Source organism: Humulus lupulus, chromosome 8, assembly GCF_963169125.1.
Source record: "Humulus lupulus chromosome 8, drHumLupu1.1, whole genome shotgun sequence".
Taxonomy (NCBI): Eukaryota; Viridiplantae; Streptophyta; class Magnoliopsida; order Rosales; family Cannabaceae; genus Humulus; species Humulus lupulus.
In genome coordinates this window covers 146,626,735-146,770,913 of record NC_084800.1, presented here as the reverse complement: position 1 = coordinate 146,770,913, position 144,179 = coordinate 146,626,735, and the positions used below count along the sequence as shown (strand labels likewise).

Genomic DNA, 144,179 nt, shown 5'->3' with positions numbered 1-144,179 from the left:
AATAGCAAACATGAAGGTGAAGAGATGTCTGGTCGACACAGGGAGTTCTGTGAATATTATTTACAAGTCATCTTTTGAAAGGATGAAATTATCCATTAATGACTTGAAGGCATGCTCTTAAGTTATTTACATATTTACTGGTTAAGGGTTGTCACCGGCTGGAACAATCAGGCTACCGATCACAATAGGAGATGCTCCTAGGAATGAGACAGTTATGACGAAGTTTTTGATAGTCGATTGTTCGTCGGCTTATAATGTGGTGATTGGTCGACCACTACTCACGACCTTGCATGCAGCAGTTTCTATATGGCACCGCTTCGGAGTCTGAGGAGACCAAAGAGAAGCTAGAGAGTGTTACAACGCTTCGGTAGCGAAAGCACGAAAGGGAGCTAAGGAGAATAATATGATTGTGTGTGCAGATAGAGAAGAAGTAGAGGAGATGGATACCGACCAACAAAGCATTATGGTTGTGGCCGACCAAGAGAAAGTGTTAGCAGTCATCAACCAAGAAAGTACTCTTGGTTTCAATAAGCAACAAGCCCCATACGGTGATGAAGTCACCAAATAGGGCGTTGCCCAAAGTGAGGGAATGGACATTGATCCTCGCTTTGTGGATTTGGAAAGTGGAGTGGGACCCATGGAAGAATTAGAGGAGGTCTCAATAGATGAAAGTGACCCGACCAGAGGGGTCAAAATTGGGAAAAGGTTGAAGTTGGAAGTGAAAGCACAGCTGGAAGAATTTCTGCGAAGGAATCAAGATGTCTTCGCCTGGTCTCACAAGGATATGGTGGGTATCTCACCAACTGTGATCAAACACATGCTCAATGTGGATGAAAGCTACCCAGCAGTGCAGCAGAAGAGAAGATTCCTTGACAAGGAGAGAGCGAAGGCTCTCAAAGAGGAAGTTGAGCGACTAAAGGAAAATGGGTTCATAAGACAGGCTTATTACCCCGCCTGGGTTTCAAACATTGTATTAGTGCCCAAGTCCAATAGGAAGTGGAGGACTTGCGTGGATTTTACCAATCTGAATAAAGCATGTCCTAAGGACTATCTTCCTTTGCCAAGGATAGACTAGTTGGTTGATGCAACTTCTGGTCATGAAACTTTGTCTTTCATGTATAATCAGATTAGTATGCATCCGTCGGACGAGGACCATACTAGCTTCCGAACAGACATAGGGTTGTATTTTTATAAGGTTAAGCCATTCAGCTTGAAGAACGCAGGAGCCACCTACCAGCGTCTAATGAATGGCATGTTCTGTGACTTAATTGGCAAAAACATGGAGGTATACGTAGATGATATGCTTGTAAAGTCAGAGGAAGCTGAAGGATATGTACGAGATTTGGAGGAATGCTTTGCGATACTGAGAAAGTACAACATGAAGCTGAATCCCCTCAAATGTTCATTTGGGGTAATTTCTGGAAAATTCCTTGGGTTTATTGTTAACTCGAGAGGAATAGAAGCGAATCCTGAAAAGATAAAAGCACTCACGGAAATGAAGTCTCCAGCTAGGATTAAGGATGTGCAAAGTTTGACTGGGCGGATTGCTGCTCTAAGTAGGTTCATTTCAAAATCAACGGACAAATGTGTCCCATTTTTTTACTTACTTAGAGGAAGCAAAAAATTCGAATGGACGGAGGAGTGTGAGCAAGCTTTTCAAGCCATAAAGAAACATTTGGCTCAACCTCCTATTCGTTCAAAACAAGTAGATGGAGAAGACCATTTTATTTATTTGGTAGTCACAGAGCATGCTGTCAGTGCTGCTCTGGTGTGAGAAGAAGATAAGGTGCAACATCCAATATATTATGTAAGCAAGCGGTTGATAGGAGCAGAGTCAAGGTATCCCATGATCGAAAAGTTGGCCTATTGTTTTGTACTTGCATCTCGCACATTGTGGCCGTACTTCCAGGCACATCCCATTAAAGTACTTACCGACCAGCCCTTACGCCAAGTCTTACAGAAGCTAGAATCCTCTAGTCGTTTACTTAAATGGGCGGTCGAATTGGGTCAATTTGAAATCAAATATCAACCAAGCTCCGCCATTAAAGGACATGTTTTGGTGGATTTTATTGCTGAATGCACTGGGATTTCTGATCTTCTTGACCGGCAAGAGAATGCGACTGGGCAGAGGGAGAATTTTCCTGCCTGGCAACTTTTTGTTGATGGGTCGTCAAATGAACATCATTCAGGAGTGGGAATTATATTGATCACACCTGAGCAACATCGAATTCATTGCGCGTTAAGGTTCAGCTTTAATGCTTCTAATAATGAGGCAGAGTATGAAGCCCTCCTAGCAGGATTGTGCCTAGCTAGGGATGTTCATGCCCGATCGGTCGAAGTAAATAGCGATTCCCAGTTGGTGGTCTACCATGTTTTATGGGAATATCAGGCAAGAGGTGTGCGCATGGTGGCATACTTGAATAAAACCAAAGACCTGCTAGCACAATTTGAGGTGTATACTATTAAGCTGGTACCACGTGAGCAGAATTCCAATGCAGATGCTTTAGCAAAATTGGCTAGTGCAAAAGATGCTGAAACTTTGAACATAGTACAAGTAGAATACTTGGCAGAGCCGAGTATTAATGAGCAGGAAGCCATGCCCATCACATTAGCTAACACTTGGATGACACCCATCATTACTTACCTTGAGCAAGGAGTCTTACCAGATAATTGCAATGAAGCCAAGAAGATTATGAGGCAAGCTGCTAGGTATATTATGATGGATGGGGTATTGTATAGAAGAGGGTACTCTATGCCACTGCTTAGATTCATAACACCTGACCAGTCAAAAAACTTATTGACCGAAGTGCACGAGGGATTCTGCTGAGATCATGCTGGGGGGCGAAGTCTCTCCAAAAATATTTTGCGGCAAGGGTTTTTCTGGCCTACAATGAATGAAGATTCCATGGAGTATATGAAGAAGTGTGATAAATGCCAGAGATTTTCTAAATTACCTAGGGTGCCTCCGAATGTCTTGAAGCAGATGCAAAGTCCATGGCCTTTTGCAGTGTGGGGAATTGATCTGATTAAGAGATTAACCAAAGGAAAAGGAGGGGTGGAGTTTGCGGTAGTTGCTGTGGATTATTTCACTAAGTGGACCGAAGCTGAACCACTAGCAATAATCACCTCGAAGAAAGTGTTATATTTTGTGGTTAAGAATATAATATGCCGCTATGGTCTGCCCAAGAAGATAGTCTTTGATAACGACACTCAATTCGATAGTGTCTTGTTTACTGATTTTTGCTCTAGACATGGCATTATAAAAAGTTTCTCCTCGGTAGATCATCCACAAGCCAATGGGCAAGTTAAAGCCGCCAATAAGACTTTAAAGGATACACTAAAAAAGTGTCTAGAACAAGTGAAGGGTGCTTGGGCAGAAGAATTGCCAGAGGTTCTATGGTCGTACAGAACTACTGCCCGGACATCAACTGGTCACACTCCTCTTTCCTTGGCCTATGGATATGAAGGCATGTTTCCTGTCAAGGTCGACCCACCATTCCATCGGAGAACCATGTATGACCAGGAGGAGAATCACCAGTTGTTAGCTGAATCTTTGGACTTTGTTGAAGAAAAATGAGAAAAAGCAAGCTTGAGAGTTGCTGCCCATCAGCAAAAGGTGGCCCGCTATTTTAATTCCAGAGTTAAAGATCGGAAGTTCCAGGTCGGAGATTTGGTCCTTACAAAAGTGTTCGTCAAAGACCCATCAGCTGGAGTGCTAGGACCAAATTGGGAGGGACCGTATCAGATTGAGCAAGTCCTGCGACCCGATACTTACAAACTTTCTCGACTAAATGGAGAGCTTATCAGGAACTATTGGAATGGCGAGCACTTGAGGAAGTATTATCAATAAATACTGCTTACAGAGCGGTACCTTAGTTTGAAGTGTTTAACTTGTTATTTAAGTTTGTTTGTGAGCTGGTTATTTGCTGACTAGTCATTTTATTTTTTAAACAATTTTATTTTGTTTGAGACTCGTGATTAGACACGATTTTTCCTTATTTTTTATGAATAATAAAAGAGATCACGTGCAGCGCGGTCGAATCTTGCTACAAATTTTACATATGTGTTGATTATTTTTACTTTAGCAGTGTTCAACTGTCAGTGCAAAAAAAAAAAAAATTTCTGACAGGGAAAAACCGGGTAGTGTTCAACTTGTCGGTATCCATCAGATAAATTACTAGCATTTAACTGCTCAAATATTGTCTTTATATTCAATGTGTTTCACAAGTAATAACTATTCGAACATATTCGGTCAAGTAGCAAGTGACCAAGGATTTTTCGACCGTCAATCACTTGGGGGGCACAGAGGGTATACTGGTATGTAATTCAACACAAGCAATAAGAACACGAGCAAAGATATTTGTTTTTAGGCTGACTTGTAAATTTTTTATGTCAGAAAAGGCCATTAAGCTAACTTGTTTGGCAAAGATTAAGTAACTTGGAATTTTTTCAAAATTTTAAGTTAAGAGCAAATATTCGTGTGTAAACAAAACACTATTCTGATAAAATGTTAGAGCAATAAGAGTGTGAGAAAGTATACTTAATAGTGACTTATGAAATGTTTAGAATTTCTAAGTCAGAAAACTAAGTACTCATGTGAAAATATAAGGCATATATCAGAATGAATTTACTATTCCATAAAAAACTTGTAAATGATTTAAGTCTAAAAAGTAAAGTATACATGCCAACATCTCGACTGTACGAGCAAAGTATAATAAGAAGATAGTTGAGATAAGTCTCTACTAGTCGGATAAGAGACTCTCTGGTCGGCTAAAATATGATCACTGGTCTGGTAAACTGTTAACAGGTTGATCAACACCATCCTCGGCATCGGTGACGTCCTCTGGTTGGAATGATAAAGCAGGAGAAAAAGGCATAACACCAGAAGGATTGGCTGCCTCCTCAGCGGCCTTTGCCTCGCATTTCGCAAGTTCTTCTGCCCTGGCCTCCTCTGAGAGAAAGTCAAGGTTGGGGGGCTTGTTCAACTTCCATACCTGGTAGAAGCAGTTGAAACAAATCTCTTCATAGCGAGCAAGATCGGCTTCCTTTTCTCGCTTTAGCTCCTCGTTCTCGCAAGTCATTTTCTCTAGCTGGTCAGTCAACATCTTGTTGGTTTGAATTTGTTTCTTGTTTTCATCGGCCAAATCTCTTAGAGATCCATCCCGCTTGGCGCTGGTCTTCTCTACCTGTTCAACCTTGGATCGAAGATCCCCTTTGGATATAGTTAAAGCTTCAATCTTGGCTTGGGCTTCCACCAACTGATCATTTAAGACTTTGATCAACTCCTTATAGTCTACTGCTCGGTGCTGAGCATGACTGATAGTGATAAGTGACTGAAATGGATAACAGAGAGTTACTTAAAGTAAAAATAATTAATAACAAAAGGGGATGTCTTGATGATTTAATACTTACACTCATCAGTTAGGCAAGACCCCTTTGCAGGACAACTTTAACACTGAGCCGAGGCAAAGACTCAAAGGTTTGAGTTGTTGAGGCATGGTGTAAAGTCTGGTCAAGCAAATCCTTCCCAATATCACCAGCAATGCGAAGGGGCTCACTTAAGCCAGCCGAGTGGGTTGGTTTTAAACTAGAAGAAGGAGGAATCGATGAAGGACTCAGTTGCGAGATGGTGATAGGCTAGTCAGGTAATCTCCCCTGACTGGTCGGTGTTGTCTTCGCGACTTTGCTTGGAGGGTTTGAGCTACTACCCTCCCCAGGTTTCCTCTTTTGGGTAGAGGAAGTGTTGAATTGCATGAACATATCTAGATTTGCAAAAAAGAGTGAAGCACAAGACTTGTTAGTAAAAGTGGGAGACAATATCTAATTAAATGAAAATTTTACTACTACCACACAACTCTACGGATTTCATACAATCATTCTTGAAGGAAGTTATTTATAACAAAGCACCAAACCATGGTTAATGATTTGCAGAAAAACCTAAGTTTAGAATTTGATCAAGAAAGTCGTCCTCTTCTTCACATGACGAGCTGACATCTCTATGGAGCTCAATGGTCTTTCATTTCCCAGGAATTGTAGGAATGGCACGTCTACGATGGTCCTCTGGAAGGGGTTCCATGATAATAAGGTCGCCTAGTCTACGAGAGTAGGGAGATGTTTCAAGAGAGAACTCATCGGTCACTACTTCAGTGTCGGCATTTGACTGGTCAGTTGCGTTCGCTTCTTCAGTAGTGCTATCTCCTATGATGTTTTGATTGCTTGGTAAAAACCCCACCATCTGAAGATTGTCCATGTTGACCGACCCTTTTACATCATTCTCTTCAGTAGACATGTTAGCAAGTTCTTCTGCTCTGGAATACGTTTCCTTGGTTGGCAGAGGTTGATGGAAAGGACCCGCATGCGTGAAGGCCAAGTTGTTGGCCTTAATGTCTGAAGTAATAAAATACTCTGCATAGTATTTTCTGGGATTCGATTTATGTGCGATACCATGGAGGTATTTAATCCCTTTATGCCTATGGAAGAGGTGGAAAAAACATGTATTCTTGTGGCTTGGATTGGTTCTAAAGTCGAAGAGGTAGTGCACTTCAGGAGGACTGGGTGGATCCCAGCCTTGAAAGAAGTAGAGAATGTATAAAGCAGGTAATGCCTGAATTCCATTGGGAGCTATCTGGAAAGGGGAGACATTGAAGTAATCCTCTACTAACCTAAAAAAAGGGTACAGTGGGAAAGTAGCTTCTGCAAATACATGGTATCTAGACCAGGCACAATAAGGTCCACTAGGCTTGTTAGCTCTCTGATGAGGTCGCGGGCATATCATGTTTACCCCTTCTAGGCCCGAAGCTTGAATGTGTTTATCGAATATGCTGGAGTTAAGTTAGGAAGGTTTGGCTATAAACCAAGAGGGTGTTTCGTCTTCATCTTTTCTTGGTTTTAGAACAGCTTATTGTTGAATCTTAGTTGTAAATTTCTAGCTAATCTTTCTCCGGGGTTTGCTAGTTTTTTGCATCTGGCGCGGTGATCTTGAAGAAGCTGCAGTTTGGGCTTCACCATGTTCCACTACCTTCTGTGTCGCTCTACGAGCCACTTGAGGATCTTGGTCTTGAGGAAGTCGATTGGATTTTTTCACCCTCATTGGTGGATGTTGAAGATGTTGATTAAGAAACTTTTCTTCATGAAGGAAGTATAAAGTCGATCGGGGAAGGATCTTTTTAAGGCGACGAAGGCGATCTTTGGGATTACGACTGCTAGGAGATTTGGATGAAGAGTCGCTACTTTGAGGAGTGTCACTTAACTCAAGAATTGAAGTGTCAAAGTTTGTATGGTTGTCACCTCCCCTATAGTCGAAGCGATTCATCTACAAAAAGAAGTATGGGGAGGTGAGTGAACCAAACAAACATAAATCAATCAATGCAAATGAAAAATGTTTTTTTCCTACTCAAGAAATATTTTACTGGGTAGTAACAATATTTTTTACTCCCCAGAATAAATTTTGTTTTGGTGCCTAAAATGCATGAATTATTTTTACAAGCCGAAGGTTTGGGAGCATTCATGCTCGAGTGGTCCGTGTGGTGCCAAGCGGATGGTGTGGCGTGTCCGAGCAGGGTGCGTGGTGACTGATCGGCTGGGGCATGTCCTTTGAATAATCTGCGTGGTGTCAAGCGGATGGCATGGCGTGTCCGAGCAGAAGCGTGGTGACCGATTGGCTGGGTCGTGTCCTCCGAGTGATCCACGTGGTGTCAAGCAGATGGCATGGTGTGTCCAAGCAGGGGCATGGTGACCGATCGGCTAGGGCATGTAGTCCGAGCGGCTGGCTTGGTGCCCAAGCAATCTGCCATGCTGCCCCGAGTGGAAGCGCACCCGATGAGTTAGTGGTGGTCCGAGCGGATTCCATGCTTCCCTGAGTGTTTATTGTGGTGTCCGAGTTAATGGTGTGGTGCGTCCAAGTAGACTTCGTGATGCCCGAGCAGAAGGGAGCATCCGATTGGTTCAGTGCTGATCCGAGTGGGAGGTGTGGTGTCCCGATCGGCTAGAAGTTGGACTGAGCTGCTTGGGTGTATCCGAATGTTCAAGCAGCTGAGAAGAGTCGATCGGCCATACACAAGCATCCCTAATAATCTAGTTCCGAGGAGGTAGACTTTACTACTAATCGTGTAAGAATTTAAAGGCCGAAAATAGTAATAGGGTTGGAAAAGACCATAAATCTCAAAGGCTTGAGGCACAAACATGTTCTTCTATTTACGAGACACTACATCAAGATCAAAAGGTCGGATTTTAAAAGTTCATGAGGTTCTAGGGATTTCATATGATCATCAAATACCCATAAACCCAAATATGAAATGTGGGGTGAAAAATCATTTTTTCTTCAAATTTTCATGAAATTGGAGACAAAATTCATTTACCCATAGCCTAAACTACATCAAAACAACCACAAATTGCATCAATAATCAAAGATTCATACACAAATCCAAGAGTGTATTCCAAAAGGAATTTCAGCACGTACAAAAGTTTAACAAGCTTTTTATGTAAATTTTAGAGTTTAAAAAGCTTACAAATGAATATGAGGAAGAAGAACTGACCCAAATATCTTGAACAGGTGTTGATTTCTTGAAGAATCCTTGGATTTGCTTGAAGAAGATTTGAGCTCTTCTTTGAGTTCTTGGAAGGTTTCAGCCAAGAGAAAAATGAGTAGTTTGTGAGCCTTTTTTTCCTGCTTATGAATTGTGAGCATCTATGGGTCTATTTAAAGGAAGAGAGTGGAAATTTTCACTTACCCTTAGACTCTTGAAATTATTTTTGCTATTCTCTCCCCCAAAATTAGGAGCAGTTAACTACAATGATCGTGGTTTGGTAAGATGTCGTGGTTTGTTTGCAAAGGCGGGAGAATGTGAACGACAATTTTCTCTTTTTATGCCGTCAACAGTTGGAGAAAAAGTTTATTATGTGAGTATATCATATAATAAACTTGGGGGGGGGGGGGGGGGGGCAAATATTAGCCCCAAAATTTGAAAATGATGACGTGGCAATAAAAGTGACAAGTGGCAATAAATGGCTGGGTCAAAGGTTTGAGATTAATCTTGTGATATTACTGACATGAAAATTATTTATCTGGTTTGGAAGTGATCTGATCGACCTAGTAGAATTTCTGTCCGACTGGTAAAGATTTTTGACTGACCAGTAAAATGTTTGGCCGACCAGGCCGACCAGTCAGTCGTTTTGACCGACCAGTCATTCGTTTTGGCCGACCAGTCATCTTGGAGTCAAGTGTATCCGGTTAGTCATAAGTTTTGCCTAACCGGAAGGGTGCTTTGGCCGACCAGTCTCACTTCAAGGAGTGAAGTTGGCCGACCAGACTGATCATCATTATGTAGCAAAATTTTAGTAGCGACTCCAGCTAGAATTAGTCGTACCCACAGCGGGAATCTCTCAGATTATCCCAAAGAAATCGCATATTGTTGTATTTTAAATTTGATTATTAATTAAATATTGGTTAGAACAACTGAATGATCCCGATTATGAGGGATTTCGATTTGTACGATCCTGAGCCTATAAATAAAGAGATCATGGTATCATTGAGGGATTCGAATTATGATTTTCCTGAGAGAACATTTGTATTTTGAGGGAAATCTTTTATTTTTCTTGCATTTACACTTAAGAAACTCAGTTGACATAGGTTCATCTGATCTTGAGTGTAGATCTATATATCAAAACTCTGAGTGGATTAAGCTATTACCAACATATTGGGGCTGAACCACTATAAAATTATCAGTGTCATATTGTTTATTGTAGTTTTGACGTCTACTCGTTGTTTGCCAAAATCGTGGTCAACATGTGCATACACAAATTTGTCCATTTTTTTTACCAGAAATAAAAGGAACTGTGCGCAGGCAGTCATTCTTGCCAATTATTGTATTGCGTACAAGTATTTACTCATTACGTGCCTTGTTTTTCCATATTTTCATAACTATTTAAAAGAAGGCAAGCCATAATGTTGTAACAAGTATTGGTCTATGGCAAGTGACCGAGCATCTTAAGCTCCTCAATCACTTGGGGGAGGGGGGGGGGGGGGGGGGCATATATTTGAAGCACATCGTTTCGAGTAGCATTAAATGACTCGGGTCGGGATTGTTTTCCCCGAGTTATGAATATTATTTTAAATAATATTATATTTATTTGGAATTTATTTCCATTAGTTATTTCTAGCCAAATTATGAAGTTTGTGATTTAAAAGTCAAGATAAGTCTTTCGGTCTTGGACTGACACAAAAACCCTAATCAGGTAAAAATCTCAGAAAATTAAATGAAAAACAATGGAAAATATATTTTGGGCATAAAATACATTCATAAAAATTAAAGTTTGGTCAAAAATAATAAACCTAGGAGGAAATGGAAATATTAGGGTATTTTGTGTTAAAAGCTTAATTTTACCGAATCGGGGGAATTTTATTTTATAAATGGACCTTAGATTAAATTTTATTGTGCGATTAATTAAATTAAATGTGAGAGGCATTTAATTTAATTATTATATGTTAAGTTTTGTTTTTAAAACTTTATAAGAGTGAAAAATGTTATAGAAAGTCATTTTGGACTTTTGGAAAAAAAAAGAAGATAAATTCGTAAGAATTATTTATTAACCTTTATAAAAAAAATAATTACATAAATAGAAAAAAATAGTGGTCGGCCATGTAAGGATATTATTTGTGTGGACCAAATTGTTTTAGTTTTAAATTAGGTTTAATGACACCAAGTGATAAAGGTAAAACACTCAAGTGTTTAGTTATTTTTTTAGTTGATATGGTCATCCAAACCCTCACCCAACCGACCCTATCCTCTTCTCTCAATCTCATTTGTTCAAAAACAATTCTCTCTCAAGTTTTCTCACCATTTTCAACTACCAAGAACACTAAGAAAGCTTGTACCCCGTAGTTGGTCATTTCGAGCGCTTGTGTCTAGAGGTTTTGAGCCTATTCCTTTGTGCTTCGTAGCACCCCTTTCACTTACACGTGCACCCTTATTACCTACGAGATGAGGTTCCATGGCATGTGAGGGATCATCTGGCATTCCTAAGGGGGTCGAGTTTGTAGACTTATCTTTAGACTCGGGGTCCCCTGAAAACAACCCTTACCAAGACTATGACACTTTGAGGAAGGCTCATATATGCCACCTTGAGCACATGGCCGAGCTGAGGCGTAAAATCTGGGTGGTGGAGAGCGAAATAGATTCGGTTTTCAGGGGTGATGGAGTCCCTTTCCCCTTTGACCTTATTCACCACATTGCAAACCTTAGAGTGAGCCTTTTTGTTCTACAAATGTAGTTGGAGTTCATGGAGGGAAACCTCCCACCTGAACCTTCTGCCTCATTCTCCCCTTATAGGTGCCATAAGGTCGCCCCGGGTTCCCCTCAACCCTTGTCTTCAATCCACCCTTGTTCAATGCTTCCACACTCAACGCCTTAATGGAAAACTCTTGCTAGAAATTAAAAATGGAGGATAAAGTGCCCTGTTTCAACCTCACATTTTCTTTGGTTTTGCAGATATGTCGAAGAGTGTGCAACGACAGGTGGCTCCCGAGGGGCCAGATTCTGGTCCTCAGTTGGTGTCTACTGTCATGTCCAACATGTCGGAGAACTGGCTATTGGAGTTATCCGAGAAATACCATATTGGAAAGAAGTACAAGCTGTACGTTACTTCCAACAAGTGTCAGGCTGATAATCCCCCCCAGGGGTATGTGGCCATGAGTAAGCACGTCCTAAAGGCCGGTGGGACCATTCCCTTACACCCGTTGTTCATCGTGGTCCTTAATCATTTCGACCTTGCTCCACTCCAGCTGGCGTCTAATAGCTGGTTGACTTTGAGCTACCTATACATGGCGTTTATGGAGCTTAACAGTCGTGCTCCTACGGATGAAGAGGTGCACTTTATGTACAACCTCATGCCCACCCCTAAATCCAAAGGCTTTTATTTTCTGCAGAAAGCCAATTCTCAGGTCTCCTTGATAGAAGGTTCTGTGACCAACCCACGGTCTTGGAAGCAAGACTTTTTCTTCGTGAAAGGTCCCCTTTCTTTACTTGAAGCTTTTCGCTCATCCCCAAGTAAGTACTTCAAGCTTTTTATTTTTTACTTTGAATTTGCTATTTTGGAACTTATGCTCATATTGATAACTGTGTTGATTGTGCAGAGAGCTTTACTGTCCCCGACATTCCCGACTCGGAGGCAGCACTAGTGGACATCTTTCTTAATGTCGACCCCGCTAAAAAGATGGTCGCCCGTGTATTCACCGTGGCCAACCTTAACCGCAATGGTTTATCCACGGTTTCAGAGCCTGATTCAGTGTGGCATATTTTCGAATGAAGGAAGAAGGAAACTCTAGTCCAGCCTCACTCAGACTGGGGTAATGCAAAGTGGGTGCCTTAAGAGGTTTCCCCATAATTTAGACGCCCACCCCAGTCATCTCCATCCCCCAGGGGGTGCCCTCCTTTGGTTCCTATGGACTGCGACATGGCCTCACATTCCCGTGGTCTGTAGGCCATACCAAGGTGCTTCATTGTGCCATTCTCTGAGGAATATCATACTCTTCCTCATGCTCCCATCAATCTTGGTCCTTTGGGGCCCCATTTTTCCGGTGTTCTTGCACCTCCTCCTCCTTCGGTAAGTGGGTCATCTATCCCTGATTAGCCGGGCGCCCCTGATTTGGAGGGGACAGCCTGGGTGGGTCGTATGGCGGACTCTTACAGACAAAGGTATTCCTGGAAGCCAAGGTTGCAACGTTGCAGGAGAGGGTCACTCTCCTGGAAGTGAATTTGGCTGAGATTGAATACAAATCCATAGAGCGCACCCTCTATGGAATGTGGAGGAAAAATCCTATCTTCGATTTCTCCTCCTTTGATGAGCATGTCGACACCAAGGTGGCTGAGTGGAATTCTCGCGGCGGGAGGCCTTGAGATTATTTAATTCGATTTGGTTGTATGCTCATTTGAGCCTATTATTTAATTCGATTTGGTTGTATGCTCATTTGAGCCTATCATTTTTATATATATATATGTGATCATTTGTTTTTCTTCTCTATGCTTGAGGTCCTTTTGAGCCTGCAAAAATGGGGTTCGATAGGTCTCTCTTTGGTTCACTTTGATTATATCTATAAGGATATGTTGACAATTTAGGTTCCAGTCATCCTTTTATATACTTTTGTGCATGCTTATTATTTCTTGCGAGAAGTGTCCTTCTCGTCATTATGAACAGTACTATTTTTGCAATGGTCTCTTTTCAGACCATTTTTGGCTAGATGGCTTGGTGGCTGTTCTAGACTTATTGGTGGATGCTCTTCCTGAGGCTTTTCCTCTCATGGAGGTATCAACCTTTATTAGGAGGCTTTTCTTGTAGGATCTTTTGACCGTCTTGATGTTCATAAGGGTAGCTAATCCTCGTGAACTCAAGAGGTTCCTTGCAAGGTCTTCTTCCTTATTTATAAGGGTCCTAATTTTTTTTATAAGGGTCTTTTTTAGGACTCTTTTCTGGCTGTATACTCTGCCCCCCAAGTGGTTCGAGAGATTTATCTCATTGGGCACATTGATCATTTTGCTCATGCACTTTGATAATTCCAATTGGTGATAGGTACAGAAGAGTTAGATAGTGCAATTATTTTGCTTATACACGAGAGTTCTTACTACGTATTCATTGAATGCCAAAGAGAAACATATTCATTGGAAATGAGTGGAGTACATAACTACCTATGGTGATTTTGTTCTTACTACATATCAAGGGATCTAAGTTAGCCATCTACTTCATAGCTATTACACTTAAACTTGCATATTTAGACAAAGAGATGATATTCTTGCCTCACACATGGAGGTCTTACTGATAATATTTTTTTAGATGCTCTGCGTTCCACGCTCTGGGTACCATAGTATCATCCAAATGTGCCAACTTGTAGGTGTTAGGGGGCACCACCTGGGCAACTTGGTAGGGCCTTTCCCAGTTTGCTGCTAATACACCCACGCTCGGGCCTTGAGTGTTGGGCAGGACTTTCCTTAACACGAGGTCTCCGACCATAAATGTCCTCTCATCCACCCTTGAGTTATAGTATGTTGTGACCCGTTGTTGGTATGTCGCCAGCTTCAGTTGTGCCCTTTCTCTTTTCGCTTCCAACTGGTCCAAATTTTTAGCCAATGCTGCGTGGTTAACCTAGTCATCATATGCTTGTATACGGAAGGAGTGGATTTTCATTTCTATTGGAAGAACAGCCTCACACCCGTAGGCTAAGGAAAAAGGTGTTTCTCCAGTAGTGGAATGGGGCGTGGTCCTGTAGGCCCAAAGCATATTTGACAGTTCTTTGACCCAGGCTCCTTTAAAATTTTCCAACAGTGTTTTCAAGTTCCTTTTTAGGATCTTGTTGATGGCCTCCACTTGTCCATTGGCTTGCGGGTGCACTACAACAGAGAAACTGATCTTGATTCCCTTTTCTCTGCAATATTCTTCAAATAACCCTCTTTCCAACTGTGTCCCATTGTCAGAGATTATCTTGTAGGTACTGCAAGCCTACAAATGATAAATTTGTTGAGGAAGGTGGTGATTTGCTTAGCCGTTACGTTGACTAGAGGCTCTGCTTCCACCCATTTAGTAAAGTAATCGACTACTACAATCGCGTAATTTTCTCCTCCTCTCCCTGTTGGTAACGCTCCGATCAAGTCAATCCCCCACATAGCAAAGGGCACAGACTGGTCATGCTCACCAGCTCATTTGGAGACTGTCTGGGGTAATTTGCATGTCGTTGGCGTTTGTCACATCTTCTCGCAAAATCGCCCGGGTCCTTCTCCATGGTAGGCCAATAATACCACTGTCGTATGGCCTTTTTTGCTGTCGATTGCCCCCCAGTATGATTTCCACACTCTCCTTTGTGTATCATTTGCAGGACTATTAAAGCCTCCCCGTTATCTATACACCGTAGGAGAGGGGTAGAGAGGCATCTTTTATACAAAACTCCATCTACTATGGTGTATTGGGCGGCTTGGTAAATCAGCTTACGAGCATCTTTTTGTCCAAGGCAATGTTCCATCACTTAAGTACCTTGAGATGGGTGTGAACCATGACTCCTTAGGAGTATTGACCAAGTGAACCTCCTCTTCTGCTATGCTCGCCTTAGAGAGGTATTCGACAGGGATGGACTCGAGTGTGTATTCGTCTCAAGTAGAGGCGAGTTTTGCGAGAGCATTGGTATTTGTGTTTTGCTCCCTTGGGATCTGTAAATGTTGAGTAATATCCTAAGAAATATTTGAAATGGTGTTCATTCTTGAAGGCTTTGCAAGGTCCGATGTGCCCACGCTAGGGTGATAAGCTCAAGTGTCGAGATGCATAGACACATGCATCCAAGTATAAGTCTTCAAGGGCTGTCATGTGAGGGACGCGCCATGCAAGGCTACCCTATTTCTCGCTATGCGAGGTTACCGTGTGCTGCATCATGCGAGGCTCCCACACGCACCCTAGTACCCAAACATGGGTACCCCGAGGCACCACCCTCGCTATTCGAGGTTCAAGGCTAGCCTCCCACGTGCACCCTAGTACCCCGAGGCACCACCCTCGCTATGTGACGTTCAAGGCCAGCCTCCCACACGCACCCTAGTACCCGAACATGGGTACCTCGAGGCACCACACTCGCTATACGAGGGTCAAGGCCAGCGTCCCATGCGCACCCTAGCACCCGAACATGGATACTCTGAGGCACCACCCTCGCTATGCAAGGTTCAAGGCCAGCCTCCCGCGCGCCGCGTCTACGCGAAGCACCACACCCAGCCGTCGTGTGATCCACCTAGGCCAGCCTCGCTGCTTCTCACGGGTCCCGCACCCATAGGCACACTCGTCCGCACCATTGGCCAGCCTCGCTACATCTCATGTGTACACCTTGTTCTGCCACAAACACCCCTCGCGCCTTGGTTTCTCATGACATGTATAGTTTAGAGCCTCCTCGATAAATGCACGAGGAACGCTTGGAAACACCAAAAGGGTATGTCAAATAATCATTAGGCGCCAAACATGAATTGATGAGGATGACTGGGTACAAGGTACGTACACTGATATAGGATGTACGATCATGAAGAGGTCAGAGGTGTGGCCCTGTCATCCTCGTCTGACGAGTAGTGGCGGTACGAACTTCTATGGAGAGTGGAGGCACTACCTGAGCACCCCCGACAATATTCCAGAGTCCACAGTACGATGTCCTGGACCACTACTTGGGCATTGTTAGGGTAGACACCACTGTGTCTTGAGCCACTACCATGACCCTATACCTGCATACGTCCATGTCCCCTGGGACCTACTTGTATCAAGGGCCAATAGAGCCCACCTATTAATAGGTTCCGACCCCTCAGGTTAAGGGGTTGGAAAACTGATTGTATGAGGAGACGTTTTAAGAAATATATGATCTTTGTTCCATTGTAGTTCTGTATTCTCTGTTGATTCGAGTTCTTTCCATCTTATTCTTAGCTATCTTTAATAGAATAATCTGAGCTTTCTAACCTTATATCGTTGACGAGTTCTTACCATGAACAGTTTGGCGACGTCTGTGGGAAGGATACATGTCAAGCCACTATTCTTCCGTTAGTTCCAGCAGGAAGAAATGCCAAGATGTTCTAAACGACTGAGAGAGCCACGAGACGTGGAGGTCCACCTTGATGGAGATCAGCTGAAGGCCACCATGAAGAACCCTCCTCTGCCCAGAGATATGGAGGCCCCAAAGGAACCCGAGGTTCACAAAGTAGAGAGGGAGGCTTCATCCCCGACTGTCCCTCCAGATGAGAATCATCCAAGGTAAAAAGCTGCCCCTGCTACCACAGGTGCCAAACTCTGGCCAGCAGGATCCAGGCCCATCGATGCGCAGACCTGATAAGCATCTCCGGGTCCATTCCGTCAGCTTGTGTTCTAGGTCTCGATTCTATGAAGAGGAGATACGTGAACTGCACCACAAGAACCAAAGGCTTGAAACCACCTTAGAGAACATGCAAGAGGTGTTGAATGGCTTGTTGCAAGGGAAGTCAAACATATCTCTCCCTAAGCGAAAAGAGAGAGGACAAGAGGGGGCAGAGACCACCATCCCAGTAGATGATGGGAGGACTCGACTCTCCACCAGTAATACCCCCCGGGTGAAGCAGCCCGAACATCCCGGACCACCGAAGCAGCATAAACGTCCCAGACCACCGAAGCAGCCTCCGAGGCCAGAGCAGAAGAACAACGCTGGCCCTCATAACGACGTTGAAGTCACCTCAAGGAGGACACCCTCAGATCTACGAGAGGAACTCAACAAGAAAAGGGCGGATAAAAGGATTACACCTCCTATAGTGCCCCGGGAAGGCAAAGGAAAGGGAGATGCAAGCCCATCCACGTTGAGAGACTCCTTGAAAAAGAGGAGACAAGCCCTAGACACAGAGATGAGGAGCCTACGGAGCAAGATCGTCACCGCATCTGGAGGATGAGTTCGACCATGAATCATCCTTCGTTAAGGAGATCCAAGCCATCCGGCTCCCAGCCAACTTCAAGGAGCCTCATATGACCCCCTATGAAGGAAACTCAGATCCTAAGTACCATCTGGACATGTTTAACGATCTGATGAGGTTAAGGGGGATTAGTAGCGGAGCCAGGTGCAATTGCTTTGCTGTCAAATTAAAAGGACATGCGTACAAATGATTCAAGAGACTTTGACCAGGGTCCATCAGGTCTTGGCAGCAGTTTTTTGATGAATTTCTCCAACAGCATAACGTCGTGCATGATTACACAATGTCAGGCACTAGCCTCGCCAACATGAAGTATGGAGAAAATGAGAGTCTAAAGGGCTACATCCATAGGTTTTACATGGAGCCAGCCAAAGTAGGCAGCTTGACCTGCAGGGAGTTGAAAATGGCCATCACAGCCGGAGTGCGTCCGGGAAGCAAATTGTGGGATATTGTGCTCAAAAGGGAAGTCACTAACCTAGATGACTTCTATGAGAGGGCACAAAAGTACACTCGTGTGGAGGATGGCCATACGAACTTAAAGGCGAGAAAAAGTGAGTCCCATGTAAAGCCCCCCGCCAATGAAGGGTCGAATGAAGTGAAGAAGTAGAGGGCGTATGAAGGTTTGAGAGATGATCAACATAGACGGTCCAAACATGGAAGCGACCATAGGCAAACGGCTTACACCTTCTATACGAGCCTGACGGACACCAGAGAGCATATCTACCTCACAAATGAGGACCGGGTTCCATTCAAAAGGCCCCCACCGATGAGAAAAGACCGGTCCAAGAGGGACCCTAGCAAATACTGTCAGTACCACAAGGATATCGGCCATACCATGGAAGAATGTACCCATTTGAAGGAAGAAATTGAAGAGCTCATCTGAAGGGGATACCTGGGCCGATATGTGAGAAGGGAGAACCAAAAATCGGACGATGTGCCAGTGATACATCGGACACAAGGAGGAGCCCCAGAGATATAAGGAGAAGTGAGAATGATCTTCGGAGGTCCGGGGTTTGGGGGAGAGTCCAGGAAGGGTCGAGATAGGTACGCTAGAGAAGCCAGACGGAGTCCACCACCGTGTGTCATGAGTTTGGAGCAGCGACCCCCGAACAGCTTTAAGGGAGAAAATGACTCAATCACTTTCACAGAGGAGCATGCTCGAGGGGTGCACTTTCCCCATAATGATCCCTTGGTGTTGACAGTTCAGTTGGCCAACATGCGGGTGCATCGGGTCCTCGTAGACAACGGAAGTTCCATAGATATCATATATCGCCCTACCTTGGAGAAGATGGGTTTGGGTGTCAGACACTTGAAACCCTGTCAATCCTCCTTATATAGATTCATGGAGGACTCGATACAACCGTTAGGGGTGATCGAATTGGCACTCACCATGGGAGGACAACCCAGAAAGACCTTAGTCATGGCAAACTTCGTCGTAGTAGATTGTGCTTTAGCTTTCAATGCAGTATTGGGGAGACCCTGCCTAAGAGAATTGAAAGCGATCACTTCAATATATCACTTCGCCATCAAGTTCCCAACTCCTGGTGGAGTAGCGAGTATGAAAGGAGAACAAAGAGAGGCAAGGGAATGTTATAACACCTCCCTTCGCACGTCTGTGAAACCGCGAGAACCAATGGTGGTGGTGGTACATGGGGACGCAAACCCATAGGAACTAGACCCCAGAATCATGGAGGAGCAAGGGGCTGAACTTGTGGAGGAGGTAGAGGAAATCATGGTGATGGAAGAGCCGTTGCGAAAGTTGAAGGTGGGAAAAAGCCTTCAGAGCGACGCGAAGGAGAAGTTGGTAAGGTTTTTGAAGGACAATCTAGAAGTATTTGCTTGGAGTCATGAAGACATGGTAGGAATAGATCCAGCCATCATGTGCCACCATTTGAATATCCCCTCTGAGGCAAGGCCCGTTAGGCATAAAAGACGAGCGCTTGACTCAGAAAGGTACGCAGCCTTAAAGGAGGAGGTGGACAAGTTGAAGGCCAATGGATTCATCCACAAATCCTTCTATCCTGTGTGGGTGTCTAACTCGGTGCTAGTCCCGAAACCGAACAGAAAATGGAGGACTTTCATTGACTTCTCAAACCTCAACAAGGCTTGTCCTAAGGACAGTTTTCAACTTCCAAGGATAGATCAGCTGGTGGATGCAATGGCCGGGCATGAGTTACTTAGCTTTATGGATGCCTACTCTGGATACAACCAGAAACCTATGAACCCAATCGATGAAGAGCATACGTCATTTATAATGGATAAAGGACTCTACTGTTATAAGGTGATGCCTTTTGGATTAAAGAACGCGGGTGCCACCTATCAGAGACTGGTGAACAAAATGTTCGCTAACCAGATTGGGAGGAACATGGAGGTATACGTTGACGATATGCTGGTGAAGACCCAAAAATACCGCAGAACTCAACGAAGACCTAGGAGAGATGTTTGACACACTCAGGAAGTACCAATGAAGTTGAATCCACTCAAGTGCACTTTCGGTGTATCCTCGGGAAAGTTCTTAGGTTTCATGGTCAACACTAGAGGCATCAAAGCTAATCCTGATAAGATAATGGCCCCAATAGAAATGAGCCCACCCAAGAACAGAAAGGAGGTGCAATGTCTAATGGGACGGGTGGCAACCCTTAATAGATTCATCTCAAGGTCTACGGACAAGTGCCTCCCCTTCTTCAATATCCTAAAAGGGAGCAAAAAGTTTGCTTGAGATGAAGAATGTGAGGATGATTTTGTCAAGCTGAACGAACACTCAGGGAAGCCACCCTTGTTGGCAAAACCTGAAAGGGACGAAAGGATATACTTATACTTGGCAGTATCTGGGCATGCCATAAGTGCTGCACTGGTTAAAGGAGAGAAGAAGCACCAGCAATCTGTGTACTACGTCAGTAAACGGTTAGTAGATGCGGAGAACCGATACCCGGAGATAGAGAAGTTGAAACACGGGTTAGTTGTGGCTTCAAGGAAGTTGAGGCCCTATTTCCATGCCCATGCGATCGAAGTACTCCCTAATAGCCCTATAAGGCAGGTCTTGCATAAACCTGAAACCTCGGATAGACTGATGAAGTGGTCGATTGAGTTGAGTCAATTCGACATCGCTTATACCCCAAGGACCTCCATCAATGGGTAAGTGCTCGCAGACTTCATAGTGGAATTCACCTATCGACCAAATGGAGGAGGAGATGAAGAAGAGGGACAGTCAGTCATAGAAGGAGAGCCAAGGAGTTCTGAAGAATGGAGCCTGCATGTGGATGGAGCATCCAACGAAGGAGGATCTGAAGCAGGTATCGTGATGACTGGACCCAAAGGACATAGGATGTACTGTGCGATACGGTTTGGGTTCGAAGCCTTGAACAATGAGGCAGAGTACGAAGTGCTTCTAGCAGGGTTGCAGTTGGCCCAAGGGCTAAAGGTAACGCATCTACACATCTTTAGTGACTCACAGTTGGTGGTATTCCCGGTGAAGGGTGAGTATCAAGCGAGGGGTCCCAAGAAGGCTGCATACTTGGAAAGGGTAAGAGGCTATTTGGGGCAGTTGGTGGAGTATAGCATTGATCAAATCCCGAGAGAAAGGAATACCCATGTTGATTTCCTCGCAAAGCTGGCTTCCACTAAAGATGGGGATACCCTTGAATCAGTACCTGTGGAATACTTACCAAGGCCAAGCATCGTTAATTTAGACGTTCACATGGTCAGCATCCCAAAGGAGTCATGGACCAACCCGATTATAAGCTACCTGAAGGATGGAGTTGTGCCAATAGACAAGAGGGAGGCTCGAAGGCTAGTATGTAAGGCAGCCCGATACACCTTGGTAGATGGGATCTTATACAAGAGGGGTTTTTTTGTGCCACTCTTGCGATGTGTTGATGAGGAAGAGGCTGTGAAGGTACTGTATGAAATACATGAGGGTGAATGTGGAAACCATGCGAGTGGACCATCCACGGATCAAAAAGCCATGAGGAAAGGGCACTACTAGCACTCCATGGAGAGAGATGGAAATGATTTTGCAAGGAAATGTGACAAATGCCAGAGGCACGCAAACTACTCCCTAAAACCCCCGAATGAATTAACTAGCATGACTAGTCCTTGGTCCTTTGCTATCTGGGGGTAGACCTGATTGGCGCTCTTCCCCCAGGTAGAGGTGGAGCAAAGTACGCGGTAGTAGCCGTGGATTACTTCACCAAGTGGGTTGAAATGGAACCTCTAGTAAAGATAACGGTCAAGCATATCATAACCTTTGTAAACAAATTCATTGTTTGCAGATATGGGGTGCCCTACAAAATTATTTCTGACAACGGCACCAAGTTTGAAGGGGAAACGTTCGAGGAGTACTGTAGGGAAAGAGGGATAAGGAGAAGTTTCTCGGCTATTGTGCATCCACAAGCCAATGGGCAGGTGGAGGCCATTAACAAGGTCCTTAAGAAGAACTTAAAAACAAAGCTAGAGAAGATGAAAGGGGCTTAGGTCAAGGAACTACCTAATGTGCTTTGGGCCTACAGAACCACTCCGTGCACTACCACTGGAGAGACCCCTTTCACCTTAGCATATGGATGTGAGGTTGTCCTCCCGATTGAGATGAAGGTTAACTCCTATAGGATACAGGCATACGAGGACCAGGTCAACCATGCGGCAATGGCCAAAAGCTTAGACATGCTACAAGAAAGAAGGGAAAAGGCGCAGATGAGAGTGGCGGTATACCAGCAGTGGGCAGCAAGGTACTGCAACTCGAGGGTGCGAGAGAGAACATTCAGAGTAGAAGACCTGGTATTAAGAAAAGTACTCCCCAACATGCGAGACCTGGGGACGGGGATACTTGGGGCGAACTGGGAAGGGCCCTACCAGGTCGCTAATACATACCACCAAACACCTATAAGCTGGCGCACATGGATGACACCGTCATACCTCGAGCATGGAATGCGAAACAACATACATAGGCCGAATACAAAGGAACCTACAAATTTCCATCCTGACCCTTCCACTCAGAAATCTTCTCAATGGCATAATCTCCAAAGGGAGACAGGTCAACGGTGGGGTTGGTCCTCCATACAACGTGCAACGTGCGCTCGATTATGCGATTCTCAGCATTCACAAGCTCACCCTCGAGCACAATAATCCTCTCGTTTAAAGGATGGATGGTAGCCTCTAGCTGGGTATTGGTGTGAGAGGTTGATGCAGCCTGGGCTAAAGTTGCGTCCCTCTGGCAAACCACCTCGGTCAGTTGACTTGACAAGACATCCTTCGCCGCCTTGGTCACCGATAGGTTCCCCAATGCCTCCTCAAGCTCGCGTTGTAACCGTTGGGTCGATGAGGAGTTTGAGGTGATCAGCCGATGACTCAAGATAGAAGCCTAAGTAAGGGCGAGGACATAGAATAAAGCCTCGAGAGTCAAGTAATATCAAAACAAAATGAATAGAAAAAAATATATATCTATCATAAATGAATAAACCGAGTATCTCGACAAATACCTGCAAGGAGGCTCGCATATAGGCATCTTCCAGCTCAGCATCAAGGACATTGTGCAAAGTTCCCCACTCACCTTTGGGAAAGTTTCCCAGATGATGGCTCATGGCTTCCCCATACTGGCTTGCCAGAGGATGATGATTGGAAGCAGAAACATAAGCTTGACCCGGGGACATGTGTGTGCTTGCTGAGGCACGCTTTGGCAGGGATGGAGAGCAGAAGAGTGCGAAGTCATCTCCTTAGGTAAAGAGGTGCCTAAAGACGCCCGCCTAGGATGCCTCCCCGAGGGTAGAGGAGCCCCGACAAAAGAAGGAATGATGAAATTCCTTTTAGGCACGGAGGGGCGGGGGACAGAGGCATTGAAGGCAAACTCGCCACCAAGCATCGACAGTGGCATCCGAGAGGTAACACCGCCAGTATGACCGTCATCGGCCATGCCCCTAGCCTTGCCGGCAATAGAGTGCAAGCATGAGTAGTTCTCAGACAACACTGTCTCCTCAATGTCCATATGATTGCTCGAAGGGTAGACATAGTCCCTATCGGCTACCTCATCATAATTACCTTCATCGTGGCCGTATAGCCATGGATCCACAGGTTCAGATGAGGTAGGGCATGGACCCGCAGGTTTGGGTGAGGCAGGGTGTGGATCTGCAGATTCAGATGAGGTGGGGCTTGGGCCCGCGGATTCAGAGGAAACAGAGCATAGAGAGAGGGTTTGGTCTGAGGTCAGCAGCCTGTAAAAGTGAAGGTTGCTCTCTGTAAAAAGGGCGCAGGCTTGTTTGCATTCACCCTGCAAGGCCAGGATTTTCATCACTCAGTCGCGAGCCGACGGTTTCAAGGTGGAGCAAACAACCCCTAAGAGACTTTCCATCCAAAGAAAAGAAATAACTACAGTTAGAAAAACCTTAGAAGAAAAACCGAGTAAAAGAGAAACCTCTCATGTATGAAATCAAAGTGAGAATAGTCTTACCTGGGGTGTTGAAGCTAGTGTATCGGGTGTGCCCGCTATAAGTGAAGAAGTAGTCTGTCTTCCATGAGCCCCTATTCAAAATAGAGCTCTCCATGATGGAATTCCCTTTATGGGTCACGACTTTCTGGAGTTGGTGGAACCCGAGGGCAGATGTATTCGCCCTAAGGGTATAGAAGTAATGAACCTCTCTCATGGAAGGCCCTCTGGAATGCACCTGATGGTACAACACATATAGGCTGCTAAGCATCACCCAAGAGTTGGGGAACAATTGTAGAGGCGCCTAAAAATAGTTAAGCACTTTGATGAAAAAGGGGTGAAGCGGCAGAGCCCCACCAGATCGGATTATGGAATTGCTGAAGGCCACGAACCCTTCTAGCAGCTCAGATGCGCATTCATTACGCTTTGGGATGACGAACTTGAGATATGATGCTAACTGATGAGCCTTCAACATGTTGGCCAGTTTAGTGGTGGTAAGGCTGGACCTGCCCATTTCTTCGGAAGTGTCAGAGGTTCTCTTGGGCATTGCAGGTACCTGGGCAGAGATAGGTAGTTTATGAGCCATAGACTTTCTAAGGATCCTGGAAGACCCCCCACATGTCCTATATCTACCAGCACGTTACTTGACCCTAGGGCATAAGACCGGGGGTAGGGGAGGAAGCGTGGGTGGGATCATAGAAAGAAACTCTGGTTCAACTGATTCACATCTACCGCCTTCGAAGAAGGGACCCCTATGACCGGGAGACTCGTCACCACAAAAGGAAAAAGGCTCAGGGGGCAAGTTTTCTTCTAGGCAAGCGATTTTAGAAAGGCAATCTTGAAGGATTGATTGTAGTTGAGAAATGTATGTTGCATGCCGGGGGGAGAAACCTAAGCCCTCATCCCTGGTATTGGATTCTAGCTCCCTCTCCAGGTCGCACGCTTTCTGTCTGAGGTAGGACAGTCTCCAGAGGTAGAGCGTTCACACACCCCCACGGTTAGAGGGTCTACGAACATTGGCCTCTGAGTCGGAGGATGACAACTTAATGAATTCAACATTGGATGGACCTTCGGAACATCACCTAGACGCCATGGACCCGCTAAGACTCGAGGGCGTATATGCGTAAGGGTAACCCTATATCTACAACATGAGTGTGAGGGGTATAAGAAAAGGGCCTGTGCATAAGTACTTGAAAGGCCATACGAAAAGAATGACAAACTCTGAAGAATGAGTGACGTACAACCAGTAATTATACCCCCGCGTAATCGATATAAAAAAAAACGAGGAAGGGGCATGTGCATCATTAGGAAGGAGACATACCTGGAGGTATATGTATGAATATGAAGGTGTTCAAGGATAGACTTGTGGAGGCGTAAGGTCGGTTGAGCAATAAGCGAGGGCAAGATCGTAGGAGCAAGAGAATGCCTAGCATCACCGTAATGCTAGCCCAAAAAAAATAAAAGAACCAGGAAAAATAATAATAAAAAAAAGGAAGGAAGGAAGATGAATAAATGAAATGGAAGGAAAATTACCTCAAGAATGCTTTTGTGGTGGATGGAACCTTTGAGCTCTTGAAAGTGGTTTGGAGGGATTACCACTAGGCTAGGCAAGTTTTGGTGTGGAGAAATGACTTCAAGCCTTGGGGTATTTATAAGGAAAGTCAAGGCCCCCTAGCCATTAGATTCAAGTCCATATGAATGGTGGGGATCAAGAGTATGGGTAGCCTTGGGATCCGCGATTGAGAATGATTGGCCCTTATGCAATCTTAGGGACATTCATAAATCCCCCAAAAGTTAGATGGTTTTTGTGTTTCCTTGGACACTATAAACAAACACAACTTCAAAACTCACTTTGTGTTTCTTCAAGCAACATTGGATAGCACTCCAAGGTTGAGTCCACCAAAATTGGCCGTACATATCAAACAAGAGAAGAAGAAAAAATATACAAGCACACTTGAAAGTGTACTTATAGACTTTGGGGCAAGTGTAAATGTTGAGTAATATCCTAAGGAATATTTGAAATGGTGTTCATTCTTGAAGGCTTTGCAAGGTCCGATGTCCCCACGCTAGGGTGATCAGCTCAAGTGTCAAGATGCATAGTGTAACGCCCTACTACCTTAGAGCCGTTACTAAGTGAGTTTAAAACAGAAATTGTGCATTTAATTGACTCAAAGTGGTTTCTAAAACCAAAAGTGTGATTAAACCAGAGTTTAAGGCTAGAATCTTTAAAAATGGTCAACTTCATTGAAAACGTTAAATATAAAACATCTGGGATCCCAAAATAAGGTTTACAAAATGTTTACAACACAAAAATAGATTTTCACTTGATCAGCTATCAAAAGAATGGTTAAATACAGCCATATACAAAATGCCCCCAACCAAGGCAGTCGGGCAGGCCGAACATGTACGCGCCGCCCCCACGCTCTCCATACTCATGGCCGGTTGACTGACTCCTTGCTTTTACCTGCCACAGGAGCACCCGTGAGCCAAAGCCCAGCAAGAAAACCCAAATAGCACATAACATATGCAAATCAAATAGCTGGCATAATTCTCTGACACATAGGAAAAACCATCATAATAAACAAGTACGGCCATGCCGCCCCCAAGGCCTTACCAAACCCTGGAGTTTCGGTTCTCACCGCAAGGATAACTCATGTATCCCTTGGGTCCCACCCTGAATATAAGCATCCCATGTGCTGTGTGTTACTTTCGGCCCCACGGCCGCCCCGGCCTACGCTGCACTCGGCCCTTGCCGTTCATTTCATCATAATCACACATATAGTACATTCGAAATAATCATTCACACACATCATGATTCATTTAAGGTTAAAAATTTGCACATAGTACAATCTGGGGCCATGCCCTACAATCACACAGTGGGGCCATGCCCTAATCTCGGGTGTTACGGTTTTCTTACCTGTATCCCGAGCTCTCCGATGCACCACGGTCACGAGCACGGTCCTCTAGCACGAGCCTCTCCGAAATCCTAGTCACAACACACATAAAACACTTTTAATACTAACCAAACCCAAAACCACTTCCCGGGACCAATCCCGCACTCTCGGGGCTCCCAAAATCCTAAAATAATTCATTGGAAACATCCCCCGAACCCCAGGAGCAAAAGCTCAAAAATGGAAATTTTGGTGCCCTGAAAATGGCCTAGCGCCGCGGCTCAGCCCTGCAGGGCCGCGGCGCTAAAGCAAGTCAGAGAGCCCCTCGCCTGGAACCAGCCTCGCGCCGCGGCGCCCAAGAACAGGGCCGCGGCGCGCCCTTACGAACCCGAAAATCTGGGTTTTTCTCCTTCAAATCCTTCATCCAAAATACCTCCAAACCAACCCCAAACACATATCTCAACCCCAAACTCAATTCCACACTTCATATGAACAATCTAATAACCTATAGACACTTAGAAACAAGATCAAAACCTCAACACACCCAAGATCCAAACCTTTGATCTTCAAATTCAGTAACTCAAACAAAACCCATGAAAATCCTAACTCAAGCATTACATTCCTCAAATCAACACAGAAAACAAACTTAAATAAGCATAAGATCCTTACCTCAAGAGTAGAATCCACCCTAAAAGTTCCTTGATCCCCTCCTAAGCTTCCCACTTCAGCCCCCTTCAACACCTCTTCTTCTTTCTTCTTCTTGCCCTAGCCTTTCTCTCCTCTTCTTTTCCTTCTCTTCTAATTTTATCGAAGCCACAAGTGAACCCAAATACCCCAAACCGTATACCCCATATACCCAGCTGAAACTTGCCTATTTGCCTTGCCAAAAGACCAAATTACCCCTTCTTACTAATCCTTCTAAGCTAAACCTTCAAGGGTACTTAAGTCTTTACACTTTCATTTCAATTCTACCACTTCCTATCTTAAAACTTGTTACTCACAGCAGTTACAAATGGTTACAAAAATACCAATAACTAATCACTCATTCTCAACTCAACTTATAAGATTCCCGAAGTACCCCTAGGCTCCTCCCGAGCCGGGTACAACATCTCGTTGTGACTTTTAGACTAACTGGCTCACTAGGACCGTCTCGATGCGTGCATCCTGATAAAACATCACACTCACATGGCACAATTCACATAGTACAATTATCACAGATATGCCCAAACATGGCCAGATTACAATCATGCTCATTCTAAGACAATCAGGTCTACATGCATACTAATTCACATAGTCATGCATCTCAATTAATCAACTAAGCACATAGCGTGCAATAAATCGTAATCATGCATTAAGCTCATTAAAGTCACACACAAAATCCCATTATGCCCTCCAGGCACACTTCCCCAGGCCCTTAAGCCTAAACACTGAATTTGGGTCGTTACACATAGACACATGCATCCAAGTATAAGTCTTCAAGGGCTGTATGAGGAACTCGCCATGCAAGGCTACCCTATGTCTCGCTACGCGAGGCTACCTTGTACCGCGTCGTGAGAGGCTCCCACGAGCACCCTAGTACCCGAACATGGGTACCCCGAGGCACCACCCTCGCTATGCGAGGTTCAAGGCTAGCCTCCCATGCGCACCCTAGTACCCGAACATGGGTACCCCGAGGCACCACCCTCACTATGCGAGGTTCAAGGCCAGCCTCCCACGCGCACCCTAGTACCCGAGCATGGGTACCCCAAGGCACCACCCTCACTATGCGAGGGTCAAGGCCAGCCTCCCACGCACACCCTAGTACCCGAACATGGGTACGCTGAGGCACCACCCTCGCTATGCGAGGTTCAAGGCTAGCCTCCCGCGCCCCGCGTCTAAGCAAAGCATTGCACCCAGTCGCCGTGTGATCCGCCTAGGCCAACTTCGCTATGCTAGGCACCCTCACTATGCGAGGGTGCAGCCTCGCTGCTTCTCACGGGTCCCGCGCCCATAGGCGCACGCGTCCGCACCTTTGGCCAGCCTCGCTATGCGAGGGTGCAGCCTCGCTACATATCATGTGTACACCTTGTTCTGCCACAAACACCCCCCGCGCCTTGGTTTCTCATGACATGTATAGTTTGGAGCCTCCTCGATATATGCATGAGGAATGCTTGGAAACACCGAACGGGTATGTCAAATAATCATTAGGCGCCAAACATGAATTGATGAGGATGACTGGGTACAAGGTACGTACACTGATATAGGATGTACGAACATGAAGAGGTCAGAGGTGTGGCCCTGTCATCCGCGTCAAACGAGTAGTGGCGGTACGAACTTGTACGGAGAATGGAGGCACTACCTGAGCACCCCTGACATTATTCCAGAGTCCACAGTACGATGTCATGCACCACTACTTGGGCATTGTCAAGGCAGACACCACTATGTCCTAAGCCACTACCCTGACCCTATACCTGCATACGTCCATGTCCCCTGGGACCTACTTGTATCAGGGGCCAATAGAGGCCACCTATAAATAGGTTCCGACCCCTCAAGTTAAGGGGTTGGAAAACTGATTGTATGAGGAGACGTTTTAAGAAATATATGATCTTTGTTCCATTGTAGTTCTATATTCTCTGTTGGTTCGAGTTCTTTCCATCTTATTCTTAGCTATCTTTAGTAGAATAATCTGAGTTTTCTAACCTTAAATCATTGACGAGTTCTTACCGTCAACAGGATCTGTTCTATGGTGTATTTTTTGAATTGATTCAAATACCCTTTCACTTTGGCAAGATATGCAGCCATTTTTGGGCCTCTAGCTTGATATTCACCCTTCACCTGAAATACTACTAACTGTGAGTCACTAAAGGCATGCACATGTGTTTCCTTTAGCTCCCTGGCTAGTTGCAGGCCAGCCAGTAGTGCTTCGTATTCTGCTTCATTGTTGGAAGCTTCAAATCTGAATCTTAATGCACAATACATCTTATGTCCCTTCGGTCCCATCATTACTATGCCAGCGTTGGCTCCTCCTTCGTTAGACGCCCCGTCCACATGGAGGCTCCATTCTTCAGGCTGTTTTTCCCCTTTGCCTGTTTGTTCATTTTCTTCTATTTCTCCCTCCTCATGGGGTCGATATGCAAACTCAACTATAAAATCTGCAAGTACCTAATCTTTGATCGAGGTCCTTTGGGTATAAATGATGACTAACTGACTTAACTCAATTGACCATTTTAAAAACCTTCTCAAAGTCTTTGGTTTGTGCAAGACATGACGAAAAGGGGTGTTGGTGAGCACTTCAATAGCATGAGCGTGAAAATAGGGCCTTAGCTTTCGCGAAGCCACTATCAAGGCATATGCTAACTTTTCTATTTCTGGGTACCGGGTTTCTGCATCTACCAATCACTTACTGACATAGTATACGGGCTGCTCATTCTTCTTTTCTCTGACCAAGGCGGCTCTTATAACATGCTCTGACACTTCTAAGTACAGGTATAGTTTTCCCCCTTTTTTTGGCTTAGCCAAAAGGGGTGTTTTTCCAAGGTGTTCCATTAGCTTATCAAAGGCCTCCTGATAATCTTCATCCCAAGCGAAATTGTTGCTCCCTTTTAGGATATTGAAGAAAGGGAAGAACTTATCAGTGGATCTGGAGAGGAACCTATTGAGGGCTACTACTCTCCCTGTTAAGCATTGCACCTCCTTCTTTCTTCGTGGTGAGCTCATTTCCAACAATGCCTTGATTTTGTCAGGATTGGCCTTAATACCTCGGTAATTCACCATAAAACCAAGGAACTTCCCTAACAAAACTCCCAATGTGCACTTGAGTGGGTATAGCTTCATTCTGAATTTTCGGAGGGTGTCAAACATCTCACTAAGGTTGCTTGTGAGCTCTTCTTTCTTCTTTGTCGTTACCAACACTACAACAATTTGTAGTATATATTACATTAAAAAATAGCATATATTTAGAAGTGCTATTAATGGTGGGTGATTAAAAACACACGGAATATTATATTTTGGCGCCATATGAATAAACCTCAGACGCCAAAATGAATTTTTTTTTTTGTCTCATCTGCCAAATTCCCTAAATCTAAGTTACCCGAAAAATTTCTCTCAGCCTCCATCTCTCACTCTCGTCTCGTCTCTCCGCCTCATGAAGTCTTCTCAACTCATCTCTGCCTCACGAAGACACGCTCCAGAGTGGAGCTCTTTCTCCGCCTCACGAAGTCACGCTCCAGAGTGGAGCTTCTCTGCCTCACGAGTTCTTTCTCTGCCTCAAGAAGTCACGCCTCACGAAGTCACACCTTCCAGAGATCTATCTCTACCTCACGCCCACTATCTCAGGTTTGTTTCTCTCCTCGGCTTACATCTTTTTTAAGGAACGATACCATATGATTCATCCCTCTGCCCTCCAATTTGCAGCCCTTGGGTTCCTGCTCTCCGTGGGTGAGGAGTCTGTGTTCACAGGTGCTGTCTTACATTGGGGTCATCTGTCGTGCCATTTTTCTAGGCCATTGGGTTCATGTGAGGTGGCGTGGTAAAGGGTTTCTTTTTCTCAATCATCTCATATGTTTTATTTAAGAAGTTAGGTCAGTTCGGAGTCTCAGAAGTGAGCGATTAGCCAATCTGATTGGGTGTTGCTGCGAAGGAGATGAGAGGTTGCTGGTGGCCGATTTTATGCCCCATGAAACTCTCGCTAATCATCTTTTTCATTGTAAGTTACTTTGTTTCTTTATATATATATATATATATTTATATGTATATGTTTGTACATACTTCCGTTTCGTTTCCTTTTTTTGGGTGATAATTTATTAAATAAAGCTAAAATAACTGAAAGTGAAGTTGGGAAGATGTATTTGGTTATTGTTTGGCTGAAAAATGCATTTGCGAAGTGCCAGAAGCTGAGAAGAAGAAGGAGCAAACCCTTCCCTTTTACCAACTTTTCTGTTTTGCAGACAAGTATGATTGGCTTCTCATGACAACTGGCAGTATAGGAGCCATTATCCATGGCTCCTCCATGCCAATTTTCTTCCTCTTGTTCGGTGAAATGGTTAATGGTCTTGGCAAAAACCAAATGGATTTAAAGAAAATGACTGATGAAGTGTCAAAGGTTGGCAATGGCACTCACTTCAAATAATAATATTCTTCAAAAGAACGATACTTTTTATTGAACTTAGATCTGAGATCTGATACATTAATTTTCTCTTTTTGGTTCTTTCTTCCATTTTTGCAGTATTCACTATATTTTTTCTACCTAGGCCTCATTGTGTGCGTATCATCCTATGCAGGTATGTGAAAATTAAATTATTTTTGCAACTTTTTCTTCTTCTTGGCTTAGTTTTAGTCTCTTTGTTGATCCTGAAAGACGATACACTACCTAGTTTGGACCATATAGGCTTGCTTAGACTGGTTGGTGCCGAGCCCACATGGGTTCATCAACTAATGCAATAGTCTTTTTCCTCTTTAACTAGTCAATCTCACTCATCATCTTCTCTTACGTTGTTCAAATAATACTGTTTTTAATTTGTAGATAAGCTCAAAGATCAAAATTTTGAAACTTTTTTTTCTTCTTATCTTGGAAAATCAAAAAAAATTATTCAGAGATTGCATGTTGGATGTACACCGGAGAAAGAAAAGTGGGGACTCTGAGAAAGAAATATTTGGACGCTGTGCTGAAACAAGACGTGGGCTTTTTTGATACAGACGCTAGAACAGGGGATATAGTCTTCAGTGTCTCTATGGACACTCTTCTAGTCCAAGACACCTTTAGTGAGAAGGTTGGTTTTGTCTACTCTCCCATATTCATTAATTACATTCTCTCGCTCTCACACATGCATGTAGTTATTACTTGCTAGTATTCTCACTTGACTCATCTTCACCCAGAACAATAATAAAAATTAAAAAAAAAAAAAAGAGAAGAAGGAAAAGAGAGTGGATTAGACTAGTCAATGGAGTGGCCTTAGATCGAGATATACTTATCTGGGTACGGCGCTAGTTGGCTAATACATTAATGGGGGGCCCACGATTTCATTCTTCTCATCGAGGTGCACGTTAGCAAGTACTTGGTTAACGTGCGCTGTTACCTCTCGCCTTTGTTTTTGCTCTATATTCCATGGATGGAGCAATGTCTGATCTTCATGGCACCACAAGGCAATAATGAAACGTTGTCGTATTGATGTCATTTCGTTTTGTTTGTTTGTTTGTTTGTTTTGTTTTTTTAGGTGGGAAACTTCATACATTATCTGTCAACGTTTCTGGCTGGACTGGTGGAGGGTTTTGTTTCGGCATGGCGGTTAGCTCTGCTGAGTGTGGCGGTGATTCTCGAGATTTCCTTTGCCAGAGGCTTATATGCATATACGCTCACTGGTTTAACCTCCAAGAGTCGACAGTCTTATGCAAACGCCGGAGTAATCGCTGAGCAAGTGAGTTTGGGTTCAACTTTATCTCTTTGGCTTATATCAAAACGGCAATCTTTCATTTAGTGTCGTTTTGCTTTGCCATGTTTTTTTACTTTTAGTATTCGGTTTAAATTTTGTGTAGTATTTTCTCTGTTGCCTTTATTTGTGTGTGAAATGATGAGTTTTGACATGTGAAACCAACCACGCATGAAATGAAAGTTGTTTGTTCCACTAGACTCTCCTTTCCATTTTTTTTTTGGTAGGAATATTAGATAAAAAAAGAAGAAAACTTCAGAAGTGTGCGAAGGTTTACTGTTTGGGAAAATGACAATGATAATTGCGTTTTAAGCAAAACGACTAATTCCTAAGTTGGATTTGGACTCTTTTGGCCTACCTGATAGGATAATTCAAATAGTGTAACTTGAAAATTTTCATTTTCTATTTGGTGATATCCCATGTGCAACACACTGTTAGCTAAGTTAGTTTTTAGTACTCTTTTGGCCAAATGAGAAGAGAATCCAAATAGTGTAAGTAACTAGACGGTTTTCATTTCCTTCTTGTAGTTATATCACATGTTATGTTTCACCTTAGTAACTAGCTAATTGTTCTAGGTTTTTTCATAATTGTTTTCTGTCTTATGCTATTGCACAAGTACGGACAATCTACTCGTATGTTGGCGAAAGCAAGGCCCTAAATTCCTATTCAGATGCCATTCAAAATACGTTGAAGCTTGGCTACAAGGCGGGAATGGCCAAAGGTTTGGGATTAGGATGTACCTATGGTATTGCTTGCATGTCGTGGGCCCTTGTTTTCTGGTATGCGGGCGTGTTCATCAGAAATGGCCAGAGTGATGGGGGGAAAGCTTTCACTGCTATATTCTCTGCCATTGTTGGTGGCATGTAAGAATTCAAGCTTAGGTTTATAAATTTCCATTTTAATTGAATAAACTCTTGATTAACGTACAATAATAAATCTAACAGGAGCTTGGGTCAGTCATTCTCAAACCTTGGGGCATTCAGCAAAGGTAAAACAGCTGGATACAAGTTGATGGAGATTATCAATCAAAAGCCAACCATAACTCAAGACACATTAGTTGGAAAATGCTTGGACGGGGTTAATGGCAATATAGAATTCAAGGAAGTATCTTTCAGCTACCCATCAAGGTCAGATGTTTTCATTTTCCGAAACTTTTCAATCTTCTTCCCTGCTGGGAAAACTGTTGCTGTTGTTGGTGGAAGTGGATCAGGAAAGAGCACTGTTGTCTCTCTCATCGAAAGATTCTATGATCCTAATCAGGGTAATTAAAAAACTCTGCTCTTGTGGATAGATTGAAAATAAAGTTGTCCTTATCTAACTTGTTGTATTGATGTTTTGTCATGGGTGAGCAGGACAGGTTTTGCTGGATAATGTAGACATAAAAACATTGCAATTGAAATGGTTACGCGATCAAATTGGGCTAGTGAACCAAGAGCCTGCACTCTTTGCGACCACCATATTGGAAAACATACTCTATGGAAAGCCGGATGCAACAATGGCGGAAGTAGAAGCTGCAACTTGTGCAGCAAATGCTCATAGTTTCATTACTTTGCTCGGTTACAACACTCAGGAAAGTATTTGTTATCGAACTTCAAATTCTTAAATTATTTGGGTAGCTTACGACGCAGGGGTCTGTTTTAATCTCTTTTTCTTATTATTGTTTCCTAGTCATTTAGGAGGGAAAATTTTCTAGATATCCTATTTAGTTTTCAACCTTAATAATAAAAGTACTGTGGGAGTGATTGTTAATCGTGTGTACTTCTTATTTCAAAAACCAGGTGGGAGAACGAGGAGTCCAACTCTCTGGTGGCCAAAAACAGAGAATTGCAATTGCAAGAGCTATGTTGAAAGATCCCAAAATCCTTCTCCTTGATGAAGCAACCAGTGCGCTTGATGGGGGGTCAGAGAGCATTGATCAAGAGGCTCTAGACAGGCTCATGGTTGGAAGAACAACCGTAGTTGTGGCTCATAGACTATCCACCATAAGAAATGTTGACATTATTGCTGTTATACAACAAGGACTAGTTGTTGAGACAGGAACACATGAAGAGTTAATTTCCAAAGCCGGGGCCTATACATCCTTAATTTGATTCCAAGAAATGGTTAGAAACAGGGATTTTTCGAACCCATCTACACGTAGATCACGTTCATCACGACTAAGTCATTCACTATCCACAAAGTCTTTGAGTCTTTGATCAGGCAGCTTACGAAACCTCAGCTAAATGTTCATTCACGACTCAATTGAATTGAATTTAGCTAAGAATGATTTTGTGATTTTTTTTGGATAGTTTGTTTCTTATGATTGCACTGTTATAGGGGGTGCTCAACCAGTGAAATGGGCCATGAGATTGAGGGTGGCTTTGCATCTGACATAAGCTTTGGAGTACTGTAGCTGCAAATGGTGTGCATTGTATCACGATCTCAATGCCTACAGGGTTTTATTTGATCAGGTAACAATGGTTTCTTTGATATATAGTTTTAATTTTTATTTAACACTTTTAATTAAAATAATTTACTATTGAGTTGGCTGTGATCAATTATCAGAATGGAAATCCCAGACTATCCTGCTTTCGCCTCATGAAGAATAGCAGGGACGACAAGAGTTACAGTACAAACTTAGCATTCACTCCTCTGGAGTACCCGAGAACTGGTATTTTTGTTTGCTTGAAAAGTAAAATAATGTGTTCTTTTAATGTGGATTATCATTGAACGGGCATCACTATGTTAGATATTTGAAACTGAAGAGCCATTTCTTCATGACTTTAGTAATGGAAATTCCAAGAAAAATTATGTTGATGGAAAAAGCATTGCTGTACTATTTTCCTCATGATATCTTTGGCTGACAAGTATAAAATATTTTTTTTATGAAGCTGAGAGAATTTAGTCTGGTAGCAATATGATATATACATGATACGATTCAATTCTTTGTTGACAGGTAGAGTGACACAAGAAAGTGTGGTTTACAGCTTTAGAATGTTGTTGCTGGATCTTTTGAGTGGAAAACATATACCCCTAGTCATGTGAGTTCACACTTTATTCTTACTACTACTAGTAAATATATGTACATCAGTTCATAAGCACATATCTCTGGTTTTAACTGGATAAGAAGTTGGATCAATATTGTTGGTTTATATTGTTTGCAGGCACTTGATCTAATTCATGGCAAGAATTTTCTGATGCTTATGGATTCTGCTCTAGAGGGTTATTTTTCAAATGATGATGGAACTGAACTTGTGCGTTTAGCTTCCCGATGTTTGCAGTATGAAGCACGTGAGAGACCAAATGCAAAGTCTCTTGTCACTTCTTTCATGTCTCTTCAGAAAGAAACAGAGGTGTGTACTCTGCTTGATCCTTTCATTTTTATGTTTAGTAAATTTGTTCTTCTATTTTATTAGTTATCTTTTTGCCTGAAATACTATTTTTTGCACACTACCTTTATGTATTTTTTTGTAATGATGAAATGGAGATCATTGGCACTTGTCTAATTGAGGATACAACCAAATTGGATTGTGAGATTTTGGCCATTTGATAATTGAAAATTTGCTTCCATATGCAAGTAAATTATGAAATTATTGAAACCTGTCATTCTCATTTGATAATGACCAAGTGCTTATCTCCAATTACTCAACATGGTATGTACTCAACTCAATTTTTTCTTTTGTTTCTTAGTCATTGAGTTAATATAATATATGGCTTCAGTGTATTCTAGTTTCTTGCTTGACCTTTTATTTTCTTGAGTTCTTTTATTCCTTCCAGCTTTTCCTCTATTCTGAAGTTGTTTTTGAACTAAGAGAGATGAGTAGGTATTTAGCAACTTTATTTTATAATTTAATTTATATTAATAACAAGGATGGAAGGAATCCATTGAGCGTTTCTGTGGTTGCCTAGTAATAATTTTACAGAATAGGTCTATATCTATATGCAAACTTATATTATTTAGGCTTCTTTCTTTGATACTTTTGATAATTAATATGGTTTTTTAAGAGTTACAATAAGCACTTAACAATTTGTGATTCTGACAATGTTTTGGTAAAAGATGAAAGTATCTTTAGAATGGGTCCATTATTAAGAGTTGATCATGTATGCGCTAATTTCATCTAATATAAATATTCAACTGATTGCTTTTTGACATAGTAGTTATATAATATTTTGTATTGATTTCTTTTAGCCAGGTCTTAATGAGAAATTAAAATGCATGAAGCAACATGCTTTTAGATCAGTACACTTAATGTTATTGACTTCGATTTAAAAGGAATGATTTATTTTTTCTTATTATTTTTAAAATAGATTTTGGAAGATGAAAAGAGTGGAAATGGATTATGCAAACAATGATATTCTTGGAAAAGAAGTTGAGAAGAGTCTTAGCAGCATTCTAGCAAATGAGTTTTATTTAAAGATGCGTGTTAGATTTAAAATTGTTCAAAAATCTTATTATTTGCATAGATTGATATGGTAAATAACTTAAATGTATTGAAAACTATATTTTATGTTATAAGAGAATTTGAAAACTAATATTGGTGGGGCTTTAGTATGATTTATGCTTACTTAGTTGAGGCAGAGGAATTGGTTTGTAGTAATTAGTTGGAGGATGCCAATAGGGTTCTCTTGTGGGGTGGTGGTTTATTCTTGTCCCATGTGCCTTTTTTTTTTAATTTTTTTATGGAATATACGTGTACAAGTAATGTTAGCATTTTCTTTTTTATAAGTTGATGAAATGTCTTGAGATTATTCCTTTTAAGGTTGAGGACTTCAGTTGTAGTTGTCTGAGTTATGATTGATGTTTACAATAGTGATTGTATATAATTGCTGCATATATAACATGTTCAGTTACGTTTTAATTGTAGTCATAAGGTTTCTTGTTCTACTGATTTTCTTTATTGATTAAGATAATATATAAGGTATTTTCTTAGCTATGCATATACATGAACTGTTCTAATAGGTGATAATAAATAAAGCAATCTACATTTGTTTTGATATGAGTTTTTGCTACTAAACCATCTAAGGGCTTCTCTTTTCTTCACTCCATCCCACTCTTGTTGAATTTGATTGTTGGTCTATTTAATCAAAGACGTGTTCTATGCATTTTCTTTTCTACTTGGCTATTATTAGTATTCATTGAAAGGCTTATATGGGAATAAAATTGGTCTCAAGAGTCAAGACAGTCCATGGTGGTAAAGCAACTGTATATGAACCTATCATTTTTAATATCTATTTCCACTGAACCATTGATAATGAACCAATAACACTCTTCTTCATTGGCTGTAATAGCTTTTGGGGAATGTGGGTCCTTGTGTGTTTTCTTGACCCTGTTTTTATTTTTGTTACCATGTATTCCTCCACCATAGAATATAATATAAAAATTTAGAGTTTGATTTTTTCTTCTTAACACATTTTCTTACATTATCTCAATTAATTTGTCTATTGATGTTGATAGTTTATTAATTGGTATGTAATTTTGCTTTTATTTTAGTGGCGTCATTGGATTTTAAATTGGAAGGAAACTTTATTTCCAACATTTTGCAAGAGGTATCTTCTCTTACTTTTGTTTTTGTTATAATATTATGCAAATGTTAGAAGAGTTTGAATATCTTAGATATTCATCCATAGTGAAGTAGGTCCTGAGATTATTATTGTGTGTTGTGGTGATAACAGAAGGTTGAGAACTTGTGTGTCTTAGTGAAGTAGGATCTGAGAAATTTGTGTGCTGCAGTGAGATAAGGAAGAAAACTTGTGTGTTGTTTGAATATTTTGAATTGATAATGGTAGATGGTTGGTTGATAATATGGGAGGAATGTTTTCTGATTTTATGTAGAATTATCTATTATTATCTTATAATTAACTTGTGTTTGGTTGATTGGTTTGGTTATTGGTAGATTAATTAGATTGTTAAAAGCATACACTTGTATGTTTATTTATTTTGATTTTTCTTTTAAGTTTTCACAGACACATAAGAAAAATTATGAATGTAATTCTACTTTCATGTTAGTGGCTCAATTAAATTCATTTTAGTGGCTCAATTATATTTCAAATTGGAAGAAAAATTTATTTGAAATTGTTTGGAGTTTGAGTAATTAATTTTCATTTATATTGATGGATTAATTTGATGATTCTTACTGGATACTTTCTCAAATTGATTGCCTTGTTGTAAATTCCTTAATCATGTAAATCAACTTTCATATTTATCATCTTCTTCTTAGATCTCTATCAAAATTGGAAGGGTATCCTGTAACTCTTGTTTGTTGGTTTGAACTTTTTTTTTCCATGTATAGGCTTGGCTGTTCCTTTTATTGTTTAGTTAGCATGATAATTAAAAAAATGAGAATATTTATATATGTAATTTTCTACTGTTGTTATTTGTGGTTTTTCCACATCCTTGTATATTTTATAAATTAATACAAGGCATTTTGTTTTAAAAAATGATATTTATCACTTTTCTTAAAAAGTTAAACTTTGATGACTTGTATATACAAAAAAAATATTATTGTAAATGGTTGAAAATATATCTAGACAACTTAATTATGCATCAAAACGTCTCTGTCCATGTTCATTGGTTGTCTTTACAAATATAAATTCAAATTAAGACAATGCAAATTATATAAAGGCAGTTGTTTGGAACTTTTCAAGAGTAATTACTATGAATTAATTGTAGTGAGATTATTATTTGGTTGCCATGACAGTGACTTGTCCATCTTTAGTGACTCTCAATGTTGTATTTTGCGATTTCTACTGTCTTCTCTTTGGTGTCTATTTTTAAAATTTTGAATGTCATTATTTTTAAGTTTAAAAATTAAAGAATATTATATTTTGTCATCTCTTTTTTTGTAACTATTCTAATATAGCATTTCTTGATGGCCTCACCTTCTTCTTCATCTTTTTCTTCATTTTATCCTCTTTGAAGCTTATCTCTTAGTGTAAACTTATTGATATAATTTTTTATAGCATCTTTATCTCTAAATATTATTTTTAATATTTGTGACTGCTTACCTGTTTAATTGTTATATATATATATATATTGCTTTTCATGGAAATTTAGGAATAGAAAGAAACAATCATTTGTTGGTACTCCAAAATAAGAGATAGTGACTGAAAGTATTGTGGCTGAGTTAGTGTAGGTTGAATTGCAATCCCTTCTTTTAATTTTCATGTGGCTGAATTAGTGGTAAGGTTATGTTCATTCTTTAATTTTTTTGGGATATTTTTGTTACATCGGTGATTGAAAGTATTGTTTATTCTCTTCATATAATAACTAAGATTCATGTTTAATTTTTAGGTTTGTCTTTACTTTTGTATTTTCTTCTTTTAATTTTGATGCTGAATTCATGTTTTGCTATCTTACTTGTAAATAGAATACATCTGCTAAGAGTGAGGAGCAATCAAACAATGTTCAAGCAAATCAACCCACAACAAAGACAAGTGCACAATGGATGGCAAATTGAAGGATGGAGCAAATTTCATGGTTTATTTTTTGTGATCTTGCTATGTTTTTGTTTTTCATTTTTGAAGTAAAAGATGTTTAAGATTATAGAACTTTATTATGTATGTTTTCAAACTTAATTTAGAACTAAGATCTCATGAAGTAGCCACAATCATGGTTTGAATTTTAATGTAATACTTATAGTTTATCAATCTATTTAATATTACATTTTGCGATTAATTTTGATACTTTTTTTTATCCAAATACGATAATAAAAACCTTTTCATTTTAAAAAAAAAAACTTATGATTATCCTTACACAACACAATTAAAAATCTATTATCTAGACTAAAATAACAAAATTTTATTACTGGACCTTTAATATGACATTTATGGCTGTTTTGGATACATATTATAAGTGTAACAAAACGTTATGATTTATATAATATAACAAACTAAAAATGCTATAAAAATAATCAATTATAACAGTTGAAAAGTGTTATGCAAAAAGTTTAAGATTAAACTTCAAATTTATAACCAATTACTCTAACTAAATGTTATTATTTTAATATGATAGCAACAAAAAATGTGTTATTGAATACTTTAAGATAACATCGAACATAACATTCAAAAACTGTTATAGAAAAGACGGGACTTTTAATAACAAGGGCTACGTTATCGTTTTGAAAAGTGGTATGAATACTTCCGGTTAGCAGTTTTTAAGTGTTATGAATACTATTTTTTCCTGTAGTGCAACATATCATATACATATACTTCCATGTTTCTTCCTATCTAATTCGCAAACATTTTGTTCACCAACCTTTGATAAGTAGCACTTGCATTCTTTAACCAAAAAGGCATCACTTTGTATCAATAAAGCCCCTTGTCTATTATAAACAAAGTGTGCTCCTCATCGGGCTGGGTTCATGGGTATTTGATTTTACCCGGAATATGCATCCATGAAGCTGAGTAGCTCGTGCCCAGCCATGGCGTCTACCAAACAATCTATCCTAGGTAGCGGGAAGCTGTCCTTAGGGCAGGATTTATTTAGGTTAGTAAATCCACACAAGTCCTCCACTTTCCATTGGGCTTCGGGACTAAAACTGGGTTGGATACCCATACTGGGTAGAATGCTTCTCGGATAAACCCATTTGCCTTCAACTTGTCAACTTCTTCATTTAGGGCTGCGTATCTTTCTGGGTCTAGCGCTCTCCTTTTCTGCCTCACAGGTCTCACTTTTGGGTCGATGTTTAAGTGATGGCACATGACTGATGGGTCTATCCCCACCATCTCCTCGTGACTCCAAGCGAATACATCGAGGTTGACTTTTAGAAATTCTACCAGCTCTCTCTTCATGATACCCAGAAGGTTTCTTCCTACCTTTAACTTCCTCAACAACTCATTCATGACTGTGACCTCTTCCAACTCCTATACTGGCTTAGCCCTAGGTTCCTCCGTGACCCTCGGGTCCAATTTGTGCGGGTTTGTGCTTCCATGTACTACCATTGCCATAGGCACTGACGGTTTTATGGACGTGCAGAGGGATGTGTTATAACATTCCCTCGCTTCCTTCTACTCTCCTTTCATGCTCGCTATCCCCCCAGGAATCAAGAATTTCATGGCTACATGATATATTGAGGTTATCGCCTTCAATTCTCTTAGGGAGGGTCTCCCTAGTACCGCATTGAAGGTCGAGGCGCAGTCTACCACGACAAAGTTTGCAATTAGTATACGGGTGGTTTGTCTGGGTTGTTCTCCCATGGTGAGGGCTAACTCAATTGCGCCTATGGGCAGTATTGAATCTCCTGTAAATCCATACAGGGAGGTATTGTAAGGCTTTAGGTGCCTGATGTTCAACCCCATCTTCTCTAAAGCCAGGCGATACAGGATGTCTACGGAGCTTCCATTGTCCACCAAGACCCGATGCACCCTCATGTTAACAAGCTGGACAGTCAACACCATGGGATCATTGTGAGGGAAATGCACACCCTGTGCGTCTTCTTCGGTGAAGGTTACCGAGTCGTTCTCTCCCTTAAAACTCTATGGGGGAGTTGCTCCAAACATAAGATGCATGGGGGTGGACTTCACCTAGCCTCTCTGACATATTTTTCTTGTCCCTTCCTTGACTCGCCTCTGAACCCTGGCCCTCCGAAGATGGTCCTAACTTCTCCTTGCACCTCTAGGGCTACTTCCCGTGCTCGTGGTGAGGATACTCATTCTTTCATTCTTTGGTTTTCTTTGTAGACGTATCTACCCAAGTGGCCCCTGCGTCTAAGCTCTTTGATTTCTATCTTCAAATGAGTGCATTATGTGGTGGTGTGGCCAATATGTTTATGATGTTGGCAATATTTACTGGGTCTCTTTTTTATCGGTCTTTTTTCATTGGTGGAGGCCTCCTGAAAGGGTCCTGATTTTCATTTGTGACGAAGATATGTTCCCTAGCGTGTGTTAGGTCAATATACAAGGTGTAGGGAGCATATTTGAGCTCATCAGTGCATTGGGGTATTCGAGGCCGATCATCTCTCGACCCTTCGTAGACCCTCTTCTTCTTTGCACTACTTAGGCCTTCACAGATTAAGGGTTTTGGAGGGGACCTGCTTTTTCCAGCCTTAAGGCTTTTGTGATCATCTTCAACATGAATATACTTTTGTGCCAGTTTGTAGAAATCGTCCAAGTCGATGACCTCCCTCTTAAACATGTTATCCAACAGCTTACTACCCGAGCGTACCCTGGCTGTAATGGCCATTTTTAATTCTCCACAGGTTACGCTTCCTACTTTGGCTGCCTTCATATTGAACCTGTGGATATAGCTCTTTAGATTCTCATTTTCTCCTTGTTTCACGTTTGCGAGGCTAGTTTCTGGCATCGTGTAATCACGTACGTAGTGATGTTGTTGGAGAAATTCATCAGAAAATTGTTGCCAAGACCCGATGGACCCTGGCTGGAGTCTTTTGAACAATTTGTATGTAGGTCCTATGGACGCTCAATATTCCACGCTTGTAAAAGACCCAAAATAGATGCTTAGGCCCATGAACGACTAAGGGTTTGGATGCTTTCCTATGGGCCATCTCGAAAGATAGGCAAGATAGGCCTCGCTAGACGAGGTCCTTGTGTCTTGGTAAGGCAGGTGTGCGAGGCGTCTCCCGAGTAGCCAAGACATGATAAACTCACGAGACGCCTGCACATGGGGGGCGAGGCCATGCCTCGTGAGATGCTTGCACGAGACGCCTGCGCATGGGGCGCGAGATCATGCCACGCGAGGCTCTGGCATGAGGCATTGCATGGGGGCGCAAGGGTGTGCCTCGCGAGATTCTTTCACAAAATGCCTGCACAGGGGGCACGAGGCCATGCCTCACGAGACGCTCGCACGAGACGCCTACGCATGGGACGCGAGGCCATGCCACGCAAGGCACTGGCACGAGACGCTGCATGGGGGCGCAAGGGTGTGCCTCGCGAGACGCTTGTAGGAGACGCCTGCGCATGGGGCGCGAGGCCATGCCACGGGAGGCGCTGGCACGAGACGCTACATGGGGGCACAAGGGTGTGCCTCACGAGACGCTTGTAGGAGACGCCTGCACATGGGGCGCGAGGCCATGCCTCGCGAGGCGCTTGCATGAGACGCCTGCATATGGCGCGAGGCGGAAGTTGATGGCCCAAGGCCATGCCTCGCGAGGCGTCGGCACGAGACGCCTACTTGTGCCTCGCGAGGCCTCGGTGCGAAGTGGACCATATTCACCGAATAGAGCATCTCCTACTCTCGAGGGGCGGCCTCACGTGGGGGCGTCCCATAGCCTTGGGGGCTCGTGTGGGGGCCTCTCCTAGCCCCAACGGCCTCGCGTGGGAGCACCTCATGACATCTCCACGAGGAGCGGCCTCATATAGCCCCACCATGGCTAAGCCGCGAGGGCCCCGCGTGATAACATCTCACGCCCTTCATCTTGAGATGGCACCTCCCCTAGGGATCTATGGAAACCCCACCGTCTAGAAGGGAAGGTCCAAGTATGATTCTGAAGGGTCATGATGATACAATCTCATACGGGGTACGGCTTATAAGGTCCCGTACATCTAACTGCGGCACTCATGCTAATCAGGTAGTGGGAGCACTAGAAGAAAGGACACGGCCTGCATACTCCCAATCAAATGTCAGAGTCGACACCACTACCACCTGCACCACTTCTCTGACATGGGTACGGACACGTGGTGGAGACGTCCTCCTAGCACCCGTCCCTATACTAGTTGCACGACCGCAACCTCTGAAACCACTCTCCAGATAGTGTACCTATGTGCTGCCTGGTTCCCTGGACCACCTTGTATCAGGGGCCATTAGAGCCTAACAGGTCCCTTTAACGTGAGAGTAAAACAATTTCATCAGGTTGTTGAATGTGTCCATATGGTATTTGGGATCTATATTCCCTTCACAAGGGGTCATGTGAGGCTCTTTGAAGTTGGCTGAAAGCTGGACGACATGGATTTCCTTAATGAAGGGGGATTCTTAATCAAACTTGTAACACCCTGGATAGTGAAAACTGTTACACTGTGTGTTTACAAAAGTGCAAGACTTGCTAATCAAGTCATTTAGTTAGAATCGTGTTACTGAAACTATAGTTGAACTAGGGTTAAAAGATTTTGGTCACAAAAGTTTCATTTCTTATAAACAAGCACTTTTCATGGGATCCCAAAATTAATAACGTTAAAAGACAGTTTACAAAATTTTAGGATAAAAGTACAGCTACTAGCCACTCTAAGGGAAAACCGACAATTAGGCTTTTCTCGTCATGTACCACTCCTCGGCCGTGGCGGCCGATCAGCTGACTATGTACATTCAGCCCCAAAGCTCTCCATCTCAGGACTGGTCCACTTTGCCCTTGCCTTTAGCAGTACCACGTGGCACTCGTGAGCCAAGGCCCAGCAAGAAAACACAATAACAGAGCATAATCATCAAACAAACAATCAGATAACTTACACAGTATAATCATATATTCAACAATCCAAAATATTCACAATAATCAAGTATTCAGCATACCAAGTTCATAATTTCACATTAATAACCAATTCACATATGATAACCAAGGTCAACACCCTTAGGTCGCACCCTCTATTTATCCCAATGACTCTGACCCGCTTAAACCGAGCTAAGTGAATATCAAGCTGTCCTCAGCTACCAGTGGCCGAGCCGCGCCCTGTGCGCAAATATTGCTTCTGGCACTCTTAGGCTGTTTATCACATGTCCCATGGCATAATACCATCTATGACATCATAACAGATATAGGGAGCTCTTAGTCCCAACATAATCACATATCCGGGTGCAGTTTTCTTACCTTTGGATTCCGGTAGCTTTGATCAATGGTGACACCCCTCAAGCACGATCCCTTCTGAGCCCTAGCGTACACCTAGTCACGGTTACAAGCTACAAATATATCAACATAATAATGTGGTCTCAAAAATTTATCACATATATTTACATTTATGCCCTCAACGGGCCAAAATTACGAATATGCCCTTATAACCTAATCAGGGCCTACATGCATACTAGTACACATAGTCATGCATCACATATTTCCAAATAATTATATAAGCATGCTTATCACATAATAATGCATTTAATCATTTAAATCACACATAATCTAGTTTTTCCCTTCCGGCACACTAATCAAGGCCCTTAATCCTTATTAGTGATTTTGGGTCGTTACAGAAATCATCTTGCTCTGGATCTCCTCATTTCGGTGTCTAAGTCTTGTCTCCTCTGGTTCAAGGAGTCTTTCAAAGTGGACAAGTTAGCCTTTCCCTTCCCTTTGTCTTCCTGGGGAGACATAGGAGGTGTAGTCCTCTTGTTCGTCATTTTCTTGTTGAGCTCTTCCCTTAAGTCTGAGGGTGTTTTCCTTGAAGTGACTTCGACATCGTTACGAAGGTTACTGTTGTTCTTATGCTCTAGCCTCTGGGGCTGTTTCGATTGTCTGGGACGTTCATGCGACTTTGTTCAAGGGGTATTACTAGTGGAGAGTCAAGTTCTCCCATCGTCCACTGGGACCGTTGTTTATGCCCCGTCTTGGCCTCTCTCTTTTCTCCTAGGAAGAGACATGCTTGATTTCCCCTATAGTAGGCCATTCAGCACCTCTTGCGTATTCTCTAAGGTGGTTTCTATCCTTTGGTTCTTTAGGTGTAATTCGCGTATCTCCTCTTCGTAAAATCAAGACCTAGAGCTCAAGCTTTGTGGAATGGACTCGGCGATTCTTGTCAGGCCTGCGTGTTGATGGACCCAGATCTCGTCGGCCAGAGTTTGGCACCTGTGGTGGCTTCGGGGGCGGGAATTCTCCGACATCCCTCTCAAGAGTAGCCGCTGGTCTTAGACGATTCTCATCAAGTGGGACAGTAGGGGACGAGGCCTCCCTTTCATTCTCAAGAACCCTAGGCTCCTTTAGTGCTTTCACATTTTTGAGTGGCGGAGGATTCTTCATGGAGGCCTTCAGCTGATCTCCATCGAGGTTGACCTCAACCTCTTGTGGTTCTCTTAATTGTTTAGAGTGTCACGGCATCTTTCTCTACCAGAATCAATGGAAGACTAGTGGCTTGGCACTTATCCTTCCCACAAACGGTGCCAAACTGTTGACAGTAAGAACTCGTCAACTAAGTTACCTCGAGAACTCTATGAGTTAAAAAGAAATAGATTCAAATCAAATGAACTTCAAGCAAACTCTCTTATGATTTCCAGAACACAAAAATGTAAATGCTTAAATTTCAAAATGAAAATAGAAAGAATGTGTAGTGTCTATTCCCATTAACAATGTGTGGTTACAAAATTCTCTCAAAAAACCTCTTCCTATTTTCAGGTGAAGGGAAGTCATATTTGTAGTAGAGCATTATTGGCTCATTGTACATGGTGGTCCCTGGGGACACAATTCTGCAGATGCAGTCTATAGATAGTAGTGGTGCCAAGAGTGTGGTGATCGGCTCCACTACATGCTCAGGGTCTGGTGGTCACCCCAGGTACCTTACTCGTCCGACCACTACTTGTCTGGCGTGGATATTAGAATGAGATATCTGGAGTCTTAAGGGTCGTACCTCATACATGCTTTGTGCCTGTACGGTCTCTTTGAGTTATATCTAGGCTTTTACCTCCCTCCAAGGAGTCCCATTCTTTCAACCTTTAAATATTAAAGTCTTCATGAGTCCTCGTAGAAGATAAGATCCCAAGGGGCATGGCACAAGGCCAAGATTTGGGGCACGGTGTTGTCTTGTGTGGCGCATGGGTGTGCGGCACCTGGGCGAGGCAAGGTGTTGACACGCGGAACAGAGGCACCTGGGCGAGGCGATGTGCTGGCGTGCGACATGGGTATGAGAGGAACTAGCATGGACATGCGAGGCGCCTGGGCGAGGCACTGGCATGGGCACACGATGCGTCTAGGCGAGACGCTGGCGTGGATGCATGAGGCACTTGTGCGAGGCGCTGGCATGGGCTCGCGAGGCATCTGGGCAAGGTGCTTGCATGGCCATGCGAGGCATTGGCATGGGCGTGCGAGGCTCTGGCATGGGTATGCGAGGTGCCTAGGTGAGGCGCTGCCATGGGTGCGCGACACGGGTATGCGAGATGCCATGGTGCGATGCCATACCTCACGAGATGGACCTGCCGTGTGCATGAGATTTCATGGTGCGAGGTCGTACCTCGCGAGACGGAACCTTGCTGCGCGCGAGACGTCATGGTGCGGGACTCCATGGTGCAAGGCCATGCCTCCCGAAATGGAGATGCACTGCGCGTGCGACGCCAAGGTGCGAGGGGTTTGTGTGCGCGAGACGCCATGGTGCGAGGCCATGCCTCTCGAGGCCTCGATGCTAGGTGGTTTATTATCAGCAAGGCATATCCGCACCCTCAATGCGAGACATGTCGTTAGTTTTGAGGGGTGATCCTACCTGAGCTTGTGGATAAAGTGATGCTCTATAAGAGAGGTGCATGCCTTACGAGGCCTTTGGCGCAGGGTGCAAGGTCAGTCTTGGCCATTTGCATTCAAGGCCTTTACCCTAAGGATCACGAGTCGGGGCCTTGTGCGACTAAAATTATGATATCCACAATTTTTTTGATGATCTCATGGCTAAGTATAATGTTCGACACAAGATGGAATTTGATTAACAACCTCAATCCAATGCTCAAGCATAAATATTTAATTGGGAAATAAAGTTTATTATGAAGAAGGCAATACAATCAAATAGAAAATACTAGTCTAACAAGCATGGCGACACACTATGGGCATATAAGACGGCTTTCAAAACACCTATCTATTGCTATTAAACTTGTAAATCAAAGTGTACAGTGGTGTGATGAACCAGATATAATTACACTGATTTTGCAGAATTTAAACCATTTTCATAATTTTAAAGGTCTCAAAAATTCATATAAAAATTCTTTTCAATATAATGTGTGTACACACAAAAACATTTACATTTTAAACTTAAAAGTCTTGCAGTGAACCAAAATAGTTTAAACAAAATATAGAATATCATTTCGAAAGTGCAGACTCCCCAGAGGTCGGGCCACATGTACATCTTCGCAAGCAGGCCTCGACGCTCACTGTCCAACATTTTCTTTGCCCCTACCTTCAACATGAACAAATACGTAAGTGATAACACTTAGTAAAATAAGTCTGACAACACAGAGCTGAATACAACAACAAGAACCAATGACCAAGTCATTATCTGCACAACAGATATCGTACCACACTTAGGGTTCCAGATAAATCCGGGACCTAATCAAACAATTCAAAAATGCCTAAGCTTCCTTGCAGTATGAAAATACCATAAGTTGAAATAGCAAAGCAAGAACCCTGAAGAATATCCATACCAGTGCATAAACAAAATAATAACTAATTATAAAATTTATCGTAGAAGCCATATTGGGAGTTTCCAATGGTATCCCCTAATATCTCATTTCAAAATACAGTGGAGACCCGAGTCTCTGTATTGGTTTCAAAAATCATAAATCTATCTCAAGGGTACCCAATGGTTACCTATCCCATTCATACTATCAAAAATAGGGTTAGTGGATCCACATCGGCTCATCGAGACTCCTAGGTTTACTTTGTCTACTTACTTCCTAGCCAAATGTCATTGTAGCTAGCCAGACCAATAATCAATAATGTCATAAGATTGAACAGGACTAAACAAAAAATCACAATGTAGAGTAAAGCACCCCTATAATCATTCAGACTCCTAAGTTTACGACACTTATCTCCTATCCAATTCTCACGGTCGTAAACCGAACAAAAATAACATATCATAGAGGAGCATAAGAACCCCCTAGGATTGTTTTGACTCCTAAGTTACCTTGTAATACTTATCTCAAAGGTCTCAGGCGCGACCCAGACCCAAATACACAATATCTCATGTGGAGCGTAAGCACCCCTAGTCATTGTCTCCAAATGAGCCCTCTCTCTAAGTAGTGTATAAGCCCTACTTCTATCAAGCAATACACTAGTTAATTCATGTTGTAGACAAGAAAAACCCAGATTGACTTACAGGTTGTCCTTGATGCGTGCGGGCAATCCTCCCCCAGACCATCCCACCTCGTTAGCAAATATTGTAACTAGCATACAATATTCTCATATTAATTATGGCATTTATTGTAAATTAATCTACTTTGGGCATTAATGTCATAAATCGAATACGAACTAAGGGTATAATCATCCTCCTCAAACTTTATAAGCCGACTTTTAAATAATTTAAACCTAGAAAAACTCCCTCACTGGGTCTAAATTATTTCAAAGTTGGCTTATATACAAATTTTCCGTTCTATTTCCTCTATCAAACCTAGCCGGAAAAATATGACTTGGAAGCACTTTAGTTTTACCAAGTTTAACCTTTCTCTAATAAATTACTAAGAATCTGTACATTTTGGTAAAATCTTTTAATTGTAAACTTTGATGAACTAAGTTAAATTTATTTTTTTAAGAAATAACTATAAAGATGTTGATAAAAATTTTGTTTGCTTTTAAGAAAAAATAGGATAAAGTTGATTTTATTTTAAAAAGGTAATGTTACAGGCCTTTTTCGGTCTACCGTCCACATCATCACCTAGAGACACGTGGCAATGCACAAGATATGCTTCCCGAGAGGTTCCCAAAGGGGAGACTATTAGGCAACATGTGAACAATAGACTATTTTCCATGTCCTCGAGGAGAGGCCTCAAGAACCTCCACAGGCTATTGACCCATGAATCCTCAGGGGAGTATCAAGGTCAGACTTTTCCACGGTAACTCCTTGGAGAGCCAAGAAGTCACCATAAAGGCCTCGTGAGATTCTCAGAGATTTGCAGGACCACTTTTCCAGGGAGTGGTCCTAGGCTCCTTTTCCGTTGAGATTTTGGGACCGCCTACTTCTTAGGCTAGGAAACCTCCCGATTAGGCCAATGGCCAAGTGACACATGTAATATGCCTATCGTGTAATTTATATTCCCCAAAGAACGTGGGAATAGAATAAAATGTAATAAAGGCTAACAACCCCTCTAGCTCCCCTTAGGCTAGCTATAAATAGATCTTAAGGGGGTCATTTGTAAGGATCTGAAACCCTAGTTTTTGGAATCCTAATTACCTTTGAGCAAGATTATCCTCTGCCCAAGTTGTATACCCTAAAAAGCTCGTAATTTAGGCAGAACTTTTATAATACAAGTTACTCGTGGACTAGGCATCGTTAACGGTCAAACCACGTAAAAATCTGCGGTGTGGTTTATTTCTTTTTACTACCTCCTTTCTCATTTTATTGAGTTGACTGAAATTTGGTTCAACTTGTAATTTATTTCATTTTCTAAAAAAGATTCATAATTAATAAAATTATTAATTTCTAATATCCAAATTAACCATAATAATTATTTAGTGTACTAAACTTAAGTTTATAACTATTAAGATCAAAGTAGATTGAAAAACTAACCTCTTTAGAAATGTAGATAAAATAATTATTTTTGTGTAAAAAGTTGTCCATTTTAGTTCTAAGTTGCTAACTTTAAAAATTTATATTTTGAAAACCTTTACTCTAAAATTCTAAACTTTGTAGAATCAATCTTTGCTATACCAAGAAGTCCATTGCCAAATTTTATACAAAAAAAAAATCATTTTTACTTAATGAAAACTATTTTCAAAGACAGCCTTTTCAAACTGCTCAAGAATTCCTAAACATTTTTCTTAAAATTTGAGAAATCATAAAATCCAATTGGTTAATTAATTAGGCTGAAATTTCTTAAGTCTATATTAGGGTATGTGAAAAATGTCTGTATGACAAATTAGATCAAAAGGATAATTTTCACTTAGTAAAAAATGCTCACAAATGTGACTCTTAGAGAGCCTCTTTTTAAAATCCTGACTTTTTACTCAATTTTGAAAAATTATATCTCCTAGCCCTATCAATAATTTTATTTGAAACTTTACCAGTTTAATTATCAATGTCATAAGAGTGTTCAATACAAAAATTATCAAAAAATATATTAATTTACTTACAGACTCGCTGTCCAAATTTGGTTGTTCGTACAATTTCTAAAATCCATTTTTTCCAGATTGAACAACAATTTTTTAAAATCATAACTTGGTCATTTCAAAACATTTTTTGAACATTTCTACACTATGAATATCTTATCTTCATAAAATATACACTGGAACCAATAAAATCCAGAAACAAGTATGTATAGGTTTAGCTTGACCCTTTGGAAGTCAAGACGTATACATTTTTTTACATAAAATCACCAAACGTATGGAATGTTGGATTCCTCTTCTATCCATTCAACGAAACACCCATGCATGCATGATCACCAGACAAATATACAATATTATAGTAACCATAATGAATATAAAAATACAAAATTCACTACAACAAAATAGATGTTTTATGACTTTAATTGGGAGACATTGGAAGTCTACAATGTCTCCCACTTAGTGAGACGTTGTTGCTAGGGTCATTGTAGGTATATATCCCACGTCTCCCGTTGGGAGACGTGCCTCACTTCCCACGTCTCCCACTGGGAGAGGTGGAAAGTCAAACGTTGACTTTCCACCTCTCCCATTGGGAGACGTGGGAAGTCACTCACCTCTCCCAATGGGAGACGTGGGAAGTCCCTAGGAGACATCCCACGTCTCCCATTGGGAGAGGTGAATGACTTCCCACGTCTCCCAATGGGAGAGGTGGAAAGTCAACATTTGACTTTCCACCTCTCCCATTGGGAGACGTGGGAAGTCTCCCACCTCTCCCATTGGGAGACATTGAAAGTCTCCCACATTTAAAAAAAATAAATTAAATAAATTTATAATTAATATTATTAATTTAAATTGAATAATTAATATTAATTAATTTAATATTATTAAATTAATTTAATAATTAATTAAATTGAAATAATATTAATTTAAATTTAAATTATTTTAATCTAAATTTAAATTAATTTAATAATCAATTAAATTGGAAGAAAAAAATATATTTGTTAGATATATACAAGAAATACAATATTTGTTAGAAATATTCAAAATGAACAAATATTGCATTGTGTATGAAGAAAGAGTTAAAAAATTAAAAAAAAAAAAACCTATCAACGAGGTCGGTAACTTTGGATTATCGGCAACATATATGTCGCCCATTCTTGTCGCAACTCATCAATTTGTGCCTCTGTATATGATGTGCTTGTTAGCTGCAAGAAATATAAAGTAAATATATATTAATTAATTATTTGATTACATTTATAGTTTCAAAAATAATTTGTAAATTTTAATTAATAATACCGTTCTCAAGTAATGCCCAGGACTCGCATGCTCAATCAAATCCTTCAACATCCTCATTAAGTAGTATCCACATGCCACATTGTCCGGTTGGTGTGGACACTAATTATTTAAAAATATGAGTAATTTATTATTAAATTGAAACTTTTTAAAAAATGCATACATATTATTCTACTTAATTATTATAAATGTTCAAAAATTTCTGCTAAAGTTACTTACCTGAGGTTGCTTAATGCGTAGAGTATCAGGGATCTCGACATCAGGAAGATTCATAGAGAAAAAAAGATTGAAAGCGCTGACGATCACTGATACAATCTCCTCACGGTTATTTAGCTCTGAATTCACCGGATCACAACAATAAACATGATATGCATATGGTGCCAAAATAAGCAACATCCAATGTTCACTGTATAAGAAAAACAAAAAAATTATAGCTCAAATGTTAAACAAAGAAATTATTGATATGGGTCGGAAAAATGACAAGTTTTTAAACTTACCCATGGTTCCAAGGGACAAGCATAACTTGTTCTTTTGATTTTACGTCATTGCAACGTCTGAACAGATTCTGAACACGATCGTCGAATGAACTCCCTTGAGTGGCAACGATATTAGGATTGACAAATCAAAACTTATTTTGGCGACCTTGTTGTACCACATATCTGTAAATGAACCTAATACAAAAATATGAAAAATTGTTATATGAATGAATAAATCAAATTAGAAAATTAAATGAACAAACTTATTTGTCAGATATATACCTCATGTAGCTGACGAGTACTGCTTGTCCAATCTTCTCCTTTCGAGCAAACTGAAGTATGTCATCCTTAAATATATAACAGTGAGACATATCCTGATCAAAAACTTCAGACTCTATGCCTAGATTGACACACTCGCCATCATCCCAATGAGATACGATATTCTGTAATCGTTCCAATGGAGTTTGGGCCAATTGTGTTGGAGGAGTTTGTTGTCGTCTTCTTTCTCGAGGTTGTTGTGTTGATGGAGCTCTTGGTCGTTGTGATCTGGTCCTACTTGTAGAGGGAGTCTGTATACAATTATATCAACAATTAAAAAAATTACAAGCAAATATAGAATTGTAAAGATAATTATGTAAAAACATGGCATCACCTCATGAGTTACATCTTCAGATATAATGACAAAATCCTTAGGCCACGCTATTGGCGTCCCAATGGCCTGAGCAACTATGTACATGTCCAAATCAGGATATGCAAAAGGGAGAGGACAGGTTGGCTTAAGAACACTCGTAATCATAACTTGGAAGTTGTTGCCTGCCTCTCTTTCAATGAGTGTACCTGATGCAACAATGTTTGAAACCGAACCAATTGCTAATTGGCATGCTCGGCCCTGCATAAGAAACATATTATATACAAATAATCATGTTGAAGCAGTAAAGAAATTTATTTGGTTTCAGAATATTCAAGAAAGTTTAATTACCTCTTGCAAAAGCGGTTGTATTGCAACAATGTGGTGTTCTGCTTGAGACACTACTGGGTCCGGAGTATAGTAGGACGCCTGCGCTGGTGGCACTGGTGGGTCAGGCACATAGTATGATGATGGCGCTGGTGGGACTCCAACGTTAGATCCTGACCCGCTCTGTTGGGCCAATAATTTTCTCAAGAGCTCATCTTGTTGTTGAAGGCGCTCTTCTAGGCGTTGTGCTTGTTGACGATGCTCTTCTTCTTGTTTTCGAAATCTTTCTTCAAATTCCTTTCTAATGTCGTCATTCAAAGAAGAGGCTTTTGATTTATTTTTCGTTGAGGTAGGTGTTGGAGTATTCCAATATACTGAGCGGGACACACCGTGTCCTCCAGCCCTAACACGTCCTCGAGGCTCAGGAGTGCCCAACGCCCTCGTCAGCACATCATCAGGGCCATCAGGTGCCCATTTACCCTCAGCTTGGAGTTGCCGGTAATGATCCTCTGAAACAATATTCACAGAAAGTTATATATATAAGCTAATAATTTGACATATCAACATTATTAAATATGAGCACTTACATTATTTTTTTGAATCTCATAGGCCTCTCCAATTAGCTCTCCTTTTGCATTCCGACGACCCATGCTCCATAAATCTGCCCTATCAAGTTCAGTCAGACTTTTCCCACTTTGTTCCATTAACATCTCTTCAATACGCACATAGCCTCCTCTAGAGAGGTTGTGATTGTATTTATTCAGTGCTCGATAATTTTGCATCTCCTCTCTCTTTCTTTGCCACTCGGGAGTTAATCTTGAGTTCACAAACGCTAACCATTCATCCGGAGTTATGACATTCTCAAATCCAAATGGCAAAGCTGGCGGGAACTCATTTGGGTATTTTTTTCAAAGCGTCGTAAACGTGTACCCTAGTAAGATTAGTCTTCCAATTTCGGAAGTACTTTCCCGCATCCTTCAACATCTGTTGCTTTTGTTTGGGGTCCAAATCATAAGTTTTCTGCAAGTTTGAAAGTAATAAGAAGCATATTATCAAAATAATATATATTTTAAAAACATTAAATGAAATATAATTAATAAAAATATACCTTCATTGTGTCCCATATTTTATTTTTATCCACCACACTAACATCTTTCCAACTGTTAATGTTGATGGACACAGTTGCTCGAACAATTGATCCAAGCTGCGATGAAACATTACTTCTAGATCCACCCACTAGTTGACCATACTCATTGTATTCAACAGGAGTAAGATGTCCTTCACTCCTTTTTTTGGTGTTTCTAGACATCCATGTACGTCCTCTCACAGATTTATTTTCTTGCTCCACTGATTGGATGTCTTAATTTACCATCCTTTATTCTTTCATTAGCATGCCACGACAAACTTTTAGCATGTTCGGCATTTCTAAACAATCGGATGAAACGAGGAATTGGCGGAAGGTACCACAAAACTTTGGCAGGTACTCCTTCCTTGACATCGTCACCATTTCTTTTCATTTGCCATCGTGACTCACCACAAGTAGGACACGATTTTGCGTCTGCAAAACTATTTCGATACAATATGCAATCATTAGGACATGCATGAATTTTTTCGTACTGCATGCCTAATGAGTATAATGTCTTCTTTGCCTCATAAAATGAAATTGGAATTTCATTAACTTCAGGCAATAACTCCTTCAAGAAACCAAATAACTCAGTAATGCTTTTATCACTCCAGCCATGTTTAGCTTTTAGATTGTACAACCTAAGAAGCGCAGATAATTTTGTAAATCTTGTACAACCAGGGTAAATTGGTTTCTCGGCATCATTAAGGAGTGTCTCAAACTTATTTGGGTCTACTCCTGATCCATAATGTGCGTCGTCAATCATTTCATCTAATGGATCCCAGCTCTCCTCCACTATATTCCTCCTCACTCCTTTTGGTCTACTTGGCAGAGTTGGAGCAATCGGAGCTATCTCCCCATGGTAATACCAAATTGTGTAACTCTTGTCGATCCCATTGAAATATAAGTGTTCTTTAATCTTTTTAAGATCCATCTTTTTAACATTTCCACACTTAAGACATGGACAATAAGTAAAATTTGGGTCTTTCACATTTTCCGAACAAAACCTTAAGAACAAATCGACCCCGTTCCTAAATTCCGCAGATAACCTATTCGCTGACATCCACTGTTTATCCATATATTCTCCTATGTCTATGGAAAAGAAAAGAAACAACTCTAAATAAGCACGTGATAAAGTTGTATGTCTATATAAAACTAATTTTTTATTATCCTAGATAAAATCGGGCAGCATTTCCCCTATAATAGTGACCTAACCATCTGCATGTGAATATCAAAACAAACAATTCAAACAACATACAATAAATTTCTTCCTTATAGAATGTCCATATAAAACTAATTGTTTATTATCCTAGATAAAATCGGGCAGCATTTCCCCTATAATAGTGACCTAACCATATGCATGTGAATAGAAAAACAAACAATTCAAACAACACACAATAAGTTTATTCCTTATAGCTCCGCAACACACAGTAAAATTTATCAGAACCTACTTCACTAATACATACAAGTTCTCAACCTTCCGTTATCACCGCAGCACACAATTTTAATCTCAGAACCTACTTCACTATGGATGAATATTTAAGATATTCAAACTCCTCTAACATTTGTTTAATAATATTAAAAGTAGAAGTAAGAGAATATATATGTACCTCTTGCAATCTTTAATCCAAAAGCTAGCAAAGTTACTTCACTTAGTAATCAAATTCGCTATTAAATCCACAAACCAATAAAATTAAATTAATAAATAATAAATAAAACATCACTAAATATCTAGCAATATATAACGTATTATTGTAATTTTAGAAACTTAATTACCTCAAATGTGTTATTGATATTGGAATTTTGATGCAAAATACTCTCTAAAATCTCACCACAAAAATCACAACCTATGAAATTAAATTAATTAATATGTTAAACATTACTAAACAAATATCACTAAATATCTAATAATAGTAAATGATATTGGTAAACAAATAAAAAAAATCCCAATGTGCCGCTAATTATAACCTCAACAAAAAATCAATATAAAATTTCATAACCTAAAAACTTAATAATAAACAAAAACATAAAAATTTTAATATATTTCTATTTTATAAATTATTTAATAAATTAATTTTAACATAACTATATATATAACAAAATAGTTACAATTTAAAAAAAAAAAAATCAAATATACAAAAATATATCTAAATTTTGAAATAAAAATTTAAAAAAATTTAAAAAAATCATGAACATATATACTCTAATGAAATATATACAATGTGATAGGTTAAATTAAAAAAAAACTATAAAATCATAAATCCCTAAAAACTTCCATTGAAAAACCACAAAAACATACAATGTATATAAAAAAATGCATAAAAATGTAAAACTAACACAAAATCATGTATATTACTCATCCTAATGCAAAACCTATGATTTATTTGCAAAATAATTAACTAAAAATCAAGAAAATAAAAAAAAAACTTACCTTAGAACCCTAAAAACGCAGCCCCAAATCGCCCAATTCTTCTCTGGTTTGTGCTCTCGGGTTCGTGTGAGGAAGAAGAAGGCTGATTTGGTAGTGATTTATAAGAGGAGACATCCAACGTCTCCCACTGGGAGACGTGCCACGTGTCCCACGTCTCCCAGTGGGAGACGTTGGATGTACCCATAAATCACTACCAGCCTATTTCCAACGTCTTCCACTATTTTTAATGTCTTCCAATTGTAACCATTAATATGCACTTTCAATGTCTTACACCATTAGCCATTTAAAATCTCTTCTAATTTCTAATGTCTTACACCAATGGTGTAAGACATTGTAGGGAGTCATTGAAAGTAGAATTTGTTGTAGTGATTACACAAACAAGGTAGTTACACAATATTTAGCCAAAAGAACAATACAAGTGTGACCATATACTTCGTGAAGACACTAGTTGATCGTTTTGGTTGGATCTACCATTTCTAACTCTTTCTCAAGATTCCAACATTCACACTTACACTCCCAAAAATCCAATAATCAGATTTAAACTAACCAACAAGTTAAGAACTAAAGAAACAAATCTAACAAAACCAAGGCTTTTAAAGTTACCTCTTGATATATTTTGTTTCTTCCTCTAGCTTCTAAGAAAAACAAAGGAAAATTAGTGGTTGTTCAGAGGTGAAGGTTAGAATGAGAGATGGAGAGAATTTTAAGGGAAGTTTGTGAAAAAATATCAGAGAAGAACCAATGTAGGGTTTAGCCAAGTAGAGAGGAGGAGGAGAAAACAATGTTGAGAGAGAAAAATTCAATACAAATGAATCTTGATGCCCAAGTTTGGCTATTATATACTATGATTAAAAAATTGAAAATTACCATTTTACCCCTCCTCTTAGGTACCCACTTAAATTTTCTACTCCCTTAATTAACTTCTTAATTAAGCACTTAGCTACTTAATCTTCTCTTAATCATTTACCCCTAAAATAATTACCAAATTGTAATTTTTTCTTACTTCACGAAATTGAATTCTTAACATTGGGTAATTAAATTAAATGTGTCTTTCCATTTAATTTATGTGGTCACGCTCCTATGTTTATAGCTCATGGAATTTAATTAACCAAAATTCCATATTGGGCTAAATAAGCATTTTTCACAACAACGCATTTATAAAAAAAATTCACACAAAAACCAAAATTTTTAGACCTTAATAAAACAATTCAATAATTTTATGTCCATTTATAATTTTTCAATAATTATTCATCTCCAATATATTTTATCCGAGAATTTACTCTATTATGGCTTCAATTTCGCTTCGAGACCGAAATGCTCAGTTTGTCACAAAACTGCACATTTCACACTTTGGCTAACATTAACAACATGAAATTTTCTTCTCAAACTTATATTATTAATAAAAATAATATTCACTTATATCTCACCACCATGTCATAGATACTAGTAGGTGCCCGAAACGCGGGGTCTTACAGGTGGAAGATGTGTTGCAAAAAAAAATCTTTGTAATACTAAGACAAGATCAATATATATATACATGAACTCATAAACATAAAACATAGATCCAAATTTAAATATTCATTCAAATCACACCAAGATGAAAGGGATTATGTTCAACCTCTCAAAATGCAGTCTAACAGAAATTGGTCGTTGCCTACAATCTGAAATGAGGATGGGATTTTGGACCTAGCGAAAGCGAGTAATTTTTTTCATTCATTTTTAAATGCTCGGTTTCTGAAAATAAAATAATGGTCTAATCAAGAAAGAAAGGGATTACAGCGACGGGCCAATCCTAGTAGAAGCTTGTAATGAATTTATTTATTATAGCCTATCAAGTGTCATTGATATCTTTTAATATAAATAAACGAACATCCAATCCAAGAGAATGTTATGAGATCCACACCACGATCTTTCAAGCCAATCGTCAACACTCTAGGATGTGTGTGAGCACGTAGGATGTATAGAATAATTTTATAGAGATTGGAGAAAAGAGAAGGCTGAGAGAATAACAAGAGAAGAGAGAAAAGTATCGCCATATTTTTCAAGTTTTTGAAAACTTGTCTCACAGATAACCTATAAAAATAATTTGATTATGGTTAGGTTTTATTTACTTAATTAATATTTTAATCAAATCAAAATGCCAATTAAATATTTAATTAATAACATTAACTATATAAAATTGAGACTGATATAATTGAAGTATTGAATGATTAAAATATTGGTCAAGCAGTCACGCTGCATGGCATGTAGCACCTTATGGTGCCTCCCATTTTTTTTCATTAATTTATTAAATTAATTAAGATAGAATATTTATGTATATTTATAAAGCATGTATTTGATATAAATGATTATCTGAATATATGTTTAACTTGATTGGGTTTTCTTGCTGGGCCTTGGCTCATGGGTGCTTTGTGGTGCAGTCAGGGCAAAGGAAATTGGACCAGCCATGAGTTGGAGAGCTCTAGGGGCAACGTGTACATACTAAGCATGCTCAATAACCATGGTCGAGATACTTTTGGAGAGCTTAGACTGTTAGCTCGATTTTTCCACTTAGTTCAACTATTTTTGTAAATTTTGTTACCACTATATTTTGTTTAAGACCTTTGGGATCCCTTGTAGACATTTAATACTTTTTAATGAAAAGTTTAACTCCATTTACCAAAATTTTTAATACCAAATTCAATGTTTAACTATAATTACACTTTTGTGTCCAAATGACTCGCTTAACGAGTTAAGCACTATTTTTCACACACGATGTAATGGTCCTGGATTAGTAGGGCGTTACAACTTGGTATCATTGTTGCCAAGGTTTAATGGTTCATGAAGATAGGATGAATATGTATGCTCGTTGCTAAAGACAAGGTTGACTCACATTTGGTAACTAATGTGTTAAATATGTGTAACTTTTTAACTGGAATATATATGCCTTTATTTGCATGCTAGAATAGGAAGCATGGAATATACTGATAGGGTCTGGCCCTTGACTACTATGTGAATTTGAAAAGGAACACTTATTAGCGTTGCTGTAGTATGTGAAAGCTATTGAAATGCTTACTAGAATTGTGATTGCGTTTGTTTTCTCTTTTTTTTGGTTTGGACCGTGGGGGTGGTTTCTGGGTCCTACTATCATTGCCTGATAAGTCGAGTCATTGATTTCAGATAAATTTGGAGAGTTATGCCTCCAAGGAAATCAAATTGACTAGTTGAGGCTTAGATTGAGGCTAGAGATGATAATCAGGGTCAGAACCCTCTGCTAGCCTCTAAGGGTTGGTAGCAAGTGCTTGTAGATATGCAAGTGAGACTATAGAGATAGGAAGATGAGATTTGATTGTTGAGGAAGGAACACTGCAGTGGTCGTGCCACCTCTAGTGGTACTAGTTTTAGTGAAGTCATAGGTTGAGAATAGGTGGGAACCCCTGTATGAGAGGTTCATGAAGCAACACCCTCCTACCTTTGAGGGAGGGCTAGATCCAATAAAATTGAACAGTGGATGAGCAAGATCACCTCCATCCTTGACTTCATGAGGGTGGTGGGCAATGAAAAAGTGGCCTATGCCACATATATGTTACATAATGACGCCTGCATCTGGTGGGAGGTTGTATCTCAGACCCAGAATGTTGCTTTATTGAGTTGGGATGAGTTTCAGAGTTTGTTCAATGATAAGTACTATAATGATGCAACTCAGACTATGAAGGCAGATGAGTTCACTAGGTTGGTTTAGGGCAACATGACTATGATGGAGTATGGCCTAAAGTTTGACAAGTTGGTCAAGTTTGTATCTCACTTAGTGACAACTGATGCTGCCAGGAAAGAGAGATTTGTTTGGTGATTAAACCCCATGATAGCAAGGGAAGTAAGGATTACCTCAATGCTTGGAGTCAGTACTTATGCTCAGGTAGTTGAGAAGGCCATTACTTCTGACGGTTTAGAGTACAAGATTTATCATGAGAGCGTCGCTAGGCGTGATGCTTGGAAGGTGGTACCTTCATTTATTGGATCTTGTAGGGGCAGAGGCCCTAGTGACAAGAAGAGGAAATCCTAGACATTTCTACTACTCCTGGTCCAAATAGAAGGGTTCGGGGTGCTCAGGGTGGCCACCAGGGCAGAAACAAAAGCTGGAGAAGCTATCTAGAGTGCGCCAGGTGCATGAAGCACCATTTGGGAGAATATCGCGCTAAGGTATGCTTCTCGTCCAGGGTGGTGGGCATCTTATGAAAGACTGTCTGCAGCAGAAGAAAGAGGAACTAAAGAAGGGAGAAAGTTTAACTCCAGCCCGAGTGTTCATGCTGACCCAGCCAGTAGCTGAAGCTAGTCCTTCGGTAGTGACAGGTCAGATTTCTATTGCTAGCTCTACTTATACTGTATTGATCGATTCTGGAGCTAAGCATTCATTTGTTTCCAGTTGAGTGATTGATAGACTGTGTAGGCCTTGTAACTCATATGCTATGGGGTTTGTGACCTAATTGCCTACTGGGGAATTGGTAGTTTCTAAGAGATGGATTAAATCTCTACTAGTAGAAGTAGATAGTAGGGAGTTGTTAGTGGATCTGATTGAGTTAGCTATGGAGGACTTTGATATGATTTTAGGCATGGATTGGTTAACCAAGTATGGGGAGACCATAGACTACAAGAGGAGGATGGCAACCTTTGAGCTTGAGGGAGAGGACCCGTTTGTTTTTTTGGGTTCCAAGAATGGGCCTCTCATTCCTATGATCTCGATACTGAAAGCTAGAGACCTATTGCGAAGAGGTTGCATAGGATTCCTAGCTAGCATAGTGGATACCGCCAAGGATGTACCTATTACACCAAAGGCGACCAAATTAGTCTGTGAGTTCTTAGACGTACTCCCAGAGGATCTACTGGGGTTACTGCTATTGGTAACTAGTTTACCATGTGTGCAGGGAAAAGCACGGAGTGGTGGGCCCAGAGATTTCAAAAAAATTATTTAAAAAATCTATAAATAACAGATCCATTAATATGCAAAACATTAATCAAAGAGAAAGGAAAAGATAAGGATTTACCAATTGTAGAATAATCATAATCCTTGCTACCTTTTCATAACTCCAACGAACATCCAATCCAAAACAACATTTTGAGTACTAAGACCAATTTTCTTCCAAGATGTAACTCTTCACCTTAAGACTTGTGTGGGCATGTAGAGTAATGGTGGGGAAAGTTTCTAATTCACAAGATGTACTCAACTCATGAGATCTTGGAATATTAGGTCTGAGACAGTTTTCAGGGATAGAAAAAATATTACGTTATATTTTTCTCTCTCTGAAAAGCTTAGAATTTTCTCAATAGAATATTCTCTCAATTAAACGTATTCTTATGAAACAATTTCTCTTTGATATATTTATAAAAAAATTAATTAAATTAAAATTTTAAATTATAAATCAATTATTAAATAAATAACTCAATAAATAAAAGAAATATCCAAGATCCAATCTTGGACCTTGTTACATGCTAACTGCAGTGCATGCACTGTAGTTGGCGTGTAACACATCCCTGATTTCAAGGATGTGTTCCAACCACTTTTTTTAATTATTATTTAATAATTATTTTTTCAAAATATCTAAACCTAATAACTTATCTTATCAGATTAATTAAAGAATAGATATCATTTCAAATTCAAATCCAATTTGAATTATCATAAATATATTTTTACATTATTTAAATAAATAAAACTATTTAATTATCTTAACTATTTAAATATTATTTTTGAAAATGCCATTTTTTATAAAAAAAATTCGAAAAATATATTAATTAATTTATTAATTTTGAAAATTAATATGTTAATTAATTAATTTGTCTCAATGACACATTTGACCGTGAATAACAAATTTCTTCCAAATGTCTTTTTCCTAACTCTTCCCAATTTCAACTCTTACATTGAATAGTGTTTGTAGAGCCAACTCGGGGACCTATGGACCTACAATTTCAAGCTCCAATAAATTTAAATTATTAATTAAAAATCTTTAATATAATAACCTTAATTTATTAATCTCAATATTATTCCCCTAAAAATATGAGACAGCACTCTTGTAATTATAGACATTTATTTATTTACTACTTTTAAATATATAAAAAGTGTCAATCGATTTAATCACTACATAAAATTAAATCATCTATTAATGGTTCATAATTAATGTAGGAATCAATTATCATTTAACATCTTTAATTATATCTTTTTTCTTTGAGTACCATTAACTTTGCTAGTGAAGATTAACGCATAAACTTATTTATGAATTTGAGCTTAATAACCTTTTAGTTCCAAAAGCCTACCCTTAAGAGAGTCCTTATTCAATTCCTCTCAGAAAGGTTTAGATTCTCTATATGTGTATTATGTCCCCAGCCATCTACTTCATTGAGTTACCAAAACAAAAGTTTTCAGCCTAATCATTCTGACAAATCGGAACGAGTGAATCAAAGAACTCATATGACATGTATAGGAGTTCATAATAACTTCAGGATTAAGATTAATTTGTATATGATCATCTTATTGATATCTTAACTTTATACTTATAAAGTAAATTGTATTATTAAGTATTAATAACATATCAGGTCTCGTTCATGAATAACAACTTTATATAAAAGAACCTCAACTAAGATGTCCTACTACATTAGTGATCTGGATCTAGATTACATGTATTCATAATATTAGTGAACCATACTTATAAAACTTTGGTTTACTGTGAACTATTGAAATTTGTTCCCTACAATCTTATTTCTCATGTACCAATACAAGATTGTAGTCACAATAATGAATTTGGGAATTTTCTGATATTCATATAATATTATTCACATAATAATAATAAACAATGAATATACGCTAAAATTCTTTTCAATTATTTATTTCATAAAACATTGTTAAAAACATATGCTTTAAAGGGCACTAATCCCAACAATCTCCCACTTGCCCTAAAGCACATGAGGCATCTCCCTCAAACCCATATTTCTAATATGATCTTTAAAAAAATTTGTAGACAAAGTGTTAGTAAAAGGATCGACAAGGCTATGTTTTGAAGCTATCTTCATAACTGCTACGTCTCCTATGTGAACAATATCCCTAAGCAAGTGGTATTTCCTCTTAATATGATTTCCCCTCTTGTGACTCCTTGGTTCCTTCGAGTTAGCTACCACCCCACTGTTATCACAATACAAGACTAGTGGCTTATTCATGTCTGCAACCACTTCCAGATCAGAATAGAACTTTTTGAGCCACACTGCCTCTTTAGCTACTTCACAAGCTGCTATGTATTTGGCTTCCATGGCAGAATCTGCGATACTAGTTTGTTTAATACTATGCCAGACCACAGCTCCTCCACCAAGTGAGAATACTGATCTAAAAGGCAATTTTTGACTATAACTATCTAATTGAAAATCAGAATCAGTGTATCCAGTGGGGATCAGGTCACCACCTAAATATACAAGCATATATTCTCTAGTTTTCCTAAGCACTTGAGAATATTCTTTACTACAGCCCAATGACTAAATCTACGATTGGATTGATAACAACTAACTATCCCTAATGCATAACAAATGTTAGGTCTTGTACATTGCATGGCGTACATTAGACTGCCTACTGCAGAGGAGTAGGGATACAGTCTCATAACCTCTTCTTCTTGAGGTGTCTTAGGACACTGCTCTTTATAAAGGACAATTCCATGCGGGTTGGCATATCACCCTTCTTGGAATTTTACATACCGAATCGCTCAAATACCTTATCTATATAAGTAGTTTGAGAGAGAGCCAAATCTTTGTTTTGTCGGCCTAAAGGATCTAGATGCTCATAACGTAGTTTGCATATCCTAAATCTTTCATTGGGCATTGTCGGCAAGCCAATTCTTTACTTTTGTCAATATTCTTACATCATTTCCAATCATTAGAATATCATCAATGTAAAGAATCAAGAATACCACAATGTCATCGTTGAATTGTTTATAAACACAAGGCTCAGCAACATTTTGTTCAAAACTATATGTTTTGATTGTGTCATCAAATCTCAGATTCCAAGATCTAAAAGCATGTTTGAGTCCATAAATGGACCTAAGAAACTTGCAAACCTATGGCTCTTGACATTTTATTTCTAACTCTTCTGGTTGAGACATATAAATGGTCTCGTCGAGATAGCTAGAAATGTTGTCTAACGTCCATTCGAAATTTCTCATAATCCATGCAAGTAGTTATGGAAAAGAGTATGCGAATGGATTTAAGCATGGCCACAGGAGAAAATGTTTCTTCATAATAAACCCCTTCTCTCTGAGTGTAACCCTTGGCTACAAGCCTTGCTTTGAAAGTTTCCACTTTCCCATCTGGTCCTCTTTTCTTCCTAATTTTCAACAAATAGGTTTAACATTTTCAGGAAGATCTTCAAGTGTCCAGAAAAAATTAGAAGACATCGATTCCATTTCCAGGTTTATGGCATCTTGCCATTTTTCTTTGTCTGAATCTTCCATTACATCTTTGTATGTCAATGGATCATCTTTGTTTGTGTCAGACACAAGCATTTGAACTTCGTGTTCGTAGAGACTTTCCTGCCTGACAACCCTCTCACTATGACGAAGCTCTCTATTGTTCTGACTAGAACTTGTGGCTTCCTTAGGTCATTGTTCATTGCGAACATGTGGTGATATATTTACTTGATCTGAGACCATCTCCTCCAGTATAACCTTATTGCGAGGCTTATGGTTGTTAATATAGTCATATTCAAGGAAAGTAGCATTTTTCGATACAAATGTTTTATTTTCTTTAGAAGTATAGAATATACAACCTCTTGTCTCTTTGGACTATCCCACAAACATGCATAGTTTAGTGCGAGATCAGCTTTCCATTCTTCCCTCTCAGCACGTGTTCTGGACACCCCCATATACGAAAAATGATGTAAACTAGGTTTAGTACCATTCCATAATTCTAACGGTGTATTCTTGATAGACTTGGATGGAACAACAATCAATATGTACATTGCACATTGAATGGCATAGCCCCAGAATTATAGTGGCAATAATGAGTAACTCATCATTGATCTAACCATGTGATGTCTTTTGCATGGTACCTATTTGTAGTTAATCTTCTCCTCGATCTGATTAAAGAACTTTCAGTGATTTACCTAATTGGATTTCAGCTTCAGCTAGGAATTCTTTACACTTTCCAAAAGTTTCAGATTTCTTTTGCATCAAATATAAGTAACCGTATCTAGAATAATTTTTAATGAAGGTGACAAAATATTCAATACCTCCTCCAACTTGCACATCAAGTGGTCCACACACATTAGTGTGTACGAGTTGGACTGGTTCTATTGCTCTTGAAACCTTTGCCGAGAAAGGTCTTTCAGTCATCTTGCCTTCCAGATAGGATTCAGAGACTAGAAGAGAACCAACAATTTATTATCTTAAAGGTCCTTCCTTTGCAAGTCTGTTAATTCTATCCAAACTAATTTACCCCAATCTTAAATGCCATAGATATGTTTTATTGTCGAAATCAGTCTTTTGACATTTAATAGACCTTGGGTTTGCAACTTTAAACATTTCAGAGTTGTGGACAGATCGTTCTTTTTCCTTAAGTTTATATAGCCCATCATCGGATTTTGCATGACATATTTCAATACCAGATCTTGAGATAACAATCGAATTATTATTGAAGGAAATATCAAAACCTTATTGATGCAACATAGAAATAATAAATTTCCCAACTAATAATCACATTACTATTCATAAACTAAAAAAAATTCTAAATCACTAGTTTTCTTATTCTAAATAGAAATAAAAAATCTCTAAAACAAAATTTAAGAAATAATATTATTCGAAATAACAATAAATTTCTAAAACTAGTGATGGGCCTTCCGCTTGTACTTTAATGTTGATGCCTTCCCTTTTTAAGTAGACACTTTTGGAGGAAGAACCATCTTTATGAATAGTATGCCACAACTCATACGATGTCTTGATGTGTTCGTACTTGTCTTTGTACTCTTTTGGCAAGCTTTTGAGTATACAAAATTGCCCCGTGTGATTATCCTTTAACCATTTGGTATATTTTTTTATGCATGTTATAGATATGATCTATAGGTGGCCCTTCAAGCAATGTTGACATACAATATAAGAAATCCCAATTTTTCTTAGAATGTACAACATACAGACGTGCCAAATATGAATTCTTTTGGTATCAGACTAGGGTAGGTCAGACTAGTCTCAAATTAATTTTGAGACAATTCTCAAATCCATAAGTGAAAATGTAAAATCAACCATTTCTCTTTTGACTAACGAACAACCGCTAGTCTTTCGAGCAGACTAGTTAACATTTGTGAGTGTAACTCATTATTTTAGATTATTAACTCAAGAGTGTGCCTTACAGTCAGCCAAACTTGAAATAGATCATTCAATCCTATTTTTATAAAGAAGTTAACCTTGAATAATAACACAGTCAGAAACCTTTCTTAGGGGGACACAAACAAAAGCGCCTCGAGGCCCATTCCATGAAACATCGGTGTCAACTAATAATGGAGACCATAGAAGTTATTGGTATGACTCCTGCTCCCACTTATTATTTTAGAATATATGTTTTCTCAAAACATCCTATATTTTTTAATTAATTGAAATTAATAAAATTAATTTACCAAATGATATTCTAATAATTACTAATCTCATCAAGCATTTAATTATTAAACATGATTTAATCAAACTACTAAATATGCTCTTAAACTATCTAGTCAATAAATGATCTAATTATTCATAATATCATTTGTCTATCAAATAAAATTAATTATTAAATAGGTCTTGAAATTAATACTTAAAATCAAATTACCACTTTGTTCTAGATTAATCTAAATTAATTATATGATTCATTAAATGCATATAATCAAATAGGGCGTTCCTAATCAAAACATGTTTCTACTCTATATGAGATGCATGCTTTAATTAGATATTGTGTGGGTAATATTTATGGCATGTTATAATGCATGAAAATGTTATTAAACACATTTAATACATTCAAACATTTAAATAAATAAATACAATAAATAAAAAAAATAAATGCAGGCCGGGTGTTTTGGGTATTTCTAGAAAAAATTACAACACTTGCAATAAATTATAAAATAAAATAAAAATAAAACCAAGGCTTCATGTAGAACTCAATCTCCATCTTTTGGGCCTACTATTATTTATATGTCATCAAGGCCAATTTTGAATTATAAACAACTTCAATAATTTTTAAACAATTAGCCAGCCTGGGGTGAGCCAAGGGGATATGTACCCAGTTTGGGGTGAGCCAAGGGGTATTTTGGCAATTTTACATATTTCAAGATTTATTGACAAATGAAGTGTTTTATGGGAAATAATTGTATTTAATGGATTAGTTGATTAAATTAGAGATTAGAGGTATATTTTGTTGATTAATGGGAAATTAGACTAAATGACCAAAATGCCCTTGGGGGATTAATTGGAGGGTAATTTGAGCTAGAGGAAGATTGGTGATTTGACCCATTTTGTAGTTAACTTTTGGCTAAGTATGGGAACCCAGTAGCTACTCACGTTCAAAGCAGTCCCTTGGTTCTCACATAGTGTTTTCAAGAGCTTTTCAAGGATATCACACTCATGCTTTGATCTTGGCAGAATTTAGGGGAGATTTAACATTTCTTGGAGGAGTACAGGCTACTAGAGACTTCAAAACTAATAAAGGATAATGAAATGTAGTGAGTCAGTTCTTCTTTTCTTAAGTTTCTTGTTCTTTTGGGTGTTCTTTAGTTTTTGAGGTTGTGACTTTAATTTTCAGATCGGGGTAGTCTTGGAAAGTTTGGTTGGGTGTTTTGAGGACTGAAGATCATTTATAACCTATTTAAAAGCTCAATATTTGTTGGTTTGGTAGATTTTAGTTGGGAATTTCATAATTTGGAGTAAAAAGTTTGAGTTCAAGACTCAAAGTTTCAATTTGTTAATTGGATATGTTTTGATGTGTTTTTGGGGTATCTTGTTATTGTTTGAGGCTTAACTAAGTGGTTTGAGGTTAATACTGGTCAAAAAACTGGGTTTGAACTGCTACGAAACACTTTGGAGTCAAAATTATAGGTCTGAAAGTAGTAACTTTCGAATTAGGGAACGACACCAATTCTGGATTCGTTTTGGGGTTTCTGTTGACCTAGTGCAACCACGCTAGTGTAACGACCCAAATTCACTAATTAGGCTTAAGGGCCTTGATTAGTGTGCCTGGAGGGCATGATGGGAGTTAAGTGTGATTTTAGTGATTAAGATGCATGATTATGATTTAAAGCATGTTATATGACTATGTGTATTATGTTATGTGATAATTATGCTATGTGATTTGTACCACGTGGGTGTGGTGATATCAATGTGATGCACGTGCCGAGACGGTCCTAGAAATCTAGATAATGGTAACTGGTGATTTGGTAACCTGCGTAACTGTTAGTAACTATAGAGAGTAACAGGTTTTGTTGGAAAAGTGGTAAAATTGTAAAGTTAGTAAAAGGACAAGTGTGCCCTTGAGGTTTAGCTAGAAAGGGATATTTGTGGAGGGATAAAGTGGTCTTTTGGCAGTGAATAGATGAGCATCATCTGAGAAGAAAAGTTAGTCATGTATAACACTTAGGAAGTTGATTTATGTTGAAATTGGAGGAAAATCTAGAAGAAAAGAGAAGAAGAGGGAAGCTGAAGTGGGAGACCTAAGAAGAGAATTTTGATGATTCAAGGCAATTAAGCTAAGCCTAGGCCAAGGTTACTCAGAGGTAAGGGTCTATCTATGATTTGTTTAAGTTTCAAATCTAGTTTTTGGAGGATAAGCATGAATTGAAGTAAGTTAGTAGCTGGTTTTGCATGAATTCAGAGTTAGAATAATCAAAAGAGAAGGTGATTTGAAGCTAGAGTTGAGGAGAATTCAAGCTGGGTTCTTAACTGAGGTAAGAGTGTATCCTGTTTAGTTTTCGTAGCTGTTATGGATTAAGAATCTAAAGGGTTTGGTTTGCACTTTTCTCAAGCTTTGGCTCAAGGGTTTGAATCTAAAATTTAAGTGTGAATTCTGTGGGTGGTTGTGTAATTGAGCTAGATTATAATGTTTATAGGTTGTTAATTGGTCTATGTGGGGTTTGAGTTGGTTTTGGGGCTTAGGTATGAACTTGGGATGGTTTGGAGTGATTTGGGTTCGGGAGAAACGCAAGGAAAAACCCATATTTCTGGGCTCGCGAAGGAGCACCGCGGCGCGAGGCTGTTTCTGGGCAGAGCAAGTTCTCTGACTTGCTGGGCACCGTGGCTCAAACTTGCTGGGCGCTAGGCCAATTTCAGGACATGGGATTTTGCAATTTTGAGCCTTTGCTCCGGGGGTTCGGGGGATGTCTTCGGTGCATTATATTAGGGATTTGGGGAATTCCGAGAGTGTGGGATTGGTTCCGGGAAGTAGTTTTGGATTGATTAGTGACAAAGGATGTTTCATTTGTGTTGTGATTAGGTCTTTGGAGAGGCTCGGGGTAGAGGACCGTGCTCGCGGCTTCGTGGCATTGGAAACCAGTAAATTGAAAGGTAAGAAAACTGCACCCGGGAATTGTGTCGTGTCAATGTTGGTATTACACCATGGGACATGTAAAAGCTGTCTAATAGTACCGTACATGATACTAGCGCACAAGGCGCGAATTGGCCATTGGTAGCCAAGAACTACAGGATAACGGAGGGAGCATCCTGAGAGCGCTAGCCCTGGTTATCATTTGTAAACTGTTCATGATATGAATTGATATGTTTAGTATGTGGAATACTTAATGGTACTGACTGACTACATGGTTGAGATATGTGATGCAATGTGAGATATCAACTTGTCTAGTAATTGTTCATGCTCTGTTGTTGTTGAGTTTTCTTGCTGGGCCTTGGCTCACGGGTGCTACGTGGTGCAGGTAAAGGCAAGGGCAAGCTGGACCAAGCCTGTGGTGGCGAGCTCCGAGGTGGAATGTACATAGCCGGTGGTTCGACCGTCACGGTCAAGGAGTGGACCAGGACAGGGTTCATCTAACTACTTGTTTTCCCTTAGTATGGCCGGTTGTTGTATATAAACCTTGAGACTTTTGTAAACGGTCTTTAAACTTAATATTTTTGGGATCCCATGTAACAGATAATACTTTTTAATGAAAATGTGGCTTTTGAGACCAAAACGCTTTTAACCCTAGTTCCTTTATAGTTTCAATAACACAATTTTATTTAAATGACTTGATTAGCAAGTCTGGCACTTTATAAACACACGGTGTAACGGTCTTGGCTATCCAGGGTGTTACAGCTAGTGTCCTAGAAAAAGGAAAATTAGAGTGCAATTTAGGGTTTTGGAGTCCTTGGCGTGACTGTGCTGAGGTAGGGCGTGACCACACCAGGTGCAAGCGCGACCATGATAGGTGCCCCGAATATGTATTTTTCTAAATTTTGGGTATAAGGATCAAGGTTTCTAGGAACGGTTTCGACGACACGCTTGGGGGCTTGGGGGACGTTCCTATCACTGTGTTGACTACAATTAGTGGTTCCAAGGGCTAAGAATTCAGATTAGAATGAGTTTTTCATTTACGTTGCCACTAGGGATTCTGCAAAGGCTCGGGACAAAAATCGCACTCAGGGTCGTATCACTATTTACACAGGACTCAAGGTAAGAAAATTGGCACATGCTCCGAGTGTAAGGTATCGACCCATGGTATTGAACACGGTTATGATTGTGCCTTGAATTTGTTTAAAGTTTAATGTTTGCTCTATATAATCATTTTTTCCTATAATTGTTTGTAATGACTTGTTTTTGTTTGTAATTGATCAGTTGGGGGGGGGGGGGCTATTATTAGCCATATACATGCGTAATGTAGGCTGTCATGGCATGACAAATACAGGGGTGCGTTATGCATCTATTTGGCATGAGTCATGTTGACCCTTGATTTGGCCAACTACACGGAGTCAGAATTACGACAAGAAATGAGATGGTAGTCGAGAATGGAATCAAATGGTAAAGAATTGACACAAATAATTTATAGTGGTTCGGCCCCAATGAATGGTAATGACCTACGTCCACTTAGTGTTCTTATTGATGTTGAATCCCAATGCCGTGATCAAAGAACTAGGGTTCTTTAGTTTCACAAGCTTTGAGGGGATTACAATCTCGGTAGATAATCACACTTGTGCTCTTTTTATGAGTATTTGGAAAAAAGGTCCAAAAGTCCCTTCCTTGAGCCCTCTCACTCATATTTATAGGCTAAAGGGGGTTACATGGGCCAATGGGCCTTAATTATCCTTAGTATCAGCATATCAAGGTAATAAAGAGGAAATAATCAATGTAGTTATAACAAGATTACAATCTTTAAAGGAAAGAAAACGAAGCATGCAACCAGATTGGTCACATCTATCTGCGAGGTCTGATGAAGCAACAGGGAGCTAGTCGATAGGCAAACAGCACCCCTTCATTCTGAAGCTGCCACATGCCAACCACGTGTAATAAGTTCTTACCATGTCATCAAGAGCCATTTTTGGGTAAACAAGTTGTTATACTTGTTGGAAAATCAATGTGAATTTGGTTATTATGTATAAAGCATGTATTTGATATAAATGCTTATCTGAATATATGTTTAACTTGATTGGGTTTTCTTGTTGGGCTTTGTCTCACAGGTGCTTTGTGGTGCAGGTAAGGACAAAGGAAAACTAGACCAACCATGAGTTAGAGAGCTCTAGGGGCGTCGTGTACATACTTAGCCTGCTCGACCACCATGGTCAAGATCCTTTTGGAGAACTTAAAGCGTAAGCTCGATTTTTTGCTTAAGTCGACTTTTTTTGTAAATTTTGTTACCACTGTATTTTGTTTAGGACCTTTGGAATCTCTTCTAGATGTTTGAACCTTTTTAATGAAAATTTTAACACCATTGACCAAAATTTGTAATACCAAAACCAATGTTTAACTTTAATTACACTTTTGAGTCCAAATTAACTTTAATACTAAAACCAATGTTTAACTATTTTTAACACACTGTGCAATGGTCCTGAATGAGTAGTGTATTACAATCAGCATGAATCCTTACTGGTTAGTGTTTGGGAAGGCTTGTCATCTATCGTTCCTACTTGAGCATCATGCACAATGGGCTATCAAGTAGCTGAATTTTGACTTGAAAGCTTCTGGAGAGAAAAGACTCCTTCAACTTAATGAGTTAGAGGATATTTGTAATGAAGTTTATAGGATGTGAGGATTCTCAAAGAGTGTACAAAGAAGTGGCATGATAAGCACATCCTTTGCAAAGATTTCATTTCGGGAGAGAATGTTCTTTTATTCAATTCTCATATCAGACTCTTTTCCAGAAAACTAAAGTCTCGTTGGTTTGGTCCATTCATGATTATGCAAGTTTTTCCATGCAGGGCCATTGAGATTCAACAAGGAGATGAACCTGCTTTCAAGGTGAATGGTCAATGTCTTAAGCATGAAGCTCGTTAATGTCTAGTAACGAAAGTGAGTTATAAAGTCTAGCCAAAGACTTTGATTTATGTGTTTTATGAGAGGCAACCCTTATTTAGATATTAATTATAATTTATGTTCATTTAGTTAGAACAATTTAAGTAATTTCTTTATAAAAAAAAAATATTGTTCCAGGCGACGTGTCACTTATGAATATTTTATGTATGTATCTTACTATTTATGTAAGGTTGTGGAATCGTTTTACCATGTCTACTCTAATGCCATCAACGAATCAATAAGAGATGTATATAGATGATTTCTACACTTGCATTACTGTATCTATGCTAAAAAGACAATTGATGTTGACAAGGTATTTTGCACGAGCATAATTAATGTTGCTCGGGGAGCTACTATAGGGGATCATAGCCATCTCAGTCTCTTTCTGTAGCAGGTGGGGTTTCTATGACTACACATGACCCTTGTATGCAGGTCACATCAATTGATCGTACTAATGTGCTTTGTTCATCTCAATGCGGTGGCGGTGATCCAAAACCCACCGCCTCAACCATTTCACAAATGTCCTTTGCTTAATACTGGTCTTTGTCAAGTGGAACAAGAAGCCCACTGTATCGACCCAAAATTGTTAATAAGGCTTAGGAGCCTTGAATAGTGTGCTGGGAGGGCATAATTGGTATATATGTGATTTAATGTTTAAATGCATGATTATATGATTATATGTGAATAAATGATTAAATGCATGTTTATGAGTATTAAATATGCATGTGGGCCCTGATTAGCTTAGAAGGGCGTATTTGTAATTTGAACCCGTTGAGGGTATGATTTTGAGTTATGTGCAGTGTTTCCAGCATGAGGAGATCCTGTCCCGCGATGTTAGCAGGGAGTTACAAAATTGGTATTTAGTTGAGGTTGGTAACCATTAGTAACCTTAGTGTTAGTGGTATTAGTGAAATAAGAAGGGAAAAGTGGTATTTCTATTAGACTGGTGAATGACCTAGCTACCTTTGAGGTTCAGTGTATGGCTTAGTTTGGGGAGGGGTAGGATGGTCTTTTAGTGTTAAAATTAGAAACCCACAGCTGAAGGAAAAGACTCTCACATGTTAGAATCCTCCAGATTTTTCCTTGGGTCATTTGGTTCAATTTTGAAGAAGAGAGAAACAAAGAACAGGTCATGAGAGCTGGGTTTTGAAGGAATTTAAGAGTGAAATCAATTTGAGGAATTGGGAGTAGAATCAAGCTGTGGAGGAGGATTAACATCTACCAAGCCTTAGGAAATTCAAAATCTAAGACCGTAAGAGCTTCATTCTCTGGTTTTGAGTATTGTTGCATGTTCTTGAGAGTTTTGAGTTTTGATTTCTGAATTTCAGTTTTGGGAAGAAGTTGTGAAGAACTTTAGCTTGGGAGTTTCAGTGTTGAATCTTGGAGTGGCATTGGAGGCAGCCTAGGGTCGAATTCCTCTCTAAGGTAATGACTTTTTGCCCTTGATTGTTCTAGGTTTTCTGAGTTTTTAGAGTTTCAGTTAGTGCTCTTGAGCTTCAAAGCTCAGTTTTGATTTCTATGTTTGATGAGGTTGTAAGCTAAGTTGTGGTGTTATTATGTTTGTTTGGGTGAGCTATAGTGATTTATGGGCTCAATTTTGTGGTTAGATGGTGATTGGGGAGGATTATTGGAGCTTTGGCTCGTGGAGGGTCGAAGAGAGAAACCCAGAAATTTGTATTTCTTGTACTAGCGCTATAGTGCTAGGTTGGGAGCACTACAGCACTAGGCTACATTTCTGGGGGGCTAGAGACTCTGACTCTAGCGCTGTAGCGCCCATCTGATGGTGCTATAGCGCTGCTCAGCTTTCAAAACCTGATTCTTTGGTACTTTTTAGGGTTGCTGTTCAGGGGATCGGGGGTCGATTCCACCACCGCGTTTGGTGGAATTTGAGTTCCCGAGAGGTTAGGATTGGTCCCAAAATTGGGTTATGGAATCGAATTATAATGAGGGTGCTACTTATGGTTTGTGATTAGGTGACCGCTTGGGCTTTGGGACTGGATGTGCTCTAGGGGTCGTATCTTGAAATCTAGAGCAAGCGTAAAAGGTAAGAAAATTGCACTTGTTTGTGTGGTTATGTTTGGACTAAAGTTCCCTATTTTTGAATACAGATATTGTATGGTTATGATATGGCATGTGATCATGAAATGAACGGCCTAAGAGTTTCGAGGTTGATATTTGCGCACAAGATGCGGTTCTGCCACTGAGAGCTGAGGCCAATTAAATAATCACTAAGCTCGGCCTAAACAAGCCGGAGTTAGTGGGTTAAATAGAGGGTACCATGAGTATTGTATGATAAGTATGATATGTTTATTATTGTTAATCTAATGTTATGTCTTGTTGAATACTAAGATGAATGGCTTGTGAATCACTGATTTCCATCACTGGTTATGTGTCTGCATAACACATTGAATATCTGGTTAACTGCCTTATGGATCATCTGATTGTCTGTATTGCTTATGCTATGCTTTATGGTTTTCCTGTTGGGCCTTGGCTCACGGGTGCTACATGGTGCAGGTAAAGGCAAGGATAGGGTGGACCATTCCTGAGTAGGAGAGCTCTAGGGCAGGATGTACATAGTCAGCTGCTCGTCCGTCATGGCCGAGGGATAGTACAGGGACAGGAAAACCTAATAATGTGTATTTTTCCATTAGAATGACCTTTGCTTGTATACAACTTTTGAAAGCTGTAAATTTGTCCTTCTAACGTTGTTTTTGGATCCCATGTACTGAACGTTTATTTAAATGAAAACTTATCTATTTATGATCGAAATCTTTTAACCCTAACTCAATTTTGACTTTAGGGTCACGTTTTTAACTAAATGACTTGATTAGCAAGTCTTGCATGATTATAAACACACAGTGTAACGGTCTTTGTTATCCAGGGCGTTACACCCACCTCCAATAAAATGCTCAAAACTAACAACATGCCATTCAACCCACATTAGAACATATGTAACTCCAGCCACTAAAGGCTCGAGTTATTCCTATGATGACCATAATCAACCTATGTCCTTCATTGAGCTTCGGCAAAGCATCTCATGGGCCAAGTACATTTAGGATCATCAGTAGAGGATGATGCATCATTTTGTCAATATCCATGATAGGCAATTTCGTTTGGTGAATTACATGGAAGATTTTTGCAGTGCTTTAACTAACTTTGTTGGATTCACTTGTAACCCCCACTATTATGATGTGTTTTGTCTCCTCAAAGCATGTGGTAAGTGTCCCTAATACTACACTCACTACTTGTAATGTCCTAAAATTCCTAATAAGGCTTAGTGCCTTGATAAGGTAATCTCAGTTATCAAGCTTTGTAGATTTTTGTTTTGGTGTTTCTGATGAAATCCTTGGGTTTTGAGTTTGGTTGTGTCTTAGAGGGTTTTGATGGTTGTATGTTTGTATTTTTTTTGTTGTTGGAGTTGTTTTAGTGGATGGAATTTGGTTGGAATTGAGTTTCGACGAGTTTTGCAAAGATTGCAATTTTTGAAAAATCCTATAAAATTATGGGTTTCGAGGTGGCATCGCACCGCTTGATACGAGCATCGTGGCCCATTTGAAGATCTTAAAAGATGGGGTTTCCTCAGACCGCATTGGCGCCACAACCCTTAGTGGGCTCTGCCGCGGTGCAAAATGTGAGAAAATTATAGGTTTGCTCTCTACCAAGTGAGGCGTCACGGCCCTTAGTAGTGGTCATCATGGCGCAAAATTTTTGGGACCACAGTGTAGCTGGGAGGCGCTGCAACACAAAATGAGGAGTTAGATTATTTTGACCTCGGCTTTTGGAAACCCGAATCTAAAGGCCCGGGAATGATTTGGGCTTGAGCCTCGATTATTTAACGTGGTTATAATCACACTTGGAATGTTTGTTTAAGCATGAACGAATGTATTATGTATAGTTGTGTTATGTGTGAAATGCATACCTGTTGGTATCCAGTTGGATAGCTTGGCATATAAGCCATTGTCGGCATTATTATGTGGAATGCAGACCGTTATGGCTAGGCTAATTTCTAGGTGTGATAGGCGCTTTTACGACTCCATAGCCACTTGAAAGAAAGGAGTGCAATATGCACTTGTACAACTCTATAACTGCTTTAAAGAAAGGAAAGCAGTATGCACTTGTATGACTCTATAGCCACTTGAAAGAAAGGAGCACAATGTGCACTTGTTCTGTTCTATAGTCGCTTGCAAGAAAAGAGTGCAATATGTGCTTGTACAACCCTACAACAGCGTAAATAAACTGAATGCATGCTTAAGTGTTTATTATAACCATTGGGCATGCTATTAATGATCTATATTATGTTGAATATATATTCATGTTATTATATGTGTTCTCTTCCTGAGCATTGGCTTAGGGTTGCTACGTGGTGCATGTAAGAGTAAAGAGAAGTTGGACTGGCCATGAGTTTGAAAGCTTCGGGGGTGTTGTGTACATATGTGGCTTGCTCAGCCACCACGATCAAGATATCTTTTGAGGATCTAGACATGTCGATCATTTTGCCGCTTAGGACAACTATTTTTTATTTGTTTGTCTTGTAACAGTTAATAAACTCTATTTGGGATCCCATGTACATACTAAACTCTTTTAATGAAAAGTATTACTCTTTTGGCCAAAACTTTTAGTACCTCACCTATTTATTAATCTTAATCACCTGTTTAAGTCCAAATGATTCGTTTAATGAGTTAAGCACTATTTTAAACACACAGTGTAACGATCCTTAATTAGTAGGGTGTTACAACTTGGTATCAGAGCCGCCATGGTTTATTTGTTCTTAGAGATTGGCTAGGCACGTACACTCCGCTAAAGATAAGCTCGACTCGGGGTTTGGTAACTAATGATGAGACTATGTGCTTAATTGTTTAATTGATAGATATATATATATGCCTTATCATTATGCTTTAATAAGGAGCATGAGTTATACTGATATGGCTTGGCCCTTAACTGCCATGTGAATATGAAAAGATGTGCTTATCAACAAAATTTTGCTTATGAATACTAAGAACATGATTATTAGTACTATGGTTAAACAAGAATATGAAAATAAATTCTTATTAGCATGAATGCTATATGTGAAAGCTATTGAAATGCTTATTAGCATTGTTATTGCATGTGAATGCTTATTTGTGAGGTTTTGGGATCATGGGGTGGCTATGGGTACCGTTATCATTGCCTGATGAGCCGAGTCATCGATTGCGAATATACTCAAAAATTATGCTTCCAAGGAAATAAAATAGACTAGCCAGTGCCGAGATCTAGGCTAGAGATGATGACTAGGGTCAGAACCCTCCGCCAGCCCATGAGAACTGGCAGCATATGTTTGCTGAAATGCAGGCCAGATTACACAAACAAGAGGCAGAGATCTGCTTGTCGAGACAGCAGGTTCCGATGGAGAATGCTGCACCATTTTGTGCCACCTGTTGTGGTACCAATTTTACAAAAACATCCAGGGATTGAGAACAGGTGGTAGCCTTTATATATGAACAATTCAGAAAGAAGCACCCTCCTACTTTTGAGGGAGGGCCAGACCCACTACGAGCAGAGAAATGGATGAGTATAACTACCTACATCCTGGATTTCATTAGGGTGGTAGGCAACAATAGAGTGGCATGTGTCAAGTATATGTTTCGGGAGGATGCCTGCATCTAGTTGGGAGTTGGTATCCCAGATTCGGGATGTGACTACATGTAACGACCCAAAATTGCTAAAAAAGCTTAAGGGCCTTGGTTAGCGTGTCAGGAGGGCATAATTGGTATATGTGTGATTTAATGGTTCAATGCATGATTATGTGGCATGCATGATTAATATGATTATATCACTATGTGACATGCATGTTTGTGAATAATAGATATGCATGTGGGCCCTTTATAGCTTATAAGGGCATATTTGCGATTTTGGCCTGATGAGGGCATAAATGTGATTTTATGTGATAAATTATTGAGACCACATTATTATGTGGATATATTTGCATTATATGGCTCGAGACGATCCAAGTGAGCGGACTAGCGAAATAGTCACAGCGGGGATTAATACTTGGCTCGGGGAAAGCATGGGAGTATTTTTGGGAATTTAGAGAATATCTTGGGAATAATTAGATGCTAAATAAATAAATGGTAATTAATTGGATAACGGGATTAATCGGTAGATATTAGGATCATTTGAGGAGCTAGCGGGAACTAGGGCAGAATGACCATTTTACCCTTTTAATACCCTTAAAAGATTAGAAGGCTTGAGGGGAATAATGGTCTTTTGATAGGCAAGGAATATACTCAGTGAACATTTAGAATTAAAACAGAAAGAAGTAGAAACTTCATGCACATTCTCTCTCTCTCTCCCTCACAGTTTCACTCACTCTCACTCTCTCATTTGTGCCTTAAAGCTAGGGAAGAAAAGGGCAGGGAACTTAGGCCTAATCTGGTAATTCTTTGAAGGAAATTGAAGGTGATTAAGCTAGGAATTAAGCCTGGAACTTGGGAGGATTCAACGATTGTTGAGGTAAGCTCTAGTCTTTTAATTTGTTGAAGAATTTAGTTTAATAGGGTGGAATTAGAGCTGAGTAGTTTCAAATATTAGAACATGTGTTAATTCTGGGTTCTTGGGTATAAGTTAGTTGATGAATTACTGGAAGTTTGAGTCGATTTGTGTTCTTGTATGCTTAGAAATTATGGTTTGAGTCTTGGTTTTGCCCTATTGATTTAGTTTAAAGTGGGAGTGTAATGGGTTTGAAACCTTATAGTTCTTGGCTGGAAAGAGGTTGGAGAAAACCCAAAATATCTGGGCTCAAAGGGGGCACTCCGCGACCCAGGTCTAGGGCGTTGCGGCGTGTCTAGCCATTTTGGTATGGGTATACTCTCTAAGATGGGGGTGCGCCGGGACCAAGTGAGGCAAGTCGTGGCCCTCCTCCCCTTTGGCTTAGGTCCTTGCTCTTTGACTTGGGGGCAAGTCGCGACCCACTAAGCCAGATCTCGGACCGCCTAGGGTTTTTGGCCTTAGAACAGTTTCTAGAATTTGTAAGGCTCGGGGGTTCAAACCTAGGTGCTCGGGACAATTCCTACTACCCGGTTTAGTAGAAATTGAGGTCTTGGAGGCTATTTTATGTCTCCTAAGTATTTATTTGGATTGGAAGTTAACAATTACCCATTGGACACTGTGACTACGTTTATCTCCAAGGCTCGGGGTTGAGGATCGTGCTCGAAACCATTTCATTTTTTCTGTTCAAAATTAAAGTTAAGAAAACTGCACCCTTGAGTGGTTGTAATGAGACTGAGTTCCCATTACTTGAACATGTATATTGTATGGCTAAATGAATGATTTGCCATATGAAAATGAACGGCCTAAGGGAGCCGGGGGCTAATAATTTGCGCACAAGATGCGGCTCGGCCACTGTGAGCCGGGGTCAGCATCCTCCAATCTTTGAGGGGGGACCAGATCCACTGAAGGTCGAATAGTGGATGAGTATGATCACTTCTATCCTGGATTTCATGAGTGTGGAAGGTAATGATAGGGTGGCCTGTGCCACCTATATGCTGAGAGAGGATGCCCGCATTTGGTGGGAAGTGGCATCACAGACTAGGGATATTTCTACTCTAACTTGGGATGGGTTTAGAGACTTCTTCAGCTAGAAGTACTATAATGTTGTCATCAAGGCAGCGAAGGTGAATGAGTTCGTGGGGTTAGTGAAGAGCAATATGACAATTACAGAATATGCCTTGAAGTTTGACAGGCCTGCAAAGTTCGCACCAAATCTAGTGCCTACTGATGCAGCTAGACAGGATAGATTTATTAGAAGGCTTAATGCTATGATAGCCTGAGATTTGAGAATTACAACATTCCCTAGGGGGATGACTTATGCCCAGGCTGTCGAGAAGGCTCTAACCACTGAGGAGGCAAAGAATAAGATCTGGAGGGAGAATGCTGCGAGACGGGAGGTTCGCAGGGCGGTGCCTCCCCATTCAGGGTCCGGTAGGGGTGGAGGCCCCAGTGATCTAAAGAGGAATACCCCTGACACTTCGACTGCTGCTGGTCCAGATAGGAGAGGTCGGGGTGCTCAGGGTGGCCGCCAAGGAGGCGGTGAGACATGGAGAAGCTACCTAGAGTGCACGAGCTGTAGAAGACGCCATCCGGGCGAATGTCAGGCGAAGGCCTGTTATGTATGTGGGGTGGTGGGATACCTCAAGAAGGTTTGCCCGATAGTGAATAAAGAGGAAATAAGGAAGGTGGACAGCTTGACTCCAACTTGAGTGTTCACATTGACGTAAGGAGAGGTCGAGGCTAGTCCCTCGGTTGTGACAGGTCAGCTTTCTAGTACTGGCTCTCCTTTTACTGTATTGATTGACTCTGGTGCAACACGTTCGTTTGTTTCTAGTAAGTTAATTGATAGAATGTGTAGACCTAGCGAGTATTATACTGCGAGGTTTTGGATTATACTGCCTACAAGGGAACTAGTGGTTTCTAGGAGATGGATTAGGGCACTGCCAATGATGGTTGATTGTAGGGATCTGTCAGTAGACTTGATCGAGTTAGGTATGGAGGATTTTGACATGATTCTTGGGATGGATTGGTTAGTCAGATATGGGGCTACCATTAATTGTAGGAAGAAGATTGTGATCTTTGAGCCTGAGGGAGAGGATCCCTTTGTTTTTGTGGGTGCAGTGCAGGGACCCCGCATACCCATGATATCAGCATTGAGAGCAAGAGACCTATTACAGGGAGGTTCAACAGGTTTCCTAGCTAGTGTGGTGGATACTACCAGAGTTTTCCCAACAGGGCTAGGAGAGACCAGATTAGTACGTGGGTTCTTGGATATGTTCCTTGAGGATTTACCAGGGCTGCCACCGCACAGGGAGGTTCAATTTGTCATCGAGTTAGCATCGGCAACAAAGCCACTGTTAAGGGCACCATATAGGATGGCACCAATGAAACTGAAAGAATTAAAGATATAGTTTCAAGAACTTCTTGATTTGTGGTTCATCTGGCCTAGCTACTATCCATGGGGTGCTCCGATTTTGTTTGTGAAGAATAAGGACGGGACTCTGAGGATGTGAATCGACTACAGGGAACTGAACAAGTTGACCATCAAGAATAAGTACCCCTTACCAAGGATTGATGACTTGTTTGATCAGCTGTAGGGAAAGACGGTGTTCTCGAAGATTGATCTTCGATCTAGTTATCCCCAGCTGACGATCAAGGACGAGGATATACCGAAGACGGAATGAGGTATGGGCATTATGAGTTTCTAGTCATGTTGTTTGGTTTGACCAATGCCCCAGCAGCATTCATAGACTTGATGAAGAGAGTGTTCAAGGACTTCTTGGATTAGTTTGTGATTGTCTTCATCGACGACATCCTAGTGTACTTCAGTTCAGAGGCAGAGCATTAACAACATCTTTCATAGGTCTTGCATAGATTGAGAGTGCCGGTTGTACGCCAAGTTTAAGAAGTGTGGGTTTTGGTTATAAGAAGTGACATTCCTTGGACATATTTTCGGTGAAAATGGGATTAAGGTGGGTCCATCTAAGGTGGAGGTAGTAAGTGATGGGTCGAGGCCAAGGAACGCCTCAGAGATTAGGAGCTTTCTCGAGTTAGAGGGTTATTACAGGCGGTTTGTGGAAGGGCTTTCGAAGATTGCTACACTAATGACATAATTGATACAAAAAGAATCTAAAGTTTGTTTGGTCAGACAAGTGTGAGAGTAGCATCCATGAATTGAAGTGACGACTTATTATGGCACTTGTGTTGAGTCTTCCTTCGGACGGAGGAAAGTTTGTGGTATATTGTGACACATTGAGGTTGGGTTTGGGATGCATGTTGATGCAGAATTAGAAGGTTATCGCATATGCATCACGACAGCAGAAGGAATATGAGCAGCGCTACACTACCCATGATCTGGAATTAGCAGCGGTGGTATTCACACTAAAGGTGTGGAGACATTATCTGTATGGGGAGAAGTGCGAGATATACACTGATCACAAGAGTATGAAGTATTTCATCACCCAGAAGGGTCTTAACATGAGATAGAGGCGTTGGCTAGAGTTGGTGAAGGACTATGATTGTGATGTCCTTTACCACTTCGGAAAAGCCAATGTAGTGGCAGATGCGTTGAGCCGGAGGGGCCTGGGACAGTTGTTTAGCTCTACACAGATATCAAGGGAATTGGCAGAGGAGATGTCCAGAGCGAGGATAGAATTGGTTGTGGGTCGATTGGCTCATGTTACCTTACAATTGACCCTGCTAGAGAAGATTACGGAGAGTCAGTTGGTTGATGCACAGTTGCAGGAAGTTAGAGGGAATGTCTTAGCTGGAGTGGCTAAGGACTATTCTATTTCAGAGACTGGATTATTACGATATAAGGGTCGGATATGTGTCCCGACTAATATGGGGATTAGACGAGAGATACCCAAAGAATCCCATACTACACCATACTCACTCCATCCAGGTACCACGAAGATGTATTAGGATCTACGAATGTTGTATTGGTGGCCTGGGATGAAGAAGAATATGGTGGAGTACGTGGCCAGGTGTTTGACCTGTTAGCAGGTGAAGGTTGAGCATCAGCGGCCAGCGGGGTTGCTACAGCCTTTGGGGGGTCATTACGATGGATTTTGTGGGAGGTTTACCCAGGACAGTGGGGGTGCAAGACACTGTGTGGGTGATAGTAGATAGATACACCAAGTCAACTCACTTTCTGCCAATAAAGATGACATATACTATGGATCAGTATGCGGAGCTATACGTGAGGGAGATTGTGTGTCTCCATGGGATTCCCAATTCTATTGTGTCAGACCGGGATCCTATCTTTACCTCCAAGTTTTGGGGTGGATTGCAGAAGGCTATGGGGACTCGGTTGAAGTTCAGCACGTCCTTTCATCCTCAGACTAATGGACAATCTGAGAGGACAATTTAGATATTGGAGGACATGCTCATAGCGTGTGTGATAGACTTTGAGGGGTCTTGGAGTAAGTATCTTTCGTTGTTTGAGTTTTCATAAAAAAAAAAAAAAACAACAGTTATCAATCAACCATTGGTGTAGCTCCATACAAAATGTTATCTGGGAGGAGATGTAGATCTCTCATTCATTGGGATGAGACGGGTGAGAAGACGTACTTGGGACTGGACATGGATCAGAAGACTAATGAGGCTATCAAGAAGATTCGAGCTCGAATGCCCGCTTCATAGAGGAGACAGAAAAGATACACTGATCCTAAGCATAGGGACGTGGAGTTCTAGGTGGGGGACCACATGTTTCTGTGAGTCTCACCACTGGGAGGGGTGAGAAGGTCTGGGAAAAAGGGCAAGTCGAGCCCTAGATTTATTGGACCTTTTAAGATCCTAGAAAGGATCGGACAGGTGGCCTATAGATTGGCACTGCCACCATCGTTGTCGGGAGTTCATGACGTATTCCACATTTCTATGCTTCAGAATTACATCTCAGATACAACGTATGTGTTGAAGTATGAGGACTTAGAACTGCAGACAGATTTGTCTTATGAGGAGCGACCGGTTTAGGTCTTAGACAGGAAAGACAAGGTTCTACGGAACAAGATGATTTCTCTAGTCAAAGTATTATGGAGGAATAGCAAGGTCGAGGAAGCGACCTGGGAGCTTGAGTCAGCGAGGCGGGATCAGTATCCCGAGTTATTCAGGTAATTATCGAGGACGAAATTCTCAGTAGGAGAGGATAGTTCTAACGACCCAAAATTGTTAATAAGGCTTAAGGGCCTTGATTAGCATGTCGGGAGGGCATAATTGGTATATGTGTTATTTAATGGTTTAATGCATGATTATGTGGCATGCATGATTAATATGATTATATAACTATGTGACATGCATGTTTGTGAGTATTAGATATGCATGTGGGCCCTTTATAGCTTATAAGGGCATATTTGTAATTTTGGCTTGTTGAGGGCATAAATGTGATTATATGTGATAAATTGTTGAGACCACATTATTATGTGGATATATTTGTAGCATATAGCTCGAGACGGTCCTAGTGAGCGGATTAGTGAAATAGTCACAGCGGGGATTAATACTCGGCTCGCGGAAAGCCTGGGAGTATTTTTAGGAATTTGGAGAATATCTTGGGAATTATTAGATACTGAAAAAATAAATGGTGATTAATTGGATATCGAGATTAATTGGTAGATATTAGGAGCCTTTGAGGAGCTAGCGGGAACTAGGGTGGAATGACCATTTTACCCTTTAATACCCTTAAAATATTAGAAGGCTTGAGGGGAATAATGGTCTTTTGATAGGCAAGGGATATACTCAGTGAACATTTAGAATTAAAACAGAAAGAAGTAGAAACTTCATGCTCATTCTCTCTTTCTCCGTAATGGTTTCACTCACTCTCACTCTCTCATTTGTGCCTTGAAGCTAACGAAGAAAAGGGTAGGGAACTTAGGCCTAATCTGGGAATTCTTTGAAGAAAATTAGAGGTGATTAAGCTAGGAATTAAAGCTGGAATTTAGGAGTAATCAACAATTGTTGAGGTAAGCTCTAGTTGTTTAATTTGTTGACGAATTTAGTTCAATAGGGTAGAATTAGAGCTGAGTAGTTTTGAAGCTTAGAACATGTGTTAATTCTGGGTTCTTAGGTATATATTAGTTGATGAATTGCTGGAAGGTTGAGTAGAATTTATGTGTTCTTGTCTGCTTAGAATTTATCGTTTGAGTCTTGGTTTTGCCCTGTTGATTTAGTTGGATGTGGGAGTGTAATGGGTTTGAAACCTGTAGTTCTTGGCTGGATAGGGGTTGGAGAGAACCCAGAATTTCTAGGTTCGAAAGGGGCGCGCCGCGATCCAAGTCTAGGGAGTCGCGGTGCGTGTGGCCATTTTAGCCTGGGTATGCTCTCTGAGATGAGGGCGCACCGCGACCAGGTGAGGCAAGTCGCAGCCCGCCTCCCCTTTGGCTTGGGTCGTTGCTCTCTGACTTGGGGGAAATTCGTGACCCACTAAGCCAGGTCGCGACCCGCCTAGGGCTTTTAGCCTTAGAACGGTTTCTAGAATTGGTAAGGCTTGGGGGTTTGAACCTAGGTGCTCGTGACAATTTCTACTACCCGGTTTAGTAGAAATTGAGGTCTCGAAGGCTAGTTTTTGTCTCCTGAGTATTTATTTGGATTGGAAGTTAACAATTACCCATTGGACACTGTGACTAGGTTTATCGCCAAGGCTCGGGGCTGAGGATCGTGCTCGAAACTATTTCATTTTCTCTGTTCGGAATTAAAGGTAAGGAAATTGCACCCTTGAGTGGTTGTAATGGGACTGAGTTCCCAATACTTGAACATGTATATTGTATGGATAAATGAATTATTTGGCATATGAAAATGAACGGCCTAAGAGAGTCGGGGGCTGATAATTTGCGGACATGACGCGGCTCGGCCACTATGATCCAGGGTTAGCTAGATAAACACTGGACTCGACCTAAGTGAGCTGGAGTGAATGGGTTAAACAAAGGGTGCGACCTAAGGGCGTCGACCCTGAGTATTGCATATTGATTGAGATAAACTATTAAATATAAATGCTTACTGTTGTCAGCTTGATGCTATGTCTGGTTGAATATCTGGTTAACTGCTTGTTAATTAATTGATTATCGTCATTGAATATGTATTGTTTCTATGGTTTTCTTGCTGGGCCTCGGCACTGGTACTACATGGTGTAGGTATAGGCAAGGGTAAGATGGATCAACGATGAGTTGGAGAGCTATGGGGGCGAGGTGTACATTATCAGCTGCTCGTCCGCCACGGCCGAGGGATTGTATAGGGACAGAACCTAAAATATGTATTTTTCCATTAGAGTGGCCTCTAGGTTGAGTATACTTTTGAGAATTTTTAAATTGTTTCTTAAACCCTATTTTTGGGATCCCATGTACCAAACATCTATTTTAATGAAAATTAATCGTTTATGATCAAAATCTTTTAACCCTAACCTGATTATGACTTTAGGATCACATTTTATTCAAATGACTTTATTAGGAAGACTTGCATTATTTTAAGTACACAGTGTAACGGTCTTGGTTATCCAGGGCGTTACACTACACTAAGCTGGGAATAGTTTTGAGATTATTTTAATGAGAAGTATTACAACGATGCAGTGAGATATGCAAAAGCAGATGAGTTCACCAATCTTGTCCAAGGCCATATGACAATGACAAAGTACGCCCTGAAATTTGATAGGGTGGCCAAGTTCGCTTCCAACATGGTGCCAGCTGATGTGACAGAAAGGAGAGGTTTGTTCGAGGGCTAAATTCTATGATAGTCTAGAATTCCATAATCACCTCTGTACTTGGAATTATGACTTATCCTTAGATAATAGAGAATGCCCTTACTTGTGAGAGGGCAGAGAACTATATTTGGCATGAGAGCGCCGCCAGGTGACCAGAAGAGGAAGTCCCCAGACATGTCTACAGTTTCATGCTGAGATAGGAGGGCTCGGGGCATTTAGGTGGGTCGCCAGGGTGGAAATGAGACTTGGAGGACTTATCCAGAGAGTGACAGATGCAGGAGTTGCCATCTGGGAGAATGCCGAGCGAAGGCATGCTTTTTATGTGGGGTGGTTGGACACCGCAGGAAAGAGTACCCAAGGGCGAAGAAGGAAGAACCATAGAAGCCAGACAGCTTGACTCTAGCTCGATTGTTCTCCTTGCCGCAGTTAGAAGCTGAGGCTAGTCCATCAATAGTGACATGTCAGATTTCTAGTGCTTGTTCTCCTTACATTGTGTTGATTGATTATGGTGCTATGCATTTATTTGTGTCTAGTAGAGTGATAGATAGAATGTGTAGACTATGTGATTATTATGTTGTGAGGTTGGGACTTTATTACCTACTGGGAAATTGGTAGTCTCTAGGAGATGAATTAGATTTTTACTAGTAGAGATGGACAGTAGAAAGATATCAGTGGACCTGATTGAGTTAGCCATGGAGGATTTCGATATGATTTTGGGTATGGGCACAGATTGTAAGAGATGGATGGTGGCCTTTGATCCTGAGGGTGAGGACCCATTTGTATTTATGGGTACTATGAGTGGACCGCCCATTCCTATGATATTGGCATTGAGAGCTAGAGACAGGTTCCATAGGATTCTTAGCTAGTGTAATAGATACCACTAAGGTTATACCAGTTGGACCTTAAGAGACTAGATTGGTATGGGAGTTTCTAGATGTATTCCCATAGGATTTTCCAGGGTTTCCGCCGCACTGGGAGATTGAATTTGTTATTGAATTGGGACCAAGAACGAAATGAATGTCCAAGGCACTGTATAGAATGGCCCCAGCAAATTTAAAGGAATTAAAGGTACAATTATAGAGAGCTGAATAAGATGACTATCAAGAACAAGTACCCACTGTCGAGGATCGATGATTTATTTGACCAGTTACAGGGTAGGACAATGTTCTCAAAGATTGATCTTCGATCTGGTTATCACTAGCTGAGGATCAAAGACGAGGATATCCCAAAGACATATTTTCGCACGAAGTACGGGCATTATGAGATTTTAGTTATATAATTTGGATTAACTAATACCTCAGCAGCTTTTATGGATCTGATGAACAGAGAGTTCAAGGATTATTTGGACAGATTCATGATTGTCTTCATCAAGGACATCCTCGTTTATTCTCAGTCAAAAGCAGAGCATGAGAATCATCTCTAGTTGGTATTATACAGGTTGAGGGAGAACAAATTGTATGCCAAGTTCAAGAAGTGTGAGTTCTGGTTACCTTAGGTGACATTCCTTGGTCACATTGTTAGTAAAGACAGAATTAAGGTGGATCCAAACAAGATTGAGGGAGTCAGGGATTGGCCAAAACCACGGAGCGCTTCAGAGATCAGGAATTTTCTCAAATTGGAAGGGTATTATTGATGCGTCGTAGAAGGATTCTCAAGGATTGATACACCACTAACAGAGTTAACACGCAAGAACATGAAGTTTGTATGGTCAGATAGATGTGAGAATAGCTTGCAGGAGTTGAAATTGTTATTGATCACTGCTCCGACATTGAGACTTCCTTCAAATCAAGAGAAGTTTGTGGTCTATTGTCATGCATTAAAACAGGTGTTAAGTTATGTTCTTATGCAGGCTGGAAATGTGATTGCCTATGATCAAAACAGCTAAAGGATTATGAACAATGATACCCAACTCATGATTTGGAGTTGGCAGTAGTGGTATTTGCACTGAAGGTGTGGCGACACTATTTATATGGAGAGAAGTGCAAAATTTACACCGATCACAAGAGTTCGAAGTACTTCTTTACTCAGAAGGATCTAAATATGAGAAAGAGATGTTTGTTGGAGTTGGTAAATGATTATGATAGTGAAATCCTTTACCATCTAGTGAAATCCAATATGGTGGCAGACGCCTTGAGACAGAAAGGTCCGGGACAATTATTTATTTTAAAGTAAATATCTAAATAGTTACCAGAGGATATGACTAGAGCATGAATAGATTTGGTGGTGGACCAGATATGTAACGCCCTACATTGTTAGAGCCGTTACTAAGTGAGTTTAAAATGTGCATTCAACTCTCTAATCGAGAGTTTAGGACAAAAAGTGTGATTAAGCCATAAACAGAGTTATAAACTTTGAAAATAATTCCATTTACTGAAAATCATAAAGTGTTTGACACTTGGGATCCCAAAATATCGTTTAGAAATATTTACAACGTATAATTACAACCCAGGTCTATTAGACAACAAAATCTAAGTTTTAATACAGCCATCTCCCAAAATCACTGGTTGTGGCAGCCAGGCAGGCCAAACATGTACGCGCCGCTTCACACTCTCTGTACTCATGGTTGGTAGACTTTTCCCTTGCCCTTACCTGCACCACAGAACACCCGTGAGCCGAAGCCCAGCAAGAAAAACCCTCACAAGCAGAAACATAAGCATAACAAACACATAGCATATAAATAGGCCATCAACAAGCTAAACATACACGACCAAGCCGTCCCTGACGCTTTACCAGGCCCTGGGTTTGCGGTCCACACCGTTTGGATATCCTAGGTATCCTTTAGGGTCTCGCCCTGGCAACTCGCACTCCACGTGCTCAACACTGCTCCCGGCCCCTTGCTGTACTCGGCCTTGCACTCAAGTGCCCAACGCCATTCCCAGCCCTTTGCCGTTCCCGGCCCCTGCCGACCTCGGCCTACGCCGTTCCCGGCTCTTGCCGAACACTTACACATTTGCATTCTTAGCATAATAAACATACACTTAATATTAACAAACTCAAACAAAGGGCTACGCCCTGCAATTCAAACATATTGGGCTCAGTCCTGCATAATAGCTCTATGGGAACAGGGGTTTTCTTATCTGCGTCCCGAGCTCTCCGAGCACCAATATCCCGAGCACAGTCCTCTAACTTGAGCCTCGCTGAAACCCTAGTCACAACACATTAACAATATTCATCCATCAAGTTCTAATCCATTAAATAACTTTGAGCCATATCTCTAGTCTCCGGGACCTTGAATTCTATCAATCCGAGTGATAAAATCCATCCTGAGCCTTAACCTTTGAGTTCCCTAGCCTAAACACACTTAAAAACACAAAATGGCACTAAGAGTCGCGGCCCTATAAGACCATGCTGCGGCTAGCCTCGAAACAGAGGCTAGCACCTCCCTGAACATACACACGGGTCGTGGCGCACTTGACCAAGCGCCGCGCCGCACCTCAAGCACCATGGCCTCCCAAGGCCACGCGCGCACACGGGCCGCGGCCCTCGCCTCCAAACCCAGAAATCTCCATATTTTCCTGCATTTTCTTCAAACCAACTCACCCAAAACCAAACTAGCAATTCCAGATAATCATCACAAAGGTTCTAGCCCAGTTTTAACATCAAAACCTATCAAAAACCAGCTCCTAAAACTCAGCTAAACACCCTAGAGCAGATCAAATCCTACTCACATGCATTTCCTAAGAAAACAGTAGAAATCAACAATAATTCTCGAAGTTAGAGCTTACCCTTGCTAAGTTATGATTCAGAGTTGATCCCCTAAATTCTCAACTTCAATTCCTCAAGCTCCAAGCCCTGATTTACTGGTTAGAATCTCCCAAGCTCTGCCCCAATTCTAGTCCTTGATTGATTTCTTTCCCTTGCTTGTTTCCTTGAGTTTGTCTTAGAGAGTAAAGATGAGAGAGATTAGAAACTATCTTCAGCTGGGAAGGGAAAGTGAATGTCGGTTTCTAAGTCTCCAAAAGCTTCCTAGACTTTGTTTTATTTAACTTAAGCTTTATGGTTACCTCAAGGCTTGGGGTGCCAAAAATGTCCCCGAGGGCAAAATGGTAAATTTCCCCAATATCCCCTCCTAGACATTCTAACCTCAAATATATCTCCAAATATTTATTTCCATAACCCGATAACCCCATAATACATCCAACACCCAAAAATACCCCTCGAATCGCCCTGAGTCGGATTCTCAACCCCATTGTGACTTTCTTGCTAACCGCTCCCCAGGACTATCTTGGATCGTGCTGCACAGATTAATCACATACATATCGCATTTATCACATTTATACCCTCAACGGGCTAAAATCACAAACATACCCCTAATATTCAAGCGGGGCCCGCATGCATATTTAATTCAACTAAACATGCATCTCTATCACATATTCGCATAAATTCACATATTAACATATTAAAGCATTTATTTCCCTCCAGGCACACTAATCAAGGCCCTAAGCCCTATTAGCAAATTTGGGTCGTTACAAGCTAGCCAATATCACCTTGAAGTCGACTCTTTTAGAGAGGATAAAGAATAGTCAGTTGAAAGATCCTTAATTGATGTAGCGTGTGGGGACTTCCTAGCTGGAGTAGCTAAGGACTGTACTATTTTAGAGATGGGTATGTTGAGATACAAGGATCGAATCTGTGTTCTTATGGACATTGATATTAGATGGGAGATTCTGGATGAGTCTCATAGTACACAGTATTTGTTGCATCCAGGCAACACGAAGATGTATCAGGATCTAAAATCTTTGTATTGGTGGCCTTGGATGAAGAAAAATGTGATTGAATATGTGGCTAAGTCCCTAACCTGTTAGCAAATGAAAGTTTAACATTAGAGGCCAGCTAGGTTGTTACAGCCTCAGGTATTCCTGAGTGGAAGTGAGAAGACATCAATATGGACTTGGTAGTTGGGTTACCTAGGACAGTGAGTCAGCATGACTCGGTATGGGTGATCATGGACCGATATACCAAGTCCAATCACTTTTTTCCTATGAGAACGAACTGTTAAGAACTGTTCCTAGTGCGCAACAGAAATTGTGGCAATGGTAGTACTGTATACAACAACAAAAAAATTCATATAAACAACTTTATATGATGATCCTTTAATATGCAATATGTTAATCACCAAAATATGTATATGTAAAAATAATACAAAATGATTTACCTCTTGTAGCTTATCAAGAATCCCTTAATCTTTTCGTATATATTTCGATCTTCCTATCCTCACTAGAGTACTTACACCAAGATCTTCCAAGATGTTCTCAACACCTCAAGATGTGGGTTGGCACATAGAGAACAATAATCAAATTTGTGAATCAAAATTATTCTCAACACATGAGACTCTTGATTATAGGCTAGAGAGAATGCTTCTCTTAAAAACTTATGTATTCCTATTTTCTATCATATAGAATATATAGGTATTACTACCATAATAATAATAATCAAATAAAATTGGTCATCTTAATAATAATAAAATAAATGATAATTAAAGACAAAGTCTTACGTTCCATTTTTAAAACTCTTTTCAAAATATTTTATTAATTAATTAAATAGATGAAAAACCAATAACTGATCAATATTACTAGTGGTACACGCATAGGGTAGTCCAAGAATCCCTATGTGTGTAACACCTCCCTAAAATAAGGGGATTTGAATTTTCATGCATATTTATTTTTTAATTAATTAATAATTAGAAATTCAAATAATGTATCATCTTTTTAAGGAAAAGATGATAACTTAAATTTCAAAATTCAAAATTTTAATTTTCATTATCATTTTATTATTAATTAAATAAATATAATAATCAAAATCAATTTTGACCATTCATATGTATCCTTTCTCACTTAAATAAAATAATTGAAAAAATCAACTTATTTTATTTCTATACGATTTCGAAAATTGCATTAATGCAATAATAAATTGTACAACTTCAATTATCACATAATTGTTTATTTATCCTAAAGAATAAATATTCTCTCAAATAGCTCATTCACATTTTGATCCTTGTATCAACATTTTTCCTTGAATAGTGTTGATAGACACACCCCGGGGGCCTATGGACCAATGATTTCAAGCTCCTATAAATAAAAGATTATTAACCAAAAATCTTTGATTCAATAATCATATTTATTAATCTCATGATTACTCCACTATAAATATGAGACAACACTCTTGAGAATTAAAGACATATATTTACTGAGTACTTTATTGTAACCATAAAGTGTCCATTGATATAATCATTACATACAAATTAATCCTTCATTGATGATTCATAATTAAGTGGGAATAAAATTACTATTTTACCCTTTTAATTATATCTTTATTCCTAGTGTTTCATTGACTTTACTAGTGAAGGTTAATTCATAATCTGATTACAAATTTGACGCCAATGACCTTTTTCAATTCCAAAAGTCAACCCAATAGGGAACCATCATTCAATCTATAAGAAGGTATAGATTTCATATCTATTAAGCTATGTCCCCAGCCATATAAATCATTAAGTCTCCAAAACAATATTTCTTAGCCTGATCATTAAGACAAACTGTAACACATGAATCAAAGGATCAAATGACATATATAGGAGTTCATAGTAACTTCAGGATTAAGATCAGTTTGTATATGATCATCGGTTGATGTGTTTTATAATGCTATGAAATGGTATTTAAACAAGTATTATCAAATGACATCTGGTCCAGTTCTACATACTCTTAGCATGCAAAGTACCTCTACTAAAGTGTTCTACTATACTTGTAACCTGATCTAGGTCACATGTATTCATAATACTAGTAGACTGTACTAGTGGTGATCAATCTAATGATTCCACAACTTTATTTTACTGTGAACTATTTAAGTCTATTATCTCAATCTCAATTCTCTTGTACAAATACGAGATTGAGACCACATAGATGAACTTGGTAATTTTATGATATTTACTTAATATTATTAACAGTAATATAGTACATAAGCTACATATACACAATAATTCAATTCACTTATTCATTTCATTAAAACCACTGTCAACTACAATTGCTTTTGTAATGCCCTACTTCCTTATAGCCAATACTAAGCGAGTTAAAAACGTGTCATTAGCTCGCTAATCGAGGTTTTAGGTTAAAAGTGTAGCTAAATTGTAATAAAAGTCATTTAATATAAAAATGTGGTCATTCATTGAAAACGTAAAGAATTATACATTTTGGATCCCAAAATACTGTTTAGAAAATACTTTACATCTCAAAATACATTTACAGTCGACTTAGGCGACAAATCTACGAATACATTACATCTCCCCAAAAATAACCCTGGTCGTGGCAGCCAGGTAGACCGAACATGTACCCGTCGCTCCATGCTCTCCGTGCTCATGGTTTGTCGACCTTTCCTTTGCCCTTACCTGCACCATAAAGCACCCATGGGCCAAAGCCCAGCAAGAAAACTCACATATAACATATAACATATGCACACCAGTCAACAATATACAGGAAGACAACCAATAGGCTAAACATATAACAGCCAACGCCATCCCAAGCGCTTTACCAGGCCCAGGGTTCGCGCTATTCACCGAAAGGATGACTCCAGCACCCTAGGAGGGTCTCGCCCTAATGGCCTGCACTCCGCATGCTCAACGCCAATCCTGGCCCCTTGCTATACTTGGCTTCCTGTCGCTCTCGGCCTTCGTCGATCCCAGCCTTTGCCGTTTCCGGCCTTTGTTGTTCACTCACAAATATGCATCACATAGCATAATATCAACAGATATTTATTCAAATACTAAACATAAACAATAGGGATACGCCCTGTAATTCAATCAATAAGGCCATGCCCTTCAATACAAACAATAGGGCTACGCCCTGTAATTCAATCAATAAGGCCATGCCCTTCAATACAAACAATAGGGCTACGCCCCCACAATACAAACAATAGGGCTACACCCTGCTTTACGGGTACAACAGTTTTCTTACTTGTGTCCCGAGCTATCTGAGCACCGCAATCCCGAGCACAGTCCTCTAAGCCGAGACTCGTTGAAAACCTAGTCCCAACATATTCATAATAGCCATTCATCAAGTTCTAACCCAATAAATAACTTTGAAATATAATTCTAGCCTTTGGGACCTTGGATTCTACCAAACCGGGTAGTAAAATCCTTCCCGAGGCTTAAGACTTGAGTTCCTGAGCTAATATCCTTCAAACAGCCTACATTTCACATTTGAGTCGTGGCCAAGCCCCTTAAGGGCTGCGACACACTCAAGTCAGAGGAAAAAATGCCTCTCTGCTAAGGGACACGAGCTCAGACACTCCAAACCCTGAGCCGTGGCGCGCCTAGCGAATCAGAGGCATTCCAGCCTCTTCCAACACATGGGTCGTGGCGCCTAAAAAACAGGGCCGCAGCTCGAGCCACTAAACCCAAATTTCCCATGCATTTTTACGAGCTAACCTCCCTGAAACTTACTAATTCCGAGCCTTAATCCTAGAATTCTGCCTAGGATTCATACCCAAACAACATAATGTTAAGAAAACTTATACATGATCTTTATTTATTTTCATGTAGATCTAATATTAAACAAGTTAATATGAGACAACCTAGAACATGTTTCTAAAATTGAATTCAGAGAGAAATAATGATAAGAATACTTACATTATATGCAGCGGAATGAAAGAGTCATTCCTTCATTTTCTCTAACCCTTGTACCCTTTCTGTCGCAGAGTATTACCAAGAAACTAAACTGATCCTTAATTTTCTTCACAGTCTTCCAAAGTATCCTTAGAATCACCTAGACTAGGGTGGGAAATTCTCAACACATGAGATAGATACAGAGAGAAGAAGAGAAAAGAATAATGAAAAAGGACTTATGTTTAGAATGAATCTAAAACCTATCAGAAACTTGTGATTCAACTTATGATTTCAACTCTCTCTTAGCATTCTTTTTATAGAATCAATTATGTCATTTATTTAATTAAAAAATCAATAAAATAATATCCAATTAACAGCCCTAGATCAAAATTATCATGGGCTTTAGGCCCGTGAAATTTTCTATTTAATTATAAACCCATTGGACTTATCAAGGCATGTATTATTTTCTATTGATTTAATTATTTATATAATTATTCAAATACTTTATCAAATTAATTATTTATAATTTGAACCTTAATTTAAACATATTTATTAATTTAGATATCAATTTATCTTAATTAATAAATCTTCCCTAATTTCTCTTTTCTTCTCAAAATTACATAACTTTGTGAAACAATCCAAAATTGACCTGGTTAACTTAGATAATTTTAATTGATAATTAAATCAATTAATTGAGACTATCTGGATGATTTTATCCAAGGTACTGTGGGGACCATGGGCCTATGAAATCAAACTCCAATAAGTTATCATAAATCTAACAAATAAATTTACTAAGTTATTAATTCCTCGTGACTCCACTAATGACTTAGAATTGCACTCTTGAATTCATAGAATGCTCTATAAGCAATATAGATACGTTATTAATTATCCATTGTTACAACCATAATTGTCACTCAATCCTCTACTCATTGTATTTTATCCTTAAAACACTTAGTTCCTTGTAAATGATATTTCAGAAAACTAATATTTATTACTGAAATGAGATCTCTATCATTTAGCACCTTGAACCAAACTAAAAGGAAACCATCGTTTAACTTCTTTATCAAAAGCTATAGATGTTCATATCTATGATTAACACTCCCACTCAATTATACTACCGAGTTCCCAAAATGTAGGTATGGGCTAGTCTGTAGGGTAAGTTGGTAACGAACAAGTCAAAGAACTCAACTAATACAATTAGATAGAATACTAACCACTCCAAATTAAGATTGAGTTGACCTATCGTCAGCTATATGATATGTGTAATGACTCGACTTAAAAATCTATTAATTTACTAAATATTCCATATTTAAGTAAATTAATGTTTACATGATTCTCTTTAAAAAAACAAAACTTTTATTGAAAGAAACATGAATTAACACATTTTTTACAAACCTGCAACTCGAGATCTCGATATTTCAAATAAATTTGTTTTACATACACATCGTAAGTCAAAAATTAATGTTTAATAAACAACATAAAACCAAAGGTTAAAGGCTTTTTTAACAACAATGCATAAGTAGCACCCTTTTAAACCCCTAGGTCAACCAATCACGACATGCACACATTACCCGTAACACACAGTACCCGTAAGCTAATGCCCAACAAGAAGAGCTATGTAGGTGACAACCCCAAAGCCCAAACAGAAAACATTAACATAAAATATAACCTAGCTCAAACTATGACAACCTAATTCATATACTATTCATAATCTATATCTTAAAATAAATAGAGTTCAATAGTAATTCATATTGTATCACATCATCTCATCATACAATCGTAAAACATATTAGTGATGTCATGCCGGTCGTAAACCAGTGCTAACCTGGTCAAGTGTGCAACTAAGCACGAGAAACGTAAGCATGTATTTTATCATAAAGTACACATGCATTTTCATCACGTAAGCATGTCACACAAGTATACAGCAAATAAGCAATGTAAGCAAGTGTTGACAGTTTATAGTAGCGAGTGGCGTCCCACCCTAAACCTCCACTGCCTCGGACACTTACCTGTTCCGATAGCTACCATGTCCAACATCTTACCAAACACCAAACAATGTCATAACATAAACATAGGTTATAGCAACTCTGCTCAAGGTTATTCGTACCCATGTCAATGTAAGCATGCAACAACGTACATAAACATGAAATATTCATAAACTCATAACATACATAACAAAATCATAACCATATCATACATAAACTTAATTAGATCGCTTATACATAAATTTGTGCCTTCAAATTCACACCTTGTGTTACAGTGACCACTCTTCTTACCTAAATTCCAACAATTAAGTTGATAAAACAACCCAAGTGTGACTCTGTTCAAGCATCTCAAGCAAAATCTAAACAAAACCGATCAAAATCGATTAATACCAAGCTTAGTTCATGATTCTGGCCCCAAAGTAATACCATCTAAACTTGTCTTAGGATCTAGGACTGTAGATATTTTCACAAGCTTTCCAACTATATAAAGAACGTCCAAATCCAACATCGGGGTCAAAAGTTATGGTCAAAATACGAAACCCAAAAATTATAACAGAAAAATGTATTTGAGGCGCGACGCCTTCCCACAGAGTCGCGGCACTACCAAAGTTAGAGAGTAATTTTTAGCCTAAAAGAGACGTATTTGAGCTGTGGAACTCATCACTTGAGTCGTGGCACCACTGCGAAAAAGCCCCAAAAATTTATGCGATTTCTCAACCCTTTCGACTAAAAACATCCCAAAACACTAGGGAACTCAAATCTTGCTCCAAAATAGCTATCCTAACATGTTTCTAACCTTTGGAACCTAGATATTACCATTTCTAAACATATATTAGACATTCATCAACCCAGAAACAATAACAACAAATCTCATCATTTCAAAAACTTAGAATGACAAAAACTTTAAACAGATGTTGAATACTTACAAATCAAAATCGAGCCACCAAAACTCAGACCCTTGTTGCCTATGAGATTCCTAGCCCTTCAATAACCCAGATTGGTAATCTCCTTCAAATCTCAAGCTTTCAAAAAAAAAACTTAGATCAAGAATGAGAGATTGTTCTTGCTCAGTTTCCCCTTCAATCTATTTCCCAAAGCCAAAGTATGAAAATCGTAGGAAATCTAAACCTCATTTTCTTATTAATAGATTATTTAATCTAACTTAATTCGTATAAAACCAAATGACCTTTCTATCCCCAACCTCAAATTTATCTTTAATAATCACTAAGACCCTTATTGTAATTTCCAACCAAAACTAATAGTTTTAACTTTTGATAATTACGCTTTCTATCATAAAACCCATAATTCCACTTTGACCCCTAATACATAACTTCTATTACACTTTGGCCCTTAATACTTGAAGAAACACGTGTGAATGGATTGCTTGACAGAACACATAAATGATCATATATCATAAATCATGCATATCATAATTCATATAATTAAACACATAATGCCATACAATTTACCATAATACCCTTACTAGTAAAAGTGGATATTACAATTGGCACTTAAACCCTCAATACTTGAAGGAACCATGTCTTGCCGCTACCATACATACACATATCATAATCATGAAATAAATCACACATTATCATGAAATAATAATAAAAATAATTCACATATGCATCAACATAAATGACCAAATTGCCCTCACATGCCAAATCAACACAATACCCATGAAATGCAAAGGCGGATATTACAATATGACTAGAATAGATAATAACAGTATGTCTTCTTATCCTGTCTTCTGTCAATATCGCTCCAGTCCGATGTAACAAATACATCTGATCTTATCTACTTTCTAATGTTCTAGAAAGAACATAACACTGTGATGTGTAAGTAGAACATATCGTAGATTGGCAAGTCAATGTAAATCCTGTGCACTGAATGATCTTATGACTAACTTATTTTGAACATATAATCATATTTATATTCTACTGTGATTACGTCACTATAAATATGATTAGCAATATGCTTGGGATTTAATAGAAGTATATCTTAAACAAATAACATGAAAACAAAACATGTGAGCAAAGTGATTGACCAAGTCAAAAAATGATTTCTATTATTTTATTGATAATAAATGAGATTACAAAGAAATTGGGTTTTAATTAGGGCATAAAACCCCAACAAATTACTAGTTTTAACGTCCAGAGAACCAACAGAAAGCCTCATCATAGCCTAAATTCAATCACCCAAGTTCAAATTCCCAAAACTCTAACAAAACAAATGAAGTTAAACAGAAACATGTTTTAATCCCTTACCTCTGTGTTAGCTTCGGCCTAAGCTAAATTCCAGTTGCCAGAAACTTTAATTCTCCCGAAGCTCAGTAAACCTCTAGCTTCAAATTCCTAGGCTTGATTTCTCCAAAATTTCACAGCTTCCCAAAGTCTAAGGGAGGGAGAGAGAGACGAATGAGAGAGAGAGAGAGAGTCTTCCTTCTGTTCCTTCTAACCCCTCTTAGAATCTCTACTACCTAAACATAAGTTTATCCCTTAGCCAAAAAGTCTAAAATAACCCTTAAGTCTATCTTAATCCTCAAGTGCCACCAAGGGCAGTTTTGTCAATTGCCAAGTCCCGCTAATTCCTCGAGTGTTCCTGTAAATCCCCGTTTAATCTGGACATGTCCAAATAATTACTAAACTACTACCTATTACTCGATAAATCCCAAACACATAGTACGTTCCCAAAATAACCCTAGGCTCCTCCCGAGCCGGGTATTCGACCTTATTGTGAGTTTCTAGCTAAACTACTCCCTAGGACCGTCTCAGATCGTGCAGCACAAATATATCACCTCTCACTCGTGGTATCACTCACAATATACACAAATATTGCATTTATGCCCTCAACAGACTAAAATTACAAATATGCCCTTAATATCCAAATGAGCCCACATGCAAATTTAATTCACCTAAACATGCATTTCTAATCACATAATCATCAAATTCATATATTAACATAATTAAATCAATTTTTTCCCTCTTGGCACGCTAATCAAGGCCCTAAGCCTTATTAGCAAATTTGGGATGCTACAGCTTTAATGGATAAATTCCCGACATGAACTATATAGTGGAATAGTATGCTGAGCTTTATGTGAAACATATTGTACATCTGCATGGGGCTCCGAAGTCTATTGTGTCAGATCGGGACCCCACTTTAACTTCAAAGTTTTGGGGAAGTTTGTAGAAGGCTATGGGTACACAGTTGAAGTTAAGTACCACTTATCATCCTCAGACAGACGAACAATCTGAATGGACGATTCAAATATTGGAAGACATGCTTTGGGTATGTGTGCTACACTTTGAAGGGTCATGGAGTAAGTGTTTACCTTTAATTCAATTTTCCTACAATAACAGCTATCAATCGACGATTGGAGTGGCTCCATATGATATTTTGTATGGTAGGAAGTGTAGATCATCCATTCATTGGGATGAAATGGGTGAGAGGAAATACTTGGGTCCAGAAGCAGTTCAAAGGAACAATGAGGCTATTGAGAATATTAGAGATCAGATGTTAGCCTCATAAAGTAGACAGATGAGCTACATTGATCCTAAGAGTAGGGATATAGAATTCAAAGTTGGGAACTATGTCTTTCTCCAAGTTTCACCTTTGAAAGGAGTAAAGCGATTTGGAAAGAATGGAAAATTGAGCCCTAGGTTTGTGGAACCTTTTGAGATCCTGTAGAGGATTGAACAGGAGGCCTACAGGTTGGCCTTACCTCCATCACTGTCATGGGTTCATAATGTATTCCATGTCTTGATTCTTTGGAAATATGTGTCAATTACAACTCATGTATTGAGTTATGAGGACCTAGAGCTACAGGAAGATTTATCCTATTTGGAACGGCTAGTTCAGATCCTCGATAGGAAAGATAGAGTCTTGAGAAACAAGAATATTCCTCTAGTTAATGTACTATGGAGGAACATCATTGTCGAGGAAGTGACCCGGGAATTAGAAAAAGATTTATGGGATCAGTAATCCTAATTGTTCAGGTGAATTTCGAGGACGAAATTCCTATAAGGAGGGGATTGTTGTAACGTCCTCAAACTCCTAATAAGGCTTAATGCCTTGATTACTGTGCCTGGAGGGCATAATTGGATGTATATGTGATATTATGTGATTTTATGGAATATTTATATGATTATGTGAATTACATGAGTTATATTATAATATGACTAATTATGCATGTTTCGGTGTATTAAATGTGCTTAAAGGCCCGCATTTGTTAGAAAGAGGCATATTTGTAATTTTGACCCATTGAGGGTATATTTACGATTATATATGTTATATGATTGAGAAAAAAATATTATGTGGATATATTTGAGATATTCGACAGGAGTCGGTCCTTTTGAGCAATGTAGCAGAAAAGTCACAACGGGGATAAATATCAAGCCTAGGGTGAGCCTAGGGGTATTTTCGTAAATTAGGGAATTACCAGGACTCATTGGGGTATGAGTTATATTTGAGGAAAATATTGTTATTTTTTGCTTAGTGGAATTACTTGGGTATTTTAAGTGTAATTTGAGGTTTAGCGGTAAAGTGGTGTCAAATGACATTTTTGCCCTTTGTGGCTTAAAGGAAAGACTTAGTAGGCAGGGGCATTATATTCTTTTTCCAGGAGTATAGCTTAAGACTTGGCTAAGTCTGAAGCAAACCTCACTCCCACGTTTTCTCTTTCTCTCTCTCCCTTACAAAGTGTTTCTCTTAAGTTTTTGAAGAAAAAGGCCATCCTCGGTGGAAAATGGAAGCTCGTTCTTGGGGATTAGAGGTTGTTAAGCTAGGGATCCAACTGGCGGAATCTCGAATTCTAGGAGGTAATATCAGCTCTCAAGATTTTTAGTTTTTGTTTTGGTGTTTTTTATGAAATCCTTGGGTTTTGAGTTTGGTTGTGTTTTAGAGGGTTTTTATGGTTGTATTTTTGTATTTCTGTTTTGCTGGAGTTGTTTTGTTCTTCGGAATTGGGTTTGAATTAAGTTTGGATGGGTTTTGGAGAGATTGCAGCTTCTAAAAAATCCTAGAAAATTCTGGGTTTCGCGGTGGCGCCAAGGTACTTGATAGGAGTGTCGTGACCTATTTGAAGATCTTTAAGGATAGGATTTCCTCAGACCGCTTTGGCACCGCTGCTCAAAATGTGAGAAAATTATAGGCTGGCTCTCTTCCAAGTGAGGCGTCACGGCCCTTAGTAGTGGTCGTCGTGGCAAAAATTTCCTTGGACAACGGTGCAGCAGGGAGGCCCCGCAATGCAAAATAAGGAGTTAGATTATTTTGAACTCAGGTTTTGGAAACCTGAATCAAAAGGCTTGGGAACAATTCTACTACCCGATTTAGTGGAATTCAGGGTCCCAAGGGAAATAATTTGGTCTTGCATCCCTTTATTTGTTTAGTTCTTCATGAATATTCCTTGTTATTGTTGTGATAGGGATTTTTGTTAGGCTCGGGAGGAAAGGGTCGCACTTGGGGTCACTATATAGACTTGTTCAGGACTTGAGGTAAGAAAACAACACTTTTGTTGAGATTAGGGCTTGAGCCCTGGTTATTGAACGTGGTTATAACCACGCTTGGAATGTTTGTTTAAGCATGAATGAATGTATTATGTATAGTTGTGTTATGTGTGAAATGCATACCTGTTGGTATCCGGCTGGATAGCTTGGCTTATAAGTCGTGGTAAGCATTAACATGTGGAATGTCGGGGTCTAATTTGTGTTTTCTTCTATTAAGTCATTTTTCTTATTGTGATTAATTCTCATAAATTGTAATATACATATTGTGTTATAAGCCATATTCCCAACAATCAAAAATCTCTATTTTTCAAAACCCTTGAGTTTTCTATTCCTAAATTACTTATAACAAACACTACATCGGCACTAGGTCAATCTCAAACACCATGGAAGAAAATCCCTCAATCTCAACCCTTAAGTTTACGTCTCATGATCTTGTGAGACTTGTCACTTTGATGGCTCCAACTTTGTTCTAGGCAAGATCAAGTTTCTCCTCACAACTTTGAAGGTACTCTACATTTTGGACAAGGATTTGAAGGCACTAGGTCCACCGAAGAACAATGATACTTAAGAAGTCATCAAACAAAGAAAGAAGTGTGAAGAAGATGATCACATACGCCATGGCCACATCCTCAACACTCTCTCGGATCGTCTCTATGATCTCTACACCAACGCTACATCGGCAAAGGAAAATTGGGAGACACTTGAGAGGAAATACAAAGGAAAAAAATAAGGTACTAAGAAATTCCTTATGACTCAATACATGTAATTTAAATCTTTTGATGAAAAACCCTACTTCTTCAAGTGCATAAGTTACAAATAATTGTGAACAAGTTTTCTACACTAAAGATAACCTTGTCGGAGACCTTTTTAGTGGGTTCTATAATAGCCAAGTTTCCTCCATCATGGAGGCGCTATAAGAAGAAGATACTCCATAAGAATGATGAGATATCTTTAGAGGGCACAGGCTCCTAAAGCATCTAAGGATTGAAGAGGAGTCTTGCTCTAGAGACTAGTGTATGTAAGATTCCAATGGAGGGACATCTGCCCCAATTGAATAAGGACAACAACCTAGGCTAAAGGGAGAAGGGAGGGCAATTCAAGGGCACCAAAGGCCTTTCTTTTGTTTGTGTCTAGAGTGGTCCCTTGGCTAGGGAATGCAAATTCAAAAAATCTACTAATTTTTTATCCAAGGTCAACAAAATCAAAGAGTAGTTGGTTGCATCCTTAAGTGAGGTTAATGTCTCCCAAGGCAAAAGTGCAAGGATGGTGGTATGACACTTGTGCCACCATTCATGTAACTTATGATATAAGAATCTTCAAAACCTTTGAAGAGACCAAAGATGGCCATGAGATCCAAATAGGGAATACCATAGATCCAAAGTGATGGGCAAAGGCAATGCAGATATCTTCTTCATGTCTAGACAAAAAGTTCTTCTTACAAAGGTTTTGTATGTACTAGATCTGAGTACAATCTTGTAAGTAGAAACATGTTAAGCAAATCATGCATCAAAATAGTGTTTGAGTCTATTAAGCTCATTTTGTCCAAAGGAAACAATTTTGTGGGAAAAGGTATGCTTCTGATGGCATGATAAAATTGTGTACACAAGACTATAATTTACAAAAATAATGTTAGATCTTCATTTTATTTGCTTGGCTTATGTTCTATTATTTTGTGGCATAATAGCTGTGTTCATGCAGTTTATAACACAATTAAAAGAGTTATTAAATGCAGTTTAATTGTATGTGTTAATGTCGAGCATGATAAATGTGAATTATATGTTAAATCTAAAATGGTTAAGAAACCTTATCCTAGTGTTGAAAGAGACACTAAGTTGTTAGATTAGATACATAATGACTTATGTGAATTAATTGGAATAATAACATGTGGTGGACATAGATACTTTATTAATTTTATTGATGATTGTTCTAGGTTCACATAAGTTTACTTGTTTAAGAATAAGGATGAAGCCTTTAACATGTTTAAAATCTATAAAGTCGAGGTTGAAAATCAGTTAGAAAACAAAATCAACATAATTAGAAGTGATAGGGGCGGTGAAAACTTTTCCAATGAATTCAAGTTGTTTTGTGAAATGCATGGTATAATACATGAATGTACAACCCTTTATAAACCCCAACATAATGGTATAGCAAAAAGAAAGAATAGAGCACTTTTAGAAATGATAAACGTTATGCTTTTACATGAAAATTTGAGTTTTGCATTATGGGGAGAAACCTTGTTATCCGCTTGTAATATTCTAAACTAGATTCCTCTAAAGAAGAATCAAATTTCATTATTTCAGATATGGAAAGAAAGAGGCTAACCTAGGGTATCTCAAAGTGTGGGGGTGTCTTTCTTATTGCAAGAGCACGGAACCTAAAAGGACCCAATTGGGTCCTAGGGCGATATTGTGTATTTGTAGGCTATGCTTCAAATAGTAAAGCCTATAGATGTTGGGTTGTATGCCCTTGTGTTATCCAGATTTCCGGATAGCGTTTAGATTGATGGCCTCGGGGAAGCAGAATTATCGATGTCTTTCACGATAGGTGACCAGAGCTCGCGGATATACAGAAAGGCTTCACCTCTCCCGCTTGGTGTCCGGATTACTCTTCCAAGCAAACACAATACGGAAACTCGTCAACTCTCCCGGACTCCCGAAGGGGTATCCTTCGGGGAAGCTCCTTCCAGGAGAAGCTCTTCGAGTGGTCTCCGCGGAAGCAGTTCCGTGCCTCGCACGGAACAAAGCCAAACGGTCGAGTCCTGGAGGAGGCATATTTGGAATGATATCCGCCTGACACAGGATCCCGCCTGACACGCCCGTCAGGTCAAAGCCGCACACATCCCAGCACGCCTAAGGGTACCTTTTCGCCTACTGTTCCGCTGACAACTTGGAAAAGACGGCTGACTTTGTGTGTTCCCCATACTTTCACGTAAATATACCCACATAGAGTCTTGTAGCCATGCTACTACAGTAATTGTATCCCTATTTATGGCTGGTGTAATTAAGACTCATGTACGTAGAGAAAAACCCTAATCCAAAACCCTAGCTATAAAGACCCCTTCATTTTACAAGAAGAGGGACGAACAAATCATATAGCAAAAACTCTACTAAAATCTCTCTAGCTTCATCTTCTTCAAGAGAACCCGAGAGAAACATTGTGAGTGTGTGAAGTTCTTATGCACCAGCCATCTTACTGTAATCTTTTCCAAGTATAATAACATCGACTCGTGGACTAGGGCTTGTTAACGCCTGAACCACGTAAAAACACTGTTTGTTTAGTTACATTTCAGTATTTCTACAGTTCTTATCTTTTTATTATTCTGTTAGTTATTCGTTTCCGAAAAACTCGGTAAACATTTTGGTGCTTTCATTGAGAGCTGTAGGAAGTTGTTAGTCAGCTCTTTTTCTGTGTACGTTTTTTGTATTCACTTCGTACTAAAGAGATGGTGACTACGCGAAAATCTGCTGTTGACAAAAATGCTACGGTCAACCCCGATACCGTGATGGAAGATGTGGTGCAGAGCGAACCCTTAGACTACCGAGGTGAAGACCCGACATCCCGCCAGGATCAGGTCAGTACCGAAGATACAACATACTTAGAAGACGAAGAAGAGTATGTCCAAGACGGTTATTACAAGGACGGCTGCTACTATGAGAAGGACCCAGAACTGGTCCAAGTAGCCGAAGAACTGGTGGCCACTAAGGCCAAGCTTGCTGAGCAGGAGCGCGTCTCCGAAAGAATGCAACGCATGATGGAACGCCTCCAAAGTAAGTTCGGAGATCTAGGCGACTCGGACGAGGATACCTCTGTTCGAGGTGGTGCTGATGCCCCCATGCCAGATCCAGCCGCTGCTGGACCATCCAAAGCCGCCCCTAACAAGGGCAAAGAAAAAGTTGGAGAGCCTGTGCGCGCTGACGCCCCTGCACCTCCTAAAGGCGTGAATCACCAGGCCGACTGCCCCCCCCGCGCGCAGAAGGTCTCTGGCGCTCCTAAGCCCAGACGCCCTTCAGCCCCAAGGGGGCACTCTGTGCCTAAAGGGCCCGGTGCTAAGGCACCCAGGCCTAGGGGAAGGAACAACCGCCCCAGTGATTTCGTCAATCAGGACGGTCGGGCTGCGAACTCGCACTCCGAAGATAGCTGGTCCACGGTGGACCTAAGAAGAAGGTTGGAGGCCAAGTATGAGAAGGCCAAAGGGGAAAAAGCCCGGCCTCGCGGAGATGACCTCCGAAATCATATTAATGACAAGCTCCGGGGACGTGACCTCCCGGAAAGTGATACGAAGAGGCTCGAGGAACAGATTGCTGCCTTGACCAAGCTGGTCCGGAAGCAAAGTGGGGCCCTGTCAGATTCTGAGGAGGAAGACCCGGAACCATGTATTAGGAGGATCGCGGAAACGTCCCTCCCGGATAACTTCAAAATGCCTCACATAGAATTATATGATGGGAGGACAGACCCGCGTACCCACCTAGCTAAATACAATAAAATGATGCAAGTGGCGCGCGTCAGTGAGGACGCCAAATGCATGTGCTTCTCACTCACCCTTACCAAGTCTGCGGAGGACTGGTGGAAAAGATTAGCTCCCGGATCAATCCACAGTTGGAAGGAGCTACAGTCCGCGTTTAGGAGGCAGTTTATTGCTGCCCGCGACCACGACATGGAGGTTGGTTCCTTAACCAACATCAAACAGCAACCCACTGAGAACCTCAAAGCTTTCATTCAGAGAATGATGGAAGCTGCTGCAAAAACCAAGGTCAGCGATGACATGAAGCTGATCGCCCTTCAATCGGGCCTTACTGTCGGCTCCCTGCTATGGGGGGAAATGCAAAGGAGACGGGCAGAAACCCTGTCCGAATTCATGTCAAAAGCTCAGGGAATCATCAACCTTGAGGATGCCTACCAGCAAGCCTTTGGAGTTCCCCCGGCTCCAACCCCTTCCGTGACTGCGCCGAGCTTTGCTTCGCAAGCTCCCGCACCAGTCCTCACGCTTCCAGGAGCCCGATTCACTCCGAGTGTGTATGGGCCTTCCGCGTCTGCTCAGACGCCGGGTCAAACCCATTTCTCTGGGTATGGAGCGGTACAAACCGGATGTAGTATCGCTCCTAGCATGCCGCAGCCGCAAGCGGAAGCCCCGGAACGAAGTTTGAGCCAATCGCGGAGCAAACGAAGCGGAAAAAACTCCAACCGGGGAGACCATTCAAAGAAACCCCGAAAGGATTATGAGCCCAAGTTCACGGAATATACCAGTTTGATAGACTCGCGAGAGAATGTCTATCGGGCGACCTGTAATATGGTCAACTACAGGAAGCCCCCGAAAGTGTCTCACGGAGGAAGGCGTCCGCGAGACTCCAATAAGAGGTGTGAGTTCCACGGAGACGTGGGGCACACCACAAATGAGTGCCTTCAGCTGAAGGATGAGATCGAGTCCCTGGCAAGAGCGGGACACCTCGGTCAGTGGGTGAGAATACCCATAATCTATCCCGGACAGGGGGTAGTTCACGGAGCTGCATATTCACCGGGACAGAGGGGGACCGCTAGCGCTCCTGGAGCCGGTCACCCCCAAGCTCCCGGGTCTCAGTTCCCAGCACTTCCTCCTCCACCTGCTCCGGCGCCCATTGCCTTGTTGGCTCCAGGGCCAGGCAACCCATATCCGCCCGGCCTTGCTCCGCCACCCGTTGACGGACACGTCGCCACCATTTCCGGAGGACCACACCTTGCCGGAAGCACCCGCAATTCCCAGAAGAGGTACTTGAGGGAGTTAGAGCACGCCGAGGAGATGTGCGCCTTGGTCCAATCACCTGCTCAACGTCCCCTAATGATGGATCTTCCCATCACCTTCACGGAGGACGATGCTCGACATGTGCACTTCCCCCACAACGATCCCCTCGTGGTGGAAGCCCAGATTGCCAATAAGAAGGTCTCACGGGTCTTGATCGATAACGGAAGCTCCGTGAACATCCTCTTCAAAGCGACCTTCCACGCGATCGGATTGACCGAGACGGACCTGGCCCCATGCCCCATCCAGCTTCAAGGTTTCAATGGGAACGCACTCATGCCATTAGGCAAAATTCAACTTCCGGTCACCCTCAGAGGAGAAAGCGACGCTTGTGCCTTCAAGCATAGCACATTCGTGGTGGTCGACTGCCCCACGGCGTATAATGCCATCTTAGGCCGACCGGTCCTGATCGATTGTGGGGCCATAACCTCGATACGTCACTTATGCTTGAAGTTTCCCTGCGACGATGGGCGTATTGGCACCCTCCGAGGAGACCAGAGAAGTGCACGGAGCTGTTATAACGTCTCCGTCCGAGCCGTCTACACGGTCCGAGAGACGTCTGCTGCCATTCCTTTGGCGGAAGTATTGCCAGAAACTAGGGATGCTCAGGAGGCATACTTTGACGAACTCGACCCAAGAGTGGGAATCGAGAAAGCAATAGAGCCGATGGAGGAAGTCGAAGAGGTGATCCTCAATCCGGGAGAACCCACCAAGGTCATTCAGGTGGGGAAAAACCTGCCGTCGGCCGTTCGAGATAAGATCGTGGCCACTGTGAAGGATAATCAGGATATCCTGGCATGGTGCCACGCTGATATGACGGGGATTAATCCCAATGTTGCGTGCCACGCACTCAACATAGACCCAGCTGCAACTCCAATTCGCCAAAAGAGGAGGCCGCTGGACCCAGTGAGAGCCGAAGCCGTCAAAGCTGAAGTGGACAAATTGATGTCCATAGGCTTTCTCCAGGAGTCGCACTATCCCGTGTGGTTGGCCAACCCAGTTCTGGTCCCGAAACCCGATGGGTCCTGGAGAATGTGCATTGACTTCACGGACCTGAACAGGGCCTGCCCGAAAGATTGTTTCCCTCTCCCGCGAATCGATCAGATGGTGGACGCTACTTCCGGGTACGAACTCTTATCCTTCATGGATGCGTACTCCGGATACAACCAGATCAAGATGCATGTCGCGGACCAGGAACACACCAGCTTCCTCACGGATAAGGGTGTCTACTGTTACGTGGTCATGCCTTTCGGTTTGAAGAATGCTGGGGCGACTTACCAGCGTCTGGTAAACAGAATGTTCAAGGACCAACTGGGGAGGAACATGGAGGTGTACGTGGACGACATGTTGGTAAAGTCCAAGACCTCCGGGGACCACAGTAACGACCTTGAGGAAGCTTTCGCCGTGATCCGAAAGTACGGGATGAAACTAAATCCAAAGAAATGTACTTTCGGGGTCTCGTCTGGGAAGTTCCTCGGTTTTATTGTCAGCTCCCGCGGCGTGGAAGCCAACCCTGAAAAAATAAAGGCGTTCATAGATATGCCTTCCCCCCGGAAGCATAAGGATGTCCAGAGCGTTACCGAAAGGATAGCTGCTCTCAGTCGCTTCGTATCCAAGGCCACCGACAAGTGTATCCCCTTCTTCAATGTTCTGCGAGGGAACAAGAAGTTCGAGTGGACCCCCGAATGCGAAGCAGCCTTCCAACACCTCAAAGAACATTTAACCCGAGCCCCCATTCTGTCCAAGCCGGTCGAAGGAGAGGCGTTGTTCTTATACCTAGCTGTGACTGAGCACGCAGTAAGTGCCGCTCTCGTCCGGGAAGATGGCCGTATCCAGCTCCCTGTGTATTACGTAGGCAAGAGGTTATTGGACGCCGAGTCCAGATATTCGATGATCGAGAAACTCTCCCTCTGCTTGCTGATCGCTTCACGGAAGCTGAGGCCATATTTCCAGGCGCACACCATCAAAGTACTCACCAACCACCCTCTCCGACAAGTCCTGCAGAAGCCCGAGTCTTCTGGCAGATTGCTTAAGTGGGCCATGGAACTAAGCCAGTTCGACGTCCACTACCAACCGCGTGTTTCCATAAAAGGTCAAGCTCTCGCGGACTTTATTGTGGAGTGCTCGGGAATGAATGACCTCCCAGAAGATCCTGTCCCGGAACTTCCCACCTGGAAGGTCTACGTAGACGGAGCCTCAAATGAAAAAGGAGCTGGAGCGGGGGTTATCCTAATATCTCCCCAAGGGCATCAGCTCCAGAGCGCCATCCGTTTCGCATTCCCAGCATCCAACAACGAGGCAGAACACGAAGCCATGTTAGCTGGGTTACGACTGGCCAGAGAAGTCGGAGCCCAAAAAATCGAAGTGTACAGCGACTCCCTACTTGTGGTAAACCAAATATCCGGGGAATACCAGACGAAAGGCGAAAGGATGGCTGCCTACGTGTCTCTCTCCCGCGACCTACTGCAGCATTTCAAAGGCTACAAAATCCGCCAGGTCCCCCGGGACCAGAACTCACTTGCGGACACGCTGGCCAAGCTTGCAACGGACCCGGAGATTGAACAGTATGGCTTAGTCCCCATCGGGCACTTAGAAGCCCCCAGTACTGAGACGCGAAGGATAAACGCCATCATCGACCATTCCCACTCCTGGATAGGACCCATCCTCAGATTTCTCACCACCGGAGAACTCCCCACCGATAAAGCGGACGCAAGGAAGCTCCAGTATCAAGCTCCCCGATACGTGGTTATGGATGGAAAGCTTTACCGCAGGGGGTTGTCCATACCCTTCCTTAGGTGTGTTGCCGGAACCGAAGTCAGCACCATCATCCATGAGATTCACGGAGGCTTCTGTGGCGATCATACCTCCGGGCTGAGCCTCTCCAAAAAAATCCTTCGACAAGGATACTTCTGGCCCACCATGAAGAAGGATTGTGTGGATTATGTCAGGAAGTGTGAGCAGTGCCAGAGGTACGCCAAAGTTCCGCGAGCGCGGCCTACGGAAATTACCCTAATGACCAGCCCCTGGCCGTTCGCCGTTTGGGGCATTGACCTAGTAGGTTCCCTCCCCACTGGAAAGGGTGGAGTGAAGTACGCCATAGTCGCGGTAGACTACTTCACCAAATGGGCTGAAGCTGAACCTATGAACACGGTCACATCTAAAAAAGCACTGGATTTTGTCATCAGGAATATAGTGTGTCGTTTTGGGCTTCCACGGAAAATTGTGTCCGACAACGGAAAGCAGTTTGACAGTGAACACTTCACGAACTTCTGTGCTTCGCATGGAATTATCAAAAGCTTTTCCGCAGTCGCCAGACCCCAGGCTAATGGACAAGTGGAAGCTGTAAACAAAATATTAAAGACCACGTTGAAGAAAAAACTCCAAGCCTGCAAGGCTCACTGGCCGGAAGAACTTCCGCGAGTACTTTGGGCTTATCGCACAACAGAGAGAACTTCGACGGGGCACACGCCTTATTCCATGACCTTCGGTTGCGAGGCCGTCATCCCAGTAGAAGCTATGATCCCCTCTCACAGGCAAGACACCTACGATCCTACCCGGAACCATGCCCTCCTCCAGGAGTCCTTGGACATGATCGAGGAGCTCCGGGAGCAGTCGCAGGTCCAACTAACAATGTACCAAGGCAAGATAGCCCGACACTTTAACATGAGAGTCCAGAGCCGTACATTCGAAGTTGGAGATCTTGTCCTACGGAGAGTATTTCCTGCTACGCAGGACCCGGGAGTAGGAGTCCTCGGACCCAACTGGGAAGGCCCCTACGAAGTCCAAGAAAAAGTGGGCCATGGGACGTATCACTTAAAGAGACTCGACGGATCTAAAGTCCCGCGTGCCTGGAACGCGGAGCACCTCCGCCGTTACTACCAGTAGGCCCCGGACCATCCAGTCGGAAGTCCTTGGTGAAAATAACAAAAGTGAAAAATGTGGAAATAATCCTCCCTGTTGTAAAACTCACGCCTAGCAGGCTAATTCAATGAAACACGGAGAGATTCACTCCGCTTTTACTGCACTTTTTATCCCTGTGTTCAAAGCTGCGTTTTAACAAGTGACCACGCGGTCCGGAGACGTCCGGACCCCACGCTCACTTGGGGGGTATACATGGCTAAGGCATAACCATACGCCCCTTGAACAAAACGTACACAGAACACCACTTATGTGCTAGCATTGTGTTTGAAATTTTTAAATTGTTTGAAATGTTTAAATTGTTGAGCTTAGGTTTATTTGTTGCCATGAACATGCTTGCATTACGTGTCATATGTGCTTATGTGAAAATTGCCATGGAAATGCCTGCCATTATGTATCATAAGTATTATCTCCTGTGTAGCCCAGCGATGGACGGGACTGGGGGTTGAGGCACGTTCATAGAGCTACGCCAAAACTCCCCCAACTCCCTGACAAGTCCTTTGCAGAATTCTCCGCGATCGCTGTAGATCTTTGCTTCGCAAACTCCAGCTCCGGGTCTCGGAAGGCAAAAAATGGCAAGATCCGCGAACACTGTAGAGCTTTGCTTCGCAAGCTCCAGCTCCGGGTCCCGCAAGGCGAAAGATGGCAAGATCCGCGAGCGCTGTAGAGCTTTGCTTCGCAAAGCTCCAGCTCCGGATCCCGCAAGGCGAAAGATGGCAAGATCCGCGAGCGCTGTAGAGCTTTGCTTCGCAAGCTCCAGCTCCGGGTCCCGCAAGGCGAAAGTTGGCAAGATCCGCGAGCGCTGTAGAGCGTTGCTTCGCAAGCTCCAGCTCCGGGTCCAGCGAGGCGAAAGATGGCAAGATCCGCGACCGTTGTAAGCCTTGCTTCGCAGGCTCCAACTCCGGATCTCACAAAATAATGCATGGCAAGCTCCATGGCCATTGCAAGTTTCAGCTCCAGAAGCAGACATGCTTGATCCCCCCACTCACAGCCGGCTTTGCTTCGCAAAGCCCCTGCTCCAGGATCACACCTGGTGGGCGTGGCGATTTCCCCAACAGCAATAAGCCTTGCCTCGCAGGGCTCCATGCCAGGTCCCTGAAGTCAGCCACAATGAGGTTCGCAACAACAGTTAGTTTTGCTTCGCAAAGATCTAACCTTAAGTCTAGCGACGCTCACCAAAAGAACTCCCGTTCCAAACAATGGAACGACTCACCTTAGCAATCCCAGCGAACAGTATAACTACAAGTCCCGGGATTGGCTATTTGCCTCAGGAAAGATAAAGTACGGTGAAAGGAGCCTGGCCGTTGGAACCAGAAAACCTTCGTAACCTAGAAACTACGTGGGGAAAGACATCATCCGTTAAAGCTTCAACTGGGAAGTGCATAAGTTTTGGCCGTTGGAACCAAAACCCCATACGCCCCTACAACAGTTTCTACCGTATAAATGTCTACCCTAAGCGCAAAGATAAATAAAGAACTCGGCAGAAAAAGAAAGGAGAATGCTATGATTATGGCAAAATTGTCCGCAATGAAAAACTCAAAATGAAAAACAATTAAAGATAAAACCCCTTCAAGCATTGGGGGTAACTACAGCGTCCACGACCGCAGCTTCGGGGGCATCTGTTTCAGCTGAGGCTGACGGAGTCGGCTCATTGGAAGGAGGAATTTGGTCATGAGAAGGTTCAGAGGTCCCCGCCTCTCCGGGATCTCCCGCCTCAGGAGCTTCAGCACGATCGTCAATGTTATAAGTTTGGACGTACGCCTCTGGGCCCTGATCCCACACGAGTAGCTTCTCCCTCATGGCTTCGGCATCATCTCCCAGATAGCCTAACACCTCCGGGTTCACTTTCCAGAGTTGATGCATGAGGACCACATGCGATATATTAATAGTCCTGTTCAGTATCACCTCAGCATCCTCCTTCTCCTTCAACCGCTCCGCCTCGGAGGTTGCCAGCTGTGCTTCCGCGGCAGTTAGTTGGGCCCTCAATTTTTCCATTTCGGCCTTGGAGGCATCCCGCTCCCCCTTAAGAGAATCAATCGCCTTGCGCTGCTCCCTATTTTGGTTCAGCACGGATTGCTTCTCGGTCACATGCCCCCTGGCAGTGAATTGCAAAGCCCCGATCTCTTTATCCTTCTCGGCGAGCCCCAACTGAAGCATAGACACGAGATCCCTGCTCCTCTTATGGAGTTGCTCCTCGTCGTGCAGCTTACTCTGAAGAGTGGAATATTCCTCTTGCCGCTTAAGGAGGAGATCGTTCTTTGATTGCAAGCGGGCTTCCAGGGTATCTTTCTCCACCTTGGCTTGGGACAGCTCTTCCCGGAGCTTGGAGTTTTCGGTCTTAATCCCATCCGACCGCTGTCTAAACTCATTCTCTGCCTTGGCCCGGTACTCTTGATATTTGGCAAGATATTTCTTCTCCGCCTCTTCTTCAGCCGTGCGCCGGGCCTGATCAATCTTCTCCGAAGCCCCCAAGGCCTGTTGGGTCAGTTTCTGTTTCTCCGCTTCCAAGGCCTGGCGAGCCAGTTGGCTCTCCTCCAGCTGAACCAGAGCTGCACCAACCTCCCGGAACGAGCGTTCCGCGATCATAGAGGCCTGCAAGGAAAGACAACAGAATGAGCTAAAGCAGGACCAAAAGACAGATGGTCCCAAAAAAAAAAAAAAAAAAAATAACAACTGACGGCTTACCCCGGACAGTTGCTGCTTCACAGCGTGTGTCAGCAACAGCGGATCCTTGCTGCTGCTGATGGCCCATTTCTCAGAATTGAGCTCGCATAAGCTCAGGGCCATGTCCTCCATCATCTCAGCTCCGAACGGCGCCAATGCACGTCCGAGCCTAGGCACCAGCCTCTTCTCCAAGGCTGGACCATCCAGAACCGCTCCGGCCGGGTGAGGAGATCTCACCCCCTCGGCCAGCTCAGCCCTCTTCACGGCAGACAAGTTATCTGCCCTTCCCTGAGTAACGGCCTTCTCCGCCTCTAGCCGCCTCTTCAAAAAACTATCGGCCCGTCTTACACCCTCCAGGAGGGCAGCGGGAAAACTGGTCGGCTTCCGCGGAAAGTGGAACTTCAGGCCAGGCAGGGGAAGATTGGTTGTCTGAGAAGACGGAGACCCCGGAAGGGTGGACCCCCTTTGGGCTGGAGGAGGAGGCAGCCGGGGTATTAAGGCCCCGGTCTGTTGCTTTTGCTGCTGCGGTAGCAGAAGTAATTGCCCTTGTTGCTGCTGCTGGTTTGGATGTTGCTGTTGCTGCTGCTGCGGCGTTGGTGATTGTCTCTCTTGTTCCTGTTGCTGCTGTTGTTGTAGTTGTGATTGCTGTCGTTGCTGTTGTTGTTGCCTTCGACCGGGAGAAGAGTGTCTAAGGCGTTTGTTCTTAGCACCCTCAGCATCTCCTCCGGGACGCTTGCTCACCCCAGTTGTCCTCACGGGGAACACAAGCCCTTCCCCGTCGCTACTGCTACTCGAGACCATCATAGTCTCGGAAGGCCCTTCAGCAGGGGACTTCTCTACCCTCGGAGACGCCTGCGCCTCGCCACTTGTCTTCTTGGGGGAGGCAGCCTTACCTCCCCTACCAGCCTTGGTCTTCCGTCCTTTCCCCGTGGGCGGGTCTTGGCTGGTGGCAGCCTTCTTAATAAGCAAAGTAACCCTCCCCAACATCTTGGCTTCGGGATACTCTGCAAGAAACGTACAAAGCAAGGTTAACGAACCAACAAGAAATGAGAAAGAAGATAAGCGGAAGACAAGACAATCAGCAACATAAAAGTACAAGCAAGCCCGCCAGCAGGGAACAAGAAACAAGAAAAAGAAAAGTTTGAAAGGGACGACTATGCACGAGAAACGTGGATGGCCTTCCCCGAGCAAAACAAAACATCGCTTCCTGCTCCAGGAAGCTCCCGTACTCCTTGAAGTCCGGGAAGAACATGCTGAGAGAAGAAGGGTCAACCATGATGACACCTTCTGGCAGACTACCATCACTCAGACACCAGAGGAGCTCATCTACCCTATCACAGTACCTGTCGAAAGGTATCCTACGCGGATCTAGCCTAAGAAAACGAGGATCAAACCCCATCTGAGAGGTTTGGGAAACTTCAGACAGGCTGGGGGTGTGGATCAATCGAAAACTAGTCTTACCTCTCCCGGAGGAACTAGCCCCCGGAGCCCCTTCGTTAGGGTAAGCCGCGGCGTGGCGAGCCTCGATCTCCTCTCCCTCCGGCTGGGGGTCGGGGAACCTCTCCGCCCAACTAGGAGATAGCGTATTTTCGTCCCGAGCGGCTTGGGTGATCACCTTAGACAGCTCCAGGGCAATCTGCTCCCGGATGTCAGCCGACACCTGAGTCTGCCCCCTACCACTTACTGGCTCGATATTTTGGAAGAAGGCGAGTAACCCATACTCCCTCAACGATTCGGAGGTCACAAGTCCCTCCACTCTCAACTCTTCCTCGGAAAGCCCTTCGTAGAACTTGGACCTCCTTATCATCTCCGCGCAGCGAGGTGTCCGCGGAACGACTTCTGCAAAAATCAAATACAAGCGTTAGAGATCCTCCCAAAAGGCAAATCAAATACAAAGAAACAAAGTTGAAAAGGAAAAGAGGAAACACTTACCAGGGATTTTGAAGTCCAAAGATAGAGCTGGCACCCTCTTCAGCGGGAAGCCAGTCGTCAGGAACCAGTATTCCCGGAGGTCTGGAACCCTCGCGGTATGACAAGTGGGGCACATCACATCCGGGTGCCTTTCTAGCCTGTAAAACCCCACCTTGTCTGAGTGACCCCTCATAGGCTGAGACTTCAACCCATAAAAGTACAGCACCTCCTCCGGGGTAGGAGCTTCCAGTCTCCGGGACTTGCAAAAGATGAACCACCCCGCTAAGAGCTTGTAGCTGGGAGGAATTAACTGGAAGGGGGCAATCCCCACCTTCACACAGAAATTGGCGAAGTAACTCCTTAGGGGCAAGTGCGCTCCGCACACTATGTGTGCCCAGCTCCAGGCACCAAAGCCCTCGTGGCTCTGGCTAGCTGACTCGCCCAGCACCGACAGACGGTGCCACATCAGACCTGGGATGTTCTTCAGGCCTGCCTCAGAGGAATACAGCTCCAGCATGCCATAATTCCTGAAAAGGTTCGGTTTTTGGTCCATCTCCCAGATGGAACTATTGGAGGTTGGTGGGCTAGCCGCGACCGCTTTCGCCTTTCCTTTCCCCTTTCCACCAGCGATAGGAGAGCCCTTCTCTTGGGCAGATTCAGCCTCCCCCGCAGCAAGGAGTTGTTCCTTCGAGATGTTCGTCACTGGACAAAAGAAAAGAAAGAAGAAAACACTCTAAGCAGTCAGCACCCTTGTCATACCCTAGTGGTATCAAAGGCGTCGGGGAGACCCTCCCCGAAAACTGCTTGGAGAGGCTCCCACCGAGCTTGCCGAGGGATTGGCACCATGCCACCCGAAGGACAGCAAGGAACCAGACTCAGACCCCGAGCCTAAGCCCACCAAAAGAAGTGTTTTTCCAGAAAAAGACACCCTAAAGGCGTTCATGCTTATGCCCTAAAACAGCAAAACAAGGGACGACTTTCCAAACGCAAATCGCCAAAACACGCAGAAAAGGCTACTTATCGACTCACAATCAATCACATGCCTACCAAAGCCCTATTCACAAATGCACATAAGCAATAATGGCAGAAACCTCTACTCTAACAACTACCAACAACCTAAGGTTTGGGAGGAAAGAGCAAAGTAGAAATACTTACTGATATTCGGGTAGTTGGAGGTTGAAGGAGTAACTGGATCACTGCACAGCACGATCGCGAGAAGTAAAAGCTGCAAAGACGAACGGCGATTCAAACCAGGAACTTCGGGGAATAAACCCACTGCCAAATCAAAAAGAAAAGTTTCCAGATACTTACCAAAAGAAATGGCAAGTTCGGGGGAACGTAAGCTGGGAAGCCTGAGAGTTCGAAGGTTTGGAAATCTGAAAATCCTAAAGATGGAGAATCTGAAAGCGTAAAGAGGAAGAAAGGTCCTTTCCCTCGTTTTTATAGCAGGGAAGAGGCCGTTTCGAATTCCTCAAGTGGACGGTCCCGATCTTCCCATTCCGTGTGCATCAGATCCAACGGCTGGAGAGGAAGCGACGATCCTATTTATGACTCCTCGGATGGGAATAAAGTATTTATTTCCCATCATTACACCACCTCGGGCCCGGAGTACCATTAAAAACCGTCAAATCATTAGTTAGATGACTGACGCACGCATACTCAACCAGTCGCCTCACGCACACGTCTTGGTCGCAGAACCATTCCCAGAATGACACGTGGTCCTTGCCGCACTTGAGTACTTGATCTCAAACAGAAGAAATTCTCTTTCTTTTCCATACTAACACTCAGGCGGGAAAAAGGAACCCTTCCGGGAACACAGAAGGTGCCCCCTCGCCTAATCTAAGAAACCGATTGTACAAGCTCCCGGATCCCTCAAAGCTCCGTGACCTTGGGGGGTAAATGTTATCCAGATTTCCGGATAGCGTTTAGATTGATGGCCTCGGGGAAGCAGAATTATCGATGTCTTTCACGATAGGTGACCAGAGCTCGCGGATATACAGAAAGGCTTCACCTCTCCCGCTTGGTGTCCGGATTACTCTTCCAAGCAAACACAATACGGAAACTCGTCAACTCTCCCGGACTCCCGAAGGGGTATCCTTCGGGGAAGCTCCTTCCAGGAGAAGCTCTTCGAGTGGTCTCCGCGGAAGCAGTTCCGTGCCTCGCACGGAACAAAGCCAAACGGTCGAGTCCTGGAGGAGGCATATTTGGAATGATATCCGCCTGACACAGGATCCCGCCTGACACGCCCGTCAGGTCAAAGCCGCACACATCCCAGCACGCCTAAGGGTACCTTTTCGCCTACTGTTCCGCTGACAACTTGGAAAAGACGGCTGACTTTGTGTGTTCCCCATACTTTCACGTAAATATACCCACATAGAGTCTTGTAGCCATGCTACTACAGTAATTGTATCCCTATTTATGGCTGGTGTAATTAAGACTCATGTACGTAGAGAAAAACCCTAATCCAAAACCCTAGCTATAAAGACCCCTTCATTTTACAAGAAGAGGGACGAACAAATCATATAGCAAAAACTCTACTAAAATCTCTCTAGCTTCATCTTCTTCAAGAGAACCCGAGAGAAACATTGTGAGTGTGTGAAGTTCTTATGCACCAGCCATCTTACTGTAATCTTTTCCAAGTATAATAACATCGACTCGTGGACTAGGGCTTGTTAACGCCTGAACCACGTAAAAACACTGTTTGTTTAGTTACATTTCAGTATTTCTACAGTTCTTATCTTTTTATTATTCTGTTAGTTATTCGTTTCCGAAAAACTCGGTAAACACCTTGTAAAACCACATTTCTTATGTAACACATTTTATTATCAATAAAGAACGTAAATCATTTTGTTTATCAATTGCATTTAAGCAAAAAATATATTCCCTTATATTGAAAAACACATCTTAATTTTGACTTAAATAAATTAAAAAAGTGAAAAAGGGGGGTTGGGATAATTTATAAAAGATATTTCTCACATGTTTTATTAGACGATTATTTATTTAATACAACCGTCTATAAAATCATGACCATGTGTATCTAGTTAAAAATATAGTGACTAGGTCACAATGGATTATATATGTAACGCCTCGTGTTTCGGGCACCTATTAGTATCTAAGCACAGGGTGGTGAGTTGTGTGTAAATATTATTATGAGTAATAATATATGCTTGAAAAGAAAATTTCAAGTTGTTATTGTTAGCCAAAGTGTGAAGTGCGCGGTTTGGTGACAAACCGATCATTTTAGTCCCGAAACGAAATGGAAACCCTAACCTGGTAAATTCTCTAATAAATTATTATTTGAGAAGTATAATTATGGTAAAATATTGTTGGGCATTAAATTATTGGATTTATTTATATTAAGGTCAAAAATTTTGATTTTTGTATGAAAAATCTTTAAAATTGAATTTTTGTGAAAACGCATATTTAGCCAAAAATAGAATTTTGGCTAATTAAATTACATGAGTTATAAATATAGTAGTGTGACCATTTAAATTAAATGAAAAGGTATATTTAATTTAATTACCCTATGTTAAGAATTCAATTTGGTGAATTAAGTAAAAAATTACCACTTGGTAATCATCCTTGAGGAATATGGTTCAGTGTAAGTTTAGTTAGCTAATTATAAATTAATTAGGGAAGATCTTTGGGTTAATTAGGGATTAAGTGGTCAGAAAGTGAAGGGAATTTTGATCATTTTACATTTTTATTTTTACATCATATAAATTCAAAAAGTCAAAGAAGTATTTATTTGTTCATTAAATAAAACTTTGTGTCCAAGTTTTCTTTCATTTCTCTCCAAGCCTTGGCCGATCACTCCATAGTGTTTCCTCTTAATTTTTCACACCATTCCTCACTTAAACTCTCATTCTCTCATCTCATTTCTTCTATACACATACTCCTAAACCAATAAGTCCGTGTTTGAAGCTAAGGAAACTATACAATGCAAAAAAACAAAAGGTAAAAGTCTAGACTTTTCTTTGTCAAAGTTGCAAGTCTTGTTGGTTTCTTCTATTAGTTGTGCTTGTTAGTTTGTACAAAATTATTATTGGGCTTGTGGGGATTCTAAATATCTAGATTAAAGGTTTGACGAAAGGATAGAAGTGCTAGAGTTCATCCAAAACCAACCAAGTTGTCTACAAGAGGTATATGGTCACCTCCATCATTTTGAAGCTTGATTTTAAATGATCTGCCTTGTTTGTGTAATTTGATGTGTTTAAATTCATTATGGAAACATCAATAATTCTTATTTTTTGGCTGGTCATACATGCATGTATGTTTCGATGGTTGTTTAGTAATGTAACCCAACATTCCATAGGCAGTTTTATGATTTTATGTGAGAAAATGCTTAAGTCTTGACTTCCAATGGGTCAAGCAAAAATTTTATGAACCTTTTCTTGGATTTTTTTTGGTTTCATGGTTTATTTTAGGAAGATTATATGTTCATATTGTGTAGAAATGTTCAAAAAGGTTTTGAAATTACAAAGTTATGAGTTTTGCAAAATATGTGTGCAATCTGGAATATGGCTTTCAAAAACTGTACAAACAACCAACTTTGGACAGAGAGTTCCATAAGTAAATCAAAGTATTTTTTTTATAATTTTTTGAATTAAAACTTTTTTGATATCAGTAAAACAATTGGTAAAGATTAAAAGAAAAATAATAAAATGGCTAAAAGATATGATTTTTCAAAGTTAAGCAAAAAATTATGGATGTTCAAAATAGCTACTAGACAGCCATGTTTGGGAACCCTTTTCATTGAGTAACAATTATTCAAATGAACTAATTTTTTATATGAGAAAATTTTACATATCCTATTATGTGCTAAGAAATTTTAGATCTAAATAATGAAACAATTGGATTTTATAGAATTTCAAAATTTGAGAAAAATATTAATATTTCCTAGGACAATTTTAAAAAGGGATCTTTGAAAATAGTTTTCACCAAGTAAAAAAATTTATTTTTGTATAAAGTTTGGCAACGAACTTCTTGGAATGACGAAGATTAATTTAAAAAGGTGTGAGAATTTATATACTTAGAAGAAAAAATGGGAAAATTTCTAAACGTTTGGCAAGGAAATGTAGTTTATTCTTGATAATTATAGCTTTGAGTTTAGCACACTAAAAAATTATTAAGGTTAATTTAGATATTAGAACATTAATATTTTTATTAATTAATGAATTTTGTTTAAGAAAATTAAAAAGGGTCCAAAACCCTAATTTTTCAAAGAAATGGATTAAACTATCTTTTTAATATAAAATCTACTTTCTCTTAATTTTTCCTTAAAAACTAACTAAACTTAAACTATATTTTTATAATTTTTTCTTAATCAATTAAATTAACTTAATTTATCAAAGTTTACTATTGAAGTGATTTCACCAAAACTTATTAGATTTTTGGCAACTTATCATAGAAAGGCTAAAATTGAAAAAGATTGAATGCTTCCAAAACTATAATTTTTGGCTAGGTCCAATGGTGAAAACGAAGAAGGAAATTTCGTAAAAAGCTGAGTTTCAAATAACTAGACCTATTGAAGGAATTTTTCTAAAAACCATAAATGATGTTATGGTTTAAAAATTGTGAGGACGAAAATATCCTTAAAGGGTATTCGATTGTGACCATAATGCCCAAAGTAAAATAATAATCTACTATAATACCATAATTAATCGGAGGACATTGTATGTTAGTTTCAGTGTTGGCTAACAAGACGGGATTCTTCGTGGAAAGATTGCTCGTGTGCAGCAATAGACAACTGGTAAGTCAGTCTGTAATTTACTTGTCTACAACATAAATGAACTAGTGTATTGCTTGATAGAAGTAAGGTTTATATGCTAGTAAGAGAGAGTGCTCATTTAGAGACACTAACTAGGTGACACTTACGCTTCATCTAAGATGTTATGTGTTGTGGTTTAGGTCACACCCTAGACTCTCGACATAAGTATGTCATGGGGAATGCTTATGCTCAGTTATGAGATGTTATGTGTTTACCGAGTTTTTCGGAAACGAATAACTAACAGAATAATAAAAAGATAAGAACCGTAGAAATACTAAAATGTAACTAAACAAACAGTGTTTTTACGTGGTTCAGGCGTTAACAAGCCCTAGTCCACGAGTCGATGTTATTATACTTGGAAAAGATTACAGTAAGATGGCTGGTGCATAAGAACTTCACACACTCACAATGTTTCTCTCGGGTTCTCTTAAAGAAGATGAAGCTAGAGAGAATTTGGTAGAGTCTTTTGCTATCTGATCCCTCTCCCCCCCTTCTTGTAAAAGGAAGGAGTCTTTATAGCTAGGGTTTCGGATTAGGGTTTTTCTCCACGTACATGAGTCTTAATTACACCAGCCATAAATAGGGGATACAATTACTATAGTCGCATGGCTACCAGACTCTATGTGGGTATATTTACGTGAAAGTATGGGGAACACACAAAGTCAGCCGTCTTTTCCAAGTTGTCAGCGGAACAGTAGGCGAAAAGGTACCCTTAGGCGTGCTGGGATGTGTGCGGCTTTGACCTGACGGGCGTGTCAGGCGGGATTCTGTGTCAGACGGATATCATTCCAAATATGCCTTCTCCCGGACTCGGCCGTTCGGTTTTGTTCTGTGCGGGGCACGGAACTGTTTCCGCGGAGACCACTCGAAGAGCCTCTCCTGGAAAGGGCCTCCCCGAGGGGTATCCTTCGGGAGTCCGGGAGAGTTGACGAGTTTCCGTGTTGTGCTTGTTTGGAAGAGTAATCCGGATACTAGACAGGAGAGGCGAAGCCTTTCTGTCCATCCGCGAGCTCTGGTCACCCTCCGTGAAAGACATCGATAATTCTGCTTCCCCGAGGTCATCAATCTAAACGCTATCCGGAAATCTGGATAACATTTACCCCCCAAGGTCGCGGAGCTTTGAGAGATCCGGGAGCTTGTACAATCGGTTTCTTAGATTAGGCGAGGGGGCACCTTCTGTGTTCCCGGAAGGGTTCCTTTTTCCCGCCTGAGTATAAGTATGAAAGAGAAAAAGGAATTTCTTTTGTTTGAGATCAAGTACTCAAGTGCGGCAAGGATCACGTGTCATTCTAGGAATGGTTCTGCGACCAAGACGTGTGCGTGAGGCGACTGGTTGAGGATGCGTGCGTCAGTCATCTGACTATTTGACGGTTTTTAATGGTACTCAGGGCCCGAGGTGGTGTAATGATGGGAAATAAATATTTTATTCCCATCCGAGGAGTCATAAATAGGATCGTCGCTTCCTCTCCAGCCGTTGGATCTGACGCACATGGAATGGGAAGATCGGGACCGTCCACTCGAGGAATTCGAAACGGCTTCTTCCCTGCTATAAAAACGAGGGAAAGGACCTTTCTTCCTCTTTACGCTTTCAGATTCTCCATCTTTAGGATTTTCAGATTTCCAAACCTCCGAACTCTCAGGCTTCCCAGCTTACGTTCCTCCGAACTTGCCATTTCTTTTGGTAAGTATCTGGAAACTTTTCTTTTTGATTTGGCAGTGGGTTTATTCCCCGAAGTTCCTGGTTTGAATCGCCGTTTATCTTTGCAGCTTTTACTTCTCGCGATCGTGCTGTGTAGTGATCCAGTTACTCCTTCAACCTCTACCTACCCGAATATCAGTAAGTATTTCTAATTTGCTCTTTCCTCCCAAACCTTAGGTTGTTGGTAGTTGTTAGAGTAGAGGTTTCTGCCATTATTGCTTATGTGCATGTGTGAATAGGGCTTTGGTAGGCATGTGATTGATTGTGAGTCGATAAGTAGCCTTTTCTGCGTGTTTTGGCGATTTGCGTTTGGAAAGTCGTCCCTTGTTTTGCTGTTTTAGGGCATAAGCATGAACGCCTTTAGGGTGTCTTTTTCTGGAAAAACACTTCTTTTGGTGGGCTTAGGCTCGGGGTCTGAGTCTGGTTCCTTGCTGTCCTTCGGGTGGCATGGTGCCAATCCCTCGGCAAGCTCGGTGGGAGCCTCTCCAAGCAGTTTTCGGGGAGGGTCTCCCCGACGCCTTTGATACCACTAGGGTATGACAAGGGTGCTGACTGCTTAGAGTGTTTTCTTCTTTCTTTTCTTTTGTCCAGTGACGAACATCTCGAAGGAACAACTCCTTGCTGCGGGGGAGGCTGAATCTGCCCAAGAGAAGGGCTCTCCTATCGCTGGTGGAAAGGGGAAAGGAAAGGCGAAAGCGGTCGCGGCTAGCCCACCAACCTCCAATAGTTCCATCTGGGAGATGGACCAAAAACCGAACCTTTTCAGGAATTATGGCATGCTGGAGCTGTATTCCTCTGAGGCAGGCCTGAAGAACATCCCAGGTCTGATGTGGCACCGTCTGTCGGTGCTGGGCGAGTCAGCTAGCCAGAGCCACGAGGGCTTTGGTGCCTGGAGCTGGGCACACATAGTGTGCGGAGCGCACTTGCCCCTAAGGAGTTACTTCGCCAATTTCTGTGTGAAGGTGGGGATTGCCCCCTTCCAGTTAATTCCTCCCAGCTACAAGCTCTTAGCGGGGTGGTTCATCTTTTGCAAGTCCCGGAGACTGGAAGCTCCTACCCCGGAGGAGGTGCTGTACTTTTATGGGTTGAAGTCTCAGCCTATGAGGGGTCACTCAGACAAGGTGGGGTTTTACAGGCTAGAAAGGCACCCGGATGTGATGTGCCCCACTTGTCATACCGCGAGGGTTCCAGACCTCCGGGAATACTGGTTCCTGACGACTGGCTTCCCGCTGAAGAGGGTGCCAGCTCTATCTTTGGACTTCAAAATCCCTGGTAAGTGTTTCCTCTTTTCCTTTTCAACTTTGTTTCTTTGTATTTGATTTGCCTTTTGGGAGGATCTCTAACGCTTGTATTTGATTTTTGCAGAAGTCGTTCCGCGGACACCTCGCTGCGCGGAGATGATAAGGAGGTCCAAGTTCTACGAAGGGCTTTCTGAGGAAGAGTTGAGAGTGGAGGGACTTGTGACCTCCGAATCGTTGAGGGAGTATGGGTTACTCGCCTCCTTCCAAAATATCGAGCCAGTAAGTGGTAGGGGGCAGACTCAGGTGTCGGCTGACGTCCGGGAGCAGATTGCCCTGGAGCTGTCTAAGGTGATCACCCAAGCCGCTCGGGACAAAAATACTCTATCTCCTAGTTGGGCGGAGAGGTTCCCCGACCCCCAGCCGGAGGGAGAGGAGATCGAGGCTCGCCACGCCGCGGCTTACCCTAATGAAGGGGCTCCGGGGGCTAGTTCCTCCGGGAGAGGTAAGACTAGTTTTCGATTGATCCACACCCCCAGCCTGTCGGAAGTTACCCAAACCTCTCAGATGGGGTTTGATCCTCGTTTCCTTAGGCTAGATCCGCGTAGGATACCTTTCGACAGGTACTGTGATAGGGTAGATGAGCTCCTCTGGTGTCTGAGTGACGGTAGTCTGCCAGAAGGTGTCACCATGGTTGACCCTTCTTCTCTCAGCATGTTCTTCCCGGACTTCAAGGAGTACGGGAGCTTCCTGGAGCAGGAAGCGATGTTTTGTTTTGCTCGGGGAAGGCCATCCACGTTTCTCGTGCATGGTCGTCCCTTTCAAACTTTTCTTTTTCTTGTTTCTTGTTCCCTGCTGGCGGGCTTGCTTGTACTTTTATGTTGCTGATTGTCTTGTCTTCCGCTTATCTTCTTTCTCATTTCTTGTTGGTTCGTTAACCTTGCTTTGTACGTTTCTTGCAGAGTATCCCGAAGCCAAGATGTTGGGGAGGGTTACTTTGCTTATTAAGAAGGCTGCCACCAGCCAAGACCCGCCCACGGGAAAAGGAAGGAAGACCAAGGCTGGTAGGGGAGGTAAGGCTGCTTCCCCCAAGAAGACAAGCGGCGAGGCGCAAGCGTCTCCGAGGGTAGAGAAGTCCCCTTCTGAAGGGCCTTCCGAGACTATGATGGTCTCGAGTAGCAGTAGCGACGGGGAAGGGCTTGTGTTCCCCGTGAGGACAACTGGGGTGAGCAAGCGTCCCGGAGAAGATGCTGAGGGTGCTAAGAACAAACGCCTTAGACACTCTTCTCCCGGTCGAAGGCAACAACAACAGCAACGACAGCAATCACAACTACAACAACAGCAGCAACAGGAACAAGAGACACAATCACCAACGCCGCAGCAGCAGCAACAGCAACATCCAAACCAGCAGCAGCAACAAGGGCAATTACTTCTGCTACCGCAGCAGCAAAAGCAACAGACCGGGGCCTTAATACCCCGGCTGCCTCCTCCTCCAGCCCAAAGGGGGGCCACCCTTCCGGGGTCTCCGTCTTCTCAGACAACCAATCTTCCCCTGCCTGGCCTGAAGTTCCACTTTCCGCGGAAGCCGACCAGTTTTCCCGCTGCCCTCCTGGAGGGTGTAAGACGGGCCGATAGTTTTTTGAAGAGGCGGCTAGAGGCGGAGAAGGCCGTTACTCAGGGAAGGGCAGATAACTTGTCTGCCGTGAAGAGGGCTGAGCTGGCCGAGGGGGTGAGATCTCCTCACCCGGCCGGAGCGGTTCTGGATGGTCCAGCCTTGGAGAAGAGGCTGGTGCCTAGGCTCGGACGTGCATTGGCGCCGTTCGGAGCTGAGATGATGGAGGACATGGCCCTGAGCTTATGCGAGCTCAATTCTGAGAAATGGGCCATCAGCAGCAGCAAGGATCCGCTGTTGCTGACACACGCTGTGAAGCAGCAACTGTCCGGGGTAAGCCGTCAGTTGTAGTTTTTTTTTTTTTTTTTTTGGGACCACCTGTCTTTTGGTCCTGCTTTAGCTCACTCTGTTGTCTTTCTTTGCAGGCCTCTATGATCGCGGAACGCTCGTTCCGGGAGGTTGGTGCAGCTCTGGTTCAGCTGGAGGAGAGCCAACTGGCTCGCCAGGCCTTGGAAGCGGAGAAACAGAAACTGACCCAACAGGCCTTGGGGGCTTCGGAGAAGATTGATCAGGCCCGGCGCACGGCTGAAGAAGAGGCGGAGAAGAAATATCTTGCCAAATATCAAGAGTACCGGGCCAAGGCAGAGAATGAGTTTAGACAGCGGTCGGATGGAATTAAGACCGAAAACTCCAAGCTCCGGGAAGAGCTGTCCCAAGCCAAGGTGGAGAAAGATACCCTGGAAGCCCGCTTGCAATCAAAGAACGATCTCCTCCTTAAGCGGCAAGAGGAATATTCCACTCTTCAGAGTAAGCTGCACGACGAGGAGAAACTTCATAAGAGGAGCAGGGATCTCGTGTCTATGCTTCAGTTGGGGCTCGCCGAGAAGGATAAAGAGATCGGGGCTTTGCAATTCACTGCCAGGGGGCATGTGACCGAGAAGCAATCCGTGCTGAACCAAAATAGGGAGCAGCGCAAGGCGATTGATTCTCTTAAGGGGGAGCGGGATGCCTCCAAGGCCGAAATGGAAAAATTGAGGGCCCAACTAACTGTCGCGGAAGAACAGCTGGCAACCTCCGAGGCGGAGCGGTTGAAGGAGAAGGAGGATGCTGAGGTGATACTAAACAGAACTATTAATATATCGCATGTGGTCCTCATGCATCAACTCTGGAAAGTGAACCCGGAGGTGTTAGGCTATCTGGGAGATGATGCCGAAGCCATGAGGGAGAAGCTACTCGTGTGGGATCAGGGCCCAGAGGCGTACGTCCAAACTTATAACATTGACGAACGTGCTGAAGCTCCTGAGGCGGGAGATCCCGGAGAGGCGGGGACCTCTGAACCTTCTCATGACCAAATCCCTCCTTCCAATGAGCCGACTCCGCCAGCCTCAGCTGAAACAGATGCCCTCGAAGCTGCGGTCGTGGACGCTGTAGTTACCCCCAATGCTTGAAGGGGTTTTATCTTTAATTGTTTTTCATTTTGAGTTTTTCATTGCGGACAATTTTGCCATAATCATAGCATTCTCCTTTCTTTTTCTGCCGAGTTCTTTATTTATCTTTGCGCTTAGGGTAGACATTTATACGGTAGAAACTGTTGTAGGGGCGTATGGGGTTTTGGTTCCAACGGCCAAAACTTATGCACTTCCCAGTTGAAGCTTTAACGGATGATGTCTCTCCCCACGTAGTTTCCAGGTTGCGAAGGTTTTCTGGTTCCAACGGCCAGGCTCCTTTCACCGTACTTTATCTTTCCTGAGGCAAATAGCCAATCCCGGGACTTGTAGTTATACTGTTCGCTGGGATTGCTAAGGTGAGTCGTTCTATTGTTTGGAACGGGAGTTCTTTTGGTGAGCGTCGCTAGACTTAAGGTTAGATCTTTGCGAAGCAAAACTAACTGTTGTTGCGAACCTCATGGTGGCTGGCTTCAGGGACCTGGCATGGAGCCCTGCGAGGCTAGATCCGCGCGAAGCAGAGCTTTAGAGCGCTCGCGGATCTTGCCATCTTTTGCCTTACGGGATCCGGAGCTGGAGCATGCGAAGCAAAGCTTTACAGCGCTCGCGGATCTTGCCATCTTTTGTCTTGCGGGACCCGGAGCTGGAGTTTGCGAAGCAAAGCTCTTCAGCGCTCGCGGATCTTGCCATCTTTTGTCTTGCGGGACCCGGAGCTGGAGCTTGCAAAGCAAAGCTCTTCAGCGCTCGCGGATCTTGCCATCTTTCGTCTTACGGGACCCGGAGCTGGAGCTTGCGAAGCAAAGCTCTACAGAGCTCGCGGAGAATTCTGCAAAGGACTTGTCAAGGAGCTGGGGGTGTTTTGGCGTAGCTCTATGAACGTGCCTCAACCCCCAGTCCTGTCCATCGCTGGGCTACACAAGAGATAATTCTCATGATACATAATGGCAGGCATTTCTGTGGCAATTTTCACTTAAGCACATAATGCACATATGACACGTAATGCAAGCATGTTCATGGCAACAAATAAACCTAAGCTTAACAATTAGAGCAAAACAATTTAAAAACTTCAAACACAATGCTAGCACATAAGTGGTGTTCTGTGTACGTTTTGTTCAAGGGGCGTATGGCTAAGCCTTAACCATGTATACCCCCCAAGTGAGCGTGGGGTCCGGACGTCTCCGGACCGCGTGGTCACTTGTTAAAACGCAGCTTTGAACATAGGGATAAAAAGTGCGGTAAAAGCGGAGTGAATCCCTCCGTGTTTCGTTAAAATAGCCTGCTAGGCGTTAGTTTTACAACAGGGAGGATTATTTCCACATTTTTCACTTTTGTTATTTTCACCAAGGACTTCCGACTGGATGGTCCGGGGCCTACTGGTAGTAACGGCGGAGGTGCTCCGCGTTCCAGGCGCGCGGGACTTTAGATCCGTCGAGCCTCTTTAAGTGATACGTCCCATGGCCCACTTTTTCTTAGACTTCGTAGGGGCCTTCCCAGTTGGGTCCGAGGACTCCTACTCCCGGATCCTGCGTAGCAGGAAATACTCTCCGTAGGACAAGGTCCCCAACTTCGAATGCACGGCTCTGGACTCTCGTGTTAAAGTGTCGGGCTATCTTGCCTTGGTGTATTTTTAGTTGGACCTGCGACTGCTCCCGGAGCTCTTCGATCATGTCTAAGGACTCCTGGAGGAGGGCATGGTTCCGGGTAGGATCGTAGGTGTCTTGCCTGTGAGAGGGGATCATAGTTTCTACTGGGATGACGGCCTCGCAACCGAAGGTCATGGAATAAGGCGTGTGCCCCGTCGAAGTTCTCTCTGTTGTGCGATAAGCCCAAAGTACTCGCGGAAGTTCTTCCGGCCAGTGAGCCTTGCATGCTTGGAGTTTTTTCTTCAACGTGGTCTTTAATATTTTGTTTACAGCTTCCACTTGTCCATTAGCCTGGGGTTTGGCGACTGCGGAAAAGCTTTTGATAATTCCATGCGAAGCACAGAAGTTCGTGAAGTGTTCACTGTCAAACTGCTTTCCGTTGTCGGACACAATTTTCCGTGGAAGCCCAAAACGACACACTATATTCCTGATGACAAAATCCAGTGCTTTTTTAGATGTGACCGTGTTCATAGGTTCAGCTTCAGCCCATTTGGTGAAGTAGTCTACCGCGACTATGGCGTACTTCACTCCACCCTTTCCAGTGGGGAGGGAACCTACTAGGTCAATGCCCCAAACGGCGAACGGCCAGGGGCTGGTCATTAGGGTAATTTCCGTAGGCGGCGCTCGCGGAACCTTGGCGTACCTCTGGCACTGCTCACACTTCCTGACATAATCCACACAATCCTTCTTCATGGTGGGCCAGAAGTATCCTTATCGAAGGATTTTTTTGGAGAGGCTCAGCCCGGAGGTATGATCGCCACAGAAGCCTCCGTGAATCTCATGGATGATGGTGCTGACTTCGGTTCCGGCAACACACCTAAGGAAGGGTATGGACAACCCCCTACGGTAAAGCTTTCCATCCATAACCACGTAGCGGGGAGCTTGATACTGGAGCTTCCTTGCGTCAGCTTTATCGGTGGGGAGTTCTCCGGTGGTGAGAAATCTGAGGATGGGTCCTATCCAGGAGTGGGAATGGTCGATGATGGCGTTTATCCTTCGCGTCTCAGTATTGGGGGCTTCTAAGTGCCCGATGGGGACTAAGCCATACTGTTCAATCTCCGGGTCCGTTGCAAGCTTGGCCAGCGTGTCCGCAAGTGAGTTCTGGTCCCGGGGGACCTGGCGGATGTTGTAGCCTTTGAAATGCTGCAGTAGGTCGCGGGAGAGAGACACGTAGGCAGCCATCCTTTCGCCTTTCGTCTGGTATTCCCCGGATATTTGGTTTACCACAAGTAGGGAGTCGCTGTACACTTCGATTTTTTGGGCTCCGACTTCTCTGGCCAGTCGTAACCCAGCTAACATGGCTTCGTGTTCTGCCTCGTTGTTGGATGCTGGGAATGCGAAACGGATGGCGCTCTGGAGCTGATGCCCTTGGGGAGATATTAGGATAACCCCCGCTCCAGCTCCTTTTTCATTTGAGGCTCCGTCTACGTAGACCTTCCAGGTGGGAAGTTCCGGGACAGGATATTCTGGGAGGTCATTCATTCCCGAGCACTCCACAATAAAGTCCGCGAGAGCTTGACCTTTTATGGAAACACGCGGTTGGTAGTGGACGTCGAACTGGCTTAGTTCCATGGCCCACTTAAGCAATCTGCCAGAAGACTCGGGCTTCTGCAGGACTTGTCGGAGAGGGTGGTTGGTGAGTACTTTGATGGTGTGCGCCTGGAAATATGGCCTCAGCTTCCGTGAAGCGATCAGCAAGCAGAGGGAGAGTTTCTCGATCATCAAATATCTGGACTCGGCGTCCAATAACCTCTTGCTTACGTAATACACAGGGAGTTGGATACGGCCATCTTCCCGGACGAGAGCGGCACTTACTGCGTGCTCAGTCACAGCTAGGTATAAGAACAACGCCTCTCCTTCGACCGGCTTGGACAGAATGGGGGCTCGGGTTAGATGTTCTTTGAGGTGTTGGAAGGCCGCTTCGCATTCGGGGGTCCACTCGAACTTCTTGTTCCCTCGCAGAACATTGAAGAAGGGGATACACTTGTCGGTGGCCTTGGATACGAAGCGACTGAGAGCAGCTATCCTTCCGGTGACGCTTTGGACATCCTTATGCTTCCGGGGGGAAGGCATATCTATGAACGCCTTTATTTTCTCAGGGTTGGCTTCCACGCCGCGGGAGCTGACAATAAAACCGAGGAACTTCCCAGACGAGACCCCGAAAGTACATTTCTTTGGATTTAGTTTCATCCCGTACTTTCGGATCACGGCGAAAGCTTCCTCAAGGTCGTTACTGTGGTCCCCGGAGGTCTTGGACTTTACCAACTTGTCGTCCACGTACACCTCCATGTTCCTCCCCAGTTGGTCCTTGAACATTCTGTTTACCAGACGCTGGTAAGTCGCCCCAGCATTCTTCAAACCGAAAGGCATGACCACGTAACAGTAGACACCCTTATCCGTGAGGAAGCTGGTGTGTTCCTGGTCCGCGACATGCATCTTGATCTGGTTGTATCCGGAGTACGCATCCATGAAGGATAAGAGTTCGTACCCGGAAGTAGCGTCCACCATCTGATCGATTCGCGGGAGAGGGAAACAATCTTTCGGGCAGGCCTTGTTTAGGTCCGTGAAGTCAATGCACATTCTCCAGGACCCATCGGGTTTCGGGACCAGAACTGGGTTGGCCAACCACACGGGATAGTGCGACTCCTGGAGAAAGCCTATGGACATCAATTTTTCCACTTCAACTTTGACGGCTTCGGCTCTCACTGGGTCCAGCGGCCTCCTCTTTTGGCGAATTGGAGTTGCAGCTGGGTCTATGTTGAGTGCGTGGCACGCAACATTGGGATTAATCCCCGTCATATCAGCGTGGCACCATGCCAGGATATCCTGATTATCCTTCACAGTGGCCACGATCTTATCTCGAACGGCCGACGGCAGGTTTTTTCCCACCTGAATGACCTTGGTGGGTTCTCCCGGATTGAGGATCACCTCTTCGACTTCCTCCATCGGCTCTATTGCTTTCTCGATTCCCACTCTTGGGTCGAGTTCGTCAAAGTATGCCTCCTGAGCATCCCTAGTTTCTGGCAATACTTCCGCCAAAGGAATGGCAGCAAACGTCTCTCGGACCGTGTAGACAGCTCGGACGGAGACGTTATAACAGCTCCGTGCACTTCTCTGGTCTCCTCGGAGGGTGCCAATACGCCCATCGTCGCAGGGAAACTTCAAGCATAAGTGACGTATCGAGGTTATGGCCCCACAATCGATCAGGACCGGTCGGCCTAAGATGGCATTATACGCCGTGGGGCAGTCGACCACCACGAATGTGCTATGCTTGAAGGCACAAGCGTCGCTTTCTCCTCTGAGGGTGACCGGAAGTTGAATTTTGCCTAATGGCATGAGTGCGTCCCCATTGAAACCTTGAAGCTGGATGGGGCATGGGGCCAGGTCCGTCTCGGTCAATCCGATCGCGTGGAAGGCCGCTTTGAAGAGGATGTTCACGGAGCTTCCGTCATCGATCAAGACCCGTGAGACCTTCTTATTGGCAATCTGGGCTTCCACCACGAGGGGATCGTTGTGGGGGAAGTGCACATGTCGAGCATCGTCCTCCGTGAAGGTGATGGGAAGATCCATCATTCGGGGACGTTGAGCAGGTGATTGGACCAAGGCGCACATCTCCTCGGCGTGCTCTAACTCCTTCAAGTACCTCTTCTGGGAATTGCGGGTGCTTCCGGCAAGGTGTGGTCCTCCGGAAATGGTGGCGACGTGTCCGTCAACGGGTGGCGGAGCAAGGCCGGGCGGATATGGGTTGCCTGGCCCTGGAGCCACAAGGCAATGGGCGCCGGAGCAGGTGGAGGAGGAAGTGCTGGGAACTGAGACCCGGGAGCTTGGGGGTGACCGGCTCCAGGAGCGCTAACGGCCCCCCTCTGTCCCGGTGAATATGCAGCTCCGTGAACTACCCCCTGTCCGGGATAGATTATCGGTATTCTCACCCACTGACCGAGGTGTCCCGCTCTTGCCAGGGTTTCGTTCTCATCCTTCAGCTGAAGGCACTCATTCGTGGTGTGCCCCACGTCTCCGTGGAACTCACACCTCTTATTGGAGTCTCGCGGACGCCTTCCTCCGTGAGACACTTTCGGGGGCTTCCTGTAGTTGACCATATTACAGGTCGCCCGATAGACATTCTCTCGCGAGTCTATCAAACTGGTATATTCTGTGAACTTGGGCTCATAATCCTTTCGGGGTTTCTTTGAATGGTCTCCCCGGTTGGAGTTTCTTCCGCTTCGCTTGCTCCGCGATTGGCTCAAACTTCGTTCCGGGGCTTCCGCTTGCGGCTGCGGCATGCTAGGAGCGATACTACATCCGGTTTGTACCGCTCCATACCCAGAGAAATGGGTTTGACCCGGCGTCTGAGCAGACGCGGAAGGCCCATACACACTCGGAGTGAATCGGGCTCCTGGAAGCGTGAGGACTGGTGCGGGAGCTTGCGAAGCAAAGCTCGGCGCAGTCACGGAAGGGGTTGGAGCCGGGGGAACTCCAAAGGCTTGCTGGTAGGCATCCTCAAGGTTGATGATTCCCTGAGCTTTTGACATGAATTCGGACAGGGTTTCTGCCCGTCTCCTTTGCATTTCCCCCCATAGCAGGGAGCCGACAGTAAGGCCCGATTGAAGGGCGATCAGCTTCATGTCATCGCTGACCTTGGTTTTTGCAGCAGCTTCCATCATTCTCTGAATGAAAGCTTTGAGGTTCTCAGTGGGTTGCTGTTTGATGTTGGTTAGGGAACCAACCTCCATGTCGTGGTCGCGGGCAGCAATAAACTGCCTCCTAAACGCGGACTGTAGCCCCTTCCAACTGTGGATTGATCCGGGAGCTAATCTTTTCCACCAGTCCTCCGCAGACTTGGTAAGGGTGAGTGAGAAGCACATGCATTTGGCGTCCTCACTGACGCGCGCCACTTGCATCATTTTATTGTATTTAGCTAGGTGGGTACGCGGGTCTGTCCTCCCATCATATAATTCTATGTGAGGCATTTTGAAGTTATCCGGGAGGGACGTTTCCGCGATCCTCCTAATACATGGTTCCGGGTCTTCCTCCTCAGAATCTGACAGGGCCCCACTTTGCTTCCGGACCAGCTTGGTCAAGGCAGCAATCTGTTCCTCGAGCCTCTTCGTATCACTTTCCGGGAGGTCACGTCCCCGGAGCTTGTCATTAATATGATTTCGGAGGTCATCTCCGCGAGGCTGGGCTTTTTCCCCTTTGGCCTTCTCATACTTGGCCTCCAACCTTCTTCTTAGGTCCACCGTGGACCAGCTATCTTCAGAGTGCGAGTTCGCAGCCCGACCGTCCTGATTGACGGAATCACTGGGGCGGTTGTTCCTTCCCCTAGGCCTGGGTGCCTTAGCACCGGGCCCTTTAGGCACAGAGTGCCCCCTTGGGGCTGAAGGGCGTCTGGGCTTAGGAGCGCCAGAGACCTTCTGCGCGCGGGGGGGGCAGTCGGCCTGGTGATTCACGCCTTTAGGAGGTGCAGGGGCGTTAGCGCGCACAGGCTCTACAACTTTTTCTTTGCCCTTGTTAGGGGCGGCTTTGGATGGTCCAGCAGCGGCTGGATCCGGCATGGGGGCATCAGCACCACCCCGAACAGAGGTATCCTCGTCCGAGTCGCCTAGATCTCCGAACTTACTTTGGAGGCGTTCCATCATGCGTTGCATTCTTTCGGAGACGCGCTCCTGCTCAGCAAGCTTGGCCTTAGTGGCCACCAGTTCTTCGGCTACTTGGACCAGTTCTGGGTCCTTCTCATAGTAGCAGCCGTCCTTGTAATAACCGTCTTGGACATACTCTTCTTCGTCTTCTAAGTATGTTGTATCTTCGGTACTGACCTGATCCTGGCGGGATGTCGGGTCTTCACCTTGGTAGTCTAAGGGTTCGCTCTGCACCACATCTTCCATCACGGTATCGGGGTTGACCGTAGCATTTTTGTCAACAGCGGATTTTCGCGTAGTCACCATCTCTTTAGTACGAAGTGAATACAAAAAACGTACACAGAAAAAGAGCTGACTAACAACTTCCCACAGCTCTCAATGAAAGCACCAAAATGTTTACCGAGTTTTTCGGAAACGAATAACTAACAGAATAATAAAAAGATAAGAACCGTAGAAATACTAAAATGTAACTAAACAAACAGTGTTTTTACGTGGTTCAGGCGTTAACAAGCCCTAGTCCACGAGTCGATGTTATTATACTTGGAAAAGATTACAGTAAGATGGCTGGTGCATAAGAACTTCACACACTCACAATGTTTCTCTCGGGTTCTCTTAAAGAAGATGAAGCTAGAGAGAATTTGGTAGAGTCTTTTGCTATCTGATCCCTCTCCCCCCCTTCTTGTAAAAGGAAGGAGTCTTTATAGCTAGGGTTTCGGATTAGGGTTTTTCTCCACGTACATGAGTCTTAATTACACCAGCCATAAATAGGGGATACAATTACTATAGTCGCATGGCTACCAGACTCTATGTGGGTATATTTACGTGAAAGTATGGGGAACACACAAAGTCAGCCGTCTTTTCCAAGTTGTCAGCGGAACAGTAGGCGAAAAGGTACCCTTAGGCGTGCTGGGATGTGTGCGGCTTTGACCTGACGGGCGTGTCAGGCGGGATTCTGTGTCAGACGGATATCATTCCAAATATGCCTTCTCCCGGACTCGGCCGTTCGGTTTTGTTCTGTGCGGGGCACGGAACTGTTTCCGCGGAGACCACTCGAAGAGCCTCTCCTGGAAGGGGCCTCCCCGAGGGGTATCCTTCGGGAGTCCGGGAGAGTTGACGAGTTTCCGTGTTGTGCTTGTTTGGAAGAGTAATCCGGATACTAGACAGGAGAGGCGAAGCCTTTCTGTCCATCCGCGAGCTCTGGTCACCCTCCGTGAAAGACATCGATAATTCTGCTTCCCCGAGGTCATCAATCTAAACGCTATCCGGAAATCTGGATAACATTATGTATTGTGGTTTGGGTCGCACATGAGACCTTCGAGATAAGTATGTCATGGGGAATGCCGCTGATTTATTGTGAGATTCTATTTATTGTGGTTTGGGTCGCACTCGAGACCCACGAGATAAGTTTGTCCTGGGGAATGCTTATGCTCCATTATTAAACGTTATGTATTATAGTCCTTGTCATGCCCGTGACCCTTGAGAGAAGCACTAAGTAATTTAGGAGTCTACACGATCTTGGGAGTGCGTACTTATGCTCTATTATGGAATATTGTTTTAGTCTGGTTTGAAACCATGGGGCTTTAACCAGGGGATAAGTATGTCCTGGGGAATTCTTTTGTCCCACTTTAGTATAAACGCCCTAGGTAACCAATGGTTACCCTAAAAAGGATTCACGATTTAGATATCAGTGTAAAGACTTGAGTCTCCACTTCGGTTTGATCTGAGATACTAGGGGATACATTTGGCAACTCTCATATTGTCTTTTAGGGTCAATATATATTATTGGCTATTGTTCTAGTTCTGTTATGGCTTGGTTTCCATGCAGAGTTTATGTTTCGTTGATTCTGCTCAAGGCATTGAGATCCCACCAGGATGCTTAGATGTTCTTCAATTTTTTGGTTAGGGCTCAGATATATCTGAAACCCTAAGTGTGTAAGATATATGTTGTGTGGACAATGACCTGCTCATTGGTTTCTGTTATTTTATAATGTTGTGTTTTTTCATACTGATTTTACTAAGTGTTATCAGTTACCTAGTTTTTAATGTTGTAGGCAATGGCAAAAAAAATCTTGGAGAGTGAGCGTTGAGGTCTCCTTGCAAAAGTGTACATGTGGCTCGATCTCTTGGGAGTGTGCATTTTTTAAATGACTATTTTAATTATGTTTAAACTAGTTTGGTTCATTGCAAAAGTTTTAAGTTTAAAATGTAAACGCTATTAGTGTATGCACACATTACATTTAAAAAAATTATATAGATTTTTAGACCTCTTTAATCCAATAAATGGTTTAATTAATGCAAAATTAGTGTTAGTATATATTGCCTTTAAATTTATTTTAGGTGCTTTGTTTCTCTGTTGTTTACCTAAATTTCTATAAATTGTAGGTTAGAATAATTGACCAACCTTAGGTAGTTAACACTATTATCGTTGAACAACTCGTAGGTCATACCCACTAGCAGAGAACTAAAACCTACCGCTCCTTTACTAGTATATGACCTCGCCTATACGACAGGGCAGATAACTATTATGAAGATGTTTAGTCTTGGACCTACATTATAAGCATTTTCTTTGAAGACATTAATAAGCCCCTGAGTTTAAGGGTAAGATTAGCCAGCTTGAGCCTGAGAAGCCTAGTTCTATGATGGTACCAGTTTAAACCCTTAAGACTAGCCACTACTAGTTGTAATGCTTTCTGAGCTTAAGTTGATTTTTGGACATGTTTAAGAGGTATCGGGAATACTGGCGGCACATAGGCACATCATGCTCATGAAAAGGCTACAGCAAATCAGGCAATGGTAGTAGACCTAATGGAGGTAGACTGAAGGGCAGCTTGAGAGAAGGCAGCTGAACAGCTACAGCGACAGCGACAGCCAGATAGAAATTGATGGACAGGGATTCTGAGGAAAAGGACCCAGAAGAGGACCCTAAGGAAGACTCATGAAATGAGGCTAAAGAAGCGAGAATCATCTATGAGATCCCTGAAGACTCAGACGAGGACACCGATATCAACCTGGATATCATAGACTCAGCATATATTTAAACTTATGTACTGATTGGATAGTAACTACATTTTATGTGTAAACTTTGGATCTGTGGTGTACAGAAACCATATACTACAGCTAAGTTTTGTAAATCCCTTGGGATAACTAAGCTCAACTAACCTATACCCTAAGGCTAAATTTGTAAATCTTATCGGATGACCAAGCCCAACTTTAACACTTGTATAAAGTGTTATTTATGTTCTAGTTTTTTATTTTTGTGTTATGTGTGATATGTTTGGTGTATATAATTTTTATCTTGAGAAATTGTTTGTTCGGGGACTAGCCTCTCGTTGTTATCTCCCTAATGAAGCATGTCAAGCTGAAATGTTCCAGACTTTGTTGCAGTAGCTTCCGACAGCACCAAAAGATGGCCAAAATAATCAAGTATCACCTGTTGTCGACGTACAAGACCCTGAACTACAGGCTGAGGAAGAACAGGGTAACTGGCCAGCTGTGGTACCGATAGCAATTTAGGCCAACAAATTTGGACCAAAGGGAAGATTCACTCCTAGGTTCAACCAAAATTCTCAAATGTCGAATGGGCAAGGTGGCTTAAGAACTAACAATAGAAGAGGCTACAAGAGGAGGGAAGGAACTCTTACACGGGGGTCAAATTATAACAAGCAACCCTGGTGCGAATTTGAGATTTGGCCAGATTGTACTAAACGCAACCGACGTCATTTGGGTGAGTACAATACCAAAACTTATTTTACATGCGGTGGCCTCTGACATTTTGCTAGAAATTTCCCAAGTTTGTTTCCCAAGGGCGAAGATGTTCAACAAAAGTAGATTGGAGTTGCGCCCTTCGGAACCAAACTTGGGAAATTTCTAGCTGTAAGCATCATGGACAAGGAAATGGAGATAAAGCAGCAACCGATCGATGTATCAGTGGTATGCAAATAAGCTGAAGTATTTCCTGAGGATCTTCCAGGAATACCACCAGATCGAGAAATTGTGTTCGAAAATGAGTTAATTCCAGGAATGGCACCAAACTTAAAAGCACTATACCGGATGGCACCAACTGAACTTAAAGAGCAACATGTGCAATAACAAAAGTTATTGAACAAGAAGTTCATTAGATAAATCCATTCTCCATGGGCAGCCCCAGTTCTATTCGTGAAAAAAAAAAGACTGTAACGCCCTGGATAACCAAGACCGTTACACCGTATATTTTAAAATAGTGTAAGACTTGCTAATCAAGTCGTTTGAACAATATTGTGTTCCTAAAGTCAAGTATCAGGTTAGGTTTAAAATATTTTGATCATAAACGGTTAATTTTCATTAAACCCGATGTTTAGTACATGGGATCCCAAAAACAGGGTATAAGTGATAATTTACAATCTCCAAAAGATAATACAACCAAAATCCACTCTAATGGCAAAACACAAATTTTAGTGCTCTGTCCTTGCACTTTCCCTCGGCCGTAGCGAACGAGCAGCTGACTTTGTACACTTCGCCCCCAAAGCTCTCCAACTCATGGTTGGTCCAGCTTCCCTTTGCCTTTACTTGGACCACGTAGCACCCATGAGCCAAGGCCCAGCAAGATCACCATAAACAGTAGACACATGAAGCAACATTAATATTCAATTACTCTTAATTCAACCAATTCAATTATTTAACAGAATTCAAGTATAAAATTAAATAGTGGTAAACATTTCATCTCAAATACATATCACAATCAATTACACGAATACTTAGGGTTGGCACACTTAGGTCGAGCTGCGTTCAGGACACTTATCATCAGCCCCGACACCCTTAGGTCATTCATTCTCAAATATCATAGCAATCCTACAATTACATAGTGCATGTATCCAATTATTGGAAACCTTAGTCCCATTCACAAGCATAAGGGTGCAGTCTTCTTACCTCGAGTCCCGAGCGAAGAATACAGAACGGTCCCGAGCATGATCCTTAGTCTTGAGCCTTGGCAATAAACCTCAGCTTGTAGCTCAGATCCTTAGCATACACTTAGTTGATCCTAGCTTAATTTCCTATGTTTTCCAGCTCTAATCGTAGCTCAACCCCTTGAATTTTCCTTGTTCCAGCTGCAAGTTCTCCTTAGTGTTCTAGAGAGAGAGAGAGAGAGAACGTGAATGAGAGGGTGGAGAGTGTGCTAAAAAATTCCACTACCTTCTAGTTTCCCCTTAGACACTTATTGAGTATATAGTTTAATTAGAAAAGACCAAACTGCCCCTTATCTTTAACTCAGCCCTTAAATTACCCCTAAGGGTAGAATGGTCATTTTCCTCCGGTTCCCACTAATTCCTCAAGTGTTCCTACTATTAACCAATTAACCCCATCACATCTAATTAATTACCAAATGCTTATTCGTTACTCAATAAATCCCAAAATATTCTCTAAATTCCCAAAAATACCACTAGGCTCCCCCGAGTCGGGCATTTAAACCCCACTGTGACTATTTCACTATTCCGCTCACAAGGACCATCTCGAGCCATATACTACAATTATATCCATATAATAATGTGGTCTCAACCATATATCACATAAAATCACATTTATGCCCTTAACGGGAAAAATTACAAATATGCCCTTATGAACACTAAAGGGCTCACATGCATACAACATACTCACATAGTCATATTAATCATGCATCCCACATAGTCACGCACTTAACCAATTAAACACACACATATATCCAATTATGCCCTCTCAGCACGCTAATTAAGGCACTAAGCCCTATTAGCAATTTTGGGTCGTTACAACTATCCCCTCCTACTGAGAATTCCGTCCTCAAAATTTACCTGAATAACTAGCGATACTGATCCCGCATAGCTAACTCAAGTTCCC

The 144,179-nt window shown here is 41.9% G+C and overlaps 1 protein-coding gene across 1 annotated transcript; it reads left to right on the top strand.

Moving 5' to 3' along the window:
- The first annotated feature begins 33,646 nt into the window (after positions 1 to 33,646).
- Positions 33,647 to 37,474, top strand: LOC133796137 (ABC transporter B family member 19-like). The gene is made up of 11 exons (XM_062233618.1): positions 33,647 to 34,005; positions 34,087 to 34,403; positions 34,495 to 34,716; positions 34,759 to 34,772; positions 34,921 to 35,192; positions 35,459 to 35,525; positions 35,871 to 35,954; positions 36,286 to 36,474; positions 37,127 to 37,222; positions 37,311 to 37,361; positions 37,430 to 37,474. Exons 1-11 carry the CDS (start codon positions 33,854 to 33,856, stop codon positions 37,472 to 37,474), a joined length of 1,509 nt encoding a protein of 502 aa, XP_062089602.1. The 5' UTR covers positions 33,647 to 33,853.
- The last annotated feature ends 106,705 nt before the right edge of the window (positions 37,475 to 144,179 follow it).

Bases quoted from the DNA above. Each gene is read 5' to 3' on its own strand.
- LOC133796137 (XM_062233618.1), top strand. From the start codon at position 33,854: ATGGCCAAAGGTTTGGGATTAGGATGTACCTATGGTATTGCTTGCATG. The intron at 35,193-35,458 runs GTTAATTTCCAA...GCACTGTTATAG, and splicing joins GAGACAGGAACACATGAAGA to GGGGTGCTCAACCAGTGAAA. The intron at 35,526-35,870 runs GTACTGTAGCTG...TCACTATGTTAG, and splicing joins CATCTGACATAAGCTTTGGA to ATATTTGAAACTGAAGAGCC.